The following is a 117865-nucleotide window of genomic DNA, read 5'->3' on the forward strand; positions in this document are numbered from 1 at the left end:
TGAATAAAGATTTTATTTTTTGCTTTGAGTCCTGACCTGATATGATGAGTGCTTTGTTAATATATATTTTTTCTGTATTATTACTGGATGTTTAATCAAACAATAGTTTAACATTTAAAATCACAAATTAGTTTGAAGAATGAGAGCTTGTTTCAAACACAATTTAATACAGTAGATAGTGAAAAAACAGGAAATGTCTGTCATTTAATTTTTTATCTGTTACTTAATTTTTACTTAATTTCTGTTGTAAAATGAATAATGGGGGTTCTTTATTAATAGGAAAGGCTTAAAATTTGTGAAATTACAGTGAAAATTTTAAAATCTATGCATTTTCAGGGCATTCTAGTGGGCCTGACTGGAGTCTTTGTCGCGGGGAGGCGGGGTACTCCTTGGACAGGTCTCCAGTCTGTTGCATGGCTAACACAGGGAGACAGACAATTCCATTCACACTTACATTCACACCCATGGGCAATTTAGAATCACCAATTAACCTACACCCACTAACTGCATGTCTTTGGGCTGTGGGAAGATAAAATACAAATTAAGTATTAAAATAAAAATAGCCTCTAGACTGGCAACAGCAAAATGTGCTGTAAAAACTAAAAGAAAAACTGTGAAGTTGTGATAGTCATGAATGCATTTCTTTTTAAAGTAACTGAATACCAAGGGGCATAGATTTAAAAAAAAAAAATGAAGACTGAAAGACACTATATAAAAAAAATAAAACAAAGTAATAACAAAATCTTACCTTCCAAATATAACTCTGTATTTGCACGTGGGGATGAAAAGGGCATCATAATTTAATTTCAGGAACTGTTTTTGAATTCCATGTGCTGACTTTGAAACTGTCCCATTAATATGATTTATCCCAAATCTATTTCTATTTTTCCTGCCATGTAGTTTGACAGTTTTTGTCAAAGATCACTGAGCTACATTCTCACATCTACCTGCTGAACAGGAGAATGGCTGCAGTTTGCGTCTCGATACCTGAGATTGTCCAGTTGGCAATGTGCATCTACCAGTTTTGCAGACAGGTGCTTCACTTGTGCCTCTCCAAAGTGATTGTAGGTTAAGTGTAGCTTTCTCAGATGGTAGGAGTTGGAGCTCAGAGCTGAGAACAAACAGCTCTTAGAGAACAGTGCTGCTATAGTAAGTTTAAGTGTTAAATTCAAACCTTTATTCATTATTGTTTTTATATTTATAAAATATATACTTTATAAAATATAGCCATTTGACTGTAAGGTTGACTCTGGGGAATTGTCTCCCTCTGGTGGCCAAAAGACGAAGCGTTTGGCATCAGTTTGCTGACCACAGTGTTTGTTTTAATTCTCTTAGCCCCCAAAATATGATGCTTGGGTTCAATGTGCAGGTTATATTAAAAGGGAAATTGCACAGATTTTATTCAGTAAAGGTCAGTTTATTATTAGTGGTAGTATAAGTAGTGTAATGTTGTGTAATGTTCGGGTACAACCATAGAGTCTAAATAGTCTTCAGATTATTAACACCAGTTATAATCAACACTATAACTATCTTAATGAATGGTGTCTTATAAATGATATTGCTTCCTTGTTGTTTCCACTTGTAAATATGGGACCATTTGCTACCAATTCTCTGCTGTAGCTTTTCTACCTGCCGCTGACATTATTTTCCTTTACTCTCCCAAATGTTTTATTTTGAAATGATTTCCATCCTTATTAATGTAATTCATTGGACTGTGGCTAATTCACATGCCAATCCTCACTGGGGGTACTAAATTAAATTAACATTTGCTCTTTTTGTGAACTCTGCTTCCAATTTTCTTAATTTCTTTTTATTTATACCTCTTTACCTTTCACATTTTAAATAAAGGCTTTGATATTGTTATATTAATGTAAAGTCAGGACATAGAAAATGATAAATGCTTTGAGAAAATATTTATTAGACACATGGACAGAAATGTCATGACTGTAGCAGGTGAGCAGAGAGCTTCCTCTTCCAATGATGTGTCATTAAAAAGGTATTTTCTTTCAGTTCAGCTCATCTGACTTTTGCCATTACCTCTTTCTTCCTGAATATACCTGTGTGTTTGTGTTTGTGTGCAATGGCTTGAATGGATGTTCAAGGCTGTGGCAGCCGTCTAATGGGTTTATATTTACCTGCCTGCCTCCAAATGCAGCTCAATCAGTCCATTAGAAGAACAAAATGAATAGCTCCTTGCACAAGTGACCATCTGAATCACCTGAAGTAGAATTCCCTATAGCTCCGGAAGAAGTTATAACAAAAAATAGGATAAAATAAAATATATGAGCTACAAATGTAAAGTCCTCATTTTCACATGTGAAATTTACAAAAAAAATATCAGAAATACAAAATTATCACCAGCAGAATTTGGCCTATTTTCTATTTTCCATGCTTTATAAATTTGAAAGAAGTAAAAAGTAAAAATTTTACCAAAACTATTTTAATAATAAATATAAGCATTGTAACTGATGTGTGAGTTTCCAAATGACTGAAAAAATATGACCATGTAGCTCTAAAGTGAGGCTCACTTAATTAGGTGTATCTGTTCAACTTCTCATTAATGCAAATATCTAATCAGCCAATCACATTTCAGCAATTGAATTTGTTTAGGCACGTAGACATGGTCAAGAAAACGTGCTGAAGCTCAAATCAGAATGTAGAATAAAGGTGGTTTAAGCAATTTTGAATGTGGCATGGTTGTTGATCTGAATATTTTAGAAACTTGGATTTTCCCACACAACCATCTCTCAGGTTTACAGAGAACAATAAAGAGAAAATATCCAGTTCTGTGGGTGAAAATGGCTTGTTGATGTCAGAGGTCAAAGGAGAATGGCCAGACTGCTCCCAATTAATAGCAAGACAACAGTAACTCAAATAACCACTCGTTACTTGTAAGCGTGCAGAAGAGCATCTCTGAATGCATGTCAAACTTTGAAGCAGGTAGACTACAGCAGGTGTCAGCTGAGGTCACAGTAGGCACAAGATCATAACAACTGGACAACAGAAAATTGGAAAAATGTTGTCTGGTCTGATGAGTGTCGAGTTGTGCTGTGACATTCAGATGGTAGAGTCAGAATTTGGTGTGAACATGAAAGCATAGATCAATCCCACCATCTATCAACAGTTCAGGCTGCTGGTGGTGTGATGGCGTGGGGATATTTTCTTCCTTCGAATTATTTTGTTTTTATTTTCTTTAGTACCAACTGAGCATTGGTTATAAACCATGTTTCAAAATTCAAAGCTTAGGTCTTTTAGAAGATGCTTCCTTTGAAGTTACAGCTTTGTAGAAAAGTTTTAAGTGGATATATATAACTTTACATCAGGGCTTCTATCTAACAGAAACCTCTTATAAAGGCTCCAAAAGGCCTCCAAAAGATGTAGAGATAGTAAAACATCCCCAGTCTACACATAACCCTAAAAGGCCTTGAATAAAACCGTTCAGGGGAAAGATAGCATTAAAGAGCAGGTGCAACTAGAAGAACAGCCCTTATAAGACATTGGATGAAGTTGAAATTAGCCTTTAGATGGGCAGAGCCTTAACCCCAAAAAGAGGCTTTTGCTGGTTCCTGAAGAAAACCAGACCATCAGTGCAGATCTCTTAATGACACGAAGAAAGGCTACTTCTACATGACATTTCTACTTTTTTCAAGGCTACTACATGTACATCTTTTCAGAAAACTTCTAAACAGATGCGGAGAAAACAGAAAAAAATGAAATAAAAAGGTGAAATAGAGTTTAAAAGGGAGGCTTCTTCTTTAAAAGAAGATCTTTGGAAGTTTGTTTTTGTTCTTTATATGTAGTCTTTATGTATAGTCTATGTTGAGCTTAAAAACCACTACAAGTTATAGACATTGAGATGAAACTTCCTGAGGCCTTAATGCTCACGTCTGTCACGTCTGTTCCCCAGCTGTCGGTGAAATGGTATAAACCTTCTGTAGAATCATCATTAGTGCCACTGAGGCCTCAGATAAAGGTGTGATGCTGCAGCAGCTGCCCAAGTTTGAAACTGTACACCCTGACCCGCAGGTTTGACTCCCGTCTTCCCCCCAGTGATGACATGGCACCTCAATGTTAATCTGCCAAACCTGCCATCTGACATTTAGCACACGACAGTGGCAGTGAGGTGCTAAGCCAATATTTACGCGGTTGGTCTTCCTCATCCCCCAAAGTCTTTATTAGATTTAATGTGTGTTTTGTTTTGTTTTTGCAAAGTTTAAGCTCAATTTAAGGGTGAATTTGTCTATATTTTATCCAATTTTCTCAAGGAAAATTCAAGAATTCAAGAATCTTGAATCTTGAGATATATAAAAAATAGTAAACAACCATAAATCATAAAACCCTGCCATTAAAAAAAAAACAGGCTGTTGAAGTTTGTGAATATAAAACTGAACTTTGCTGGAAATCTTTTTATAAATGCTCACAAAAAGAAGATTTAAACCTGAAAAAGAATGAAGAGCTGAGGTTATGAAGTTAAAACAGTTTCTCCATATAAAATGTGAATATTTGAGGGGCAGGAGGGGTTGATGTGGAGGAAGGAGGAGGCGGGAAAACATGGAATTGTCCGTTTTCTAGAAACAGTCCACGTTTGTGAGCAGGAGCAAATGCTGGTGATGACGTTATCTGCATGCGCGTGTCCTTGGCTGGCAGGATATAAAAATCAGACGACCGGTCAAAGCGACAGAAGAGGAGAGAGCAACAGCTAAAAACCTCCATCCAGTGGCCGAGTGACGAGAAAACACCAGCAATAAGAGGACGAAGAGGTGCAGAAAAGTGGTGAGAATCATCATTTTCTTTAGTAACTTTTTATTGTGATATTAAAATCAGTACAACCAATAAGTGCTTAAAATGCTTGAAAATCACTTATTGTTACAGTTTTTTACTTTTACTTTTTAGTTCTTCACAGATGATGAATTTCTAATGATTGACTCAATACTGTTAGACTTGGATCTAAAAAAAATAAATTTGTGCAAAAATACTGAGTAATATATTTTAAGATAAACTGTGAGAAAAAGACATTTGCATAATCTCAGAACTGAAAACAAGGATTTGGCATCAACAAAATAATATTAATATTAATAAATATTAATAAACTTAATGTAACTTTGCATAAGTTTATATAAAGTCAATGGTAATGTGTTGTTTAACCCAATATAATGTATTTTGCTAAAGAGATTACAGGTACTTTCAGGACCTTTATTATTTTTATGTACATGTAATGTATTTATTTATTTGATCAATTTCACAGTGATATCTGTTTTGTATACCTACTCTGTAAGTCACATCATGGTTATATACGTATTGTTAATGTAACATAAATTGAATAAAAATGTCAAATCAAAAATGAAACAAAAAAATTTATACATGAGGGGTTTTTTATATTATGTCTGTGCTTTTCTCTGATTGGTCAACAGGACGATGTGTCCTGTGTGGCTTTTGGTGGCAGTAGTGGTAGTGGGCGGGGCCAGAGAAGTAGTCAGCCAGTGCTGGGAGCATCCGAGCTGCCAGGAGCTCAGCTCTGAGAGCAACATGATGGTAAACGCACAAACACACTGTTCACTCAGACCTGATTTAATGGGAGGTTCTTCCTTTTTTTTACCCAGAAGCTCACGTTTTCTTCTCTTTCTCTCCTGCAGGAGTGCATCCAGCTCTGTCACTCTGACCTCACCGCCGAGACCCCCGTCATCCCCGGCAACGCCCACCTCCAGCTCGCTGTCCCATCAGACGCCTCCTCACCTTCTTCTCAGGCCAAGCGCTCCTACTCAATGGAGCACTTCCGCTGGGGGAAGCCCGTTGGCCGAAAACGCCGCCCCGTCAAAGTGTACACCTCCAACGGCGTGGCGGAGGAGTCTGCTGAAGTTTTCCCCGAAGAGATGAGGAGACGAGAGCTCACCAATGAGCTGCTGGCAGAGGAAGGAGAGAAGGCTCAGGAGATGGTCGAGGAGGCGGAGGAGGCGCAGCAGCTCCTGAACGGGGTGCAGGAGAAGAAAGACGGCTCGTATAAGATGAAGCACTTCCGCTGGAGCAGCCCGCCAACCAGCAAACGCTACGGCGGCTTCATGAAGAGCTGGGACGAGCGCAGCCAGAGGCCACTGCTGACGCTCTTCAAGAACGTCATCAACAAAGAAGGACAGCAGCAGAAGTGAGGCCAGACGAGAAGAGGATGAGGCAGCGGAGAGAGGAGTGACAGGAGGAGGAAACGTTTTCCAAGGCAATCAGGCACCAAAGAGTTCCCATTAACAGAGTGACCAATAAAAAAGCTCTGAAACTGCCATCTGTTACATGATCCTGATTGAGTGATGGAGAGGGGAAGAGTCTGAGAAAGATCTTTTGATATGTATTGATATATGTAAATAACTTTAATTATTAAATGAATTATAAAAAGTTATTTGCAAGCAAAACAAGATACATCTTTTCTCTGCACAAATGCACGAATCCAGAACACATGCGCATCTACACCAGACAACCTGCTACCTGTGATCCACATCCACAATAACAAACTTCACTTTGAGTCCCTCAAAGACGGAGTAACAACAGCGATAAATCTTAATAGAAGTCAGCTCCTGAAGTAGGTGAAAATGCTCTAGGTGAAAAGTCTTTAAATGTCAGTCTTGAAAAGGAGGAGTGTCCATCAAGCAGAATAAAGTCAGCTCATAAAATAAGCAGGAACTTACAATGGTGGCACTAACCCTTTATGATCAGTGGGATTTTTTCCCCCAAAATAACAAAATCAATTAAACATTTTTAAGCAATATATTGCAAAAAGTAAAACCAGAGCAAATTTGTAGCAGCTTTAGACCTGTGAGACACTGGCAACCTGTACAGGGTATACCCCAGCTCGCCCTATGGTAACTGCATTTTCTGTCAATTACTTCATGGTTTAAGCTCTAAAGGGCTAATAATAATAATAAGAAGAAGACTGTGTAAGAAAGAAAGTGAAATCACAAAAAAAACAAAAGGTTGCTAAGAAAAAAAATCCACACTAAACAAAACTCCTAAACTAATACGTAATGACCAATATAAAGTATTGGGCCAGAAAAAAGTAAAGAAAAGGTAAGTGCTAAAAAAGAGCATGTAGCGTCATGGAAGAAATACGAATCACTGAACTAATGTAAAAAAAAACCCAGCTATTGTCCTCAGAACAACCTGTACATATATTTTTAGGTAAAGTATAACATTTATAACTACATAAACAAGTCTATGACTCAATACTGCTACAGTAGAAGCCTTGGTTCACAGAAAAAAACAAATCAACTGTGTGTGAACTCTTAGAAAAGTGAACCTCCAAAATAAGGCAGGGCTGCACAAATGAAAATGAAAACAAACTGTTGCTTGTCACAGTGAGAGGTCTGCTGTGTATGAATGAGATGAGACGATAAAATTAACATGTACTATTTATTTAGTGCGGCATCATTTAACCATTAACAATATTTGTGTACAGATGTACCTCATGACTGGAGGATCAAACAGTAGGGCAGACTGGGAAATATGAAGTCAAACACTGAGTCAGTCCAATTCTAATACAAAAAGATAAAATCTGACAGCTATAAAGGAAACAGCCACACTAAATCACCAAAAAACGTGGCTCACTGCTGTAAGTCCTCGTGTGATTCTCTTATATTAATTCTCCTACCTCTTTCCCTCACAGCCACTGATTTGTTTCTTTACCAAACAAAGTGCTTCAACATCATCACGAGGTTGTTGCTGAATGTCTTTAATAGACACAGAGGTCAGGAAACTTCATCTCATAGACCGGAGTCGATCGAGGTGCCGAATGTCCAGAGGGAGAAGGAGGAGGACGTATGATGAGTTCAAAGACCTGATTGAGTTTGGACTGAAGCAACGATGTCTGGAGAGACAAATAAAGACATTATTTTAAAAAACAGAGTTTTTAATCACATCAAGACAGATCATTTTGTCTAGATGAAAAAACGTTTAACAACTTTACTAAACTAAAGTGAGCTCTTATTGGCTGAGAATCACATCGATGGTGTGGGTGTGGTGCTTTCAGCTGCTTTTTTTAGAGTACAATAAGCTGCTCACCCTGGCACCACAGTGGGCAGCAATTTCCTCAAAGGGAGCTGTCTGAAACCTCTCCACCACCTCCATCCGCTTCCTCCTCTCCTCTTCCTCGACCACGCCTCTGTCCTCTGACAGAAAGAAAAACCAGATCAAAGACAGATCTTCTTTGTTGACGCTAACCCAATGCTTCACTTTGAATTTCACTGTTAACAGTTTCACTTACGTGGTTTAAATTAAACGGGGTTTTTTATTGTTAAAATTCTAATTTTAATGAAAATAAAATTATACAAAATAAGTCATTGTCACTACACGCTGAAGGGGACAATTTGAAGAATATTTCCTAGATGTTCACAAGTAAATCATGTGAAACTATTGATTTGAAATTGATGGCCTACCAATGGCGTTCTTCAGCGTCTCAAAGGTGATCTGCTCAGTCTGAGGTTTCTGCACACAGAGATATGATCAGACACAAAAACAGCGCGATGGACAAAAGGACAGGTACATTCAGCAGATGGGTACCTGTGGTGTATCAGGACAGAACGGAAGTTCCATGTCCACCTGCAGAGAGACGGCGTCTCCAATGCTCTTCCTCTTAGACAGACGATCCTCTTCTACAATAAAACAGTAATTCAGTCTGAATGCTACACTCAGAGACTGGTGCCTCTATCAGTGCACTCATACTACTGCTAAAGTGGACCCTCAAACCCACTGCTATTAAATATTTACCTGCAGTTTTTGACAAAAATGTGAACTTTGAGAGAAATTACCATCAGCTTCTCAACAATGCTTTAGATCATTTGTTCTTATTTACAGTCCATACTGGGATCCGTTTAAGTTTTCCTATCCTCTCTTGAACAATCATTGTTAAGTACTGTGTAACTGCTATTATTCAAGACAGTTCTACTTAAACTTTACTTACTTGCTTTTACTTTCTACTTACTTTTATATATTATTACACTGAGTATGGTATATACTACTTACTACCAAACACAAAGTCTAAATTACATAAAATGACATAAATAAAAACCCTGTGTGAAGCTTTGGGTCTTTGATAAATTGATTTAATATTAAGGGTGTGTTTGAGTGACCATATTTTGATTTCCAAAAAAGAGGACACTTGGCCCAGTCATGAAGAATTTTAATAATACTGTTTGTTTAAAGAAATTTTTAACATATTTAAAAGATGCTGTTAATAAATGGTGAAATAAAAATGTTATATAGGCTTTTACAAGTCAACAAGTGCAAAAGAAAATAACTTAAAAACCTCTGGAATTAAATAATGTTACAGAAATAATGCCTCATCTGTATAAGAAAAATTACCAGTGAGGTACCAGTAAGGTATTGTGCAATGGTTTCTGCTGTCTCATTTGGCGTTTCTAACCTCAATTAATTTTGTTTGCACGCCACCATTCTTCCAGTCAAAGTATGATTGGCAATATTTTCTCTGTTCCATGGTTACTTAAGTCTGAGAAAGAGCTTCAGGAGTGACTTCCACTGAATCTAGCACTATCACACCATTGACAATAGCTGGCGGGCACTGCTGAACTTTTTAGCTGTGTTAAAGTCTGGAAATGCTTTTTTTTTTTTTTTAAGCAACACACTAGTGCAATCCATGGATCTGTAGCTATTGTGATGCTTCATAGTATGAAATGCCAGTGCAGCTTCTGCTGCAGATACAACAGCATCCTCGTTTTTCCCAGGTGTAACAAAGAACTCAGTCAACTTACTAGATGAATTTTCGCCTCGTACAGCCTTTTTATGTTTTTCTGTGTCCATGTAAGCAACAAGATCTCTGGCACCTTTGTTAGACACACAAATGTATGTGCCAGCTCTGCACACAGTGCACTACGCCTCCCATTTATTCCGACCAGGATGATACGAGGAAAATTTCTTTTGCAGTTTGTCTGAAAAGATGCACTTGCGCTTTGGCATCTTTTGGCATCTTTTCAGCACGCCGCTCCACGCTCTGTCCCGTCTGTGAGCGCGGAACAACCACTTACAACAGCAGTTCGGGGATGACGTTGCACATATGGGTCCTCTGTAGGCCTATAGGAAAACCCGGACATTTTCATCCATCTCGAAAATCCCCCCGGATGCCCCGGACAGAACGTGAAAAGTGGACATGTCCGGGGAAAAGAGGATGGTTGGTCACCCTAGTTTGAGTACCTGTTAACTGAGGTGTGTACGGTGTGTTGAAGCGTTCACAGTGTGCGCTGTAGCTGCTTCCTGCCAGGGCCTCGCAGATCTTTGAGTGGATGAACAGCAAAGCTTCGTCCACCTTCAGCTCACCTTCTGGGAGTCTGATACACACACACACACAGTTATAACACCAAGATTTTAAAAATTCTGGTGCTAGACAAACAAAGCTGAGGTACAACCAAGCTAAACAATTGAATTTGTATAAATGTACATTGGACAGAAGAACTGGGCCACCTGCACACTACACCTACAGGAGCTGCTTGGCAACAGAAACCTGTGCTATGAAGCCCCTGGTGTACACTTTTGTGGTGATGCTAATGCTAGGAGCCCTGCAGTTACTGAGTGAGCAGAGTGACTTTTACATACTGTTTGCCTCAGCACTTGGCAACCCCATGGCTTGCAGCTGATCAGAGAATATGTAGGAGGAACAGTTGCCACAGTCGTGAGCTGACTAGTTGCACGATTGATTAGATTGATTTTGTCTATACTGCGAGTTACCAGAATCAACCATAACAAGTATATTATTAAGTATATTGAGAACAATATAAGGTCAGCATGGTACTGTTTAATAGTTGATGGTTTTATGCTTTTTCTACTAGAGTTTCAACACTTTAGTAAAGTGTAATTCCATAACTCAATAACATAAAATACTATATTTTATTTGTTTTTTAACTTTAAAATGGGGCTAACCTGACAATATTTATTCTGCTTTTCGATGATGAAAATATGTGGGTGTCTGGCTGAATTTCTACTCTTATTTCTAACTAAAGTTTTAAATTTTATAATGTTTTAATACAATCAATTAGTGCACCTCTCGCTCTACCTGGGTTTGTCACAAAACACGACTTCAGGCAGCAGGTGAGGAGCATCCTTCTGTCGACTTTCTATCACCTGAAGATCCAAAACAAACACACAGTCTGTGATGTTGTGCTAACAAACACCTTTGTTTCTCATGTTCTCACACAAACACACACACACACACACACACACACACACTGACTTCACCTGAGTGATGTGCTGATGAAGTGTTGGAGGCGGGCCAAGTTGTGACAGCAGGTTGAGGAAGGCGGCGCAGAGGGCGTGGATCCCACAGCGATTAAACACTGACAGACACTCCTGATTGGAAACAGTCATCTCCTGTGCAGCCAATCACAGGAAAGTTAAAGGGAGAGGAAGAAGCAATGTGCTATTTAATTTATTGTTTATTTGTAAACACCACACACTACAACATTAATAAACTAAGCTTTGCCCCTACACGGGCCTTTAAATCATATCACAGAGGTTCTGCCTACCTGCAGAGCCAGGATCAGTCGAATCAGATCCACCACAACCTCCTCATTGGCCAGTTCCACACTTAGAACAGCCAATAGGGTGAAGAGGGCTTGGTAGTGGCTGCGTCCACTGTTCTCCTCCCTAGAGGCCAGGTAGACGTGTCTGTAGAGACGCTGAGCATGCTGCATGAACACAAACACATCATGCTGAAATGTGCAAATATCATGATGTACACTTAAGCCACCCATTTTATCCCTGCCTTTAAAAGCCATCTGATCAAATCTTGGTGTAAATCTCTGAAATAAATTCTTCCAACCTCGAACCTCCGAACTAGTGACATCATTCGTGGTGTCTCTGATAATGTGAGCTTACCTTCCTCATGAACAGGTTGTCCTGTCGAGAGCATCTGTCCTCTTTCATTTCCAAGGATGAGACATCAAATGCCACACTGTAGACACATAACCAATAACTTATCGATCCTCAACAGGTCAGTTAACGCCTTTAGCCAAATGCTATTTTTCAGTTTTCTGCTATAATAAATCCACAATGGTAGGATCAAAATGAACAGCCATGTGGGCTCTATGGATGAGGGAACCATAGGAGCACTTTAAATAAAATGCATCTGGCCATGACTTTAATTTTGAATTTAAGGTAGAGACTGAACAACAGTCTTATAAGGCAGATTCACCGATTCTTTCAAGCCTGTTGTAAAAATTTGTGTAAAGCAGTATCTTTGTTTAAATAATCTGAAACACCTCCAACCTTTTTAGAATGACTTCAGATGCTATGTGATCCTCCTTTAAAATGATTACTGCAGATCATCTTTTAATGAGAGAAAAGTGGAAGTATTTAAATTATTTTCATCACAAGCTAAAGACAATCAGCAGGTCTGCAGTGACATCCCCCTGCCACAGGGTGGAGCTCTTTACAAGTCATTATTCTCCACATGGGCCATTAGTCTCTAGTAGTGGTGGTGTTGTCTCTGTGGAAGTGTGACCTGGCTGTGGTGAGCCGGGAGGCGTTGTGGCGTCTGTCAATGAGCGAGGTGAGGATGGACAGAACAAGCAGGCGGATCTCCGGATCCTCCATCAAAGTGAAGGACAGCAGAGGCTCCAGGAAGGACGAGGGCAGCGCCGTCAGCAGGTTGCTACTTTCGTAATGCTCCGACACCTGAGGCCCAGAGGAGGGACAGCGAACACGTCAGACTGACAGGAAAACGTTATTTAAGCTTGCATGAATACAGCTTCAAAGATTACAAAGATGAGCCTTAAGTGCTGTAAATTCTGATTTACCTGAACCATACGTTATTCATCTTGATGCATGCTCAATCATCCAGGTAAGTAAATCTCCAAAAGTCGATTCTGTTCATCTGGACATAGCGTTTTGTGGGAGGACCACTCTCAGCATCGACCAAGTGTGTTTGCTTTTGGAACTGTGTCTTCATTCCACCTATTTCACATACAAGGGCCAGTTCTACAGGCAGAAACATGGGTGTGCCATGGGCTCCCCAGTTTCACCCATCGTGGCCAATTTGTACATGGAAGAAGTGGAAAAGAGGGCTTTGCTATCCTACCCTGGATCACCACCAAGCCATTGGTTCAGATATGTGGATGACACCTGGGTGAAAATCAAATCTCAGGACGTACTACATTTCACGGATCACATTAATTCAGTGGACCAACACATCAAATTCACCAGGGAGGATATGAAAAGTGGCAGGTTAGCCTTCTTAGACTGTGAGATTTCCATCAGTAATGGGGGACATCTAAAAGCTGACGTGTACCGTAAACCTACACATACGGATCAGTATCTAAGGTTTGACTCTCATCATCCACTGGAGCACAAACTGGGTATCATCAGGACGCTACAACACAGAGTGAACACCATCCCCACAGAAACAGCGGCCAGGGAGGCAGAAGAACATCACATCAAGAAGGCCCTGAGTAAATGTGGTTATCCCAGCTGGACTTTTGTCAAAGCTGGAAAGGCACCTAAAGAAAGCTCCAACCGATCCAGGAGAGAAGGACAACCGCTGCCCAGGCGAAAACCTGTAGTGATCCCATATGTGTCAGGAGTATCGGAGCAGCTGAGACGCATTTTTTCTAAACACCGCGTCTCTGTGGTTTTTAAACCCCAAAACACGCTGTGCTAAAAACTGGTCCACCCCAAGGATCGGGTCCCCCGACACAAACAGAGTAACATAGTGTACGCTGTTAAGTGCCAGGAGGATTGCCAGGATTTATACATCGGGGAAACCAAACAACCTCTGGCGAAGCGGATGGCACAACACAGAAGAGCTACCTCGTCACGCCAGGACTCTGCAGTCTATTTACACCTACAGGCCAGTGGACACTCTTTCAATGATGAGGATGTACACATCCTGGACAGGGAGGAATGCTGGTTTGAGCGCGGAGTCAAGGAGGCCATTTACGTGAAAAGGGAAAGACCATCTCTGAATCGAGGAGGGGGCCTAAGGGTACATCTTTCGCCATCTTACAATGCTGTGATTGCAGCCATTCTCCAACTCTCTGTGAATGGTACTCATGGCCATTGATCAGCGGGCTTTGATCAGTGGGTTTTGGTCAGTGATTGTTGATCAATGGTCATGAGAATTTGCATAATTAAGATTAAGGAACTGACCTCCCAGCCCATTGTTCCTTCAGTGGGCTGGTTTCAGTCATTATGCAAATGTACTGTTTATAAGATTGGGGAAACCTGGAGTCAGCTGAGACTGAAGAAGTCACTTGGATAAGTGATGAAACGTTTCTCCCACAAAACGCTACGTCCAGATGAACAGAATCAACTTTTGGAGACATACGTTATTCAGCTTTATTCAGTCATACGACTTTAATCAGCGAGTGTAGAATCAGTTTCACCTGCTGTTTATCTGATAAACCAATAAACTAAACACCATTTCATTTTGATTATCTCAAAATCCACTGTAAATTTGCACTTCACCGACCCTCCAGGTTTTCCTTTATTATTTTAACTGTGTGCTTTTAAAAGGTGAGAGCAGAGCTGGAGGGTTTTAAAGAGAACTCACCTGGAGGAGAGACTTCAGCAGCATCACCTGTATCATCCTGCTGCCTTCAAACCTGAGTCAAGAATTTTATTTCACAAAATTAAGGTGTTTTACAAGTATTTTGTCAAATACTAGGTGAGTACAGTGTTAACTACAGGCAATAGAGAGCACAGAAAGTTAGTGTGAATGGTACCCGGAGTTGGGTGAACCCAAGGCTGGGTAGATACCAGGAACAGGAATTTTCCCCATGATGAACAGCATGACCTCTGACCTCTGGTAAATAGGCAGTGTGTTGGCAAAGGATCCTGAAATGTCATGAGTTAACATCAGCTCGAATGAAGTAAATAAAATGAAAAGTACAAAGAAAGGTTTGTCACCTTTAATGCAAAAAAGTGCTAAAATACCAGAATGAACCCACCAATAGTTTTAATGACAGCGTCCTGCAGTTTTTTCTCTTCAATCGAGCTGGTTTTATGTTTACCAGCATTGTCATAGTAACCAGTCAACTGGTAGTCCACGCTCTGCCTGAGCTGTCGCAGTAACGTGTTGAACACCTCCAACACTGTGGGACCTGCAGAGTACAGTATAAGTAACATTAAGCATTACTGTGTATATATAAACAGATGTGTGTGTGTGAGCTGGAGGCTCACCGACAGATCCAGTCGCTTCTATAACGGCTGCTTCAGACAGGACCTCCACAATCCCAGCTCTGACTGAAGCTGGACTCCTGCTGTTGGCATCCAGGTGACCCAACAGCTGCTGGATGACCAGGTGGGAGTGCTGGGACTGACCAAGAGTTCAGTTCAGTTACAGAATAACAGGTGGAGTGACACGTAATATAGCCAGTACAGCTGGGGACAGTTAAGTGCTTTAGAGGTAAATGTAGGATGAGTAAAAGGAATGTACCATTAGCAGTGTTTATTATTATTTATTTCCCACATTTTGTACTTAAAATAATAATTATTAGTTCAACTTTGTAGATTTAACTAAAGTTATGTTGAAAATACATTTAAATTAACTTTCAGTAACACTACAGTAAGATTAAGATTAAGTAATTGTGCTTAAATGCTTAAACAAATGCATTTTGTTAAGTTAATCTTAGGTTAAACTTGTTATTCTTATTTTTCAATACTTAAACTATAATATTAAATACTACAGTACTTTCTAATAATTAAGAAATAAATTAACATAATTAAGTTGACATTATTGTTACATAAATATAACAGCAGTTAAATTTTATTTAAAATGATGTTATCATACATTTACAAAACTAAACTGAATAAAGTAATTATGTTTAAGTTAAAGCACGTCCTAAAGTACTCAAATTAAGTACACACAGTTAAAATAAGTAAGTTCATTCTTTCTACAGATACGTATTTAACTTTACAGTCTAAGAGTATTTCCTTTAAGTTCCTTTGAAGGGCATTTAAACATATATTACTTTAAAGCTGAGGTAATTTAAATTTATTAATTTAACTTGCTGTATGAAATGACAACTATTACTATAGTGCAGTATATACAGGATTATCAGTGTAATAACAAACCTGAATAGAGTACATGATGATCTGAAAACACTGAACAGCAAACCCTCGTCCCTGCCAAAGACTGTGACTGTCCAGGTGCCTGAAAGACAGTCCAGCAATCTGTATGTAATGATATATTATTATAGCATATCATATATACTAGAAACTAAATAAATACTGCTTCTACTACTGATTTTGACCTCTATTAGTACAGCTACTCAGAATAAACGATAAACTGAGGTTGAGCATGAAGGTATGTGCAAGATAAATAAGCATCATTTTGAACTGCAAAGTCACTATAATAGAGTCCAACAGTATTATATATGAATATGTATAAATATCAGCAGATAGAGTCGAAGGAAGTTAGATACTTTCTTTCTATCTATTTTGATTGAGTGTTTGATGTTTTGACTCCATACTTCAAAGAAATTATTAAATCTTTGTTAATCTTTTTCTGTGTACTTAATACAAAGCACTCTGCTTTCGTAAGGAGTAATACTACTACTGTACTATAAATATAGAGTATATCTTACATGAGCACTGGTTTGATAGCGTTGTTAATGTGTCCATAAGCAGCTCGGCACAGCAGCTCCCTGAAACAAACCTCTGTCTGCTCTGCTGGAGATCCGCTGAACAAACAAAGAGGGAAATGCTGAAAACATGCCACTAACCAAATCTCATACAATATTCTGAGTAAATTTGACTGTTTAAATGTACTTTCAGTGACTTTTGGCTTTGTTTTATTTGACCACATGATTTAACAGCACCATAAACAGCGTAGCAAACGTATTAAGTTTCTTATCAATTTTACAAAATTTCAAAATTAGCTGATGTTTAGAACAGAGTGTCACCAGCTGAATGTGGGAACCAACGGCACTGCTCTTAAATATAATCTTAAACACAGATGTCGCTTTACATATACAGCAGTAAAACGTGTAGGTGTACGAGAGTGTTAACATTAATACGTGTCTGTACCTGTCGTTTTGTGAGTGTTGCTGCAGATTGACCAGCAGGGCAGGGACAATCTGCTCCATGTGACGCGGCTCCCAGATGTTCACCTGCAACTCATCGTCTACCGTCTTCCTCACCACGCCCTGCAGCCCGCGGATCCCCGACACGCGGATCCTAAACACACACAAACTTCATAAGTTTACCCACAAACACACTAAATACACATTCATCTCCAGACTCTGGAGCTGAGTTTTGTTTTGCTGTTTGTTTTATGAAACTGTTCATAATTTTGGATTATTCCACAATATTCCTCTTATACAGAGAGAAACGTGCTCCATGCATCATCAATACTATTCAATAATTTGCTGATATAAAAAAATCTTTGACATATGAAAAGGCATAATCTGACGATGCTTACATATCTAATCAAATGGTTCATTACTAAAATTGTTGATTATTTGTGTTCTGGCACTCACAATTGTATATCCTTCTTAAATAGTGTCTGTGAGTTCGTATCAAGTCAAAGTTAAACCTCAGAACTGACTTGTTTCTGGTGTCAAGGTCTTCGTGATCAGAGTGACACATCTCACTGAAGCGAGACACGAAGAAGTCGTAGCTCCGGTGATATGACGGTGTGTCCTCCTCGATGTTTGCAAACTTCACAAACTATGCAACACACAGAATGAGCCTCTTAATCCATCAAAACACACTGAAAAGCAATTACACATGAATACATACAGTTAAAACAAGAAACAAATTTAGAAATAATGAGATCATATTCCCCAAGCAGAAGTAAAACTGCTCAATTTTGAGTATTAAAAGAAATTTCAAATGTAAATTTTACTTATAGGTTGCCCTTTAATTTGAACTTAGATCCACTTAAAAAACAAATATAAAAATTAAACTTTTTTTACATTCCTTCATTAGATGAAATGATTTCAGTTCCGCATAATACATGAAACTTAATAATATTAAAAGACTGGTGAATGGTCAAATTAACAAATAATGATTAACAAATTAACATCACTACTGCAGCTTGTGATTAGTAAATGTTTCCTTTACTGCAAACCCATCTCAAGATCTCAAAGCTTTTAAAAGCTGTCCACTGGTGTTACATACAGAGTTGGTGGCGAGTATGTGGAGGTGTGGTTTGTCAGCCTCCAGCAGTAGACGCAGTGTGCTGAGAAAACTCTCCACCAGCAGGTTGATGCTCTGACAGTGACATGCAAGCAACAGCTGCTCCATCGCCTCCATCGCTATGCACACATACCTGAGAGGGGTGAAAAAAAATCACATTGCTGTTAAACATGTGTGTGTCATATTTTAAACCCCATTCTGAGATCAGTCACTCCTCTAGAGAAGGTGGGCTGATTTCAGAGAACTGTGAAGCTTGTAATACTTAAAAGATCTTAAATACTTAAAAGGCCTAAACTGCTGATTGCTTTACAGGGATACTCTAGATCCTGACTTCTGAATGTCTTTTTTCAATGATTTTTAAGTAGAATTGTATTCATTTAAGCTGCCATTTAGCATAATGATTTTAAGGCCATCTGTGTGGGCTTTAGTGTGTTTGTGTGTACTGACCCATAGCGGTGACGGTTCAGCTCTCTGGTCAGACGCTCTGACAGGTACGCAGCAATGCGGTCGAGCTTCTCCGGAGCAGACAGAGCGAAGAAGGTCAACTTCTCCATGTTGGCTTTCACCAGCCCTTCCTGATCGCACACACACAAATACACACAGAGATGTTGTTACTGTGTAGCTTATTGAAACTTCATGAATATGTGAAATAAAGATGACATTTTTGGATTTTGATTACATTTGATACTGAAGCATTAAAATAAATGTAAAGACTGTGCAGTGTAGATGTACAGGTGTTTACCTCAGGGTCTTCTGGGAAAATGTTGTCGACCAGCCGCTTGTAGCGTGGCCGAAGGGCCCAGCAGCAACCACACAGCCCTGAGCACAGAGACACATTTAAATTTCCCCCTTTAGTTACAAAGTATTTGAAACAAAGTCTGAAACACAGCAGCCTTCAGAGAAACATTTCCATATTTAAAATGTCCTCTAATAATTTTAATAAATTAAAATGTTGATCTTTGATTTAAAATATTCACAATTTTTAGGATATATCTGAGTTATCAAGGAATGGACTTTTTTTTAGGAATTCTGAAATTGAGAAATTTTTCTTTTCCATTGTTTTTGATAGTTAATAATAATAATATTCAGCCTCTGTTGGAGCTAGAAAACTGTGGAGCCATTTTTATCATTTCATTAGTTTGTAAATATATAATATACTAAATACAGAAAGACACAAAAACTCTTTAAAATGTTATAAAGCAGGCTGAATTATAATAAAAACCTGTTTTCAGTAGTGAGTTTTTAAAAAATGTTTGTAACAGCCTAAAGTGGGCAGTCGAGTTTATGTATTGTACTGGACGTTTATAGATTTTCTTTGATTTTCATCTCTCTCCATGTTCGGCGTCACGGCTTTTGGGGGATTAAAGGAGACAAGAGATCTGCCACTGGTCAGCTGCCAGCACAACACACAAACGCTCGTCTTCCTGACTTTACGAGGCCCCTGAATGACACACTGAACATAAACCTGATTCAAACCTGAACCTGTAAACCAAAACTGTCCTAAAGTGAAGACTCTGCAAAAAGATGTGGTCCTCACAACAACAGGCCTACGAGTGCACGCACACACACCACACACACACACACACAATGCAGCAGTGAGACCACATCTTAATCCTGCAGTGGTTTGTTATGTAATGTGTTTATATTGTTTGTGTTTTTTAGTTAGCAGAGCTTAAAGAATCCGCACTGTCACTGCGAGCATGCTGTTCAGTCTCAAAAACCAGGACAGGTGGCATGTTTGGACCTTCAGACCCTGCAGAACCAGCAGATCATAATTTTCTGAGAGCTTTTTCATGAGTTGGTTTTAAATTGTATTTTTTTCACTGTTTATTTTGTTGTTCAGATGAATTATTAGTTACAATATATGATATGATAAATCCCATGACAGTGGTATGTTTGGTTTTTATTTGTTTTGTTAATAAGAATAATAAGAATAATGGTCATCATCAGATCGTTGAGAAATGATTACGGATCCTCACATGGTTAATTAAAGTAACAAAGACTCTTTTCTTGAACAAATATATTTTAGGCTTCAGTAAATTAAACACTACAGCCAGCAAAACCTGACTGAAAATTGACAAACAGTTGACTTATTAGGGATAATTAAATTTAAAAACACACACACACACAATTAAAATGAACCAACTTTTAATGACTCAAATCAGTAGTTCATTCATTCAACTTAAAATAAGAAAAAACTCTATATCTGCATTGAAGAAAAAGAGTCCACTGGCTTAACATGCTCAGAATTTTGCACTTTGTGATTTGTGAAAATGTCTCTATTTTATTATACAACACAGGAGCCCTGCTGCCGTGTTTCAGGTACATGTATGAAATTTGGTCATACTTCCAACATGTTAAAGACACTCTTCTGAGAGCCATCACCATGGTAACCAAGAAACCTTTAAAAGAAGTGGTAAGTAGTGTATTTTAACACTTTTTCTAAACAAAATTGTTTTAATGACATGGAATACTATTTTAAAAAGTAATTTTTCAAAAATTTGCTCAAATTGGGGTCTCAGTTTGTGAGGGGCGTGTCCAAAAACGTCAATCAATACATTAAAGGCTGTGACTCTATCAGGTACTGCTGTGACTCTATGTTAACATATTATTCACAGCAACACAATGAACAACTAGCGGGCGTTCCTTTAACGTCACACAGTTTTTGTAATAAACATTACGTTTCTGCAACAGCCAATCAGAAATTCACATCCCTACAGGAAACACTTTAATCCCAGCGTGCCTTGATACGCCCAATTATCACTGCTTGCAGCTGTAATTAATTTTATTATTATTAATATTATTATTATTACCTTCATAACATTTGTTTGAAACAGTTAAACTAGAAAAAAACACATCCAGTAAGTTGTCCCTTTAAAATACATTGACATCATGACTAACAGGTAGATTTGAGGAGAGAAGCTGATGCAGAGGTGAACTGTCGCACATCTTTTCAGGACTTTTATCGGCTAAGTGAAGCTTCATTTATGCCTCTGTTTGATTTTTAAATCTGTTTCTATTTATTTTGAGATAAGGCTTAATAAATAAAAAGAATTGTTCTTACCGTACATAAGGATGACTCGTTCAGCTCACATCTACACTGTCACATCCACCACACACACACACACACACTTGTGGTTAATCCTCCACACACATACACACTGATGTGGCCCCGCCTCCTTTCATTCACCGTCAGTTACAAAGCTCGTATCTCGATGGTCAGATTAAATGTCAGAGGACAATGTTGAAAATGCTTTTGCATGTTAGCTGTTTGTTTTAACTCCAGATTAAAAATTTAAAATAAAACAAAAAGCTGCTGTTTGTTAACGAGTTTGTTAAAATGGAATAAAACAGATTTAACAGTGTAGTATTTATACTCCCACAGGCTCTTAACCCTGAAAGACTTTTCTCTCTCTGTGTGTGTGTGTGTGTGTGTGTGTGTGTGTGTGTGTGTGTGTGTGTGTGTGTGTGTGTGTGTGTGTGTGTGAGAGAGAGAGAGAGAGAGAGATCCGGGCCATGTGCAGCAGCTCAGCGCTCTATAATCTGCTCTGGATTTATTCATCATTCCAACCGAAAATGAAAAAAAAAAAATATCAGAAACCTGCAGAACTGAAAACATTCATCTGCTCTGTTTTTACTGCAGAAAGGGAACAAAACTGAAACTGACATTCATTTGTCTTCTTCTCTTAAATTATCACTCACTTTCTGGCTGTTTAATATAATGTTGCTTACATGTTTTAGACTTAATAAGTGAGCCTATGTGGGAAAAAAAGACAGTATTAGGACAGAAAGTATTTGATGTTTTTCTCTTTTGAAAAAGACGATCGGTCTGATGGTAGTTTTATTGGGTTGTGCTGAGATCTAGTGTGATAAAAAAAAAAATCCACATATATTCAGTAAAAATATGAAAAAATAATTAAGTGTTAGATGCTCATTCAAAATGTCGAAGTCGAGTCGGAGCAGAAGTTGGGCTGATCTTCTATATTATATGATCTAATTTCCGGAACTTTGGACCATGAAAGTAATGCTATCAACAGACTGTTGATCCACAGTGGGATGTAATTTAAAAGCTCTGTTTATCAACAATAACTTGCACTAAACCTAAATTCATAATATTATATGTTATTCTTGTTAGGCCTGGCTGCATCTATTTATTCCAGTTAAGTCTCCTGCATAAGTCTTAAGTTGTTAGCCAGTTATTCCTCTTTCCTGATTCTATTGAGATCAAAGTTTACACAGTGGACTTCATTTTTTTATTTAGTTAGACCCAAAACTAAAGACTGAGTGTATAAACATATCAGGAAAGTGTTTACCAAGGTCATGTGGAATATTAATAAGAAAATTAAAGGTACTTCTGCTTTGGCTTCTGTTTTAAGAATTTAAAAGTACGCCCATCCTTCATCTGTTTGATTCAAAGACGTCCTCCTCACAAACATTGTTGGAGTCTTAATGTGAAGCAGCCAGTGTATTCACTGTATCCGTTACCTCCGGGTGTCTGGTGGTCCAGCACAGAGCAGCAGTCCTGCAGCAGCCGCCTTGGAGCCTCAGTTACGGCCGGCATGGCAGTCCTCGGCAGCGACATCCCCCTGGGCAAGCTGGGTATGGTCACGCCACGGGGCATACTGGGTAAACTGGGCAGAGTGGGCATACTGGGCATGGTGATTCCTCTGGGTAAACTGGGAGGGTTGATGCCTCGGGGCAAAGAGTTCAGCAGTGCCGGCATGGTGACCCCCCGCGGCAAGCTGGGGAACCTGGGAAGAGTCCCTGGCATCTCTGGAGAAAAAAGAAGAGGTCCTGAGGAAGAGGAGAGGAGACCAGTGGATGGGGAGAGGTGGAGGAGGGAAATAAGAACAAGGATTGAAATGAAAAGCCTGCCTCTTAAAATTCTTCTGAATTTAACCCCTTCAGATCTGCAGCTCTGATACACCAACTTCCTCAGCAGAGCCCAACGTGAGGGAACCAATCAAAGTTTGGGTCCCTGAAAATCTTTGAAAAGATAAAAGGACCCCAATTATTTTCCATTTAGTCCCCACAAACGTTTGGTTTGGTAATTAAGTAAAAAACACAAAGAAAGGAAATTAAAGATGTACTAACTAGTATTTACAGCATTACCTATATATGTATTATATTATAACACATGGGGCAAAAATTCCTGTTTTTAAACTTATTATTAATAAAAGTCCTGCTTTGATTGAGGATTTCATGATAAATGCTGATTTATTAACTGTATTTTAGCTTCACATTACTGTAGATGAGTGTAAAATAAGTGAGTTTTCACATGTGAGTTTTACTGAAGATGATGAAGACAGCAGTGTAAAATAAAAAGCGATGTCCTACCTGCTCGTCTGCAGCGTCGCTCTCTTGCAGCTGTTTCCCTCCAACACGCTCAACAGCTGTTTATGTAACATCTGTTGAGCCCCTGCTCCCCGTCAGGCTCGGTCAATAATCAATGAGAGCGATCGATACCCGGCTCTGCATGCTGGAGCGCCTCTGACATCACAGCGCATCAGGAAGAGGAGGAGGAGGAAGATGAGGAGGAGGAGTTTCCTGAAACCTCCAGCTGTTTGAGGAACTTTAATGACTTCAATCATTTTAAACTTTAATAAGTGAAACAAACGCCGTTCTTCGATGGCTGTGCAGGGAAGAAAAACAAGCGCCTCTCACCCTCCTCTTCTTCATCCTTCTTTCAGCCAGGAGAGAAATCCTCTTCCCAGCATGCTGCTGGGCTGTAGGAGTGGCTCCCTCTGGTGTCTGATTAAGATTAATGCAATAAAAGCAGCAATAAAAATCATCTGAGTGGATGTTTTCCACCAACCTGTCAGGGTGCATTCTGGGTTGTGTAGGAAAATGGGTTACAAGGACTTTTAAACAGAGAGTTTATTCTCTGCTTCCATCAGGAGTCCGTCTTTGATGTCTAAAGCTCATTTCCTCCTTCAGAACAGCTGTACACGAGGTGAATTTATTTATAACCCCTGTTTAAATTGTATTAAGGCTAATAAATTAGCATTTTATTGTTGGGGTTTTCCCTGTTTTCCTTGTATTACTACTACTACTAATAATAATAATAATAATACATTTAGCAGCGCTTTGGGGTCCTTAGGGACTAGTAAAGCGCTATACAAATACAGGCCAGGCCATTTTATTTATAGGCGCCTTTCAGACCCTCAAGGTCACCTTACAGTAACACGTAAACATAAAAACATAAGAAAAATGTATATATATCAAACATGGTAAGATAAAATTTAGACATAAACAGTCATAAAAGTATAAAAACAAATATAAAAACTGAGCAAGGTAAAAATGGACTAAGACAGATCAGGTGTATGCAATTCTAAATAGATGAGTTTTGAGACGTGATTTAAAAGTGGTGAGACAGTGTGTGGTCCGTAGAGCAAGTGGAAGTGCATTCCAAAGTCTCGGGGCAGAACAACTAAAGGCTCTGAGTCCAATGGTAGTCAGGCAAGCAGGTGGAACAGACAGAAGGGAAGCTGAAGAAGAGCGGAGTGTGCGAAGGGGTGAGTATGTATGAAGAAGATCGGATAGATATGGAGGAGCAAGGTTATGAAGCGCTTTGAAAGTGAGAAGCAGGATCTTGAAATTGACACGGAGGTGAATTGGGAGCCAATGGAGCTGTTTAAGAACAGGTGTTATATGTTCAGTGCAATTTATGGAGGGATTTACGAGGTAGACCATAGAGAAGAGAATTACAGTAATCCAGACGAGATGTGACAAGAGCATTGACAAGTATGGCGGTACTGTGTGGTGTGAGTGAGGGACGAAGACGGTTAATATTACGAAGATGAAAGTAGGAAGACCGAGTGATATTATTTATATGTGCTGTGAAGGACAGAGTGCTATCGAGGATGACACCAAGACTCTTAACCTGAGGGGAGGGTGTGACAACAGAGTTATCAATGGATAACGAAAGACTGGTTGGAACTTTAGTCAGTTTTGATCTGGTGCCTATTAAAATGAATTCTGTTTTATTGCCATTAAGTTTAAGAAAGTTGTGAGTAAACCAGACCTTGATTTCACTTAAACAGTCAGAAATGGATGTGGGTGGGAGAGTAGCTGTGGGTTTGGAGGATAGGTAGAGCTGGGTGTCATCTGCGTAGCAGTGAAACTGGATGTTATGCTTCCTAAAAATATTACCTAGGGGTAGGAGATAGATGATAAAAAGTAAAGGACCCAGGACAGAGCCTTGGGGTACACCGGAATTAACTGGAGTAGATACTGATCTGTGTAATTGAACAAACTGTGAGCGGCCAGAGAGATAAGAAGTAAACCAGGCGAGTACTGTACCATCGATGCCAATAGATGCTAATCTGTGAAGGAGGATGCAGTGGGAGATAGTATCAAAAGCTGCTGTAAGGTCAAGGAGAATGAGGATGGATATAAGTCCAGAATCAGCTGCAAGCAGAAGATCATTGGTGATTTTTACTAGGGCTGTTTCTGTACTGTGACAAGAACGGAAGCCGGACTGAAACTTCGTACAAGTTATTTCCAGTAAGATGACGATGAACCTGTGCAGCCACTATCTTTTCAAGAATTTTTGCTAGGAAAGGGAGATTTGAAATTGGCCTGAAATCATTTAGATTGGAGGGATCTGAACCATTTTTTTTTTAGTATTGGGGTTATTATTGCAGTTTTAAGAGAAAAAGGAACAGAACCAGATATAAGAGAGGAGTGTATGATATTTGTAATCAGTGGGGCAAGAGACGGGAATGAGAGTTTAACAAGATTTGTTGGCAGTGGATCAAGTTTACACGATGATGACTTTAAGTTAGTAATTATGGAAGATAGCTGAGTTATTGTGGGAAGTTCAAAATTGGATAGAGAGGATGACAGCTGAGAAGGACAAAAAATGCAGATAGAACAATTGACCATATCACAGGACGAGGGCAATTGTTGGTAAAGATTCTCAATCTTGGTGTAAAAAAAGGTCCATAAATTTGTTGCAAACTGCGGCAGAGTGTGTATGTATGGCAAAGGTATCTGGGGGTTAACAATATTATGCAATGTAGAAAACAAAGTGCGAGTGTTTCCTTCAGCAGATTCAATAACAGAGGTGTAGTAAGTAGATTTAGCATGATGAATAGCTTCTTTATAATGTTGTATATGACCAGTGTTGGGGAGTAACGGAATACATGTACCGCCGTTACGTATTTAGAATACAAAATATGAGTAACTGTATTCTGTTACAGTTACCGTTTAAAAAGGTGGTATTCAGAATACAGTTACTTTGTTGAAATAAATGGATTACACGGCGGTACTTTCCTGTTTCATATTGTCGCGGGTCAGGACTGTTTGGGTTTGTTTGACAGCTACGCTCTGTTGTTCCAGGCGGCAGCGTTACGGTTGCCATGGTTACAGGGTGACGCTCTCTCTCGCTGCGTGTTTCCTGGGTGAGAGAGCGCTTTGTTGTTGTTGTTGTTGTGCTAAGCTAAAAGGCAGAATGCTACAGGCATGGCCCTAAAGAATGTAGCCTCATGGGCAGTGTAGTCCGTGCTGCAGCGAGAATGGACTACCATACACGTTATGTGTCTGTGAGCGAGGGAGGGAGAGAAAGGAAAAGTCTGAGCTGTCACGGAGCAAAAACGGGAGCTGGAAGCATGTAAATATAATAATAACCACTGCAGCCAAGAAGAGTGCCTGACGAGCCCATTTGTAAGTAAGCTATTAAGACTCAACTGTACACTGTGTTCGTGTTTTCCTCCGGAAAAAATAAGTTCCGTTGGAGCTAGTGCTGGGCGATATGGAAAAAATATTTATCACGATATGAATTATTTTATATCACGATAACGATATATATCACGATATACCACCTGACCTGTGGTCATCTGGAAAGTATGCAGTCTGTAAACAGCGAGTGGAGAGGGTGCAGTCTTTGTTTTGAGTTACTGTAAAGTATGTCGCAAATCCGGGTGCATGTAAAGCAGCACCATGTTGCAAAACCACAAGACAGTTTCTTTGCGAAAAATATCATTTTTTTATACTTTATTTTCTCTTGCATAAAGTTAAGAGCATGTATAGTGAGAAGACAACACTAATATATTTGCACAGGCTATTTAACCCTTTAAGACCTACCATAGAACCAAGTCCGCCAGAGCTTATCTTTACATTTATTTATTTTGAGTGTCTTCATAGTTTTATTTTTGAGATACACAAATTTTTATATATAAATGAAAATAAATAAATGCAAATTTGCAAAAAAACAGCATGTGCATCAAAATAAACTATTTCCAACAGTGTAATTTGACTTCTAAGCATCCCAGAAACGATACAGAAGAGCATAAAGTCAAACATGACTTTTAAAAACACCAACATAGACTTTGAAGCTTAAAAAACTACATTTTCCGCGAAAGTGACGTCACTTCCGGTTTCGGACAGGTAATGGCGGACATGCGATAGTTGCGCTGACTTATATTCCAACTAGGAAGTGTTATGAACAGCTGATCGGATCGGCAAAGCCTGTTTCTGGAATATTATGTTTTTGTTGCTGCAAGTCTGGAATATTATGTTTTTGTTGCTGGAAGTGCTTTTTATGCAATTTTTGCAAAGCTATATGTGGAAGAAAACCGTGACTTAGGACAAGCTAATGGAATAAGATGTAAGTACAACCCCTACGGTTTCATATGCAAAAAAAAAAAACATTATTGCGCTACCTTACGTGGTTACAGTTCTACAGGGATTTAAAAATAGTTAGGGAAAACGGAGTGTGCCTGCTCTGACCGGTTGTAAAGGGTTAATGATATATTTTATGTAATAATTTGTAAAATTCGGGTTAGAAACGATAGAAACGATAGAAGACAAATGGCACGATAGACACTTTTCTATCGTCCACACGATATATATCGTCATATCGCCCAGCACTAGTTGGAGCAGTCTTTCAACGCCTCTCTCTGTCTCTCGCTAGCAAAGTTGACCCAGACAACAAAGTAAAGCTAGTTTTCAGCTACGAGCCCGACACGGAACCCGCCGTATTAGCCAGATGTCCCTTTACTACGGTTCGGAGCCGCGGACCTTCAGTAACAGTAGTAAATCACAGCAATAGTACATTCACGTAGTTGTAAACAGCATGATAATATATTAAGTAATCCAAAGTATTCAGAATACGTTACCCTCATTGAGTAACGTAACGGAATACGTTACAGAATACATTTTGGGGCATGTATTCGGTATTCTGTAATGGAATACATTTTAAAAGTAACCTTCCCAACACGTATATGACCAGTGTTGGGAAGGTTACTTTTAAAAAATATTATCATGCTGATTGTACTATTGCTGTGATTTATTACTGTTACTGAAGGTCCGCGGCTCCGAACCGTAGTAAAACTAGCTTTACTTTGTTGTTTGGGTCAACTTTGCTTGCCAGAGACAGAGAGAGGCGTTGAAAGGCTGCTCCAACGGAACTTATTTTTTCCGGAGGAAAACACGAACACAGTGTACAGTTGAGTCTTAATATCTTACTTACAACTGGGCTCGTCAGGCACTCTTCTTGGCTGCAGTGGTTATTATTATATTTACATGCTTCCAGCTCCCGTTTTTGCTCCGTGACAGCTCGGACTTTTCCTTTCTCTCCCTCCCTCGCTCACAGACACATAACGTGTATGGTAGTCCATTCTCGCTGCAGCACGGACTACACTGCCCATGAGGCTACATTCTTTAGGGCCATGCCTGTAGCATTCTGCCTTTTAGCATAGTACAACTGTTGCGGGTTCCATTCTCTAGGGCAGGAAATACCGTGGTATCCCGTACTTCTCATGGAGGAATAAACCACATACACGTTGTTCGACTTTTACATCCGAGGCACACGCCTTCCTTTGCGCCATCTTTTATTGACCACACACTTCCGTATTTATACCTTTCAGTTTAAGAGCACATACATATTTGATAGGGCAACACCCCCACTTGCTCTTAACACTGTACATTACACATTTACATGATATACATACTTCCATAACATTCACAGATTAACATTTATGTTCCAAACAAAACATGCGTAAACTTATCCATTTTCACTTTACTTACAGACTTAGTCATGATGTCTGCTACCATGTCTTCTGTTGCACAATATTCAACTTGTACTTCCTTCTCAGTTATAGCAGACCTAATAAAATGATACTTGACATCAATATGTTTACATCTTTGACGGTTTATAGGATTCTTGGACAATGCAATTGCACCTTGATTATCTGCAAAAACAGTAACTGGTGAATAGTGCCTTTTCATGTCCATGCCATTAAGTAGCTGTGAGAGGTATAAGCTTTCTTGTACTGTGGCGGCCATCGCCATGTACTCTGCCTCGCACGTTGACAAAGCTACTGTAGCTTGCTTCCTGGTTTTCCAGCAAATGACTGGCCCATTTTTGGATAGTACAAAACAATAACCCGTTGTACTTCTCCTGTCACTCAAATCTGTGGCCCAATCTGCATCGCTGTATGCTATAAGATTTAAGTTTCCTTCTGTTCTTTTATAGCACAGCTCTTTGTTTAGTGTCCCCTTAAGGTAACGTAACACATGTTTTGCTGCTGTCCAATGATGCTCTTTTGGCTCAGACAGAGATTGTGACAGTTTACTCACTATCCAACTCAAATCTGGTCTTGTACATGTCATTAAGTAAATCAAACTGCCCACTAATTCTCTATATTTTCCTGAATCAACTGATTCACCATGTGCATCAAAGTCATTTTTGAGTTCACAAGGAGTACAACGTGGCTTACAGTCAGACATTTTAAACTTTTCAAGGACTTTTGTGATGTACCGTGTCTGGTTTAGTCTTATCTCATGGTTCTCTTGTATACAGTCAATACCCAAGAAATGTTTGAGCTCACCAAGATCCTTCATCTTAAATTTCTCATTCAACATTTGTTTCACGTTTCCAATAGCATCTTCACTGTTGGCAGCTATGATTACATCATCAACCCAAATGATAAGAATCACTGTCTCACTCGCTGTCTGTCTGGAATATACACAATGGTCTACAGGATTTTGTTTGTAACCTTTTTCACATTGTTATGATCCAATGTGGTGTTTGTTTTATGTGTGACTCCTCCAACCAGAGGATGGCTTCCCCTTTTTCTCTCTTAGGAGGTGGACACCTGGGCGTGCCTGCTGAGTAGCTGGGCGTGGCTCTTCCTGTCCTTGGATTGGATAATTGACTAATCACCTGCAGTATTTAACTACCAGATGACAGCCACCTGGCTCTCTCTCCTAATCTCCACCATTCAACCAAGAACCTGTGTGTTGGTTTGTTGCAGTGTAGAGTTTCTTTGACAAAGTGTTCAGCCAGTATAACCTTGTTTGTGTGTCTGGCATTGTTATGTCAAATTTGTAAATAGCTGTAAATAGATTTGTCAAGTAGCGATCGTACACTTTGTTCACCTTGTATATATCCTTCACTGCAGCAGCCTAGTAGGCGTGAGAAGCCATTTTTGTTGATTACGTTTTCTCCTGTTTTTCGTTTAGGAAGTTAGGTAAGTGAATTTGTCTTTTGTTTGGTTTTCATTTTTGTGTAGGAAAGCGTAGGGAACATTTAGGGAGTTTTGTTTGTTGTTTTTGGCACTGCTCACTGCTGAAGCTAATAAATGGCTGCTTAGCACTTTAAAAGTTACGACTGTTTGTGTTCTTGCTTTGGTGGAGCGGGAGTGGGCCAATTTCTTGTTGCGTTCAATACATGCCTGGACAAAGAACGTAACATTAATTGGGGGCTCGTCCATTTTCTTTTTTTTCTGTCGGGCTGGCTTGGAGTGTGGGCTGTTTTGTGCTTTGTTCTTTTTCGTTGCTGTTGTCACAGGTGGGTTGCCTGTGTTCTTGGTTGGCTCTGCTTTTCTGGTTGGCGGTTTTTTCTTGTGTGGGGGGGTGTGTGTGTTAGTATGGAATTTAAATTGGAGGATTTCACTTTAGGCCCAACTGAAGAAAAGTTGGACAGATGTAAAAAGGATGACCTCATTCTTATTGCCAATTTCTTTGATGTGACTGTGCCATTGAATGCAAAGAAGAAGGAGCTTAAAGAGCTCCTGTGTATTAAACTGCATGAAAGGGGGTTGTTTGGTGAGCCAGGTCCTGCAGAGGGCTTTGAGCTGGGTGCTGTTGCTGGTATTCCTGCCCCACTGAAAAATCTCCCTCCTCAACCTGGCCCTTCTGCGGAAGAGCTGCAGTTAACGCTGCGCATAAAGGAGGTGGAGTTAAAGAAGCAGCAGTTGGAGGTGGATGCCATGCACTTAAGGGTGAGGGCTCTGGAGATAGAGAGGGGAACCTCTGTATCTGCCAGTCCTCCTTCACCTCTGTCAGCTCCGCAGTCACCGTCCCCTAAGCCAGATGACAGCTTTGATGTAAGTAGGCACATCAAATTAGTCCCTGCATTTAGAGAAACTGAGGTAGACTCTTATTTCACCATGTTTGAGCGCATTGCAGGGGCACTACACTGGCCAAAGAATGTATGGTCTCTTTTACTTCAGTGCAAATTGGTGGGGAAAGCTCAAGAGGTATGCACAGCTCTTTCACTTGAGGACAGTTTGGACTATGACATTGTGAAAGCTGCTGTCCTGCGTGCATACGAGCTTGTGCCAGAGGCTTATAGGCAAAAATTTAGGAATGTGAAAAAATCTGCCACCCAGACTTATGTGGAGTTCGCCAGAGAAAAGAAAACTCTGTTTGATAAATGGTGTCATGCTACAAAAGCAAAAACCTTAGATGACTTGCGTGAGTTGGTGTTGTTAGAAGAGTTCAAAAGTCAACTCCCAGAAAAAGTGGTAACCTACTTAAACGAACAGAAGGTTACAACTCTTGCCACTGCTGCTGTACAGGCTGATGAGTTTGTGTTGACACACAAAGCGGTGTTTTCATCTCCTGTTCACAGCCCACAGACCTCAGTTAGCCCACAAATCTGGTCTCCAAAGAGCACCCGTCGTACCACCACCTCATCCATTGAAGAAAGAGAGTGTTATTATTGCCATGAGCAGGGACACCTCATTGCTGCTTGTCCCATTCTGAAAAGAAAGGAACAGATCAGGAAGGGTAAGTCTCCTTCCCCAATAAACCTTCTACAGACCAAACCTCATTCCTTAGAAGATGTGACTGTAATTCAAAGTGATAAAGTAGATGAAGAGTTTAAGCCTTTTGTGTCAAAAGGTTTTGTTTCATTGATAGGAGAAGAAAAGCGGGCTCCTGTTAGTATTTTGCGGGACACTGGTGCAAAACAGTCACTCATTCGTGAGGGTGTCTTACCGTTCTCAGCTCAATCCTATTGTGGTGCTGATGTGTTAGCCTGGGGAGTTAGAATGTGTGTAATGCGTGTGCCTTTGCACTTTGTGCAGCTCTCGTCTCAGTTTGTGTCAGGTGAGGTTAAACTTGGTGTGCGACCCCAGTTACCGGTTGCAGGCATTGACATCATCCTTGGAAACGATCTAGCTGGCTGCAAAGTTTTTCCGTTGCCTGAGGTAGTTGAAACACCACTTGCAGACACTAGCGGTTCTGATCTGGCCGCACCGCACTGTGTTCCTTTGTTTCCTGTGTGTGCTGTGACACATGCGCAGGCACGCAAACATGGAGACTTGGTGGATCTTAGCGACTCTTTCTTAAGTGATTCAGATCCAACAAGCTTGCCACCCGAATGTGAAAGTACCCCTGTTTCGGTGGCGCTTCAGCCTGATGAGGAAGCTATGACACTCTCAGCAGATAAAGACAAGCTTATAGAAGCCCAGAAAAATGACGAAAGCTTGTCATCCTGTTGGGCTTATGTGAAGGAACCTAAGTGTGGGAAATCTGCATCTTACCTCATTGAGGATGGGGTGCTGATGCGCTACTGGACTCCCAGTTCTGGCTGCACCCATGAGGGAGTGCAGCAAATTGTTGTTCCGCAGTCATTCCGTTCCCAGGTCCTAAGCTTAGCACATGACCACATCATGTCTGGTCATTTGGGAATTACAAAAACATACAACCGTGTCCTCCGTTACTTCTTCTGGCCTGGTCTCAAATCTGATGTAGTAAAATTCTGCCGCTCGTGCCACACATGTCAGCTTGCCGGTAAACCAAATCAGCTGATTCCAGCAGCTCCGTTAAAACCCATCCCAGTCGTTGGGGAACCATTTGAGCAGGTCATTGTTGATTGTGTTGGTCCTCTTCCAAAAACAAAGTCCGGGAACCAATACCTCCTCACCATGATGTGTACTGCCACCCGTTATCCTGAGGCCATTCCGTTGCGCTCATTAAAAACACGTGGGATTGTGAAAGCACTTGTTAAGTTCTTCTCTACCTTTGGACTGCCTAAACGCATCCAAACAGATCAAGGCACAAATTTTATGTCTAAAATCTTTGCTCAGGTCATGACAGAGCTCGGTGTCACCCATCACACTTCTAGTGCGTATCACCCGGAGAGTCAGGGTGCATTAGAAAGGTTCCACCAAACTCTGAAAAACATGCTTCGCAAATTTTGCACTGAGTCAAGCCGTGCGTGGGATGAAGGGTTGCCACTACTGTTGTTCGCCGTCAGAGAGACATGCCAGGAGTCTTTGGGGTTCAGTCCAGCTGATTTAGTTTTTGGCCACACGGTGCGTGGTCCGCTACGTCTTCTGAGAGAGAAATTTCTCTCAGATAGGCATCGTCCGAAAGAAAACATTCTGGACTGTTAGTTTGTTTAAAGAGAGGCTGCATAATGCCTGCAATTTTGCTCGTGACGCGCTAGCAAAGGCTCAGATCAGAATGAAAACCCATTTTGATAGAAAGTCTGTAGCACGGATGTTCCAGTCAGGTGATCGCGTGTTGGTTTTCTTGCCTGTCGTTGGTTCTCCCCTGCAGGCAAAGTTTTCCGGTCCGTATGTCATTGAGCGCAAACTAAGTGAAACCGATTATGTTGTGTTAACCCCTGATCGTAAGAAGAAAAGTCGCGTCTGTCACATCAACATGCTGAAGGAGTACATTGATCGTGAACGCTCTAGTCTGTCACCTGCTGTGTCACCTATTGTGTCAGTGTCCGTCTCTCAACCCTTATATAGTCCCTGCGATGATGGGTTGGATGGCAGGCAAAGCTCTGTTTCTGGTGCGCGTCTTAGGAACTCTAAAATCTTGGCTGACTTGGATGTCTATTTAACACATCTGTCTGATCCCGCCAAATCTGATGTCCGTGAGCTCATTAAAACTTACCCAACTCTGTTTGGTGATATCCCCACTCAAACGCATGTACTAAGCCACGATATTGATGTGGGTGATCACAAGCCCATAAAGCAACATGCATACAGAGTAAATCCCACTAAGCGTGCCATAATGCAGCAAGAAGTCCAGTATCTTCTTGACCATGGTTTTGCTCTTCCCAGTAATAGCTCTTGGAGCTCACCATCACTTCTCGTCCCAAAGCCCGATCAAACCTCCCGTTTCTGTAATGACTTCCGGAAAGTGAATGCCGTAACAAAACCAGACTCTTTCCCACTCCCACGCATGGATGACTTGGTTGACCGTGTCGGATCAGCAACCTTCGTGACCAAGCTTGATCTCCTAAAGGGATACTGGCAGGTTCCGTTAACTGACCGTGCATCCGAAATCAGTGCCTTTGTTACGCCTGACCATTTTTTGCAGTATACCGTCATGCCGTTCGGGTTAAGAAATGCTCCAGCCACCTTCCAGCGACTGATGAACACTGTGTTACATGGAGTCAGAAATTGTGAAGTGTATCTGGATGATATAGTGGCCTATTCATCCACTTGGACTGAACACCTCAAAACTCTCAGTGAAATATTTGATCGTTTGCGTGATGCCTCTCTGACACTAAACTTGGCTAAGTGTGAGTTTGGAAAGGCTGTGGTAACCTACCTAGGGAAACAAGTAGGACAGGGTCAAGTTCTCCCTGTTGCTGTGAAAGTGCAGGCAATATTAAATTTCCCAGCTCCGCAGACGCGTCGGGAGCTGCGGCGTTTTCTAGGCATGGCAGGTTATTATCGTGGGTTCTGCAAAAACTTCTCCGAGGTAGTAGCCCCATTAACCAGTCTTGCCAGTCCAAAATCACCATTTGTGTGGTCAGAGACGTGTCAGTTTGCTTTCGAAGCTGCCAAAGCTCTCCTTTGCAGTGCTCCGGTGTTGGCCGCCCCTGATTTCACACGTCCGTTCAAGCTTGAGGTGGACGCCAGTGCTTCGGGGGCTGGTGCAGTGCTTTTGCAGGAGGATGAAAATGGCATTGACCATCCAGTCTGTTTCTTTTCCAAAAAATTCCTAAAACACCAATTGCATTACAGCACGATTGAGAAAGAAGCCTTAGCCTTATTGCTAGCCTTGCAGCACTTTGAAGTTTACCTTGGGTCCAGTCTCGTTCCAACCGTCGTGTTCTCTGACCACAACCCTCTCCAGTTCCTAACTCGGATGCAGAACAGCAACCAGCGCCTTATGCGCTGGTCCTTACTCCTCCAGGACTTCAACATTGAAATCCGATACAAAAAGGGCTTAGAGAATGTCATGGCTGATGCCCTCTCTAGGTCTTGAATCAAACATTTCATTTGGGGTTAAATGTTTGATTTTTGGGTGGGGGGAAATGTTATGATCCAATGTGGTGTTTGTTTTATGTGTGACTCCTCCAACCAGAGGATGGCTTCCCCTTTTTCTCTCTTAGGAGGTGGACACCTGGGCGTGCCTGCTGAGTAGCTGGGCGTGGCTCTTCCTGTCCTTGGATTGGATAATTGACTAATCACCTGCAGTATTTAACTACCAGATGACAGCCACCTGGCTCTCTCTCCTAATCTCCACCATTCAACCAAGAACCTGTGTGTTGGTTTGTTGCAGTGTAGAGTTTCTTTGACAAAGTGTTCAGCCAGTATAACCTTGTTTGTGTGTCTGGCATTGTTATGTCAAATTTGTAAATAGCTGTAAATAGATTTGTCAAGTAGCGATCGTACACTTTGTTCACCTTGTATATATCCTTCACTGCAGCAGCCTAGTAGGCGTGAGAAGCCATTTTTGTTGATTACGTTTTCTCCTGTTTTTCGTTTAGGAAGTTAGGTAAGTGAATTTGTCTTTTGTTTGGTTTTCATTTTTGTGTAGGAAAGCGTAGGGAACATTTAGGGAGTTTTGTTTGTTGTTTTTGGCACTGCTCACTGCTGAAGCTAATAAATGGCTGCTTAGCACTTTAAAAGTTACGACTGTTTGTGTTCTTGCTTTGGTGGAGCGGGAGTGGGCCAATTTCTTGTTGCGTTCAATACATGCCTGGACAAAGAACGTAACAACATAAATGGTCATGTAACATCTTATTCCAGTTCCTGCCAGATTGTTTCAAACCATATAGTGATTTGTTTAGTTTGCAGACCAGTTTTTCACCTGTGTCTGATTTTACTTCAAAACCTTCTGGTTGCTGCATATACACCTCACAATCGATTGGGGCGTGCAAATAAGCAGTCTTCACATCCATTTGATGGAGTGTAAAGTTGTACTGTACTGCTAATTGCATCAGAATACGCACCGATGTCATATCTGCAGTCGGCGAAAAGGTTTCTTTGTAATCAATGCCTTGAACTTGGCTATAGCCTTTAGCAACATATCTTGCTTTAAATGTTTTAGTCCGATTCGGGTTCTCTTTTATCACATACACCCATCTCCCTCCCACTGCATTTTTACCTTCTGGCAACGTGGTCAGAGTGAATGTATTATTGTCTTTCAAAGATCTCATTTCATCTTCCATAGCGTCTGACCAACACTTAGAGTTCGATGACTGCATAGCTTCTTCAAATGTCTTTGGTATGTTATACATCACCCTGTAACAATAATCTACAGTCAGCGATGTTTGGTCATCTTCTGCAGTTTGGACATAGTCTTTCAGGTAATCTGGCCTTCTCCTGTTTCGTTTAGGATATCGTTCAGACTCTGTTCTGTCTGAGTTTTGTGTATCATTTATACCATTGTCCTGAATGTCACTTTCAGGTTCAAGGATCACACTTTCATTTGATCTCTGGTCATTCCCTGTTTTGTCCATTCTAGCGGGGTACTGCAAAATGTCCCCTGGAGTCAGGTCATTATCTTCATCGTCATCATCCTGAATAGTCTGGGTTTGGTGCTCAACTACACTTTTAGTGAGGAACTTGACCAACCTATGTTTAAGAACCCGTCCTGTTTTAGGGTAGTAGATTAGATACGACGGACTGTTTTTATCATAACCCACAAAAACCCCTTCGTCACATCTCGCATCTAACTTCTTTTTTTTGTGCCCGTAACCGTAGCAAACTGATCCAAAAATCCCCATCCTCGACATGTCTGGCTTCTTTCCTGTCAGCATGTAATAAGGGGTTTGCTTTGTGCGTCTGACGTAACACCTATTATGAATTACTGCGGCAGCCATAACAGCATAAGTCCATAGTCTCTTTGGCAGGTTACTTTCAATCAACATACACCGTGCCATCTCAAAAAGTGTTCGCCATTGTCTCTCGGCAGTCCCATTCTGATGAGGCGAATACGGCGCTGATGTCTCATGCTTTATCATGTTTTTGTTTAACAATGTCTGAAACTCTTTAGATGTAAATTCAGTTCCATTGTCTGATCTAATTCTCTTTACCTGCCCATAGGGGGCGACGTCTGCCAAAAATCTTTCAGTTGCTTTTACAGTGTCACTTTTAGCCTTTAAAAAGTACACAAACATTGTGCCTGAGTAATCATCAGTAAATGCTAACGTGTACCTGAACCCGTCTTTAGCTTCTGGTTCTATTGGTCCGGCCAAGTCAGTGTGCACTAGCTCTAATGCTTCTTCTGCTCTTTCATCAGGCTCTCTATTCCTGGTTTGGGTAAATTTCCCTTTTATACACACTTCACAGTCTTGATAATGTTTAGTTTTACCTTTTATTTTCATACCCTCGGTAATGTTCTCTAGTTTAACCAAGTCTTCATAGTTACAGTGGCCGAGGATTTTGTGCCAAGTCTCTACATCATGACAGCCATTGCATTCGTCGTTGTCAACATGATGATCAGATGTAACACTGTTCAAATAGTATAAGCGTTCATATTCACTTATCTGAAACCTTGTCCCGTTCTTATGGATAAGCTGGTTGCAGCCCTTCTTGAAGGTTACTGAGGCTCCTTTGGCCGTCACCGCCTGGACCGAGAAGATATCTTGCGGGTAAGAGGGAATGTAAAGTGCCCCCTCCAGTGTCGCCTTCACCTTTCGTCCCTCGCTGTCTTGTAGATAGACCTCCACATCTCCCCTCTTCAGTGCGACCCCACTCGTCCTCGTCCCATCAGCTAACTCCATGAAGTGTCTTCCAGGTGTGAACGTCTCATCAAACTTTTTGAATCTCTGAATGTCCGTAATAATGTGAGAAGTAGCCCCTGTGTCAACCATTAGGCCTCTCTGTTTCAGCCCTTGATTTACACAGTCTTTAGCTTTGAACACGAAACTATGATCTTCTGCATCAGTTACGTGTTTAGCAGTAGTCTTCTTTCGTCGGCGACAGTCACTGTCCTTATGCGTTGAGCTTTTGCAGTAACCGCACCACTGCTTCTCTTTGTTCTTTCCTTTCGGCCTTTGTGTAACACTCACGTGCTATATGACCCTTTTTCTCACAGTTGTAACATATGATTTCTGCATTGTCTCTCTTTCTTCCAGTTATTTGCCTTCATCACATTATCTTCAGAACATGTGGCCTTTTCGGTGCTCTCATAGCTTCTTAATTTAGCTTTAAATTCACTAAATGTCATTGCTTTGTCACTGTGGGTTACGTGTATGGAGAATGGCTTGAAAGATTCAGGCAACCCTTTTAACACCATTGCAATAAGCAGTCCATCACTTAATGTCTCTTCTGCATTCCTCAGAGCTGTAATGGCAGTCTCAGCCCTTATCATATAGTCTGTGACGCTCTCACTGGGCATTTTCTGTAGCGACGTTAGCTCTGTGTACAGGCTAATCACACGTGGTGGCCCCTTACCAGCGTAGTGCTCTCTCAGAATCTTCAACGCTTTCCGTCCGTCATCCTTGGCATCTCTCATCACAAGTGAAAGACTTCTGTCATCCAATACCTGGATTAGCTCTGCATAAGCTACTTCATTTTTGTCATCCAAGTCCTTGTCGTCTTCATCCGACTCGCCGGGCTCGTCCAAAATGGCGGCCCTTAGCCCAAGTAGCCGCAGGTATCCCAGGAACTTTGTTTCCCACAATTCGTAGTGTCTCTCGTCCCCGTCGAAGCACAGACGGTTCCACCGGCTTCCCACATCCCTCCTGGGCCCATAACCTGTTGCGGGTTCCATTCTCTAGGGCAGGAAATACCGTGGTATCCCGTACTTCTCATGGAGGAATAAACCACATACACGTTGTTCGACTTTTACATCCGAGGCACACGCCTTCCTTTGCGCCATCTTTTATTGACCACACACTTCCGTATTTATACCTTTCAGTTTAAGAGCACATACATATTTGATAGGGCAACAACAACAACAACAACAAAAAAGCGCTCGCTCACCCAGGAAACACGCAGAGAGAGAGAGCGTCACCCTGTAACCATGGCAACCGTAACGCTGCCGCCTGGAACAACAGAGCGTAGCTGTCAAACAAACCCAAACAGTCCTGACCCGCGACAATATGAAACAGGAAAGTACCGCGTGTAATCCATTTATTTCAACAAAGTAACTGTATTCTGAATACCACCTTTTTAAACGGTAACTGTAACAGAATACAGTTACTCATATTTTGTATTCTAAATACGTAACGGCGGTACATGTATTCCGTTACTCCCCAACACTGTATATGACTGAGATACATGTCCTTGTGAATAGTAAGTCCTGTTTTCCTGGAGAGACGTTCCAGGCGGCGTCCAGTAGCTTTAAGTTGGCGAAGTTCAGATGAGTACCATGGCGCAAAGCGAGAGAAAGAAACAGTTCGAGTTTTTTGGGGAGCCAAGGTATCTAAGAGGTTGATAAGTTCATTGTTATAGTGAGATACCAGGTCGTCTATGGAAGCTGAGGCATCAATGGTAGGTAAATTATTAATGCCATGGGAAAGAGCTGATAGATCAATGCCCCTAATATTTCTAAAAGTAATTGAGCGGTTTTGTTTATTTTTGTATAGTGGGAGACTACCATTGAATAAAACTAATTTATGGTCTGAAAAAGGCATGTCCAATACAGCACAATTCTTAGGGGTGACACCAATGCAGCAAACAAGATCCAAAATGTGTCCTTTGGAGTGTGTGGGAACGTCCATATATTGGTGTAAGCCAAAATTGTCCAGACAGGATATAAAATCTCTTGTGACTGAATTTGATGTGTTGTCCATGTGGATGTTAAAATCGCCCAGCAGTAGTATATTTGGAGATAAGAGTAGGATTACTGTCTTTACCTTACAATATAAAGCTCCTTGTGGCAACTGTTGTTGTGATTTGGCGCAATATTAATAAAACTGAATTTAATTGAATTAGGGGTGTGGGCTGTTTGACTGATAGGCAGCTTCTAGCTGTTTGCTAGGTTTCACCTTAGCTAACTGGAAGCCCTGTACCGGACCTTCAAACATATTTGTGCTGTCGGAGCAGTTTTGGAGCATTTCTGATGGACTAACATGGCTGCTTAGTGGTTAACAACAATACCAAATATTCCAGTTTTGGAGAGTGGAATTCTAGGATTTTATTTGGATGTTACTGACCACTGATTAGCAGGCATCAGGTCTGTGTGATGCTCCTATACAGTGTAGGCTGAGTTAATAGCTTAGCACTCCATTCTCTCATCCAAACACAGACACTTACAATGGGTAATGTCCAACCTTTATTTACAGTCTATGTTTATAGGAACATTTCCTCGTCAGATGCGCGAGTCCATATTTCACCTGAGAGATCACGTTACAGTTTGACTTCGTCCACCTGAGTCTGTTTCTTGTCCGCCACAGTCCCTCCTATGTACAGTCCTCCCAGCTCTTCCTCCAGCTCAGGCAGGTGGGTGGAGCCCAATGGATCCACACGACCTGCGTCCGTGTCTCCCAGCGTCCTCCACCAGGGTAGCCGGCTCGCCTGGAGCATGGCGTTGTGGGCGTCACGGGCACGAGCAGCGACGGGACCCGACGGGCTCAGGAAGGTGTCAGCGTCTGTCTCTGTGACAACAGAGAGGGGCGGAGCATCTGTAGAGCCAACATGTTTACTGGTTACTAATTGATCAACTGTTATCAACTGATCCGACTGATCTCAGTTTAACTCCAGATGTGTGAAGCTGTGTGTGAGTGTGTGAGGGACCTCGGAGCAGCTCCAGCTGTGTGTGCACGTGAGCCAGCAGTGCCTCTACCCGCTGCTCCTCCATCCTCTGCTGAGCTCCTGTCTGCAGCACTGACAGCAGCAGCAGCTGCACCTCCTCATGGAGGCAGGAACACTCCTCAGGAGACACACGGAACGACTGAGGGCGCACGCACAGACACAAACACACACACAAATCAGTAGCGTGCAAAACATCGTGGGTAACAGTTGAGGACTTATTGAAATCAATCTCTTACCTGATGTGTAGCGATGTACTCATCCACCTGCCGCTTTAGCTCCGCCCTCCGGCTGTCTGTCAAACCTTTCTGACCAATCCAGAAAGGAGGGAGGGGCGGGACTTTTGCTGCTCGTCGCTTCTGTAGAAAACGACGCACCTGAAAGAAACGTAAGAGAAGATGGAGTAAAGAGTAACCAGCTGCAGAGAATACAACTTAACAGATGTGTGTGTACCCCTCTCTGCAGCGTCCTGACAGCTTGCTCTCGTCTGAGCATGTGCCGCTGCGTGCTGCTGTAGTGTCGTCTCTCTCTGAAGCCTCGCCAGAAGCTCTGGATCACCACAGCGGCTCGATTCTCGCACTCCTGCAGGTATGACTGCACCTGGTCTGAACAAACAAACACAGAGTCAGGTGTTTGAAACCAACCACAATCCCACCAGTTTAAAGCAGAACCCTAAATCAAACTTCTGTTCAGCCTTCACTGAACAAAATGAGAAAAAAAATCAAATATTTCCCATTTTTCATTATTTTGAAATAAATCTTCCACATAAGAACACAAGAATGTCCCCAGACTCTCTTTCATTATGATTTCCATCCATCCATCCATCCATCCGCTTCCGCTTATCTTTTTCAGGGTTGCGGGGGGCGCTGGAGCCTATCCCAGCTCCCTTAATGCGAGAGGCAGGGTATACCCTGGACTGGTCCCAAGTCTGTCGCAGGGCATTGATGATTCATTTCATTTAGATTAATCATCGTAGCGGTCATGACAGAAATATTGGGCTGTGCAGGAAAGTTGGAGATTATAAACCCTGTGAGGTGCAGGCGTCTCCTTTATAAGATTTTAAAATCTGCTCTCAGGAGTTCTTTCTTTCTAAAACGCAGACTTCACGAGTTTAACAGAAACTAAAAACAAACCCAGAGAGATGGCGCTCTGAGTCTGAACAGGCGGGAATTTAAGGTTTAGTGATTTCTACACTGCCTCGTGGTTTCAGGTGCTTTGTGTCTCTCACCTGCTGGGAGCAGCTGCAGCAGCTGTCTCTGTTTCTGGTGGAACCTCCTCCTCGCCTGCTGACGTCTCACACACACCTGAAAACAGCACAGCGAACAAGCTTTAGTAAATAAAACACAGACAGCCTTCAAATCAAAAATGTAACTCTGGGGATAGCTAGGGTGGATTTAGAAGAATAGAAGAATTAACAGTTTTGTCATATGAATCAGAAAGGTTCACCTGATACTTGAGCTCCTCCTCCCACAGCTGCGCCTCCTTCTGCTGCTGCTGCTCCCTTCTCCGAGCCCTGACACACAAACACACACAGGTTGAACTATAGGTGAGGTTGCTTCGATCCAAGCTCCTGCTTGTTTCCAGCTCTGTTGTTTTTTAATCCTCTGCCCCTTTAATGTAGCTTTGCATGATTCACAGTTCAAAATAATCCCTATTTATTATATATTCATCTTATACTGGGCCCCATCAGTTCTGTCTGATAAATTAAATTCTAGATTAGTTTGCCATGAAGTCTTACAGTTTGAAACCTCCAGTTCGATAACTGGTTTAAGGTAGGCGGGGCTTCTGTGCTCTCATGTTGGCCAAACAACAGGAAGTAGTCACCTGTACTTCCTCTGCAGGACGCTGACGGCTCTGTTGAGACTCTTCACTCTGCATCTGGTCTTATACGACCTCCAAGCTGCTTGGATCACACATGCCGCCCGCACATGCTCACTGCTCCCCTGCACATAGACAGCAGGGGTCAGAGGTCAAGCCAAGTATTCTCTCTCATGCTTTTTTAAATTTTGCTTAAATGGCAGGAAATAAACTGTCCTACATCCAGGAGACAAATAAAAGAATAAGTAAATAAAATAATTATTTCAATAAAATAGGAAAACAATGTAATCCATATTCAGCTTCACAGTGTCAAATGTTTTAAAATAATGAGAGAAAAAAATTTAAGCTACCAAAGTATATTTTGTTAATGAAATTAAAAATAATTATTTTAATATCCCAAATAAGGCACTTAAATATAAAAATATAGTTTTAATTAAATAACTAATAATAAAATTAATATATTTTATTTAATTGAAAACTTGTTTAAATTTGTATTTGAAAAACAATTAAATACTACATTTTTGCATTAAAAGTTTTTGTTGACATAAAAACATTTAAAATGAAAGAATACTAAAAATATATATTTAAAAATCGGTTTTATTTTTGACAATGTTTTTACATATAATGTTAGAAAAAATGTAAATAATAAAAAAAGCATTTAAAAATATATTTTTGTTTGAGAAATAAATAAAAATATTAAATAAACAAGTAAAATATTTTGAATACACTTAAAATTTAGCACAAAATTATTTTTTTCCTTTAAAAACAACGTCAGAACAAAAATATTTTTATGACTTTAATAATTAACAAAGCGGACCCACCTGTGTTTGACTAACGACATCCTTCTCTGACTGGATAAGAGCGATCAGCTGATCAATGCCCTGGTCGAAGCCCCGCCCCCTCCAGTCTTTGTGCAGCAGGCTGTCCAGACCTGCAGAAACACACAGTGACCTCTGACCTTTCGGCTGCTGTGACACACATACACATGTGCTATGTCCCAATTCAGCCGCATCCTTCGGAGGCTGCATTTGAAGGCCGATTACGTCACAGCCAGGCGACGAATGCTGTCCCAGTTCGAAGGCTGCTCCAAATGCGGCCAACAAATGCATCCTTTATTTCCCCGAATTTGAAGGATGGGTCGGGTGTATCCTTTGTGGCCCAGAATTCATAGCGCAGCCCAGCCAATTCCAGTTTCCAACAATGGTGGCAGCTACTTAGTTGTAATATTACTCTTATTAGTCTTTATTAATTAAATTATTATTTGTAATATTTTTATAATAATATAGAAATACTTTTCAAACGCCGCAATGGCAGAGGAGCGAGGCTAAAGAGTTTGAAATATTACTCTTTCTGGGTCACAAAATAAACTTTTAACATTTTTTTCAGGCGAGAATGTAGCTGTGTAAAGTTCAAATATCTGCTTGGTTTATCAAGACGTCACATATTTGCAAAATTGCTCTGACATTTTCAGAGACCTCTGTTACCCACCAGCTTGATAGCTGACCGGGTGGTCAAGGCTCACTAGAGCCGGCCAGAATACTGGACTCCCAGCACATCGTTTTCCGACCCCGCGCAGTCTTTCGCTACTCAGGTTAAACATGATATATAAGTCATATGTTATTGTTTAATATATCGGTTTGGCTGAGATTAAAGTTATAGTTTTCACACAGCTGAATAAACGTTAAACAGAAAACTGATTAAACAGAAGTGTGAGATGGTCTAGAATTTACTCCAATGTCCTGTTATATTTTAGATAGCAAAGAGCAGACGGCTGAGTTTATTAAACTCCGCTGAGACAGTGGTGACGCAACAGCCTTGCACTTCCGGCCTTCTCGGTCTTTGGACCTGGCCTTTGTGGTCTACGTGGGCTGGGTCCTCCAATGCATTCAGGATGCGGCCCCTGGATTGGGACAAAGCCCTCGAGAGACTACTGACCTCTGAAGCTGAGGAGGAGGGGCCGGAGGCAGCGGCCCAGCTGACTGGCCATAAGGAGGATCAATCTGAGGGAGGCCCCTCCCACCGTAGAGTCAGAACTGAGAGCTAATTGGCCAATGGCCTCGTTGAGCAGCAGAAGTATGGAATCGTCGCTCAACCCAGACAGGAAGTCGCTGCAGGGAGAAGAACAAGCTCAGTAGTGACAACATTTTAATCTAAAGTTTTCAGATGCTTCTTTCTTACAGGTCAGTGATGTGACAGACAGGGTCTGAGTCTGAATAAACTTCATTGACACAGTCACAGACAGGAGGTGGTGTGTTACCTGTTGGCCGTGCAGGTTTGAATCCACATCTGGACACAGAGCAGAGACACAGTGACATCATCACACACCTGGATCTGCTCATAGTGGATGGAGCTGAGGACTAGACACACAAACACAGTAAGGTTAAACACAGTTCCCGTGGGTCTTTTTAGTACTGAAAGCTGCAGGTTTAATAGTCAGCTGACCTTTCTCTGTGAGGTGAGTGTGAGCGGCGAGCAGCCAGCCGACAGAGTCCATCACCTTCCTGAGGAGAGACACATTCTGACACACACACACACAGACACACACACACACACACACACACACACACACACACACACACACACACACACACACACACACACACAGACAGATTTACATCCTCAATCTGACTGCAGCTCGGCTCAAACATCCACCAAATCACAGCTTCTCACCTCTGCTCGGTTCACCAGCTGAGCAGCCAATGACAGCAGAGCATCCACGAATGACGGCAGAAAGAGCCGATGAAAGGTCTCAGAGTGTAGGCCAGGCTCCACCCCCACACAGCAGGAGCTGCAGACAGACAGACAGGTGTGGGATCTCCATCCTCCTTCAAATAAATCCTCAGTTTAAAGTGAAGCTGTGATCTCAGGTTACCTGGTGAGGTGGGCCAGTGTAGCAGCGGCGCTCAGGTCGCCCCACAGGCTGCTGGGATGCAGAGACAGAACACGGACGCAGTGGATCAGCACGCCGCTCAGATACAGCTGAGACTTCAGCCGAGTCAGCTCGCCACTGTTCACGTGGACAGCTGCCGAGTTCAGAGCATCTAACACAGGAAATGTAAGATAAAAAGAGTTGTACATGCTCTTATTCTGAAAATTTATTTGACAGAGGAACTGACAGGAAGTGAGCCTCTCACTGTTTAAGCCATCGTTCAGCAGTCTGAGTTTTTCCACTGGGGTTAGGTGTTCATTCTCCAGCTGCCTCTTCAGCTCCGACACCAGCTCATTCTCCTCTTCCTCAGGCTTCTTCTTCACCTCCATCACCTCCAACTTCCTGTAAACACAAAACAATAATTTCCAAAATATCTGATACAAAACATAAGATAAGATAAGATGACCTTTATTAGTCCCACAGGTGGGAAATTTGTTTCGTTACAGCAAAAGTGCAAAGTTATGTAGCAGAAATTAGAAAACACTGGAATGCAATAAAATAAAATAAAATACTATAAACAATAGAATAAAATAGAATAATATATACAATAGAATAAAATAGAATACAAATGCTATATACAACTGAGTAAGAAAATACAAAGTACAACTTTGTCAGAAAAAGAATTGCACATATAGCAGTCTTATTGCACATGTGTGGGTTTGATAGCTGCAAAAGTCTTTGTTGTGGAGTCTGACAGCAGTGGGGAGGAAAGACCTGCGAAATCTCTCCGCCCCACACCGTGGGTGCCGCAGCCTGCCACTGAAGGAGCTGCTCAGTTCTGTCAGAGTCTCTTGCATGGGGTGGGAGATGTTGTCCAACAGGGATGACAGCTTAGCCGCCATTCTCCTGTCACTCACCACCTCCACTGGGTCCAGAGGGCATCCTAGAAGAGAGCTGGCCCTTCGGATCAGCCTGTTCAGTCTCTTCCTGTCCCCAGCAGAGATGCTGCCGCCCCAGCAGACCACACCATAAAAGATGGCTGAGGCCACCACAGAGTCATAGAAGGTCTTCAGGAGTGGACCCTCCACTCCAAACGACCTGAGTCTCCGCAGCAGGTACAGCCTGCTCTGCCCTTTCCTGTAGAGGGCGTCTGAGTTATGAGTCCAGTCCAGTTTGTTGTTCAGATGAACACCAAGGTGCCTGTAGCTGTCCACAGCCTCAATGTCCATAAATACCATAATTTTGTTTTTAAAAAGAATGATAAATAATAAAAACATTAAAATAGCAATTTGATAGCATTTCAATTATATTTTAAAAAATACAGTAATTTTATTTGAAACATTAAATCTGTATTCAATTTTTCAAAAAATTAAATGTTTTAAAGTAAGCTAAAAAAAAAAAGGGGGGGGGGGGGTTCTTTACGTTTTATTGCAGATAAAAATGGTAAAAATGTTTTACAACTATTTTAGTTAAATTAGTGTAAACTATAACCTTTTAAAAGATTACAATTATTTCTGTTCATTTAAATTTGTTAGCATTTTTATTAACTTATATTTCATTTATATATACAGTACATTAAATTTGTCACTTATGGGGGCGGTGGAGTGTGTGTGTGTGTGTGTGTGTGTGTGTGTGTGTTAAAATACAAGAAATAAAACAGCAGCTAAATTGATTAAAGTGATTAAAATAGAATTAAAACTTCTAATTACAAGAATACCTAAACCTTAGACACCAAAAATAGTTGTTTTTTAAAATATATTAGTTCAACTATTCCTAATGTGTTTAAATATTTCCAAACCGTTAAACCTTTTAAACGTTCCACAAATTACAAAATAATATTAAAAATGTTGACAGAAGCACTTAGGTTAAACTTTTAAGAGTTAAAAAAGTCCCAAAGTGTGAAAAAAAAAAATCAATTTAGGAGTTCATATAAAGGGTATAAATATTATAGTCTTAGAACGTCTCGAAATGACCCTCTTCGGTCTCTGTAGAGATAAAATTCATAATGCAGGAAATCAGTGCACTATAAAAAAGTGCTCTCATTTCCATCTGAAATTCTGTGTGATGGTGCAACACGCTCTCAGGTAAAGTGCCTTTAAAGTACAGGTACACAAAGTAAAGCCCCGCTAAAGCTAATACAGACAGAAGTGTTTCCGGTGTGTCTGCAGATCCTCACCTGACTCGTGTTTGTCGTCTCAGCTAACAGTTTGATAACACTGAGTGACTCAAGCGGTTACATTAGCCGTCTACATAGCACTTACGGTCACTCGCTGAGTTACAAACCTTCACCTAAAAACTCAAGAAACGGCGACTATTATCTAACGAGCTAGTTCTGTTAGCTGTTAGCACAGAGTAAGCAAACGACTCCTGTGTTTCTACGGTAACAACACGTCATGATGCAGCGACGGCACACACCCCTCTGCAGTAAAGTTTCATTCAGGAAAAAAACAACAACTTCAATGCAAATCTTTATTTAAATGTGTAAACATAGTAAAATAACAAAAATATAAATAAAAAATTAAAGTGAAAATAAAAATTATTTCATGTCTTAAAAATAATTTTAAATATTGCAAGTGGCATTTGGTGAAATTAGTCAAATATTTTAACACTATTTATGTGTTGTAAAAATCAAGTAATCATCAAAAACGTCTGCTATACTTGCAAGGTATATAATTATTAGTATTTTAATATATGTGAAAAATTTAAAAAATTATAATATAATAATATAAGATATAGAATTATAATATTGTGGGGAAAAATAAAGCACAGTTAAAAATGCAAAAAATTCCATATTAAAAGATATCAACAAATTGAAAGAAAAAAATTCAGAAGAACTGTATAAGAATTAATAAGTCTAATAATAAGGTTTAAAAAGTAAAAAAAACCAAAACTTTATTTTTAGAAAGTCTATTGTTATTTAATTCATTATAAGTTATGTATATTTAATGCTGTTTAAAAAAAATCTATTAAAATTATTAAATGAGTAGAAAAATATTAGAAGTGCATGAAATATATTCAAAAAATTTCACAAAGATGGTCAGATATTAAAATAAGAAAGTACTTGTGCAGCTTAATGAATAGAATAACAATTTATTTTCCGAGTAAAAGGAGATTAAAAATGTGAAACTAAACTGATTTAAAGGTGAAACCCTGTTGCTGTGATTACTCATTTATCCTGTTTGGTTTTAATCCCGCAGTTTGAGGTCAGCCTGCTGTTTGCTTCTCTCTCCTGCAGGTGGCGCTGCAGCTTTATTCATTCAGCTGTGTAGGTTCCTCTGCTGCTCAGCTTCACTTCTCACACATTATTGCACATTTCTTCGCACTTTATTTTCTCTTCATTTCTGAGGAGGTTTGCTATCTTTTACCTTCAGACTTTTGCAGCTGTGTGTGACCTCTTTGCGTTTTCTGAGTCATGTGAAATAAATCTTTAACTTTCTGATTTGTTGGAGAACATCTCACAAGTGTGTTATTATCATTATTATAATTGCTTATGTTAATCCATTTATTGATTTAACGATCTATTATTTGCACATTAATAAAGGGATTTCATTGCTAACAGCATTCAGTATAACAAGGATATAATCTAAAGAATGAATACAGCAGAGCAGTGCAGTGTTTAGCATTGTTGGCCCACATCAAGAAAGTTTTGGGTTTGAGTCCAGGACCGACTGTGTTTTGTCTGTGTGGAGTGTTGTCCCGCTGTGGGTTCTCTCCAGGGTATATACCAGTTCTCACACTATGACTGCTGGGAAAGGCTTCAGTCTCCCCTGGACTAAATAAGAATATGGATTGATAAAAATATCTGTTAATATAATATAAAATAATATAATATATAAGAAAGTATATGATGGAAAACGTCTATAATATGCGAATAATACATAATCTAGAAAAATCTAGAAAATATAAAATATGCCTACAATAATAAAATGATATTAGCATATAATATATGTTTTAAAATTAAATTCTAATATAATTAAAAAATGCGATAAAAGTTATACGATTAATTTAATGTAAACATAACGTAATTTAAAAAGTAATACACATAAAACAATATAATTTTTTTAATTATGGTATAAAAATTTTAACCTAAATCTAAAATAATCAGAAATAATAAGTATCTAGAAAATATAAACAAGAAAAAACAATTAATCTAATACGACATATTATAAAGTGAAAATAAACAATTTAATATAATTAAAAAATAAAAATCTGTGATAAAATAATTATATATTTTAAATAATGTTAAAAATGATATGAAATACTCTAAATATAATAGAGTTTAAAATAAATATGTTAAATAAGAGTATAATATAATAAATATATTATAATTAATATAATTTAATATAATATAATAAAGTGGAGGCTGAGTAAGCCGATGGCGTCAGCCTCCGTCACGTTAACGGGAGCCGCGCTCGTAGTACCGACGGCAGCCTTAACGTTATAGTAACGGGTGGGGGTGGGGGGTGGGGAGCGGTGCAGCAGATGCTGCAGCCCTCGTGCATAGCGCCCCCCTCCATCTCTCCGGTGCGCCTGCGTGCTGAGACACACACCGACACAGAACGTCCGTCCGCCTGGACCGACAGGAGGAGAGAGAGAGAGACTGAGGGGGGGGGATACCGGGGGCAGTAACGGTAACGGAGACAGTAACGGTGACGTGATGTGATGCGATGCCGCGCGGGATCACGGTAACGTAAGAACAGCAGCAGCAAGAGGAGGAGGAAGAGGAGGAGGAGGAGGACAGTCGAGGCTGAGCCGGGGAGGATGCAGCAGTGATCGGTACCGGGAGGAGGGGAACACATCCGACCGAGCCTGCACCGACCCGATCTGATGTAAAGCAGCAGGGATGGACGGGTAGGCAGGGAGGAGGCGCGAGGAGCGGAGCGAGCGACGGTACATAACGGAGGAGAGAGCGCGAGGAGGAGGAGGGCGGCGGAGCAGCGCGAGGAGGAGGAGGGAGGATGAATCCGGTGGATGGAGGAGGAGAAGCGGGCCCGGACGGCCTGGCGACGGCAGGTAGGGTGTGTGTGTGTGAGTGTGTGTGTGTGAGAGAGAGAGCTGCTGTCGCCATGATGCCTCCACATCCGCCCATTGACTCAGTGTGTGTGTGTGCCCTATATGCTACATACCATGAATGTGTGTGTGTGTCAGCATCTCCCTGTCCTGCCGCTCATATGTGTGTGTGTGTGTAGGGGGTCCCACCAAGGAGGATTATGGGAAGGCCTCCTTGCCTATTGAACATGTGTGTGATGTAATGTAGTGTGTGTGTATTTTATATTCTAACACTGAAACACTGTATCTAGAGGTGGAGGCAGCAGGAGCTGTGCAGGAGCCCCCGAAACCTCCAGCCCCCCCAACCGACCCCATGAACCACTGAGGTCTATATGTTGGAGGCAAGCTGCTCCTCCAGCTCGTTTTGATCTCTCTCTGTCTCTTTTTTTTCTTTCTTTCTTTTTTTTTTTACAAAGTTTGCTCAAACAATCATTAAACAATCGTCTTTCCAGGCAAATGCAGATAGAGCACCAAAAACTGCAGTTCCCCAAACGTCCACTGGAGGCAGGCTCCAGCAGTGAGTCAGTCCTCATAGACTCCCATGTTAAAATATCTACCTGTACAACAGAAATACACATGGTCGCAGCTGCTGTAGAGGCTTAAAGTTTGCATTGTGAGGGGTGTGGCCTCTTTGACTGACAGGTGGATGGCGACCCAGGCAGCCAGCTCAGCAAATGGAGTCCCCGAACAGGACATATGGACTGTGTTTGTGCTTTTGGCTGCTGTGCAATCAGGCTGTAAATTTTTATATAAACCTGCAGACAGAAAACCTCGAAGGACATATTTGAGAGGTTCCAACCAGCGGTAACTACTACCAGCCCATCTGGGAATCTGGGAATAATCAACTATTTTAGTGTATATATCTGAACATACAGAAAAACAGAGGCTGTTATCACCCAGCAGTCATAACAGTTATTATGACTGTTGGGTCACCTTTCACCCCTCCAACTTCCATCTCCTTAAGCTGGATAAGCTGTTAAAAACAAAAAAACCCAAATTTGACATAATATCACAGAAATTGGAGAATGTACAACATCCACATTTAAGAAGCTGCTGCCTGAAAATGTTTAATTAAAAATGACACAAAAAAATGATCCATCACTTAGCAAATGTAATGGATTTCCTGAAGCTTTTCTGAGATGAACGTGTGATTGTTTCTTATTTATTTTAATGATCAGGACTGCAGCTAATTATTTCCCCCGCTGATCAATCCGCTGATGATTTCCTCTTCGGCTGTGTGAGGTGGCTGAAAAAAAGCAAAAAGGGAAAAAGGAGAAGCAGCGAATCCTCGTACTACAGAGGATGAAAATGTGCTTGATCTAAATAAAGCCGCAGTGGAGGGACGAGTTAACATGAAAAGGAAATACTTGAAGTACAAGTACCGCAAATCTGCACTACAGCAGGGTGTCCATCTGAACCATGTATAGTAGGTGGATGGGTTTAATACAGCACATATTAGTCTTAATTTTTCTTAATATAATAAAAGTGATATTAAGGCAAATGAAGACTGGAAGACTTATTGTCATTTTGAAAGATTTACTGCTTTTCTCTGCCACTTACAGACTGGTTTGGTTTCTTGTTGTTTTATGGGCTAAATAATGAAATAAAACCAGAGTTAACAGATTCATTTATAGTGAAACCAGACATTAAGTTCTCTAGTGTCATCTTTTAGGGTTTGGGAGGGTATAATTGGTGAATTGGTTGTGCTTCCTAAAAATGGTCCACCAGTTAAAGCTGGTTAGGATAGTGTAATGTCCTGCTGTGATATGACCCTTTGATTGTCTGTGATTGACTGGTGCTTTTGATATCCCAAATCCATCTGATAACTTCTGTCAGGATTGGTCTGAAGATCATCTGTGCCAAATTTAGTCCCAGCTGGAAAAAAAATTGTGGCCTCAGGAAAAGTTTGAACTTTTTCTTTGAACTCACCTTGATCTAAGGAATTCAGCATACCCCATGACGAAAATGGATAGATGATTCAGAAGTTGCTTGTCTAAACACACCTCCAGCTTTAATCCTAGAGATCGGCTAAAGACCCAATAAACACTGGTCATTAGAGAACTAGTTGGTGGTTGCTGGCAGTTGGTTGGTTGCAAAGCGGTATACGGTGGTGCATCAAAAACCTTTTTGTGATTGTTTTAGGTGCTCTAAGATTACTGCAGTTGCCCATTGTTTGTCATTGAACACCATCTTGTTTGCAAACACTTGCCAACTACTTGCCAAGTAGCACTGAAGCTGTGAAAAGTTTGACTGTGATTGAGAATGTTCACCTTTTTGAAACATGTTGGTTGCGACAGTAAGACTTTTACTTTGAAGAGATACGATTTGTACTGCACTTTGTACAGTTTTAAAAGTACTCAGAGAGTAAATGGTGAGTTTTTGCAGACAAGTCAGTGTTTTCCATGCAAATTGTAGGCCACCATCTCAATCTATTAGCGACCAAATCAATCACAGTGTTTTTAGTGTAGCACCGTATACCTTTTGAGAGGTACCGTAAACCAACAACCACTTGCCCACCAGTGATGGAATAAACTCTGTGTTTATCGACTGGTCTCTATTTTTCTGAGTAGGTACTAGTGGATAAGGGCTACACATGGCTGTCTGACTGAGGCTTATACGCCAAAATTTAGCACGCTTTACGTCTCCACAAACGTTTCTGTGAGCTGGCGCTGTAGATTTTGTTTAATCCTTCAGAGGACTTAACCTTGGCGGAGGTAATTTCAGAATGTGTACTGAATAATGAAAGTAATCAGAAGCTTTTTTTGATGATCAGTTAATCAGCTTCTCATATTTGAACATACAACTATTTTCATGACCTTGGCAGAGGTAATTAGGAGCTGCATAATGACACTTAAAAAAAAAAATTTAATAAAAGCTTTTCGGATATACTTGCAGCTTTCCTTTATTGAATCTCAGACTGTTGGTCTGAGAAAACAGGACATCACAGTGAACTTGAAAAAAATATTTTCTAAACGTTTACTTACCGAATGATTGAAAAGATAGTTGAAAAACCAATCCGAAGATTATTTAATACAGTGAAATGCGACCTTAGTCTACAGTTCACAAACTGTGGTATGATATGACTATGAATAAGCATAATAAAGCCTAAGGCTAGTGGACCAAACAGCCTTATTAGCTTCACAAATTTCACTGCTGCCCTTCAGTAGTGGTTGGGATTCATTTTGGTGAATCAAACATAGCATAGTAAGAGCCAAATATTGTTCAGCTACAAGAGTGAAACTTATTTCTTCACGAAATCTCTTCAAAAGAGCAAAATTAGGCCAGCAAGGAATCTAGGAAGAAGTAGAATTCCTGAAATCAGTGCCTCAAAGGAATAAAACATAATAATAATAATAATAATTTCTAATGGCAGCTAAACTAATGATAATAAGCACAACCAATAACACTAGAAACCAGAAGAAAATAAAACAGAACTGCAAAAAGTGGCTGTTGCACAGAGGCATGCATTAACCAAGCAGACCATCCATGAGACAAACCAGAGCGTGTTTTTAGAACCGCACAAATGTCAAAAGGCATTAAAGGCTGTGTTGTTCCAATTAAATATGCTGGGATGTACAGAATATAAGGAACACTGAGGAGGCTTTACAAGGATATGGCTTGACAACCTTGCTAATGTTTTGCTGATAGTAGCAAGAAAATCTATGTGAAGATGTAAAGAGCAGCACCAGTCAGATATGGTTCAGGACATGTGCTCAGCAGGCAAACTGACCTGAATTTTGAGGGTTAAGGGAAACATTTCTGACAGAAAGCAGAATTAGAAATTTCTTCAGATTTCTTCCGTTGCATATTAAAAACCTAAAAATAAAGTGTTGGATAAATAAAAAAATAAAATAATAAAATAACCCAGCCATGGGTTAAAATGACTACAAACCTAACATATGGATATAGGAAAAGCTGGATTACCAGCAGGGAAAAGTGGGACACAGCCCCACGGGTCCCCAAAGGGACCTGTGGTGTCTGTTTGGCAAGCTCCCTGTGGTAATTTAAATATTTGCCACAGCTGTAGCTCAGTGGTTTAGAGCAGGTTGGCCATCGTTCACAGGGTTGGTTGCTCAGTCCCAGCAGCCTCTTCATGTTTTGGACAAAAGCGCTGCTAAATGGATGTGATGTACTTATCTTTTCTGCTAGACTGTTATCAGGCAATTGACCATGAAGGAAAACTGCATCTCATCAGCGTCATTATGAATTACAGCATCTCTGCTTTCAGTTACATACAAACAATCCAGATGATCTTTAATGATCTCAGGGCTCTTTATCAGTTGATTTTATGCTTTTACGCTGTGTTCAGTCACACATTATCACATTTTAACTGGCAAGCAACCAATGTGGGGCTGTGTCGTGTTCCAGGAAGGTTATAGCTGTAAGACAGAGTAAGAATAATAATAACTTGCAGAAGTCAAATAGCTTACAGTAACAAGAAGTCAGCTAAATGGTGTTTGAGTAGAACAAGTGTAGGTTTAAATGTACAGTAATCAGCTGCTGTGAACATTATGGAAGAAGATATTTTAGCAAAACCACTGACAGTACTGTCAGTAACAGCAAGTTACACAATGCAACTAATGGAAAGTAGAAACACTGAGGCTAAAAGAATTTCATTTCACAGAGGAGCATGAAGCAGTATACGGACTTTTAATGTGAAGTATTTGATGGCATTTCATTGGAAAGCAGCTGACAGACTTTTATTGTGAAGTATTTGACACATTTTTATTGTAAAGCATCTTACAGACTTTTATTGTGAAGCAGCTGACAGACCTTTATTGTAAAGTCTTTGACAGATTTTGATTGTGAAACAGCTGACAGACTTTTATTGTGAAGTATTTGGCAGATTTCTATTGTGAAGAAGCTGACAGACTTTTGTTGTGAAGTATTTGAAAGATTTTTATTGTGAAGCAGCAGAAAGACTTACTTTAAAGTACTTGATTTATTTTGATTGTGAAACACCTGACAGATTATTATTGTAAAGCATCTTACAGACTTTTATTGTGAAGAAGCTGACAGACTTTTATTGTGAAGTATTTGGCAGATTTCTATTGTGAAGCAACTGACAGACTTTTATTGTGAAGTATTTGACAGACTTTTATTGTGGAGCAGCTGATGGGTAAACTGTAAGGCAGTTTGTGTGATTTTTCTGTGAATGAAGCTGCATTCACGATGAAACTGCTGTGGGCAACAGGGTTTGTAGCTCTTACTCAGATCAGGCTATATGTCAGTGTAGTTCATTTTGGGCAACATAAAAACTGGATGTCTCGAGGCTGTTTTTACAAGCAGAGAAATGGCACCAAGGTCACTCAGAAAAAGAAAGTAATGTTGTATTTTTGGCCTCGGACTGTGATGTCTTCAAATCCACGAGGCTGACATTTTAGAGATTCAGAGGACACTGCGGGGAAATATATTCATTAGTTTTTGTTGTGTAATCAGTGTGATGAGTCCTGACAGACTGACAGCAAGTTCCTCTGAAGGCTTTTCATGTGCTCTGCACAGCCGCTATTTTCAGCTTGTGACTGACTCAGAGAGTGAGTGTTTTATTGGTGTCAGACAGCTTTATCAGAGTGGAAATCCCTCCTCCAAATCTCAATGGTGTCACCTTGATTGACAACCGATCGAGGATCAATCAGATGTGGCGGAACGTGCCAGGTTCAGTTGTATTTACACTCGAACAGACCTCAAACACCCACCAGCGACTCATTAGCGTCTGCAGGCTGTTAGCTTCTGCTCTCAGAGCTGCCATATATTAACACCAGGTCCACCCACTCCAACACATTCATCATCTTTTTTTCAAATTCGGCTAATTCGCACGACAAACAGCAGCAAGTGAAGAGCAGGAGTGTGGAGTTTAACTCGGTTATCAGCAGCGATAAAGAACTGCCTGCTCTCAGTGTTCTTATTGATGATTTATCACAGAAATAAAAACCATCAGTTGCAGCACATTGGGAAGCTCATCTCAGGCTAAAGAAATCAGAGCAGGAACTGGATTTTAGGTTCTTTTAATGGGATGCAACTAAATTCAGATTGAATGATTTTGCATTTTAATTTAAACATTGGACACTGATTCCCAAATGTATTTGATCCACAGCTTGAAGCCCACCACTGCAACTAACCATGATTTTCAGTGTAGATTAATTTACTAATCGACTGATTGATTAACCATACAGAGATTCTCACAGAGCTCAAAATCACATCAACAAATATCTGCTTTCTGAGTTTAACGCTCAAAAGTAATTTGCTATCATGTCAGCTGAGGAACAGTGGCCAGTTCTCCTGTATGGGAAGCACAAACTATGAAATCTTTGAAAAACTACTTATCAGAATGTTAAACTAGATGCTGATTGATTTTCTGTCCATTAGATGGTTCCAGTAATCATTAACCAAGCGTAATTGCTGCAGCTCTATTGAAGGCTGAAGTCTTTTGTACCCAACATCAGCTGAGATAGTCTCAAGCCCACCACTGCCCTCTGTAGGATACAGTGGATATAGTCAATTAATGTTTAAATGGACTTTTATATCTTATTTTATTATTCAATAGGTGGGGTTTCCTTAAAATATTAATACTATTGATTGATTTAGTGAAGATGGCTCACCACCGCTTGCTTTTACTGAGCTGCAACTATACCCCTGATCTCAATCTCAAGTTTCTTTCTTGAGCAAATGACCTTTAGCTACTTTGACCAAAGAACAGTGGAAAGTTGTCTTAATAGCGCATTATAGCTTTTGATGTCCGGTCCGGTCTGGTTCTGAGTCTCAGATGAGAGCAAACACCTACTTGAAAGACTGATTGTTAGCCTGGATACCAGGCAGCTTTGTTTTAGCATGTTGCTTGTTTAGGTTCTTCAGTTTTTGCCGGATCATGAAGTGCAGACCATTTTCTTGTAGAGATGTAAGTAAAGATGATGGTTTGTGTTGACTATTCTAGTTTGCTTTGGTAACCTTGCACGTTGAACAGTTACACTGCAGAGGTACAATGTGGCACCAAGGGCTCCTGACCGAAGGTGAGAAGCTAACCCTTATTATACTCTGTCGAGAACACGGACAGCTGGAGATGCCACAGTTGAGTAGTCACTCCTGTTATATTTCTTTTGAAGTCCACTTGAAGTCTGCTGCCTGGGGCACAAGCATAGTTGGTGCATAGTAATTCAAAGTCTCTGCAGATGAGTTTGTACAGTCACAAAAACTGGCAGGCATGTGGACGTCCACATGGACCCTCACACTCAGCATCTAATGATAAAATTTACAGTTACTCAGACCCAAGCAGAACCTAGCTTTCTTTCAAATATGGAAAAAACAATCAAGTTCTTTTGACTTTCTATTATAAGACTCGACTTATGGAACAGAAGAAGTCTGGGTATTTTGCCACATGGGAAAAGGATTAAAACAGTGTAGCTCAGCAGTCATCTGAAAGCAGCAAGGCTGAGTTTAATCACCAAGAGAAACAGTTATTCTAAACCCAATTGTCATTAAACATGCATCTTCCCATTTCCAAAAGACAGTTAGTAAAGTCTTCAGTAATTCACTGCAAGTCTACAAATTACTCCTGCAGGGTCTAAGCACTGGGAAATTTTATATTTTCCAAGATGTTTTTCTTCATGGTTATTCACATATAAAAAGAGCCTTAAAGGGATTGTTTAATGATAAAGCAAGACTTTATGTACTTGAACTGAAGGAAACTGTAACTCGTTTTTAGATTCATCAAGATATTTCATTTCTCATCCAAGTGTTTTGTTTTTGTTTTTTTCAGTTCTAACGGCTGGTGAGGAATCCCAGGTATATAACCTTTAGTGGAGTTGTGACCTTGGAGGTCGTCCTAATAACCGTTCACCCACCCTGTCTTTAGTTTAGTTGTTTAATAAATATATGAGCAAAGTTGTGAAGCAAAGTATATAGGTCATTAGGGACTTTTCTAATCCCACTAGAGCTTAAATACCTAGGACTCGCCGTGAGCCTTTCGAACTGAAGAAGCCCTCTGAATGAGAATCAAGAATCAAAAAATATGTCTAGTTGCTGTCAACTCAAGAGCATAAGACTTCCATGACCTGGATGACCAAAAACCTACACAGGCCATGTAGGGTTTATGGATGCAAACATGGAAATCAGCAGATATACTACAGGTACCCCGCATCGTTAGGTGAAGATTAGGGAGTTCTAACCATAAAGGAAGAGAAAGGAGGCACAGTGCTGTTGATGTTTGTCCTTCCTTTGGCAAAAATAGCTGTTGGTGAAAGCTAAAATGAAGAGGCCTGCTTACAGATTCATTGACCAAATCAGGGTATTTTTCCACATGGGGACCGGATGCAAAACAGTGCAGCTCATTAGTCATCTGAAGGTAGAACACAGTTTGACTGGACTTCTGTTATTGTTGTTGGTTGATTTTTTTGCAGAAAATATTGAAAATGAACTCCATATTTCACTTAATTTGGATGGTTTATTTTTGTAACAGCCTATGGTTTAAATCACATTTAGTCTTCAGTCATTCCCATAGTCTTTTGGGGCTTTTCTACTTTCTGTTTGAAGTAAATATTCTTATCACAGTGAATTTATGTGTAGGTTATTTGAGTTATTATCACACATGGGTGTGGCCTGACTAAAACCCTTGATGGATTATCAGGGGTCTGAAGCTGATTAGTTAATAAGTCAGTCTGGGTCAGTCTGACAGACACGGGTGGAGAAGGAGAAATAGGATGCTGCAAGGAGGGAGCTTAAGTTGGAGAAGTGTTTCTCTTTTCCTTCCTGTTTTTAGGTTTTCTCTCTGAGGGTTATTGCTGCTCGTTGAGCTGCTAATGTGAGACGTTTAATGCCTTCATTGTGTGTGTGTGTGTTGGATTAGCTTTCTCCCCGCTGTGGAGGATGATCTGACGCACATGGGAGGCCGTCTGCAACACACACTTATGTTTGTACTCCTAGCTTTGTGGGGACCGCCAGTGACAAAATGTGTTTTCAGGCTCCTAAACCATGACAAACCTAAACCTGATCAAATGTTAAAAGCACATCTCAACCCCTGAAAACAGACCTTTGTGGGTTTTTTCAGAGATAATGTCCTCACAGGGTCTTAAATTCAGCACAGTCCTCACAAATATAGGCATACAAGTACACAAAGACATGCTCCCTGAGCTGCAGGAGCTTTTTAATTGAAATGTCTGTCAGCTCCTCGCGCTGAAGCCTGATTTTGGTAGATGAGAGGGAGTAGTTTGATGTTTGCTTGTCCTTTATTTCTTAACTTTTTAAACTTGACATGAACTGAAAAATTGATGAGTGATAATAGCATCAGCCTGTGGGTGTTTTTCACCACACTGGTCCCACTCAAATATCTTGAGCTGGAACGATAAGTCAGTGTGGAGTTTTTGACCACTGTTAGTAATATTTTTACATGACGGCATCCCAGTGTGGTCGGTAGTGTGGGTGACACAGTATTCATGCCAGTTTCACAATGCCCCACTGATAGAAAGTTGGTGGTGAAGTGAAGCTAAGCTGCTGAAAATAATGTGATTAGAAAAATTTCAACAATAGACATGTTGGTCAGTCAGAAAAAAAGTAGGCCGCTTGAAGAGCCGCTTGAAGAGAAGTAGGGGGCTTGAAGAGTGTTTGTGTTTCACCTTTGATTTGGGGTTCCTATGGTGGTAGATCTCTAGCTGGACTAGACAAAAGCCAGCAGCTCAAGATTTCCTCTATCTGTCTTTCAGGTTCTGGTAAAGCCGAGTGTGTCCGGGCAGTCGATGTCCTGACGGTGCTCAGAGAGAAAGTGGCCTTCGTATCGGGTAAAAACAAACAAGCAAAGAAAATAGAAAAACACTAATACTGCTGCAGGTTTTATCCCAGCTTGGTCTTCATGTAACTCAGTTTGAGTAACTGCTCTATCTGTTTTCCAGGTGGACGGGACAAACGAGGTGGACCAATCCTGACCTTCCCTGCGAGGACCAATCATGATCGAATAAAACAGGAGGACCTCAGTCGGCTGGTCACTTACCTGTCCACGATACCCAGGTAGAGCTGTTTTGCAGAGCTTACCTAAATATTAGTTAGCCTGGGCTACGTAGTATATATACTTTGTCAAAATGTTATGAATAGACACAGTTTTGTGAATTGGGATTGTTAATTTTACCATTATGGATCATAAAAACACTGATTTCTGTAATGACTCACTGCCTTCACTGTTTTGGAGGCCAAAAGGCTCTTAGGGGCTTAAGCAAGTGTTGGCTGCTTTCAGTCTTATAGAAAAACCCTTTTATGTCAACTAAAGGTCAACCACAGGTTACAATTACTGTGGAGTAACACAAGGTTCCATTTTAGGTATTATTTTATTTTGTATTTATAAGCTTCTATTCAGCTAAATTTCATTGCTGTGTAGACGACACACAGGTGAACTTTCCAAAAGCCTAGCTGTAGTTTAAAACTGTTGGATGATACAAAGTTTTCTTTAGCTGAATAATTGAAAATCAGATAGTTCAGTCTTATTGTTTAATCCTACAAACTGTAGTACTCAAATGAAAGTTTCTTTGAAACCCTGTTTACAAATACCAGAAATTTACGAGCTCAGTTTGACCCGACCCACGGTTGTCGAATTAAGACCTGTCTTCAGAATTAAACTAAGGCTTTTAAATTCACACCTGGAAAAACACATCCAAGCCTTTATAGTGTTACAGGCTTGACCATGGCAGTTCTGTCTCTCTCGAAATGCAGCAGCTTGGCATGTATTAGCAGATGGCATCATGTCACCCGGATCCTGGCTTCTCTCTTTTGTCTTCCCATATGTTATAGATTTGATTTCAAGATTTTCCTCATCACTTTTAAAGCATGTCTAGCCCCGAGCCTTATAGCAGAAACGGTGAGACTAAATGAGCCAGCTTGTGGCCTGATAGCCTCAGGTGGGTCCTTTTAAAATTGTGCTTTTGCAGGACCCCTCCACCTTGGAATGACCTCACAGAAACAGTGAACGACTTTAATTTGCTTAAAACTTTTATAGAGTTGGTTTTTGTCATTGAAAATGATATTGTCTTTTATGTCCTTTGTCTGGTTGTCATCTTTCAGATGTGCTGTTTATTACATATGTTCCCTCAGTCGTCACTGGCATTTGTTTATTCTCCTTTTCTTTTTGTTTGAGTATTTTGTTTTTTGATTGTTTGTTGAAGCACTGTGTAAAACCTTTTGTATTTTGTATTTTTTTAAATTTTAATGCACTATCAGGAAAAAATCCAGTAAAATGCCAAAAAATAACAGTGTAAATTCCTGTTCAGGAAATTCCAGTTTTCAAGTCATATCCTCAAATAGTATTTAGCATCTTTGACTTAAGCTATCTTTAAAGAAATGTCTTAACCAGCCAAGACTTGGAGGAGCTACTACTACTAACTAACGTGGGTCAAATCTTTGTAGAATTTATGCTGGTTGAGAAAATTGTACAGACCTGATGAAAAAAATAGTACCTGGATCGTATTACCAGCTTTTGCATCTGTGTGTCTTTCTGTCAGTGAGGATGTGCGTGCTCGTGGCTTCACCGTGGTGGTGGACATGCGCGGCAGTAAGTGGGACAGTGTGAAGCCAGTACTGCGAACGCTGCAGGAGTCATTTTCCTCCAACATCCACACAGCGCTGCTCATCAAACCTGACACCTTCTGGCAGAAACACAAGACCAACCTGGGCAGTGCCAAGCTCAGCTTCGAGGTACGTTACTGCACAGTGAAGATCAGCTGTCATTAGCTTAAGTGCCAATTCTCCTGCTGATGCCACCTGAAGCGCTTCTACAGGCAGTACTGTTAAACTGAGTGCACTGACTTTTAAATGAAGTATTACTACTGCTAAGAAGAGTACTGCTCCACTGACTACTGTGCCCAAGTGAAAAACCACTAATGTTAGATGTTCTTCTAAAATTACCCCTTTATCACATACTAACACTACACCTAAATGAAGTGCTCATGTTACAGAAGTTACTGCTACTACTTACAACCTGTGTGTACTATAGTACAACTACTCAGTTCTTGACATTCCCCTGCAGTACGCAGTAACCTGTTTCTGTCTCCAGACAAGCCTGGTGTCCGTGGAGGGTCTGTCCCGGCTTGTCGACCCCTCCCAATTGACCTCTGACCTCGGCGGCTCATTGGAGTATGACCATGTAGAGTGGACTGAGCTACGCCTGGGCCTGGAGGAGTTCTCAGGGGCCGCCACACAGCTGCTGGCCCAGCTGGAACAGCTAGAGGCCGGACTGAACCGCATACCAGAGCCGCAGGATGTTGATGAGGCCCGCAAGTGAGTGTTTTTTTCTCTCGTGTTTACCATATAATCTTAACCACTTACCTACAAAATTACACACAATTCCAGTCAGATTTCATGAAACTTCCGAGTTGGCGCACAGGCAAAGAAAGCACCTGTTAGATTTTGGTGTGGATCTGGGAAACTTCCTTTAAAACTGCAAACCTTCTTGGCAAATTAGCTCTTTTAAAGGTCATTAAAGCCAAGTCTCCCTCCATGTTTCTCTCTCTAGACTTCTTGAGGAACATGGTCGTCTCCGTAATACTATTGCCACAGCACCAGTTGATGCACTTGACCGAGAAGGCCGGTGTTTACTCCAACGTATGCGCCTTGGCCCTTCACACGGTGACACCTCTAATGAAGGTGGTGGGGGTGGCGGCAGCCACGGCAGCTGGCTGTCAGGTGGGGCGGACTTCCAGAGCGTGGCTCCAAAGGTTTCGTCCCTGCTGGACCGACTGCAGGCGGCTCGCACCCACCTTCTGCAGAGCTGGAGTGACAAGAAGCTGCACCTGGACCAGGCGCTGCAGCTACACCTCTTTGAGCAGGACGCCACCAAGGTGAGGTTTATGTTGTGATAAGCAAGTATGAAACCTAACTGGTTGGAAGCAGAATGAAAAAAAAAATATTTGTTTGCTCTGTTAATGTAGGTGCTGTCACATTTCTCAAAAGACTGACTTAAGTTCTGGGGGGTTCTCCCATGTGTCGACAAACATCATGTTTATTTTCATGAGAACAAAGCTGCAAATCACAGTTGACATGTTGCAAATTAGGTGACATGTGTTTCAGGCAGGAGAAGCTGTCAGCCCTTAGAGTGAAGTACAGAAATGAATAAAGATTTTATAACGATCCTTCTCGCAGAGTTAATGTCTGTTGAGCCTCTGGATGGTAACACTGGAAATGGTTTTTTGAGCTACTTTTGCATTGCCTAACCTCGCTTTTTCACACGTTGTTTGGCATCCTTTACATTAAGTTTGTAATGAGTTTCATGGTGCTTAAATTAAATGCGATAACTTTTGCACCAAGTTTGCCATCTTTTATGATGCTCTGCATTTCTTTGTATTATGTTTTGTGTCCATCAAATTTAAGTTTTCAATCTCTCACATTCAGTTTGATGTCCCTTACATTAGCGCTTCTTTTGTTTTATTCACATCAACCTTAGCATCCTGGACAGATAGCTGGATGCTAACCTTTCTGTCTTCCTCTGTCTTAGATGTCCGAGTGGATCGCTCACAGTAAAGAGCTGTTCATGCAGAGCCTGGTGGAGGTCGGTCAGAACCACCAGCACGCTGTCGACCTCCAGACACAACACCAGCACTTCACCGCCAACTGCATGGTCAGTCAGCGAGTGCACATGTATCTGTGTGTGTGTTTTTGTACAGAGTGATTTTAATGAGCTGAACCGACATGTTTGTGTTTGTGCAGAATGGCAGCGTGAACGTGGACAGCGTTGTCACTGTGGCGGCGAGGCTCGCAGAGGCTGGTCATTATGGTGCAGAACGGATCGCCATGGTTTCGTCAAAATTACAGGAAGACTGGAAGTCCCTGACCACGGCACTGGAGGAGCGCAGCAACACGCTCGCCATGGCAACCGGCTTCCACCAGGGGGCAGAACAGGTGACCCGTATTGATTTATATTACCATACTTGTCTCCTCTTATATGACACTGCAACAGTCAGGTGATGTTCTCATGTCAAAAAACCTACTTGTCTGTCTCTCCCTGTTTAGTTCCTGCATCGGGTGGAGGGCTGGGTTCAAGTGTGCTCTGAAGGGTCACTGCCATCAGCGGCAGCAGAGCTGGAAGCTGCTGTAAAAAAACACCAGGAGCTCAATGAAGAGATCTCTTCAAACTACACACAGGTACATGCCTGTCTGTGCTCTCAAATCCTGTGTGTGCTAGACAGCTGTCTGTCTCTTTTTTTATCAACACCTGTCCTTCTTCAGGTCAGCGAGAGCGGTAAAGCATTACTGGATGTCCTCCAGCGCTGCCCAGCATCAGATTCTGACGAATCAGTGCCCAAACCTGACTTCACTGCCGCCACACACAGCATCATGGGAGTTCTCCACCAAGTGATGCAGGTATGTCCCTCCGTGACCTGTCTCACATCCTCCACATCCAATGTGCAGGCAGCAAGATACGTGGAGTGATACAGACTGTCCTCTGTTTTGCAGGGTCACCATGAAGTGGAGAGGGCATGGCAACACCGCAAGCTCCGCCTCCATCAGCGCCTGCAGCTGTGTGTGTTTCAGCAGGATGTTAAACAGGTATGACCAAAAATGTAGATGCTGATCCAGTTTGAAATATGGATGTATATTCAGAGCCAGATTCTGAAGAATCCACTTCAATGTCCAAACTAAAATTCTTATAGCCACACATTATATTAAATGTTTGGGTTTGTTTGTTTTATAAATTATCTAAAATCTTAGATATTTTTGTGCATTTGTATAATCAAAGTTGTGTACCATTCAAAAATTCTGAGCTCAGGAGAAAAAAGATCTGAGATTCAGGTTAACCTCCACATGTCTGTCTCTCAGGTGTTGGACTGGGTGGAGCAGCATGGTGAGGTTTTCCTGAACAAACACACTGGCGTGGGGAAATCTCTGCACCGAGCACGAGCGCTGCAGAAACGCCACGACGACTTCCAGCAGGTCGCACAGGTACCGTAGGCTCAAGACCCACATATAGTTGATCTTTAAGTGCAGCTGCAGCGTGCTAATTTCTTCCTCTTTCTTAGAACACATACACCAACGCGGAGAAGCTTCTGGAGGCAGCAGACCAGCTGGCTCAGTCTGGAGAGTGTGAAGAGGAGGAGATTTACCAGGCGGCCCGAGACCTGGAGCTCCGCATGCAGGTGTGTCTGTTGAAGGGAGGGGGGAAGGCGGGGCTGTGTTGTAGTTTATATGCTGTGAATGTGTGGTTTACACTGTTTACATATCACAGGCCTTTATCCAGCGTGTTGAACAGAGGAAGCTGCTGCTGGATCTCGCTGTGTCTTTCTACACGCATACAAAGGAGGTAATACACATTGACACACACTTTGTAACCACTCGTCAGAGGTAATATTATTAACAGTAGCTGGTCTTCCTCTCTTCCTCTCCTCCAGCTCTCAGCGTGGATGGATGGACTCCAGAAACAGCTCTCCTCAGATGTCCTCGTCTGTCCAGACACTGTGGAGGCTCTTCAGACTCTCATAAGCCAGCAGCAGCAGCAGCAGGCCAACACACAGGTAACAGCCCAGCTGTGACCTCTGACCTTAAGTCTAACCCCGTCATAACAACCTAACACCCGCACCTGACCCCTGATCACCTCTAACCCTCACACTAACCCGAGCTCTAACCCTGACCTACAGGAAGCTGCGATGAGTGTCATCCGGGAGGGAGAAGACCTCATCCTGCAACTGAGGTACACACACACATACACAGTGGGTGTGTTTGTTTTAAGCCACAGTGCTGCACTGCTTACTAGTGCATGTCATTATTGAAGATCTAGATGTGTTCTGCAAACAGCTCTGTGAACCTGTCTGGTCTGGTCTGTGTGGCTTTGTTTGTTTTACTTGATTATTTAGAAAGTCCATATGCACCCTGGAACTTTGTGAACCAAATGTTGTGTTTTTCGGTTCATGTAGAATGTGTGTGGGTTTTCTCTGGATTATGTGGAATGCGTGTGTGCTTGTTTTTCGGGTTTTGTGAAATGTATGGGTTCGTTTGTTTTCTCTTCTATGTGGATTATGCAGGTGCTTTTATTTTCTGGATTATATGGAATGTGTGGGTACATTTGTTTTCTGTATTATAAAGAATGTTTATGTGCACCTTAGGATTTTGTATCAAACAAAGTGATTACCGAATCTGTACAAGAAGTGATGCATGAAAATGAAGACTGTATTAGTATATCAAAGGCCCCAATTGATAGTGAGAAGAACTATTTTCTGATGAGGTAAAACACAATATTGTGCTTAAAATCACAAGCACAGCCTTCACCCGAAGTGGATTATTTGCTGGGAGGTGTTAACAAATGCCGACATGGTGCTGAGTGAGCCTAAGAGGCAACTGGAAACCAAACATTCTTCAAAGAGAAACTTTACCCACTTCTAAAGTTCACTGTATCAAAACCTGAGGCAGTAAGACTGCTTGTTTGTTGCTTTATCTGAAACTGTGTGATAAGGATGTGTATGCACGCTTGTAGAGTTCACTACAAAATATGTATCATGCCCAAGACTGTTTTGATTAAATAGTAAAATCAGAAGAATTGATCATATGGATCAGTTGTTTATGGGTATAAGTACATCTTAGCTTTGAAATTTCACTTTCAATTTCAACCTCAATTTCAACAAAAAGTCTGAAAACCACAGAGGTAGATTATGTTAAGTTTGTGTAGAATTTATTGCAAGACAAATTCTGTGTTTGGGAGAAATTAAGAAATTCATGAATTGAAAATGAACTGGTCTCTGTGGTAAAAACACAGTTGACCATAAAGGTAAAGCTGTTGATTTACTGTTTGATCTGCATTCCTACGCTCACCTGTGACCACCAGCTGTGGGCAGTGATCGAAATAATGAGATGAGAATGACTGTGTCTGGGCTCTCCCTTTGAAATAGGGTGAGGTAATTAGAGAGGAGCTCAGAAGAGACTCACTACTCCTTTTTATTAAAAGAACCAGTTGAAATGGTTCTGGTATTTCACTAGGACACCTCCTGGATGCCTTTAAGGTGCATGTCCAATTAGGAGCAGACCCTGGGGCAGACCTAGGTGCTGGAGGAGGTAGCTGGGTAGATGGAGGTTTTTGAGTCTCTGCTTAAATTGATGTCCTAACTAGCCAGTCCTGCCTGAGTGGGTAAAAAACGTATGGATGAAAATGTTTATTACTACACACAGAACTAATAAACAATAATAAAGTGTTAAATTCTTATTTCCTGGCCTCTGAAGAGCTTATGGCGTGGGGAAAAGAGTCCAAATGTTCCATGAGTACAGTATATAATGATCTATATATGACCCTTACACTCTTGTGTTTGTTTACTAATTTGTGGATTTAATTGTTGTGTTGGCATTTGTTTTCAATAGACAGGGCAGTTAAGAGGCCTGTGTGATGCTGATTTCTATTATAATTATAGTTGTGTTTGTTTTCAGGTTTACATAGACTTTGTGTTTGTTCTTTATGGCGTTTTGCAGCCTGTGTATTTGCTTCAGTGTTCATGCAAACTCAGAGGCCTGCACTGGGTGTTGGTGGGTGCCTTTGTGTAAGATTTGACTAATGTGTGTAGGTGCATTTGTTTTTCGATTTGTATATCCTACAAGAATGTATTCATTTTCAGGTCAGGGCATTTTTATTTGTAGCTTTTTGAATGTTTACATATTCCTATAACGAGTGGGTGGGTTTGTTTCAGGCCCCAGGGCAGCTCGGTGGCCCATGTGGAGTCAGTGCTGCAACAGCTGGAGGAGTCTCACGTTCAGTTGGAGGAACTTTTCCATCAGAGGAAGATCCGACTTGATGTTTACTTACAGCTGCGCATATTGCAGCAGTGCACGCTGGAGGTTCATTTACATTCTACTTTTCCATACAAATTTTCCCTCCTTGCGTGAGGTTGGAAAGGTGAACTTCATGATTGTGTTTTCCAGGTTACTGGGGAAATGGACGCCTGGAAACAAGACCTTCAGAAACAGTCCCAGGACTTCTCCACCGAGAAAATAGCATCAACAAGGCTAGCAGATGCAAACCAGGACAAGCTGGCCCAGGATAAGTTAGCACTGGGTCAGTCACGTCTAGTGGAGGCGACCCCCGAGGCACTAACATTAGCACAGCAGCGCATTCACAGGTAAGCGGGCCAAGATGATGTCATCGCCCTCACTCGACACAATGATAACTCTTGACGCAGGCTTTGATTCATAGATTGGTGATTGAATTGCAGGCACATGGAACGAAGGCTGGCTATGAACAACATGATTTATGAGGTCATCCAGCAAGGCCATGACCTTCAACAGTACATCACAGAGGTTGTGGCATCAGGTAAGAAATTCACTCTCATGTAGTTTACTTTTGCTGGCTGAGGCAGTCAATTAAACTGAAACATATCGACAGAAACATACATCAGGTTCTTCAGTGACGTAATGTCTGCTTAGAAAAGGGGACCCAAGATTGAGTCCTGTGGTAAGGCACAAGAAATGAAAGGTGATGTGAATTTTGAATTTTAGAGGTTATTAATGGGCTGCAGTAAATACTTTAGTTTGGGGGCTCTTCAGTCGTAAGTGGGATTTTATTGTTAGCAGCTGAGAGGTTTTCTCTAAAGTTTCCAGAGATATGGTTTGGGGTCACAAAGGTATTTAATAAAATCCGGGTAATGTGGTTTACAATACCTAAGAGATTCTAAGATCTGTGTATGGACACCATGAATAATGCCACGGTAGACCCAAGCCCTCATGAGCTCCCCATAGTTATAAGTAAGTGGTACTGATTTCTGATAGTGTATCACTGATGTGCTCCAGGTGTCTTAAAGTGTTTTCTAGTGATCCTTGAGTGTGTTTAGAAGTTACTTAGGGGATTGTGGAAATCCCTTAATTGGATTTTGCTTATTTATTTAATTATTCTTTAAGGGATTTCTAAAGAAGATTGCTAGTGGCTGGGGATATTCCCTCAAAGAAAGGACCTTGAGACATTTCTGTTAATCATGCCCTCAGTGTTTTAGTTAGTGTCGCCCTGTGGGGCTCAGTAGTTTCTGAAGTAATTGTGGGTTTGATTTTTAACATTTCCATGAGGGGGCTCCAGATATCTTGGGTGTCTGGTGATCATTTGAAGGTACTCAAGAGGTTCCAGAGATCCCTGACAGTTATGTACCCGAATAGGTTTCCAAGTACAAGTATTAATTTTTGAAATGTGCCAGTTCAGAGGTTGCTTTATGATTTATTATGATAATTCTAATATTTGACCTGGACTATAATTTCTTTAACCAGCAAGGTGGATATTATATTTGTTTACACCAGCTTTATATATTAACCGTTGAACTTCACCAGCTCAGTACTGACCTGTCTAGGGTCAGGGTTGGGGTTGGTTTTAGCCACATACCAAATAGATGTTACATTTCAATTGTTTTATAACATTTCAGACATTTCAAATTTTTTATAGTTTGGGTGGACATTCACCAAACCCAAACAATAAACCTAACTCTATATGGGTCGCTGTTCACTGCGAGAATATTAAGTGGTTAAAAAAACTTTAGCATGTTCTGTAATGTCTGCAATAAAGTACTGCTGCTGCTGAGTATGAAATGCAGTGTGACTGAATTAAATTTAGGTATTTCATTTTTCATTTAGTCAAGGACTGAAGAAGTTGTTTCCAGTCACACTTTGAGAATCCTGTCTTTAAAAGGTTCTGTTGGACTGGTTGGTTTGCAGAGACAACTGAAGGGGTAGTGATGATACTGAAACAGGCTATGTGGTCCTTGATGTGCTTCCAGGTTTTCTGGTTTCAATCCAGGGCTTGTAGCTGTACTTGAGGGGGTTTTGGCTTTCCTTGAGGGGCTAATGAGGGCTTTGATGGCGTCAAACAGCAAAGCTGGCAAAAGGCCGAACGGGCACGAAGCAGAATAGTGCAGGACAGTTGCAATACAATGGCATGTTGATTATGTTTAACCTCCACAGAATAGAAGAGAATTGAATGCAGCAGAATAAAATAGAAATCAGTCAGCACATTTGATGCTCCTGCGTAGCCTCCGTCTGACCACTTCAGTAACACACTGATGATATTAGGAGGGAGAAAGGGGGGGCACCGAGGATAATGGGGGAGGGGGGAAAGGGGGATGGGGTTGCCATGGAAACTGTTCTCTGAAGCACACAGCTGGTCCCCATAGAAACCAGCGTATTGAATTTGCCATGGAGACACACAGACAAAAACTTGCATCGGTTCATGCATCCATACACATATGAACAAAGATATACATAAACAGCTGTCTTAATGTACTTGTGGGGATGTTAGCAGCCAAAACGCCCTCTCTTTGAAGGTCTAAAATGTGTATCTGTATGTGTGTGTGTGTGTGTGTGTGTGTGTGTGTGTGTGTGTGTGTGTGTGTGTGTGTGTGTGTCAGGTATTGAGCTGTCCGAGGCAGAAGGAGGAATTTCCTCTCAGGTGGAGGAGCTGCAGCACCTCCTGCAGGACAAACAGAAGGAGCTGCAGCAGATTGCAGATCTCATACACACACACCTGGAACAGAATCTGCAGCTGAGACACCTGCAGAGCCAGGTTAAACAGGTAACACACACAGATGAACATGTGCCAGGTGTCAAGTGGGGACTAAAGGTGATGATGCTGACCTGTCTCCGTCCCTGTGTATCTGTCTCAGGTGCTGGGTTGGATCTCTGAGGGGGAGGTCATGTTATCGTCCTGCATGTTGAATTCCAGCTGTTTGTCTGAAGCTGAGCAACTGCAAAGGGAGCATGAGCGCCTCCAACAGGCCATAGAGGTTATTGCACACACAATGCAAACTGTACACTCCAATTAGCAGAAGTAATAAAAAGGAGAACTATTAAATGGCTTCTACATCAAAACTATGCTAAGATATCAGGTTTCTAAACAGCATATAAATATGGATTTTCTCCACTCTACAGAAAAAAATATAGAAACATCTCTTAACAGTTAAAAAACACAAGACAGTAACAAACAGTAAAAAAAAATATCTGTTCAGTATTTTAAGAAGAAAGTATTTATAGCCTTACCATAACATTGCCCTTTCTGAGTAATTTACATATAGATGTATAGATGTAAATATGTGTGACTGTTCTTCAGAGTTCAGGTTATCACAACATGAAATGCATCAAAATCTGAGCAGCTTACCAGCTCAGCTAAATGGATTCCTGTGGGAAACCCTGCATGACAGCGAATAAATGACCCTGCCCTCATGCAGAGGATGAGTCTGATGTGTTTGCAGTCCATCACAGCAGTCAGCTTTAGAGGTTACCACAACAACAGGGACTCTCACACACAAAGTCCTCCCGACGGATTAAAGGAAATGAAGTGAATGTGCTGTGTCTTGTCTTTTTCTCCAGTCTCTCCTTCATGCTGACTCCCTGCAGAGGACCCACCAGGTGGCCCTGGCTCTGCAGCAGAGAGCAGAGCTCTTGGTCAGGTTAGTTAATCTATTATTATTAATGCTAATTAGCTGCAAATATCAAATTATTAACCACTGGTCTAATTAATTTCCAGTAAAATCTGGCTTAAAAACATTTTTATAAAGTCTTAAATACAGACATAGCAATGCTTTATCAAGTACATAGTAACCCTTTGTACAAAAGTTAGATAACCCCATGTATGTACTGCTAACTGTTATTGTAATTCATAAAATTATATTATACTTCACAATATTTCCGGAAATGAATCAATCAAAGCAAAAGCTTTGATCATCTGTCACCTTCTGGTGTTCTGTGTTAGAGAGAGCTCACATTTCCCAAACTGTAAAAGAATCATTTTTATAATATTCATTACTATCATTTAACGTTAAATGATGAAAATGTTACATTTCTTCAGGAAGGCTAGCCATTAGTCTGTTTAAAACTGACATCTGCGCTTTCCTCCTTAGATCAGGTCATTATGACCCAGATGCAGTGAGGTCTTGTGCCCAGACGGTGGCGCTACACTGGCAGACTCTGATGCTGAGGATTGAAGACAGACTTAAATTAGTTAACGCATCTGCTGCCTTCTACAGGACGTCACAGCAGGTAACGCTGAGAGACTGTAACTGCATCTGATAAATAAACGGTGCCAAGCACTTAAATGAGTGGTTAGCAAACTCGTAATATATTATAATTATCTTAAATGAAAAATAATTGTAATACTTTAACTATAGAACACATTGTTTTTACAAACTTACTTTTTAGGTTGTGTAAATATTTAAAATTTAAACTACAGTCAGCTGGAAATTCGTAGTATACTGTATTTCTTCAAGTGTGTACCTGCCTGTTTCCAGGTGTGTGGTGTCCTGGAGAGTCTGGAGCAGGAGTACCGCAGGGAGGAGGACTGGTGTGCAGGAGGAGAAAGACAGCCGGAGCAGCTGGTGCCGCTCATCAGCAAACACATGGAGCAGAAGGAGGCATTTCTGAAGGTGAGGAGCTCTGGAAAACCACCACAAACTCCAAAATAGAAGCTGATCATTGCTAATATTTTACGCTGAAAACGAGTCCATTCAACTGCTGTAATCAGTCATGGGCAGGCTTTAGTGACATATCCTATTAATAGGATACTTGAATAAAGTTGAATGCATTTATTTATTTTGAACAGTTTTCTTGTTCAATGGTCATGGAAAGTTCTCATTGTATTAAATTTAGCAGTCCCAAAACATCCAGCATGAGCTGTCCTCATTTGTTTATTTTGACAACCTCAAGAGCATTTATGAAAGTTGTACGATCTGGGACAATCGTACAAGTGTTATCAAAGTACTTCCCTAATCAAGTCTTTCTACTTAGCATGCATCTTGGTAACTATTTGAACAATTATTTGTAAGTGCTTGTGGAGAAAATGGCAAGTTAAATTTTACTAAACCTGGTAATAAAGTTTGATTTTGGATGGAGTGAGCCAAGCCTACCACAATGCTGAAACTGTCGGCTCTTTAAAGGCAGGTAATGATCGATCATAGATATCTATTCGGGCTTATTCGAGTGCCATGTCTTTTTTTCACAATGTCTCTGGTGTTGGACATCGACAGGCCTGCACTCTGGCCAGACGGAATGCCGAAGTTTTCCTCAAGTACATTCACCGTAACAGTGTCACCATGGCGACCATCTCTGGCCACAGTGTCACCGTCTCCGGGGTAACAGGGGTTGCAGAGGTCACTGGGCACTCCAGGGTCCCCGAGCAACAGGTCAAAGGTGAACAAAAATATATACATGAGAAATATTCAAGCATTTGTTGGTGTAAATACAGAATTACAGTGGAGCCGGGATCACTTCTTGAGGAACACCACACTTAATGGCAAATTATTGTGGTAATTTGACTTACCCAGATGTGTCTGTGCACTCAGGTATCCTCAGTGAGCTCCTCCAGAGAGAAAACAGAGTTCTTCATTTCTGGACTTTAAAGAAACGTAGACTGGATCAATGCCAGCAGTATCTGATGTTCCAGAGCCACGCTCAGCAGGTAGATGCCGTCTGCTAAATTATTAGCAGTGTTATTCATGCTCATTAACAACAAAATCAGCAAATCATATACACTGATCAGGTGTAACATAACATTATGACCACTGACAGGTGGCTCGTGTGGTCTGTTCCAACAGACAAGCTACTGTATCTAACAACTTTGATTCTCAAGCATACAAAGTTGCTTCCTTTTTCAATCTTACATGATAGTAAATTAAATATTTTGTCATTTGAATCATTGTGCTGTTGTTTTGTCCAGCATGATACATTTTTCACAGTTTTCTGTTGTTGAGTAGGTCAAAATACTAATCAGTTAACACAGTAATTGTGTTGCATGAAAAGTCTCGCATACTCTCTGGGTGTTCGCATCATATTTTGGAAATGCTGACTTTGAGTTATTGAAGGACATCTGTCTAATGTGTCCTTTTGTTGCAGGCTCTGGATTGGCTACAACAGTCAGGGGACCACTACCTGGCCACACACACATCACCTGGGGCGACAGTGGCTGAGACGCAAGAACTGCTGATCCAACACAGGGAGTTCTGCATTTCTGCCAAGGTGTGTTTTTTTCCAGTTTATTGAAATGTATATCATATTTTTATCACTTTCTATGAACAGTACTTCCCAGTAAGATAATTAATTAGTTAATGTAGTCTGAGCTCATGTTTGGATTGCTCAGCAGCCTTATGATGCACACACTGAGGGGTCAATGACCCTCTAGCCAAAGCATCTGTTTGAAAAGACTGTTAATATTTTGTTGCTTGATACTCACAAAAGCAGAGCAGCAAACAGCTATGAACTAAGGCCATCTGTGTACCAGTCCACCTGTCAGTCAAAGAAACCATATGCTCTCATAATGCAGACTAAGTCTTAATAGGTGAGCACTTTACTCTTCAGTGTTGATTGTTTGTGCACAGAGAAAGATGCCAAAAAATCCCTTAAAGAGAAACAAAAGGCCATTATGAGATGCAAAACAACCGCTAAGAGACGTATTGTGATCAAGGAGATACTGAACAGCTACAAAGAGACCACGAGAGATGTAGAACAACCCAACAAAATTCAGAAAATCAGTTGGATTTACCATTTTTATGGATATTAAAGTATTTCCCTGCTCCATTTTGTGTCCTGAATATGATTAAAATCAGGAAAAGTGCTAGCAAACCACATGTTGTTGTGAGGTTGAATTTAACTAAACTATAACCTTGTTTCTGTCAGCATACGCAGGAAAAGGTTCACCTGCTAATCCAGCTGGCCGAGAGCATGCTGGCTAAAGGCCACGCCCACCGCACTGAGCTCCGTCGTTGTGTTTCTACGGTTGACAAACGCTACCGGGACTTCACCGTCAGGATGGGGCAGTACCGGCACCTGCTGGAGACGGCGCTGGGAGGCTGCTCACAGGTAAACGACACAAGTACTGACTGTGGAGCAGGAACTCTCCACATTTGAAAGCGAAAACATGTGAGTGAGTGTGATGTGATTCTTAGTGTTTTTGCAACAAACACATCAACATTTACTGATGTGTGAACCTTTGCATTTAAAGTTTATTTCCATGTAAAACAGGTTATGATTGAATAATTTGAAGGACTATATCATACAAATGCAGCTTTTTGAATTATTAGTAACATACAAGCTGCAAATGTGTGAAATTAGAAGGTAGATCTGTTGCTGTACTTCTATGATTATTCAGATTTAGAAAATGTATATTAAAAATAAATATAAATGTATGTGTTTTAGTGAGTTTACCTTGTATAGTTTTCCTCTCAGGATAATAAGGACTTGGAGCTCGAGCTGATCCCCAACAGTCTGTCAGACTCCGACCCCGAAGTCAACCTGTCCGATCCGAGCCACCAAGTCAGCGATGAGAAGAGACGTTCCGCCCGCAAGAAAGAGTGAGTACTCTGATATTACTGATGTTAGTATAGATATTACTGGTAGCTTTACTACTGCAGTACTCTGATAACACCTGTGTGTGTCCTCAGGTACATCATGGCTGAGCTCCTTCAGACAGAAAGAGTCTATGTCAGAGATTTGCAGGAGTGTATTGAGGTATATTTTCAGAATTCATGGGTTCTGATTACTGGATGTGACGCAACACAGTACTACATAATACTAAGTTGTACATCCTGCTGTTAATACGATTACCTGCTGCAGACATACCTGTGGGAGATGACGAGCGGCTCAGAGGACGTCCCGCCTGGCCTTGTAAACAAGGACGATATTGTGTTTGGAAACATCCAGGATATCTACGAGTTCCACAACAGGTACTACTAAATATCCTGCTAAATGTGCTGCAAACACTGCAATATTCTAATGGATGTATTACATTAGGAACATCCAGGACATCTGTGAGTTGTAAACATCTCCAAACTACATGTTTAGATATCATAGGTCCATAACTGTTATTAAAAGAATATTAAAATACATTTAGAGAAAATTAATATTTTCTCTGTGTTTTTGCAGTATTTTCCTGAAGGAGCTGGAAAACTATGAACAGCTTCCTGAGGATGTTGGACACTGCTTTGTCACCTGGGTATGATTCCTTTTTTTAAAATTTCAGGTTGTTTATTTATTTTAAACCTACAGAGCTAATGATTAATCTGTGTTTCTTTCCCTATCAGGCTGATAAGTTCCACATGTACGTGACGTACTGCAGGAACAAACCAGACTCCAGTTTACTCATCCAACAACATGGCGTGGCGTTCTTTGAGGTCTTTTTCAAACACCACAAACATCAACTTAACAACCTAATATTAGCCAATAGTTTAGTTGGGTAGCACTTTATTTATCTTCATTCCAAATATTATTTTTTAAATATATAAGAGTTTCATCAATGAAAACAAGTTTGGATTTCACTAAAACACAGCTATGTTTACGGCTTTCCTGTGTTTCCTGGACTCATGTCAAGCAAAACCTGGCAGCTTCATCTTCTTCAGCAGACTTTGAAACTTTGGGGTTGGAAATTTGTGAATGTGACACTTAATGCCACAGAAATGTAAACTAAGCTGGCGAAACCAAGCTCCTGCAATTCGCTGTGGAAAAAAATAAGACCTACCTGGGATCAGTTGTCTCATTTAGAGCCCAACATTCAGATATCTGTGATTCTAGCAGTTTTGTCATTACCGTTCCCCAAGAGACAAAACAAAGTATCAACCAACCCAGAGATTAGTTCCACCACACCAGAAGTACACTCCATCAGTCAGTCACCATGTTTGACTATGAGGTTTAGACACTGAGCCAGCAGAAAGAAGAAAAGCTAAATGGTCTAGATTTCCCTAGATACAGTTTCTCATGAAAAGTCGGATCACAGAAAAAGATCTTGGAAAAATGTTGGTAAAAGCATTTGTTAACCTCCTAATATTATCCAGGCGGCGTCTTTAGAGTTAGTTTCACATCTACCCTTCTTCATGAAGAATTCCTTCTTGCTGAATGGAAATCTTACAATAGAAGAACTCCAAGGCCAAAATGCCTGTAAGAGACTTGATTTGACATTTAACACCTTCGAGCATGTTTCTAAAACACAACCCAGCACTACTGCTAAAATGTTCACCAGCAAGCTGGTGGAAGTTAATAGATTAACACAGATGGAAGGACACGCAAATTATCCAAGATTTTCACCATCCAGAGAACCAACCTATCTCGACAGCCTGACATGAATCCAGTTTATGGACATCCAGTCTCCAGTGACTAATTAGAGGCTTAAATTAAGTAACGAATAAACAAGGAACTGGAAATTTGGTTTAGCATATCTGGGTTTCCACCACAAAAGTCATCAACCTCAGCATCTTTGACTGATCTAGCCTACTGTAAACTGTAAGAGTTGAACAAATAAAACAGCATTACAACTTTTGTCTGATTCTTTATTCTGATATTGATGGATGAACATAGGCCACATCTGTAACACACTGTTAGAAACCATGTTTAAATCATAGATAGCATACACATTGGGCTATTTGTGGCTAAATTACAGCACTGCTAAATGTTTGTTAGCCATCTATCATCTAAATGCCACAACACACGTGACTTCTGGCCCAAATAACATGGACCTGTAGTTGAACTGAGACAACCAGACTCAGCCTGAACTGGTCACCAGTCAAGGCTAAGTGTGGCCCAAAGAAAACTGCAAATATAGGCCAAGTTTGTGCTATTTCATGATGTGTTTGGAATTTAACAAATCCATTTTTCAAGCTCCCAAAACATCAGTTCTTGAGTTTACAGTACAGTACTATTTACTTGGTTCAGTTCCCCCTGTAATACTAATTTAAGAGAAATAAATAAAAATAAGTGCAACCATAGGAAACATAACCAAGAAGATAAAAAAGAGCTTATGGGACCATAAAACAAAGTGTGTTTTCTTCAGCTCTCCCTGTGAGTCACCAACAAATGTGGTTTGAATTTTATTGGACTGGTTTAAAGCTTGATTAATGATCTTTTATATGATCTCTAACATTTTATTTTGTGTGTACAGGAGGTCCAGAGAAGACACGGTCTAGCAAACTCCATCTCTTCGGCTCTCATCAAGCCTGTTCAGAGGATCACCAAATACCAGCTGCTGCTCAAGGTACGCCCTGAATTTCTTTTACGTTTCCCCCACATTCAAAACACACGAGAACGAAGTGTTTCCCACAGAGCTCCAAACTGTTTTTGTTTAGAAGGCTGTTAAATTTAGAGGAAGGCTCGGAAATGTTTCATCCCTCTGGCTGTTTGGAAAACACGGCGCCTCAGAGGATTTTTTCTGAGCACAGCTTTCAATCCCGAATACTTTATATGGAGCCCAGAGGACACAGCGTGTGTGCCTGGAATAATGAATGAAAAGCGCTTCGTGTCAGTTTGAAAACTTTGTTGTAACTCAGCAGCAGCAGGAGGCTGAAGGTGCCGAACACGTAACCCCCTTTAGACTGAGCTTCATTTCTTTATGTTGCCACTTTGTCTGTTCAGGGTGATGTTTTAACTGTTTTTCAAACTTTTTAATACTTCAAACCAGAGCAGTGAAGAAATATACAAAGTGAAGCTTCTGCAGGGTTGCCCTATTTTTTGCTGATGGCCATGAGGGAGGTGACTTCTGTTGTAAAACTAAGGCTGATTCTATGGAAGTCTATGAGGAAATGACTCCTCACTTGACCTCTGTAAACACTTTTCTCATTAGTTAATTGTCTAAGTTACTAGTTTCTAGGCAGGTTTATAGGGAGATTTTTGATGAGGACATTTTGCTTGTTTTTTTTTTGGGGGGGGGGGGGGGACATTATGTTTTTCTTTTTGAACAGGTTTATTGAGATATTTGGCTTGTTTGTTTGGTGGGTTTATGGCAACATCTTGCTTATTTTTTGGTGAGCTTTGGAGAACATCTTGCTGGTGGGTTTCTGGGGATATTTGGCTTGTTTTTGGTGCCTTTATTGGGACATATGACTGTTTCTGGCAGGCATATGAGGACATCTTGGTTGTTTGTTTGTTTTTTGGCAGTTATAAGGAGATATTTTGTTTATTTCTTAGTGTATTTATGGCAACATGCTCTTTGTTTTCTGGCAGGTTTGTGGGGATATCTGGCTTGTTTTGGTTTGGGCTTAGTTCTCTAAAATATCTGCAATCATATATTTTAAACATGGTGAAATGCGCTACTCTTTTATACAACTTCCTTTGCAGTTTTTTAAAAATATTAAAATTACCCACATACTATTATAATATAAAACTCAAACATCTTTTTTTCTCTGAAGATTTCTCACAGAGTTCAGCACTTCATTTTCCAGGGTATAAACTGATGAACCTGTATATGTGTTAATGTGATGCAGGAGCTGCTAGCGTGCTGTGAGGAGGGAAAAGGCGAGATAAAGGAAGGCCTGGATGTGATGCTGAGCGTCCCAAAGAGAGCAAACGATGCTATGCACGTTAGCATGCTGGAAGGTAACACAGAATATTTTTCACATGAAGTCAGGACATATTATGAATTGTTATAGTCGTTATCTAATGGAGAACTTCATACAGTACTGTCACGGAGCCACCCCTCATTTCTTTATATTCTGCTTCCAGGAAGTGAAGCTTTCTTGTGTTTTTTTTAAGTGGTCTTAAGCAATAGTTGTCCAGGCTTTCTGAAGGTCTCAACAGGTTTTTCAGTCACTTAACAGTGACCTTTGAATCATTCAAGCATAAAATGCACCAAACTCAAGGAACCAGTGCTGTGTCTACATGTGACAACTTAGCAGAGAGCCAATTTTAAATTTTATCTTTAAACACTTTGTTAAAAAACCACATCTGTTCTTATTTCTTTAGTTGAATCTGTTAAAAACACCAAAGATAACACAGTTTGGTAGCAGAGAGGTAAGACAGTGAGTGTTTACAGTCATGTGTAAAACACGGTAGAGGCTCTGTCATGGTTTGGAGCTGCATTTCAGCCAGTGGTGTTGGAGATATTGTTAAAATTGATGAATTATGAACACAGAAAATACCATCAGATTCTGACCTGGATAGGAAATTAATTAATAATTAATTAATAGATTGGCCTCCCCAGAGCCCGGACCTCAACATTATTGAAGCACTGTGTCATGTTGACAGAGAACAGAACAAAAGGCTGAAACATCCAAAGAAGAGCTTTGAATGTCCTTCAAGAAGCCTGGAGAACTATTCCTGAAGACTACTTAAAGGAAGGACAAGAAGGCTGCCTAAGAGAGTTCAGTCTGTGCTGGAGAATAAAGGTGGTCACACCAAATATTGACTTTCAAGCTTGTTAGAATCGTAAAAACTGTATTTGCATGTGTGTTTGGACATGTTCAAATAAATCACTGTACCTATTTCACATTTTAGTAAGTAAAAAGCAACGGGGAGTCGCTCCAGATTTTTGTAAAGTAATGTATAAACTTTAAAGGGTTAAAAACTAAAAGCAAAACTTGACAGAAATGTCTTGGAGGCTCCTCACTGTCTTGTATCTTGCAGGTGTGGAGGATGGTCTGGATGTTCAGGGCGAGCTCCTGCTGCAGGACTCCTTCCTGGTTTGGGAGCCGAAGTCTTTGATCAGAAAGGGGCGGGACCGACACCTCTTCCTGTTCGAGTTGTCACTCATCTTCAGCAAGGAGATCAAAGACTCGTCTGGACGGACCAAATACATCTACAAGAGCAGGCTGAGGGTAAGGACAACGTCCAGCTTCGCTCCGTTCAAATAAAAAAAGTACAAATGGAACTAATTTGGCTGAAGATGTTCTACAAATGATCAAGTTTCTCTTACTTCTTGACTCTGTCTCAGACCTCCGAGCTCGGTGTAACAGAGCACATAGAGGGCGACCCCTGTAAGTTTGCATTGTGGGTTGGACGAACGCCAACCTCAGACAACAAGACAGTCTTAAAGGTGTGTGCTCCTGTCATGAATGAGTAAGTGAACATTCATACAGTGATGGTTCGATCTAAGGAATAATCCTTCTTTTTGTTTACTTTTAGGCATCATCTTTGGAGCTGAAGCAGGAGTGGGTTCGTAGCATTCGGCAGGTGATCCAGGAGAGGCGGGGTCACCTGCGGGGGGCACTTAGGGAGCCCATCCCCCTCCCCAAGACCCCCAACCCCACACTGGGGCGACAGCGCAGCATCACCCGCAGGTCAGCTCACACAGATGGCCTTTAAACAGCAATACTGACTCCCTGACCTGTTATATCGACAGACCTAATTCTCAGTGCTGCTAATATTTGAACTCCAAACTCCAGTGAAACTGCAGTGAGAAAGCACTTATTTTATTTCTGCTGTTAAGATTTATATGATTAATATATAAAAACTGTTTGTGTCAGACTTACGTTTACTTCCACTTGGAGTACACCTGGTCTCTGAAACCATTACAGGTTTCCAATCAATCGAATGTGGCATCCATGACGTCCCAGCTCATGAAGGATATTCATAAGTTTCTCATGTTGGATCGAGTCAAAGGTTTTCTTCATTTGTGCTTATGAAGCAAGCAGGACATGGAAATGTCCTTATTACTGTAATATTACAGGAGCCTTTATAAAAGTGACCGAACGTTTTAGACATAGCCAGTTAAATCTGAAACCTTTATTTTTCCTGGGTTTGAGCTGCTGGTTGGATAAATCGGGAAAGTTATGGACAACCTCTTAAGCTTTTAGAAATGTTAACAAACCTTTTATACCATTTCCTGACTTTTCCTACCGAAGAGGAAGAAAATATTTGATGTCTTAGTCAATAATGGAAAATGTGCTTCAGACTTATAGTAGAAGAAATAAGAAGCCCAGCGTGAAAACAAACTAGATTAAAAGAGCGCACGGTGCGTCCACATACTTTTGACCTGTGAGAGTATTTTGAACCCTAGAAAACAACCCGAATGTTTTTGTTTGTTTCAGGGAGACGAGCGAGGACGCAGACAGTCTGGGTGATGCCAGCAGTCAACCCGACACCGTCTCCATCGCCTCCCGAACGTCACAAAACACCGCAGACAGCGACAAGGTAACACACACACACACACAGTCACACGCACACTCACAGACACACTGTGAGAGGGTGTGTCGAGCAGTCGTATGACCTCACTGCTGCTGCAGCTGGCTGGGTGTGTGTTTTTGGTGTGCTTGAGGGAGTTTCCACGATTCATGGTCGGACTCCTTCAAGAAACTTTCACTGCTCTGCTCTCCTGATGAGGTACGTTTGATTTATTTTACCTGCTTCTCATTAGTGGGGCCAGTGGCAGTGACCTCTGACCTTGGAAACTCTGACCCTGCTGGCTTGTGCTCTGATTTGTGAGACAGTTAAGAGAGGAAGGTGGACGACTTTATTTTTTACTGCGTTGGTGACTTGACGGAGGAAACACGGTGAAAAAGAAAAAAGACACTTTTTTTGTCACTGTGAGGAGTTAAAGAGACAGCATGTAAGTGGAGACAATAATAATTAAAATTAATCAATCAGAGCAAGAAAACATTTAAATAAGGAACATTTCTGCATTTTCATGAATTTATCCTTACAATATTCAATATGATATGATATATTGTGCTGAATATGAGTATTCAGTATTCAGAAGATTACTAGAAAAAATTAAATGTTTATGAAAAATAAAATCCACCAAAAAGGTAAATCTTAATAAGATTTCAGAAAAAATGCAAAATAAACATTTTAGATATAATATAATAAAATATGTCAAAAAAAACTATATACAACTATTTCAATAAAGATAAAAAATAAAAAAAAAATGTAAATTATAATCAAAATATTATGTTATACACACACATATATATATATACATAAAGTATTTTATATAAATCTTGTATTTTTAAATAAATCTTTGGAGAAAAAATACAATTTTACAGTTTTAGCAAATATAAGATTAAAAATTAAATTTTTACAAAATAAAAATTAAATATAAAAATTGATTATCTGAAAAGCTTTTTTTCACATTTAAATATAAAAAACATAAAATTGTTTAGAAATTATTTCTGAAAAATCCCTTTTTTATAGCTAACTAAATGAATGTAAATTAATTAATTAATAAATACCAGTATATGTGTGAACAAAATAATATGAGTACTGCAACCTGGTTCCTTACTGGAAATATATCTGTCCGCCCTGTCCAACTTTCTGGGCTCTCTGTCAGTCTTTGATTTCACTGTGACAGTTGACACGGCGACCTCTAACCTTTCTGACAGACCTTTGCTTCCTCCCTGAACGCACACATCTGTTCACATCTGTGTTGGATTTTTCGGGGAACACCCGTCTCATTCCCTGCGGACGCTACAAGTGTTTTCTCTTCCAGCTGCAGCCCACGTGCTGGAGTTCACAGTCAGCAGTAACCACGGTGACCAGATCACATGATGTTTTATTCTGCTCTCTGGGCCAATCACAGAAAGGTTGTTTTTGGATGATATGAGAGGCTTTCATGGTTTGTGGTTTGGTCATGTTTCTGCTGAACTGAAGTCACTTTCACTCATCAGTTCTCAGTTAGAGTCATTTAAACCCAGCGGACGGCTTTTTAATGCTTTGGTTGGCCGAGAAGCCAGAAAAGCTTGATCCATGTTTCTATATGTTTGCATACTGACCATAGATTAAGTGGATATAGAAGCAGCTGATTAGCTCTCAGGAGAAAAGAAAGTTGACTCTTTTTCAGATGAACAGAATCAGCATTCTGGTATTTCCTTACCTGGATGTTTGAGCATGCATCAAGACAAACATCTCCACACTGTTGAACTTTATAGGCAGAGCTCATAGTCTTGAAGTTATCTGAGACTTTGTTCTTTATTAATAATTGATATTGTATTTAGTGTCTTTGTAATCTGGAACTCATTCCTGCCCTGCAGCTTGAAACACGTTAAGTCTTATTTTTAGCCGTCTGCAGGGAATAAAGTAATATCTCAGACTGCTCCCTCACTCTACTCTGAATTTGCCTGGTTTTATAATTTGGAGAAATAGAGGTTCTACGCTCCCAGTGAGCTACATGGGAGTGAGGTCATGGACTCCAGGAGACACCTCTCTGCATACTGAGTGCGAATGAATGTCTGCTCCTCTCAGAGCTTGGAGCACTGATGCTAATGATGCTGTTATTATCGTTTAACAACACAGCGATGAAACCTTTTGCCTGTAAATAATCTGTCCTACCTGTCTGCGTGCAGCTGTCAGGAGGCTGCGAGTTAGTCGTGGTGTTGTTGGATTTCTCTGCCGGTGGACCGGGAGAGATCAGCGTTCGCTGCGGTCAGACGGTGGAGCTGGTGGAGCGCTCAGCAGATCGGCCCGGGTGGTGTCTGGTCAGAACCACAGATCAAACACCTCAACAGGTAATTAGCACCCAGAAGACAAAACAAACATTCCAGCAAATAATAAACAAACTAAATGTCCCCAACATGTAGCAAAACTTCCTGTCTTGCCCCATCAACCCCACCAGTTGTGACAGATGGCCGCCCCTCCCAGAGCCTCGTTCTGCTGGAGGTTTCTTCCTGTTAAAACTGAGTTTTTCCTTCCCACTGTTGCCAAGTGCTTACTCATAGGGAGTTGTCTGATTATTGGGGTTTTCCCTGTATTATTGTCTTTGCCTTGCAATATTAAGCACCTTGAGGCAACTGTTGTTGTGATTTGGTGCTATATAAATAAAATAGAATTAAAATATTTATCTCTGCAGAATTATATTCATACTTTTTTCTTACACATTATTGCACAGCGTTTGACAAACTTCTATTAACTTTGACTATCCTCGTGGTCTGAAACATTTTTCTTTTTTTTCTTTTTTTAAAATTCTTTCTACTTCAAGTTATGCATTAAGAAGTTCTGATCTTTTTAATGTCCCTTTTGGATTAAAGGAAGTTGGTAAGAAAGCTTTAAAGTTTCCGGATTAAGTTCCCTGCTGTGGTCCAGAGCAGCTGAGGGAATGAGAAAAGCGCTAAAGGGTCTGCTAATAGAGCCAAAGTATCGTATGCCAGTAAAAGTCTGATTTTTACTGAGGGACTTTCGATGAAAGAAACAAACCGGTTGAGCTTACAAAATTAGCAGATGATTTTATATGATGGGTTGGACAACTGATGTAATGAATGACCTCAGACACAAGAACCATTAAAAGCAGTGACACACTCACTGAGCAAAAAGGGGCTGTTAAGCAGATTAGCAATGAATGTCCCCATAAGTGACAAATATAATGAAGGTCCCCACGTGTAACAAAGGCAAGAACTTACATGTTGCCATAAGTACCGTTAAAGTGTGTGAGAGGGTTTCCTTTCTGACGCTCAAGCATCCCTCTAACATCGCCACTGTGTTTCCTCACAGGAGGGTCTACTGCCCATGAGCACCCTCTGCCTGTCGCACTCCCACAGTGCAGCCGATATGGAGGGACTGCTCCCAGCCTCCACCACATCCTCCAGCACCTCTTCTACAAGCACCACCACCTCCTCCTCCTGCAACTCATCCTCTACCACCATCACCTCCACCTCTAACTCCTCCACTGTGAGCGCCGGGAGGGGTGAGTACCCAGAGAACTTATTGCCTGTGTTCCCATCAGTCCCAAAGGGACCTGACTGTAATCACAGATATTAATGATGCTCTAACTGCCATGTGCAGGAAAACATCTAAAAATGTGATTCCTGAGTAAAAATACCTTCTAAAACAACAGCGTGGTCATTTTTAATCCCCGTAAACTGCTGCAGCACATCCCTTGTTTGCTCGATGTCACTTCCTGTTTAGCCAGAGGCAACTTTAAACATCCTCACGCTGTATGTTTCCCACATCCTCGCTCTCTCTCTGTGCCACCTAAATATTTAAATCCATGTTTGTAAAGTTGTAAACACGCTTGAGTCCTTGAGTGCTCGTCCCATAGCTGAGCATGAAAAATTAAATGCGCTTTGTGTCTGTCAGACTCTGCCACTTCACATTAACATCACAGCTTTATGAGCTTCAAGGAGATGGTCCACAGTAATGAGGAAACATCTCAAAATGCAGCTTTGGCTATAAGCTTCTGGAAAACTGAACCGTTAATCACAACTCTGATCATCACACAAGCCTGCAATGAAATATTTCCATCTTTTTTATCTAAATATAAGACAAATTTAGAATGTTTGACTAGCCCCTTTTCCTTTTAAATGTAAATATTTAAAGAAAATTTTAACCTAAATTGCAAATATGAACATTAACCTGACTTCCCACCCACCTGCAGTACATTTATAGCCCAACAAGGGGCTGAAGCCCACACTTTTAGAGCCACTAGACCACAGCATCTTCAAAAAAGTTTATTATATATTTTAAATTAACAACCTCTTGACCATAATGATAGTTTCCAGTAATGCCAACACCTCCAGCTGTGCAACCTGTGGAACAAACCAAATGTCAGCACAAGAAGGTGTTAACGTGGGGTTTCGCAGGAGGGAAGACTCCTGCCAACATCTAGTATAGCAGTCTATTCAGGGGAACTGACTCATTTAGGAACAGTAGATTCTTGTTTCCAGACAGGATGCTTCTGCTCAGAGGTTTACTGCTCTAAGCCCCGAACCAGTGTAAAAACAGTGTAATGCATAGAAAACAGGGAAATACATAACCCCAGGGATACACAGGGCGTGTTTTGTTGCTTCTTTACAACAGATGCATTTCTGAAGCATCTAAAACTGCATAGGGTCTTTTATTTTGAAAATCAACTTGATTTTCTCTGTTTTTCCTGTGTCCAACTTCCTGCAAATTGCTTCTATAAGAAGCAGACCTGCAGCTGACACTGAAGGGCATCATCAGCTTACATTCAAAATTATCCCTGGAGCCCTAAAACTGAACCTAGCAGAGACCTAGCAGAGATCTGTCCTGCACTAGTGTGATGTCCATCACTGTGAGGTGTACTATAGACCGGCCATTCACAAACTTCACGCCAACATAACCTTTCTAAACCCTACTAAATACAAAGACAGTATAATCACAGGTGCGTTTGTAATGATGAATTGTTCCATCCTTATTACAGCTACAAATCCCACTGGGAGTATTTAAGAAGAGCGTTTAGCCTGCACTGAACCTACGGTGGCCCCTAGAGACAAAACACATACAAACTCCAAAACACAATGGAAGGGCTCCAGGACGCTAGGGGCAGTGTTGGGCTTCTCTCTGAGCAAAGCACACTGACTGTTAGCTAACGTCAGATTTGACTCCACCATAAACCAAGCGTTCATAGTAATTAAAAACAAATCAAACAAACAACAGTTTGCACATTACCTTTCTTATACAGCGTGGTTGTTCTATCCTTGCAGGTGTTTTCCGCCGGTATCCAACTCCATGTGTTTGCAACAAACTTACCGTTTATTTTGCAAATCGAGCTCAACACTGCCCCTAGCGTCCTGGAGCACTTCCGTTGTGTTTTGGAGTTTGTACGTGTTTTGGAGTTTGTACGTGTTTTAGAGTTTGTACGTGCTATGTCTCTAGGGGCCACCGTACTGAACATTTTATTTTGAAAATTCACTGTATTCTCTAAGAGGTGTGTTATAATTTTGTGAATTTTGTCATCAGACAACAAACACAGGCTGTGTAGATTCTTTACGATTAGCCAACACACACACTTCATTGTAACGGGAGTTACTAGTCATCTATTGTAACTTTATTGATGGAGTCTACAATGAATAAATAAAAAAGCCAAAATAAAAGTACCACAGATGCATAGTGGGGCCTTTTACTGTTTTACAGATACAAAAAAACAAAACAAAACAAAGAAAATAACAAAATAAAATTAGTTTAAGTTAAAAAGGAGTAAAAGGTAAAACTGTCATTGTGCCAGGGAGCAGTGCAAATTGCATTAATAAGTAATTTGCACACTATAAATCTAATAAACAGCTGGAAGAAGGTGTAATACAGAAATATGTGTGTGTGTCTTCAGCTCTCTCAGCATCAGTAATATTCCACAGAAGGAAAATAAATTAATCTAAGCAGCTAAAATACTTCCCACAAGTTTCAAAACATAACAAAACAAGAAACAGACTTGTCATGTCAAGTAACACATATTCCCTTTTTAATAATTTTTACTACGAGTAACATGACACAGAACAAAAATGTCTACGTAGTTTCAGTGGAAACAGAAAACTGACCACAGGACTGAGCGTGGCCTCGACCTGCGAGGCAACTTTGTCCCAACTTTAATCTGTAATCTGGTTTGGCAAGATGTTTGAAATGCGCACACACACACACACGGTTAAACATTGACCTGAAGGAGTTTCACACAGACAGGAATCTACAGTTTACCATCCTGACTGTGTGTGTGTGTGTGTGTGTGTGTGTGTGTGTGTGTGTGTGTGTGTGTGTGTGTGTGTGTGTGTGTGTGTGGGTGGGTGGGTGGGTGGGGGGCACCCGCTGGGTGTTCTTCCTCGTTGCAAACAATAGAAGCTTTAGTTAAAAATAAACTCCTTTTTTAGCGCTCGTGTTTATTTTTATTCATATTTTGTTTTGTGTTTTATGGAGTTTTATTTTATATTTTGTTCCAAATAAACTTGTTTTATTTTTTCATAAGTCTTTACTTACTGTAATTTTTTTTTATTTGGTTTTATTATTATTATTACATTTTATTCATATTATGTAGTATTTTTTCTCACTTTGTTTATACTTCACTTAATTTTATTTAGTACTTTTATTACTCTAGCACTTTGATTTTACTTCACTTATTTTTATTTTAAATTATTTTAAGTTTTTTTTCTTTTTATTCATAGGTTGTTTATTTTATTACATTTTATCATTATAATTGATTTGTGTTAGTTTATTATTACTATTACTCTATAAGCCACTCCCCCACCCTCTGTGGGTTTAGATGCTGTGGCTCCACCCCCAGACCTCTGACTCTTGTTTAGTGTCATTCAGCTGAGAGCAGAGAAACACCTCTATCAGTCAGTCTGCCTCATTCTTAATATCTCTCTGAATGGACTGATGTGGAAGCATGCGGCGGGGCAGAGGTGCATGCTGGGATTGTTCGGGCATTTGGGAATGGATTGTGTGCGAGCGAGAGGACGAGCGAGGTGGGTTCACACTGAGAGAGCGAGAGAGAGACAGACAGAGAGAGAGAGTGACGGGTGTTGGAGAAAATATATGGGTGTGCAATGGTTAATAAGTAATAGGTGTGTGTGTGTGTGTGTGTGTGTGTGTGTGTGCCTTTACAGCAAACAGCGCTGCAAGAATGTGAACGATGTGTGAATATGCATGTGTGTGTGTGTGTGTGTCGTGAACAGGACACGCAGGTTTTCCTTTTTTGTATGAAAGACCACACACACACACAAGGTAACACAGTACAGACAGTAGATGTGTGTGTGTCTGTGTCCTTCAGTGACTATTTCACAATAATCAGACTGACTAACTGGTGGATTTGTTTGAGTTTTAAGCAGCCGTATTCATATCCACAATAATCCGCAGAGGTCTGTCCGTAATAAGAATCTCTTGCTGTTGTTTTCAGCTGGCAAACAACAAAAATGTCAGACAGTCACAGTTTGTAAAGCATGATTTTACACTGAGACTAAATCCACATGAATGTTAGGAAATCAGCAGAGTTTCATCAACATAAAACCAAATTTGAGAGAAAAAGCAAATGAATGCCTGTTTCCATCCACACCTGCCAGGTTAATATAGTTTTTGACTGAAACAACAAGTGACTGAGCAAAGTTTCCTAATGTACAGTCAAAACTGTTAATGAGGATGTGCCAGAACAAGATGTTTTTTGTTCCTATGTCTTTGATGTCGCCCTTCCACACTTTCTTCTGATTGGTGGACTTCTGGAAGCTTGCCAAGGGGCAACATTCAGCCATTTGTCAGATTTAAGTCTTTTATTTTGTGTGCATGGAGACGAATTGTCACCTTTCAATAAGAAACATAGTTTAATGTCAAAAGCATGGATTTTGTCCAGAAAGAGCAGGTAAGCATCACCACGGCAACAAAGAAATAAAGCTTTAAAGATGTGGAAGTTGTATTTTAGCCCAAAGTATTTTTAGTATTTTTGTAAATCCAACCCAGGAGTTTGTAATGCCTAAACCTGACTGAAAGCCATATTTTTAAGTAATAACACCTTTTAAAAAAAATCATCCTCAATAAACATGAAGCAATGATTCTGAGTAAAACACAACTGAAATACACAAAATCAGTCAAATATTTATTTATTCAAATGCTCACTCTTTAAGGAAAATGTGCTCAGTGTAAACTGAATGTATTTCATTTAACCAGATTCCATAAAAAAGTAACATTTTACATTTTGTTACATGTAACAAAATAACATCTTTGCAAAAATACAAATTATTTGTAAAAATCTGTTGCGTGTATGATTCAAACTCAGGTCTCTGAAAATCTGAAATGATTTGCCCCAACACCACCAACCTCCTGATGTGGACTGCTGTTATTATCTGATACACGTGCATGAATCAGAACTTGGAAACACTGACGGAAAGTCTTGAAAAATGTCATCAGAAGGTTGTCTGCTGTCAGTGACGGCCATAAAAAAAGAAATAATTAACTAATGACTTTAGTTTGGGGTACAATAAATGTAGTGCACATTGTCCCATTACGTAAGAATTAAATAAACTTTAGTCTTAAACACAATGCAAGATAACTACATGAAGCTGCTTCTTAGTTATGAAAGGAAAATTCAACCAGGGTCGTTTTGAATATTTAATTATTCTCATTTCAAACATAAACTAAAGGAAAAACTTCAAACAACACCCTCAAAGAAGTCTTTCTGCCCAAACTCTTCTTTCTACAATAAAATATTGATTCCAGTAGTCATTCATTAAAATAAATATCAGTTCTAATCTATCATAATCAGTGTGTCTGCATTTATCAATTGTTATTAATGGAGTTATCTTTAATCACTTTTATTCATCATTTCATGTGTGCTGAACATCCTGGATTCTTTTAATCTCAGTGTGTATTTTTATTTATTATTTATTTTGCAGGTTTTTGTACTTTCACAAGTTAAGCATTAACTTTTTCTAACCTTTAATAGATCCTCACATATATTTACATGTAATATTATTTTATTGATCTGTTTTCAAAATCATATTGTAATGCACTTGATTTTTTTTTTTTTTACAACCTGTAGTTGTAGTTTTTGACATTTTATTTTGTTTTTGTTTGTAGTTTTATGCTAATAGTTCCTTGTTAACAGTCTGATAATCTGTTTTTCTTTGTGTCTGCAGAGTCGAGTTTGTACAGCTCTGAAAGTTCAGGCCTCCAGACTCAGACTACTAGCCAAAGTGAGACCACAGTAATAACTCTGAGCACCCATTGCACTCAGAAAAGACAGCACTCAAACTCACCTCTGACCCCTCCTTGCCTTTTCTTCTCTCAGGTGCCACCTCTCCCACAGTGTTTGGAGTGGGCGGGGCTCCAGCAGGAGGTGCTGTGGGCTCACCGGGGGCGAAGCGGAGCGGCTCTGGAACCGGGAACACTCTGAAGGTAATGGCTCGCTGTGAACTGAAATGGGAGAATTTGGGTCAAATGTGTTAACATAAAGCGGCTTGATGAGGCTTTGGTTCATCTGTGGAGAGTGGGATGTCTACATGGCTTTGACTCAAATGTTTCTATTATTGGTCTGAATGTTTTTTAAATCTTACAGTTCGACAAACATGACCTAGGTCATCATAACGAAACTAAAAGTAACACTGAAACTAATAAAAACTAAACGGAAATGAAACTGATTGAAAACAAAACATAAAAACAAAAACAAAACCATAAAAACGATTGAGTACAGAATTCAGTTGATTCTGGTCAGGATATTAACCTACAGTCAGAGGGCTTTAGTTATCTTAATTGTGGGTTCTCTGGTATTCTCAAAGGGAAATGCACGTATGCACTTTGTGTGTTTGTTGTTATTTGTTAATGCTGTGGTTTATAGTCAAATATACTAAAGGGGAGTTATTGTGTTTGTTTTTATTCTAGGACTCCGCTCCAGTAGCTTTGCATTATTCACAGCTAAAAATAATCCTTCTTTGTCTTATAAAAGCAGTTCATTTGTGTCTCAGACAGTCTGCTTTAGCTTCTGTCTCCCACCAGTCCACAAACCTTTTGACTTCTGCTTGGGCATCTTTCTGAAAACTTGCTGAGGGGGCAGCATCCAGAGCTGCCAAGGTGTCCTGTTGGAAACACAGCATTCAGAGCAGTCATAAGAATTGAGCTCTGAGTTCATAATTTTTACTTTTGCATATTTTCACATCATTACATGAAATGTGAAACTTTGGCCTTGGTTAATATGAGCATGATACTGTAACTTTAAATAGCTCCCCCTTAAATGTAATGGATTATAAAAGGATTAGCTCACAGGAAATGTTTCCTCAGTTTTTATCATTGTGTCTAAATTGTATGAGTGTTGATGTGTAATCATAGCTGAATCTTTTTTTGTGCATAAATAAGTGTTAAAAAATATATAAAAGAAAAGTTAAATTGTTGGCTAAGAGCCAATATTTATTTGAAGGTTGTGTTTTAAATAGTTAAGAGAAGCTCTTTAAAAAAAACAGATGGTGGAAAACATTCTCTAGATCAAGAAAATGTCCACAAACTGCTCTTCATATGCTAAACTTGGACTGGATTCATGCAGTTCTCAGCACATCATATCAGCACACTGTTAACTAAAATGTAGTTTAGAACCAGATTAACACATATGTAACGTGCTGGGTGACATTGATGAAGCTCGTATCACAGGTAACACTGGACTCTGGAGTTTTTAACTGGCAGTAATAAGTCCTATTTGTACCAGCTGTATGAACCGTAGCCTTGGTGATACAATATTCAGTGGCATCAATAACGGTAACTACATTAACTCTTGCTGCAGCGCTGGTTGACTAGTCCTGTGCGGAGGCTGAGTCAGGGAAAAGCAGATGGACAGAAGAAACCGCCAATCAGGATGAGGCGACGGGACAACAGGACAGAGATGACCACACCCCTCACGGGAAATGCGCAAACGGTGTGTAGACACCCTTCCAAATGATGGGTTAAAGACACAAAATAGTAATAATGATAACATAAACTAATTGGTTCTTAAATTCTGTAGAAGGCGAGGAAGGAGGAGGCGGGGCATAGTGGTGGGGAGGAGGAGCCAGAGGAAGAAAGCCACACCCCTCTACCACCCCCGATGCAGATCATCAAAGACCCCAACAATCCTGAGGTAAGAGTAGCTCTGTTTAAAGCTAGAAATGTGTAATGGCTGAAGATGAATGTGCCATAAACTTCTTGATATTGTATTTGCTGCTTTAGTCACGAGGTAAAAAACTTCTTCTGAAAACTTTTTGAGTAACTAAAAAACTAAACTAAATGTTTTTATACAGAAGAATGGTTTATTTGAAAAGTTTATAGTCCTGATTCAGAGTTGCATGCAGCACAGATACAGCACTAGTGGAAGATACGAGTGATCCTCATATGTCTCCTGCCAGTGGACCTCATAGTAGTGTAAATACCCTGCACTGGTTTGAGTCGTATCTATCTGGTACATTTCAGTTTCTTCGTGTTACTAAAGAGAGTTACTCATGGAGTTCTGTAGGTTCTTGTGTTGGGATCTGTACTTTTCATTGTATACATACAGGTAATATTATTAGGAAACAGCATACATTTTCATTGTTGGAGATGATACCCAGCTGTAGGTACCTATGAAACTAGTTGACACAAATCAATTAATTAAACTACAGGCATGTCTTCAAGGCATGTCTTCAAGGCATAAAGCCTCCATGGCATATAATTTCCTTTATCTAAATTTGGACAAAACTGAGGTTACTGAACTTGGTCTTAAAAACCTTGGAAGCATGGTGTCTAACCAGATACTGACTCTGGATGGCATTGCCATGGCTTCCTGTTAGGAATCTTGACCAGGATATGTCCGTAAAGGCACACTGTAAGAGATGTCGGACTGTTTTTTTTCTTGCGGTAATTCTAAATTTATAAACATCCTGTCTCAGAGTGATGCTTAACAACTAGTTCAATATTTCTTACCTCTAGGATGGACTATTGCAATTCATTATTATCAGGCTGTCCTAAAAGATCCCTGAAAAGCCTTCATTTTATCCACAATGTTGCAGCAAGAATACTGTGAGACCATATTTCTCCTGTAATGGCTTCTCTTCACTGGCTCTCTGTTGTATCCACAATTATATTTAAAAATCCTTCTCCTCACATACAAGGTCTTGACTGATCAGGCCCCATCTTGTCTTAAAGATCTCATAGTAACATATCACCTCAATAGAACACTTCCTATCAGATTACTGGCTTACTTGTGATTCCTAGTGTATTTAAAAGTACAAGGCAGTGCCTTCAGCTTTCAAACTGTGTACAGTATTCACGCTGTTTTCTTGTCATCAATAAAAGATTAGTTTTCTGAGGTTACACAGAACTCTTTTAATTTCAGCCTTTTCTCTTTCTTCAGGCTCTAGACTCAGATCAGGGATCAAATGAATCAGACACTGAGCAGAGAAACAAAGCACTAAGAGGACGCATGTAAGACAAACCCAGATTTATCACAAAGTCCAAGTTTTGAATGCATACTTAAGGAGACTTGAATTTTGTGGCTCTGTGTGTGCAGGTTTGTCGTTAATGAGATGGTCCAATCAGAGAAGGACTATGTAAAGGATCTGGGAGTGATAGTTGAGGTGAGACACAAAAATCACACTGAAAGAAAGGACCTACTGACCCTCCACCCACCAGACTCCACAAATGTCAATCTAAACATACGACATGTTCTCTGCTGATGTTTCTCAGGGCTTCATGTCCCGGCTGGAGGTCAGAGGGATTCCAGAGGACATGAGAGGAAAAGACAAGATTGTCTTCGGCAATATCCAGCAGATCTACGACTGGCACCGCGAGTCCGTGCCACAAATGCACACGTGAACAAACACACTTCAGTATATACACAAAGATAGACCATCATGCTCACTGGGTATTTTTCTGTTTCAGCTTCTTCCTGGTGGAGTTAGACCGTTGTATTCAGAATCACGATCTGCTCGCAGACCTCTTCATCAGACATGTGAGTTCTACAAACAAAATGACATGTTCAAAAAACAATATCTAGCATGGCTCTGATCTGAGACCTCAGGGACTCAACTCAGAACTCATTTGTCTTGACTTTGGGCTTCATTTAGAACTAGATTCAGGGCTCAATTTATGTTTTTGTCTCAAGATAGGAATCAGGATTCAAATAGGACTTGGCTCATTACTTTTTATGGCTTGGCTTAGAACTTTGTTCAAAGTTTCACTCAATTGTCAACTTAAGACTCAGCTTGTCCCTGCATTAGGACTTGACTTGTTTGTCCTGGCTTAGAATTTGCCTTAGGACAGAACTCGGGACTTCTTTTCTTGACTTAGAACCTCACACAGGACTCAAGCCTGGACTTGTCTCAGGGATTTTTAAACATTTATAAGGTTGATTCAGAACTTGACTAGGTTCTCAGTCTTGAGAGTAAGCCAACTGGACTTCTTTAGGTTTGTGAAGACGTTTCACCTCTCATTTAAGAGGCATTTTCAGTTCTTTTTTTTTTCTTTTTTTTTTCCCTGTCCCGTTTGGATCTTTAGCCATCAGAATTGTTGTCTTAAGGCCAAGAGAGATGCCAAGCGGATTTACTTTACCAAGTGGATCATCATGGCCTTGCCATATTGGTCCATTTGATTGACCTTTATTATAATTATGTATTTATTTTATTTTCGGTTGTTACAGTCGGGACACACATGACTGGGGGACAGGACAGGGAGAAAGAATGAAAGAAAGAGAGGGAGAGAAAGAAAAAATAGAGGGGAGAAGAGATGGTGAGAAAGGGGAGAAGAAAGAAAGAGAAAACAAACAAAACACCTGGATCACCTGTATGGAGAAAAAAAAACAGAAGAGAAAACAAACAAACAAAAAACAGCAACATAATAAATACAGCACCATCACAATAAACTAGCTAGCAGTAGATAACAGTAGATACTAAATATTAAATGTTATTGTGCAGCACGCAAGATAGACAGCGCACAATGTGCTTTGAGGTAGCAGCCAAGAAAGGTGTAGTTTGTGTCTGTGAACACCCGTGTGTACACCTGTGTGGATAAGCATGCTTGTATTCCAAAGGTTTCTCCATGTAACGATCTGCTAGGGAGTTTTCAGTTCTAAAACTAGTATATTTAACCCCTAGTGGTGATTGTCCCCTTTAGAAGTAGTCATGAGGCTCCTGACCCACAATTGATCATGTGAATATTCACATGATCTAAGATGTGAACAAAGATGTGGATCATTACCATCATCTGGGGTTAAGAGTGAAACCACTGTGAGACCTTGCCCCAAACCATGAGTGACCTACTGAAGTCACCTGATGCCAGGTGTGAGCAGGGGTTGATGTGCCTGGGAACATGTCTTCCCAGTCCAAAATGGATTCCCTGAAAGAGTGACCTATGTTTTTTAAATGCAGGTGAGTCTTTTCCTGTTGAGATGACTCCTCCATGTTGTACCATACATTTATAGAGTGGCTGTTTGGTTTCTTCTATAAAAGGGTCCAGGCCCTCCTTGCTGCACTGCACTGCATACCATACGTTGTTCATCATTTCCAATAAACATGCTACAGGAACAACAAAGTTGTTGTCGCTCTGTTTGTCCCTAGTTGGTGTCTGGCATTCTTTCCTCTGCATTTTCACTGATTTGATGAAAGCCCAGTTAGGATAACCACATGTTCTAAGAGCTTTGTTTACATCTGTGTGTTCCTGTTCCCTTCTGCCTTAGAGGGAACCTCCTCTCAGGTTTAGGGTCCCAAACAAGTTTGTGTTCCAGTACGTGGTGAGAGTCAAGGTCTAGCATGAGCTAGATGACTCAGAAGCTACACCAACATGGGGCTCAATTCTAAATTCATGACTTGCTCCTGAGTTTGAACTTGGCTCGAGTTGTTGTCTAGGATTTGAGTTGTCACAGAACTCAGGACTTCTTGTTGTTTGCTTGGGACTTGACTCAGGATGTGTTGAAGACCTAATAGAGCTATTTCTTTTTTACTTTCTTGTTTTTTACAGGAGCGTCGTCTACACATGTATGTGGTTTACTGTCAGAATAAGCCGAGGTCAGAGTTCATCGTCATTGAGTATGAGACCTATTTCGAGGTAATGCATCACTTTTCTTTTTTCTTTTCATTTCCATATTTGGCTAGTCTTTTCTGTTGTTTTTTTATGGTATCTTATCTTATAGAATAGAATAGAATAGAATAACTTTATTATCCACATCAATGGAAAGTTGTTTTCAGTTCACCAAGGCATAAACAAATCAATCAAATCATATCAACCCGTAATAGTTTTCTTTTATTTTTCTTTCCTGATTTTTTCAATCATTACTATCTTAAAAGTTAAAAAAGGGAGAAAAAAAATCAAAAGAGCAGGCTTTACTAAAATGCATGTTCTTGAATGGACCTTGCTATAGTAAAAATCAGCCAAAAACTGAAACTGAACCAGTCCTTCTATCTCTGTCTCTGCCTGTCTGTCTGTAGGAAATCCAGCATGAGATCAGCTGCAGGATGTCCATCAGTGATTATCTGATCAAACCAATCCAGAGAATCACCAAGTACCAGCTGCTGCTCAAGGTCTGTGAAGAACCTGTCAACATGATTTGTGTTTACACTAACTGCTTAAATTAAACATTGATTTTAAAATATATTTAATGCATTTTTGGTGGAATCTGAACGTTACAATGGAATTGCTAGTATTATCTGTGGACTAAGTTTGGGTATTTTATATCCTGCTTAAAAATGCATCTGCCCAGAGACCATAGAAGAAAATTACCCAGTAGCTAAATGTGGTACAAGGGTTCTTTTATTATTAGGGTTATTAGGGTTTTGTGCATGTTCCCTGACAAATATGGCATAAAACTAAAAACCAAGCTAAATTTGGAATTTGACCGGAGGTGCTGATCTTGATTATAGACTGGTTGGCTCTCAGGGCTGTGCGACATGACAAAATATATCGGATGACGAAATTAAAACATCTATCGTTTCATATTATACGCTATGGTTTGTTTCGTGGTGTCACAAAACACTCTGTTTATGGCAGTATTTTTTTTTCTTCTACCAGCGCAAGAATTACATGAAAAAGTATGAAGAGAGTTTAAGGATGAGAAGCAAAAAAGAACCGTTAGGTGCTCAAAATAAACCTTAGACTCAAACGTTAGAACAGGCTTTTCCTCACAACATGTCATGTAATACAACTTATACAACTTAAAATACAACTAAAAATATATAGTTTCATGCATCGGTCAAAACACTCAACTCCAGGTACATGACGCCCAGCTGAAAACGCGTCGAGTGCCAGAGATTCACAGAATTTACAGAAAATGCACTATTTTGTGATATATATCATTATCAGGATGAGAAATGTCTTCTATCGGGATATGAGATTTTGGTCACATCGCACAGACCTATTGGCTCTTGCTCCAGTCTTGAATTAGAACTTCGGTCAGGTCGAGTTTTTACCTTTTAATGAGGGACTTGATTCAGGACACAACTCGGGATGCAACTTGGGATTTGTTGTTTTTGAGTTGGAGCTGACCTCAAGACTTGAATTGACTCATACTGATGTTGTCTTTTGAAATTATTTACGATTTGACATGGGTGTAGTGTTAGACTCAGAAATTATTTGGGACTCAACTCAGAGAAGAAATGTGTGGGTTTTTTTATTAACTCCCTTAACAGTTATTACCTGTGAGCTCTGATTGGTTCACAATGACAGCCTTGCTTGTAATGGCATAAATTTTGTACTTTTGGGTAGAGCTTTTTGTGAGAAATCAGAGATAAACTCATCAGTTAATCATACCAGCGTATAATTTCTGATGTTACACTTTAAGGACACACTCTGACTTTGGCTGACATTCAAACACTTATATTTTTTCTGTTTGTTCATCAGGATTTCCTCAAGTATACTTCGAAGGCGGGGCTGGACTGTGAGGAGATTGAGGTAAGTTTTGTTTCTTTGCTTTCCTTTTCTGTAAATCATCTCACAAGCTTTCAGAAACATCAAACAACTGAACCACAGCTTTGTTCGTGTTTTTTGTTATTGATCAGTTTTAGTTTGATAATATAAAAACAGTTGTGTTGTGCCATAAACTGTTCTGATAATACACAAAGGCACAAAGGATCTACATTCTGGGAAACAGTTTATTTACTGAATTTATTATATTTTCATTCAAATTCTCATGACTTTTAAAAATGATAAACTTTGTTAAATGTTTTGTAAAAAATAGATTTTTTTTTTTTTTTAGCTTTGCTAAGAGTTGTAAAAAAACTCTAATAGACAACAAACACATGATGTATTTGGCTAGTTTTGTTCTTCAGCAGACAGCTGTTTCTGTCTTATAACCAACGAGCAGAAGGAGACAGCAAAGAGCTGCTGCTGCTTCTGGCATAGTGAAGATCGTTATAAATGATTTACACGAGATGGTGAATCATCGCCCTGAGGACTAACACAAACTTTTGTAATATTTAGTAACTGTGTGTGTGGTCTGTGTACAGAAAGCGGTGGAGCTGATGTCATTGGTTCCAAAACGCTGCAATGACATGATGAACCTGGGACGCCTGCAGGGATACGAGGTACACCTGTCTGTCCACCTGTCCGGCTGATTTGTTTTGTTAGCAATTTCATGTCACTAGGACAACATAGTAACATAATTGATTTCATGCTAATTAACATTGAAAGCTCTGAAAGAAATGTGATAATATTTCAAATTTTAAGTTTCCATTTTGGTCTACTAACACAAAATGGACAAAAAGCAGAAGTGAACCACACAGAGAAGAAGACAATGAACAGAACCCAGAGGAACACCATATTACATTGATAACAGCACACACGGCATACTGCTGCTACTGAGCTCTGCAACAACAGCTTCTGAAGTAGTTTGTGTGCAATTTACCTGTTTCAGGCACATATTAATTCTATAAAAATTTGAAATGTGTGTAGAAAGCACAATAGACACAATTAACAATGACATATATGAGGCATGTAACAAATTAAACTTAAAGCGAAGTCTTTCAGTTTTTTGAGCTTTGCTTAGAGTTTAAAATTGAGGTTGTAGTTTAGAGACCTAGATTTAGGAATTAACACTACCTGCTGTTTATTTTCATTAACTAAGAATCTGCATTACACGATTTACTTTTGTTGATTTCCTGGAAATGTAAAGTTTGCTCCAGGGTACCTGGACTCTTATCCGTCTGTCTTTCTTTCCTCACCCACCTCTTCGTGTTTTCCAGGGAAAGCTAACGTCTCAGGGGAAGCTGCTGCAGCAGGAGACTTTCTGTGTTTGGGAGCAGGACGGAGGCGTTCTGTCTCGCAGCAAAGAGCGCAGAGTTTTCCTGTTCGAGCAGATCATCATCTTTAGCGAACTGCTGCGCAAAGGCTCCAACAACCCAGGATACCAGTTCAAGAACAGCATAAAGGTCAGACTGGTCAGCACTGGTTAGACTCGACACCGTCTTGAGGTCTGAATTAGGAGTAATTGTGTTATTGTTGGTGTTCAGGTGAGTTATCTGGCAATGCAGGACAGCGTGGACGGTGATCCCTGTAAGTTTGTGTTGTGGTCTCGTGGGTCGGCGGAGCGCTTCACGCTCCAGGCATCTTCTGCCAGCATAAAGATGACCTGGGTAGAGACCATTGCTTCCCTGCTGGATGCCCAGAACAACTTCCTGTCAGGTAAAAACATTGTTAAAAACATTCCTTAAATATCTGAAATATCCGTTACATTACCTGTCCTAAAATGTCCTTAATTCTCTTTGGAAAATTCCCTTTCATTGTCATTGTATCACCACTGATTTTGAAATCTCTTATTCAACTGAATTGCTACTGAATCTCAATGGAACATCTTTTATTATCTTTCTCATATTCCTCAAATACTTTTTGTTTTACCTTAAATATCCTTAAACCATATTTAAATGGCCTTAATTTCCCCAAACCACCCTTAAACATCTCTATAATGTTAGTAATGTTGGACTTGTGTTAACGTAAACCCCCCTTAAGTCACCCTTGAAATCCTAGAATAAGTCTCAAATCCTCTGCGAGCTGTTTAACTTCATCTTTGTTTTATGCCAAATGAATCAGTTTCAATCACATTTAAATTTCCCCAAAATGCCTTCCTTACAACCTCCTTGAAAACTCCTTGAATCAAGCAAAAGTATCATTTTTGTGAACAACCCTCCAACATTCCTAGATCTCCTGAACTATTTTAAACATCAATTATCTCTATAAATTTCCATAAATCACCTTAAATCTCACTAAAACAGCTCATGCATATCCAAAATACATCTAATCTGTGCCCACAGCTCTCCAGTCTCCTATTGAGTATCAGAGGAAGGAGGGCGTGATCTCTGTGACACGGCCACTGTCATCAGGAAGGCCGCCATCTGCACCGCCCACTCCCAACGGTCACGCAACTCAGCCCCCTCCTGACAGTGAACAGGAAGATCAGGTTTGAATCCCTCCTTTCACTTTCCTTGTGTACCATGAGTTCTTGAAAAACTTTCTTACATCAGACCATATGACCTTTGACCCTTCAGGAACTGGTTCTGGTGCTGCAGGACTTCGTGGCAGTGCGGGAGGATGAGATCTCCGTGTTTCGAGGGGAGAAGGTTCAGATTCTGGCGTCCAACCAGCAGGGTCAGAGTCTGGTCTATCGGCCGGCCAACAGCGATTCGCCAGCCGCCGAGGGCTGGGTGCCACGCAGCGTGCTCAACACACACTGACACATACACATGGACAAACACACACTGGCAGCAGGGTCAGAGTCTGGTTTACTATTAGAACATACACAAACACAATGACAGCACTCCAAATACTAAATGCAAAATGGGTCAAAAGCATGTTGGGAAATATTTGTGCGGCAAAAATGTAAACACGAGGATGGCAATGTCTGCCTGTCTGGCACTTTGGACAAAAATGTCTCAGTTCCTAAACTGAACCTCCACTTTCTCATTTTCTCACCTGATGAGATTTGTCAGAAACAATCATTAGGAATTATGTGAAAGTTTTAAGTATTACAGAATATCCTTAATATTACATCTGGGTCCAAGGGGCAACCCTCCATAGCAACTTCATAGATCCCCAAAGTGTGTAACAGTGGAGCTGGAGCATACTTGCCTGACGTCAACAAATTAAAGTGTAATTAGTGTTCTAGTTGGTTGTTTGGTTTTAACTCAAAATTTCTAACAATCTTTGTAAAAAGTTGATTACAGCTTATTTGAAGTCCAGAATGGTGTAAGTATGCCTAAAGATTGTTCTCAGTCAATAGCAGTAGACTAAGCAGAATAAACTAGACCTTAATGTCCTCAGGCATCACCTCCAGAGAGGTAGCAAGGTTGAACTTGCCAAACACCCCACCTAGAAGGTGTTTAAGAGGGATCCTAGTCGGATGTATGAACCACAAGTGGATCCTTTCATTGTGGAATAGATGTTCTACTTTGAGCCTGTCCCAAATGACCAAGATCCTGATCCAGTCCAGACCCTTCGGGCTATTATAATTTCTTCTGCTTGAATACTGGTATCCAATATTAGTCCTTGGTCACTCTTTGGTCACTATTCACAGTTGGCTATGAATAGAAAAGGATAGATAGAGTGTTTGAGTTGTAGTTGATTGATGTAAAATCTCAGGGTCTTGTTCACACGTGGGGGATATAAGTGAGTCCTTGTGGTGAACTCAATCCAAATGGAAAGCAAAGATTTGCCACATGTTTCTCATGCAAATACAGTCAGTGGACTATTTTGCAACCCCCGGTGTTTAAAACCATTGGGAAAACTGCTTCCTTCATAAGCATAACCGACTCCATCACTTTCTTCAGTAATAAAGTTGAACCATATCGATTCAGCTGTCCACAAACAGCAGTAGTAACATTCCCCTCAATTTTGACTGTCAATGGTGTCAAGAGACTCCAGAGTCAATGAACTAATCTCAGCTGGTCCAGTTCTTATTGGGGGCCTCCTGAGGTTTTCCTAGGACAGACAAGAAAAAAAAAATCTCTCCAGAGAGTTTGGTGTCCACCCTCAGTTAGGCTTGAAAAACAAAACAAAAAGGGAGGAGTTAAACAGGCATCCCGGTCAGATTTCAGAATCAGCTCAGAGTTTTCTCTTTCACAAAATAATCTCCACCTTAACATTTTTTTCCATTGTTGTCTCTTTATATAACAGTGCTGTGACCCATCAGAGGGTTAGGACCTGGAGAAGTAGACACTGCCATCATTTATGCTCTGAAGGTTTCCTGACATGTTTCAGACCCTGATTACTGTTCAGCATTTCAGACTTCAAACACACACACACATACACTCTCCCAGCAGCAGGTACTGTTAGTCTCCTCCCTCTTTCCTGGTGCTTCAACATTCAGCCAGAACACAGTTCTTCACCTCGTTCTATCAGACGCTGCCGTCAGGGTCCCAAGCAACCAATAACCCACTCTTATGACTTCACAAACTGTTCTCCGTGGGTCAGTGGAAGGGAGGTCATATGACCATCATTACAATCATCATCACCACCATCCAGATGGGGACTCCAGGAAGAAAAGACAGTTAAAAAATAAATAAATGAAAGCCTCCTGGACGAGAAGAGGCAAAAAGACCTATCAGCCAATCAGAACTGAGTTCTCTACGCGTCGTTCTGTTAATAGTGTGTATAAAGAGACTGAGGACACACACACACACACACACACTTCGTACACACACCAATGCTATGATGAAGATGCAGATGAAGATTACTATGAAGATAATTAAGAATAATAGAATTGTTTTTCACCTCAATAGAGAGAAAAAAATGAGAGAAAATGTTTGTCATATTAATAACTGCGTGCGTGTGCATGAGAGAGAGGGAGAGCGTGTGTGTGCGTGTGTTAGTAACGCCGTCCTATGTGTGTGTGTGTTTTTCCACGGACAGTTAGGTGGTGTCCCGGTGTAGCGTTGCCATGACGAATCGTTGTGTTTGCGGTGACACCATTTTTTGTTTGTTTGTTTGTTTGTTGTTTGGTTGGTTTTTATAGCGAACCAGAGCTGCTGCCGCCCTCCTCCCGCCCCGCCCCTTCTCTGTCTTTCTCCGGTCAACAAGGCGGCCTCAGCTTTGGTTAGTTTGATATTCTGATTATGCATTTCTCGTTCCTGTATATAGACCAGACGTCCAACTGCTACTCTATGTACTGTGGACACTGAACCGGTCTGTCTCTCAGCAGCCCAACCTACTGTGACTGTCTGTTTCTACTAAAACCGAAGCTGTAACCTTCAGCACGCTCTCTACCTGTCTCTCTCTATCTGTCTCTCTCTCTCTACCTCTCTGTCTCTCTCTCTCTGTTTCTCTGGTGCCATTCTCAGACAACACCCCGGTCCTTAAGGAGCTGCGCAGCCTGTCAGGTGCACTAAAGAGCGGTTAGGGTGGAGGATAGTGTGCTATGAAGCAAACTATGAATGGTTTAAGTGGTGTTAAAGGAAAAGCTTAAGTTCTTTCAAGTCTGTCTTAATATAACTTCTTCAAACTGATCTAAAAATGTACAACCTGTAGGCAACAGCTTTCTGCTTTCTGTTAGCAGAATTATAATGACACTAATAAAACTTTCAGTTCCTCAAATGTCCACTTGATGCTGCAAAAATAAGTCCCTATACTTAGTCTCCCATGTTAAAATGTCCAACTTCAGCCTGCTACAGAAAACAGTTTTGGTCTAGTTTCCCCCTTTGTAACAGCTGTATGGGGCTGAATTTAGTTCATAACTCACATGTTTAAACTGCATTATGGCTTAAAGTTTGCGTTATTAGGGGTGGGGCCTTGTTGAGTGACAGGTGACACAGTGTAGTTGTAGCTACTAGCTGTCTGCAAGGTTTCACCTCAGTTATTTGGAGTCACTGAGCTGGACCTTTAGGGTGGGTTTGAAGTGATTTATGTAATTTGGTAATAAAACAGAATCACATCATCAGCATATGGTGATATACGCATATAGCTTAAGCTCAGTCTGTCCTTTCTGGATCATTTTTAAGGATCAAGAAATCAAATACAGAATACAAATCTCAAAACCATTAACCATCTATAATTTAGCCGTTTAAACTGTATTTGCATTACAATAAATGCCCAATAAATTGGTAGATTATAGCATTTCCAGATTATTAAATTTGTTTGGGTTTTTTTTTTGAAAAAAAAAAAGTCAAAAGCTACAACAGAAACCAAGAAACACCTTATTCCTGAGCAGGTTTTAAAGGAAAATATGTTACTAATGCTTCTCATAATGTGCATATAGAATGTGATTGGGACTAGTATATTAAGACAGACTTGAAGGAAGCCTAATGTTTTCTTAAAGGGCAACACACAAAGATGGCACTTGACTATGACATTCATTAGACTTTTTATCCCAGCTACTGCACACCTGGCTTTCTACTAAATGTCAAACTATGTTTGGCAGCATAGCTTTGATTCAATCTGCTTGAAATATTTTTCTAAGCTGAATGGTGGACATCAGATTGTCCATAACTTTCTGGTTCAAGATGGTACTTTGGGTTAAATATTAGGCTGTTTGGCAACATTTACTTTACTGGGTAATTTTGTGTCAAGTCTCTTAAATATTATATTAAAAATCTAATATTTAGCTGCAAATTACACAACATTTTATCACATTTGTTAAACAGTTTAGCTGTAATTATGAGGGGAAGCGTTCCTTTCTGCCTGTTGTATACTGGCTGAAAAATAGTTAATAAACTGACGTCTGTTCGCTAAAAAAACATCCTTGCCATCGGTTATCCCTGCTATATCTGAGCTTCCGTTCAGCAGTGTAAATTCTTTTCTTTAGTGTTTTAGACTGATAAAACACTATACTACTGATTTCTCACAAGAGAAACAGTAAAACAAAACAGTATAGTGTGACCAATCTACTGTTTCTCATCTTTTTAAGGAAACAGATGTCAGTATACCAACTATTTCTCATACTCCCTGATACTGCATTTTCTTTTATTATTATTATTAAAATGTTGAACATGATGATCAGTTACTCTTTTTCCTTTATAATTGGGGATAAACTGGTTTCTTCAAAATACTTGTTAATTTGCAGCTAAACAGCAGCAAGCCTTTTCAGGAAACTGGAAACAAATTACACAAATGTCCAAGTTTGTAGTGAAAAAGCAGAAAAAGACAGTGTTAATGTCTTGTAATAGTCATTATAAATACCAACATCCACTTCTTCACATAAACATGCAAATACAAATTATGACTGTCTAACATATAAGTTAATATCGAGTCCTTAAAGACCTTCAAGCTTAATATCAACATGACATTCGTCAGGTGAATGACCCTTAAAAACAGATACCACTTTGTTCCCTTTACAGAGCTGGCAAAGGATTTTGTGTCAGTGTGATAACTGTCAATGCAAAAAAACAAAAAAAATGTTTATAGTGTTCAAAATGTTTAAAACATGAGCAAGGTCACAACTTTGGAACTCGGAGTGCACCAGAAGGGTTTCGATTTGATTGCCGAGCATTACAAAAGGAACTCTAACAGGTGGAAAGCTGTGCATTATGAAGAGTTTTAAGGTTAAATGTATTGCACAATGAAGGTGCTACAAAGTAAAGCTTAAAATAAAATGTGGACCATGATTAAAGGTGTAAGATGGATAACTGTGCACTATAGAGGTGTTTATAAGGTGAGAAATAGCACACAGCTTTGAAATCAGTGCACTATGAATGGTTTGAGGTGAAAGGTAGTGTACTAAGGTTTGGGATGAAAAATAGTACACTACAAAGGCATAGGGTGCTGTTTGAGACCCAGCCTTGTTGCCGACTGGCAAACTCAACTAACCAATCAACCAGTGTTATTTGTACAGAACTAACAGCTGCTAACTGACTGCTAACAGCTCTCTGTGTTTGTAATAAACGTCATTTTTCATCCAAAACAGTCTGTATGTGGCTTCTTCTTCTGGACTTCTTTTTTTAATAATACATGGATTAATTACTACATTTATACATTATAACCATTTATGTTTTGCATATGAAATTGGATGTAGCCACAAGGAAGTCAGAGATTGGTGTGTGAGTAAGAAGTTACTCTCTATTTACATTGTAAATAATGCTTACAATTTCAGTTAAGCTGTTTATAATATTATTTTATTTTTAATTTCTTGTTCTGGTGCAAAGGGTGAATAACCAACAACAAAAAATAAATTAAAAAAGCAGGAAAAAAGTATCAGCATCTGCTTAGGCCACCATCCATTTTCTGCCAATCCCAGACGTTCCCCAGCCACCCTCTGAGAGATGTAATCTCTACAGTATGTCTTTGGTCTTACCTGTGGTCTACTCCCAGTTGGACAAGCTAAAAAAATCACCTAAATCACCTAAGAGGTATCTTGGTCTCTTTACCACAACAGACTGGTACAGTAACCAGTCTGTCAATATCTCACTGCGCTCTCGTCTCACTCATGAACAGACCTGAGTCACTTAATCTCATTCCCAACTTGGAGAGACACTGCACTCTGAGGTTCAACTAACCGATGACTTGCCATCAATTTCAAATTGTTTATTCAAATCTAGGTATTGGTCCACAGCTGATGCATCTGTGAAAGTAAGGTCTATATACAAAACATTTCTAAAGGTAAATCACTGTAATAATGTTTGTATACCAGAAGATGAGGTTCTGATTTTGAAGGAATATTTTAATCTGCAAAGTAGCTATTTAACAGATGTAAAGGAGAAAAAAGGTAAATAAAGATTATTGGCATAAATTGTGTCATTCATTATATAACAATCAAATGCTGAGTCAAAGCTTCTAATGGGTGTTAAACTATGATGTATTATTCTAGGTTGAGTAATTTCTAGGACACAGTGCCAGGAGGCACTCTGACCTGGAAAAATATCCTGATAAGAGCATTTGTAAAGTTGTAAACTGATTTAGATTACATATGTTACTTTACATTACACGCAGGTGGAGGTGATAAACAGCATGTGTTGGACTTTTTATAGTGTACAAAGTCAAAATGTGTTTCAGCTGGACTATGATGATTAATGCTGCAATGATTTAATTAGCACCTAATGCTGTAATCAACTGTAAACAATTATTGTTTCTAAACCAAAAAGATCCAAATGTCTGCTGTTAGTCAAAGGCATGCCTCTTAGTAAACTGTAAAAGTGAAATATATATTGAGCTACAAAGCTAGATATAACTATTTAACAACACAGCAATTTACAGTTCATATTTAGATAATGAGAATTCTTATCACTGGCTTACAGATTATCAATCAGATCTGAGCTTAAAGATTCATCCAGCTTTAAAGACACAAAAGAAAAAAATTGGCAATAAGACAGTTTAGAGATACAGTAATAGTTTAAAACATTACCCAATTTCGCTGTGCAAGAAACTGCACAATGACAATAAAAAGCTCTAAGTCTAAGTCTAAGTCATTAAAATAAGTTTGGATTTTCAAATAAAAAAATATGTGGTTTCAACTGAATTTTGTGTAAAAACAAAAAAGTGACAGAGCCTATAGATCCAATTAAATAAAAATGTAAAATATAGTTAAAAATTATGTTTTAGTTGTTTTGATATGTTGCATTTTATCTGATTTGATGAATGTAATGTAGCTGTGGACAACATAAGCCCAGTTATTAACATGTAAATGGTGCTTGAAGTAAGCCAACAGGCAGACTTTTATTATGAAAAGCTGAGTAAAGTCCATTCCAGCTCACTTACATGATCTACTGCACTTATGTTTCCTGAAGCCTGCAAGTATCACGTAGTCAGCTGCTCTCAGTCTGTGTGTTCAGTCAGAGGTGGGACTCAATCGGAGCAGTGCACTCTGGGAAACATATGAGGCTTGTAGCTCAGGAAGTAAAGCATGCAGTCAATTATTTCAAGAAATGGATGTGAAACTCCAGAGCCAGTGAAAGCCGAAATTAAAGGTGAGTTTGAACCATAAAAGAGTTTGTAAAATGTTGAGTCTGTTGGTTTAAAGAGTCATTAATAAATTCAGCTTGCTCTTTTGGAAGGTTTCCACCTGAACAAACAAAAACAAAACATACAGCTCAAAAGGTTAGAATAGGCCTAAATAGACTGTCTGCTGACATTACCAACATATTCTATTGCACCAAGTAGAATGTGACACCGATAAACGCATAGCAAACAGGGAGCAGTGCCAAACTCTGAAGACTTGAACCTCCACTTGTTGCAAGTGTAGGTTTAAATCTCTGTAGTATAAAGTATTTTCTAGCATCTGCCTCCAAAGTTATAATGTTCATTTGTTGTTATGTTTTGTTTATGTTAAATTAGAAACTTTGCAGCTTTTATTGGTCATATAGAGGAAATCCTGAGTAGATGTTTGTTTTATGTGCTTTGCATGTGTCAGACTGAATGGATGACTCAAGTCAAGTCATAAGCTCTGTATATATTATTATTATTATTTACCTTTTGTGTGGCACTGGAGTTGCTCACCATTTAATGATTATAATCATGGAGTAGTTTATTAGTAGTTACATTTCATTATCCTCCAAAATTACCTCACAGTGAAAATTCTTAAATGCAAATGTTCCTTTATATCAATACCTTAACCAGAACCATTTTCCCATTTTATATATAAGAATCATAACTGTGGTGTCTTTAAAACATGGATTTATGGAGATATTTAAAGGACACATGGGGCTTTAATTTTGCATAAATTAATTTCTGGTGGATCTGACTTTGCTTCAGTTATCACTGAAATTAGGATTGTGGCCCTCTATCACTTACTTTTATTGAGCTCTTCGGGTTAACAGTTCTTTCTTAACCTAACGTCCATTAAAATTTCAAGTTAGGAGTTTACAACCTTTTGATCACTTCACAGTAATCCAAACCCCAAATGTGTAGTAGGAAAAAAAAAGGTTCCACAACTCCAAAATGGACCTTTTGGTTAGATTGCTTTCACAAAGCTTCTGTGTTAAGAATGGATTTAAAGCCCATTAACAGTGGTGTTTGTAACCTTTGACCTGCAGGATCTGTCCCTTCCTGGCTGCAGGGCACCCTGCTGAGGAACGGGCCTGGGCTTTTCTCTGTAGGTAACTCTGAGTACAACCACTGGTTTGATGGCTTGTCGCTCATCCACAGCTTCACCTTCAGCAATGGTCAGACTTTGATAAACCTTCAGCATCATTTAACTGTTGACTGTCAGTTGTCCACTGTACTGCTGAATATGTTCAATGTTCTGATATTGCTATTTCAGGTGAGGTGACTTACAGAAGTAAGTTTCTGAAGAGCGACACCTATAAGAGAAACATCAAGGCAGACAAGATTGTTGTCTCTGAGTTTGGCACCATGATCTACCCCGATCCTTGCAAAAACATCTTCTCCAGGTAAAGCCCATCCAGATCATGATCTTACAGAATATATAATACTCAGATTTCAGATCTTTCTAGTTTCAGTCCAGAACAGACTTAAAAAGCTCAAGTTCAGCCCATTCAGCTTTTGTCCACTCTAGCTTTCTATGTTTAGTAGATATAAGAGATTTTAAATCTGGAACCGAGCAAGTGTAGTACATCTAAAGTCTCTGCTTCAATTTATCATGGATGGATATCACAGTTCTGTGTTAGTTTACCTAGCATACAACAAGAGCTAAATGGATGGATGGACTGATGGACGGATGGATGAACATAGAAATCTGAATCAAACCTTACAAGTCTTGTGGTCTTGGTCCATTTGGGGTTTGATGATTTCAGATATGTACAGACCACTTTAAGTAAACTGGGACAGACTAGCCAAGACACTTGAGGTTTTTCTGATGTTTTTTTTTTTTTTTTATCAGAATATCTGCTTCAATTCATCAGTTCATGAAAGTGCAAAATGCAATTCTCTGGGTTAGTAAGAGGTTTACTTGCATAAACATTACCTAAAGACGTTTGGTTGATTGGAATCATAAAAAAAGGATATTTGTTTTCTTAGGAATGTATACCAATACTGAATTATTTCAGCTGTGTACCCCAAAAAAAACCTTCCACGCTCTCTCACCAGGGCATTCACACACCTCCAGAACGTCATTCCTGACTTTACTGACAACAACTTGATCAACATAATTCGTTATGGTCAGGACTACTACGCTTCCTCCGAGGTCAACTACATAAATCAGATTGATCCTAACACCCTGGAAACTATCGGCAGGGTAAGTTAGTCTGCACATACTGCCTGGGAATGTTTTAAAAAGGTTCAGGTTTTCGTTAAATGGTCCACTGTTGAATGCCCAAAGGTAAAAAGTAACTATATGAGTTTCGTTTAGCACCACAGTTGGATATAATGGCAACAAGCATCTCTGTGAAAGATTGTCCTTCCTCAAATGTACTGCACTGTATTAATTTCAGATAAACTACAGGAACCACATTGCCTTGAACCTAGCAACGGCTCATCCACACTACGATGAGGAGGGCAATACGTACAATATGGGGACTGCTATTATTGGTTTTGGCCAGCCAAAATATATGATCTTCAAAGTCCCAGCTGATGCCTCAGGTGTGGTGTCTGCAGTAATTCATTCTGTCCTGTTTATTTCTGTTCCTAAACTTTAAATCCTCAAGATAAATTATTTAGCAGTAATTAGATACCATTCTGAGAATATAGTAAACCTATGCACAGCAGTAAAGTTACTTATTTGCCATTGTGTGCTCCATGAGCCACGTATTCATTTGATTACAACTTAGGCTTAATTGATTTATGACACCACAATCAGACCTCTCAAAGAAGACAGTTGATATGAACTGTTACACTATCATTTACAAAGTGTGTGTCACAGTAGCTCACTTTATTTTCATTTGCTTCATTTACTTTCATTTACTTCATTAATGATTTTTAAATTATTGGTTCTCCCTTTTTAAAATCAAGAAATGAAGACAAGTGAACAGAGTAACAAGCAATTAAAGTGAAGCTTACAACACTATGTTGACTGTTTTAGATAAAAATCACAAAAAGTCGGCGCTGAGGAAAGTGCAGCAGATCTGTTCAGTCCCTTTCCGCTCCTCACTTTTTCCAAGCTACTTCCACAGCTTTGGCATGACTGAGAACTACATTGTGTTCGTGGAGCAACCTTTCAAACTGGATATTGTCAAACTTGCCACTGCCTACTTCAGGGGGGTCAACTGGGGAGGCTGCCTCAAATTTGATCAGGATGATATTGTAAGTCTTCCAAATTTTTATCAACTCCTAATAGTGAAATTATATATAAGTTGTCATTTAAGCTATTAAGAAAAAATATACTCAGAGAAAAACAATGTTCCCTCTAATTTTTCATGTGTCTGAGCGAACACACAAACTCCCTGAGCGGTCCCTTGGACCACTGTGAGCAACAGCAGACGTGTGCACTGTGGTCACACATGGGTTATTAAAATAATCAAATTACAGCATTATGGTACGATCTTGTCACTGAAGTGGACGCGCAACGGGATATCATAGCGTGGCTCAAGCATGTTCATCATAGTTTAAACCCCTTGTTTTGCACAAGGGAATATGACTTCCCGTCTGCAGCTAAACACCCCAGTAGCTTTTGTAATAGCTTTAGCCCGGTCGGATTGGGCAACAAAGGGCTGCTTAAATGCCGCAAACTCCTCTGCTCCTCCACTTGGATCGCTAGCGCTGGCCATAACTATCGCTTGACAGACTGACCACGCGCACCATACACATACTTTTTTTCCTTCTTTTTCGAATCTTCGGATCATGTTCGTGCCGAACCGTGGAGTGGGATCGGTTCGGATTATGGATCAACCGTGATCCGTTGCACCACTAGTTAACACTATTGGAAGTAAAAATAACTTGAACTCCAATTTTGAAAACACAACTTTCTTTTCTTTTATAAAGCTCTGACTTGTATTATGAGCATGAGTCTGTGGTCTGGGAGAGAGTCCTGTAACTCTCTGTCTGCAACATACAGTATATAATGACCAATGTTGGGCAATTAATTATATAGTTACTTTTTCAAAAAAAGTAACTGAGTTATGCAAACAACAAAGTTTTTTGCAGCTGTTTACCTAAAAATGCAGCCAAGGCGGTTTTTTAAATAAACATTTCAAACTATTTACAGAACAATCAGCTGTTCTGCATCAAATTTGATGCCACACAAATTATTTGTGCCACTCCAAAAAATAGTTTCTGTCCACTATGAGATAAAGGAGAACAACAGCCTGATACCTGCAGGCCTGACAACAGGAGATGTATCACTCCTGTAACACCTGTAACATTCAGCAGTCGCCTCATTGTTCTGACACACACAACAAAACTACTGACTACACTACACACTAACTACACAAGATTTGCGCTAAACGTCGCAAATCTCTCACATCTCAAAACACCGCCGTCACTCCTAAAACTTCCCATCTTCCTAAACAACTAAATGCCATGTTGCCATATCATTTTTTGATTGGTCGACATGGTACATTTTTCCACCAATAGGAAAGGGTGGGGGTTTTTTTGGTTTTGTTTTTGCTCACAGGCGGAGAGTGCTTTCGAGCGTTTTCCTTATAAAACCCCATTTTTACGTTTCTTCCCGCAGTAAATATAAACAACGACAGTATTCAGGAAGAAAACCAAACATTGCATATATTTTTATCATAACTCCGGTTTTACGTGGCCTATCAACACAATTTAAAAACTGGTATAAAGTCCACACTTTTTCCGTCAATTGTTCCGTCTGTCCTGCTCACATTTCCAGTGGTTGTACACGTTGTCATTAACGTGGCTTCACTCCACATCAGCCACGCCGCTTTGCCAACTAAAACACCGGTGTCGGCACATAAGGACGCTGTCATAGCCTGTCAACAACGTTGATTATACGAATGTGAATGCATTATTGGCTGGACTATGGGATAAGGTGGCATTGTTGTAATCCCATACAGAAGCAGCCAGTCACTTACTGACTAACACTGCAAAACAGAACTGTTAAAGTTTTAATTTTAATTTCAATTCAGGTAGATATTTTTTTTTTGGTGCGCAATGCAGATTTTCTGTGCGCAGAGACCGTGCCAGCAGTGCGCAATTGCGCAGCTTAGAGGGAACATTGGAAAACTACACCAACAGTATATACTGATTATTTGTGGGATTCCACAGGGCTCTCTCCTTGGCCCTTCACATTTGTAGTTTAAGGTGCAATGTTGGTTCTCTGTGCCACTGTGGGCACCAGAACAAATTGAAAAACATAAAATGTTACATACCATCACTCTGTTAAAGCATGCTGCCTCCTTAAAACCAAGCAGAAACCTCTGGGCTGAAAAATGAAGCCAGTGGTGAAGTACCAAAAATTGCAGATCTTCTTTTTGCAGATCTATATTAAAGCTTGAAGTTTGCATTCTAGCCTGAACAAATGCCAGGAAACCAACCAAATAATTGTATGCACTGCTATCAAAAACATAACGTGTACTACAAAAGTACGCTGCACAAAAGCACCACTAACATAGTATAAAATTATTTATACAAATTTAAATCATCTTAAGATATGAAATAACACAGAATAGTAGCGATACCGCAAATACTGAGTTTGTCATTTTCTATTTTGCTGGATTTACTCATTATGTAAAACTAGACTCTGATTTAAATTTTCCACAACAAGAAATTGCTCATTGCTGATTTGAAGTCTCCCAAGAAACCAAAAAACAATGGACTAGTACATTTCTGGTAATAACAGGTATTTGAGGTTTTCCGTAGTACTGTTACCTGTTTTCTTTTCCAGACTTTTTTTCATATCATCAATAGAAAAACAGGAAAGGAAATCTCCACACGTTTTCATGCCGATGCCCTGGTGGTTTTTCACCATATCAATGCCTATGAGGATGACGGCCATGTGGTGTTTGACCTGATCAGCTACAAGGACAGCAACCTGTACAACATGTTCTACCTGGAGAACATCAAAAAAGAGACTAGTAACTTCATCCAGAGCCATAAGAGTTTCTCCCCACCATCCTGCCAAAGATTTGTTATTCCGCTCAACATCAACAAGGTATAGTTAGTATTTAGTGAAAATTCACTCACACTTCTATTTCATCAATAAATAACAATTTGCCTGTTCTTCAGGAGTCTCCCAGGGGATCTAATCTGGTGACTCTGACTGACACAACGGCTCAGGCAATTTTGCAGGAGGACGGATCAATCTATTGTCAGCCAGACACCCTTTTTATAGGTTAGTCATCCACAAAGTGACTGTCATTAAACGTTGTCTGATCCACCTAACAAGTCTGATTCCTCTTCAAGGTTTGGAGCTGCCTGGGATCAACTACAAATTCAACACTAAAAAGTACAGATATTTCTATGGCTCCAGGCTAGAGTGGTCTCCTCATCCCAACAAGGTGAAGCAACATTATTGATTATCGATTTATTAAATCAATTACATCGCTTTTGGGGTGAACAATTATACATACATGAACCACATTTCGATGTGGTTAACATTGGACACCAAATGTGATATTTTTCCTAAACATTTATCCTTCTATCTTCTGCTGCTTATTGGGGTCTGGGTCATAAGGGTAGGAGTCTAAGCAGTTGAGCTCTCGCTCTACTGGCCACTACCTTCATCCTTTCTAGGGGGGATATCAAGGTTTTTCCACACCAGCTGAGAGAAATATTCTCTTCAGCACCACCTGGTTCTGCCTGCTGGTCTATTCCAAGTTGGGCATGCACCTACAAGCTTTTTTGCCCAGGATGCATGCCTAAACCACCTCAATTAGTTCCTTTTAATGTGGGCATCCAAGCTCCCCACTCTTTCTGAGGGTGAGCTCAGTTGTCACTTGGAGGAAGCTCATTTCAAATAATCAAGCTTTTAAATTGTCAAAATGTGTCCATAAAGCATCTGAAAATGAAATTTTATGGTAATATTGAAGCAGCTAGTCTAAGACATGAACCCCAAAGTCCTGAGTTTGACCAGTTTTACAACTGAAAAAATAATGGTCTGGATTTTGTTTTTAAGTAGAAGGATTCCCTTAAGATCAACTTGCGTAAAATGCAAAGCCAGAGGCAATGCATTAACCAGCTCCTTCTTCCAGCCTTAAATGACCTATATGAAAGTAGGACAAGACAAGCAAAACATTTTAATAAGCATTCAAATGAATTAAAGCAAGGTCTCTCCAATTTAAATGTACCCAATTTCATGGATGAATTATGGTCCAGGCCTCCATTTCAACATCGGAAACAGGGGGAAGGGGGTGGGGGCAGCTTTGGGAAAGTTTTGTAAGCTTTGTAGGAAAAATGAATTGAATATCAGTGAGTAACGCAAATTCTGTTTCTTTACATGAAAACGACAATAGGTATCTTCAAGTGCTAGAAACAACTACGACGCTGGCTGTATTTTATGCACTGTAGCTTCCACAGATGCACATATGAGGATGAACAATCTTAATCTTAAAGTAATCAAACTAAATCATTCAGTCAGCATTTTCAAACAAATAAAGTGAAAACTAATGACGTCAGTTATTGTTGGCCTAGTATGATGCTGAATACTCAAATCTGTGAGGACAGTGAATGCCTGAACCAAAATTAGGATGATCTATTTTAAGGTTGTTGAGGTCTGCTACTTTAACACTATGACCCAACAGATCGCCAAGTTTGACATCGTTGAAAGGAAACACGTTGAATGGGTGCAGAAAAACTGCTATCCTTCAGAGCCAGTGTTCGTCGCATCTCCCGGAGCTGTGGAGGAAGATGATGGTGAGAGCTACGCTGTCAAGCACACAAACATATATTTAGAAACCACAATAATAGAGCAAAATTCATATTTCCATTGTATTTTTTCCTTATCCAGGAGTCATCCTGTCATCCGTTGTTTCTGCGGATCCCAGCATTTCTCCCTTCATGCTCGTGCTCGATGCCAAAACGTTTGAGGAGATCGCCCGAGCCTCCATCCCCACCACTGTCCACATGGACCTCCACGGACTTTTCATTCCTGCTGCTGATTCATCATAGTATTGAATCTTTTAAGTAAAGTAGACAATGAAGTACTTATTTTTAAAAAACCTTTTAAGCTATGTCCAGTGTTAACAGTGGACACAAAAAAATCTACTGCTACTTGCTTTACCTTTGGTAATCTTAAAGCACTTTAAAAGACAGATTTAGGGGAATGTATAGTATTAAAAATGTAAATGAAGTGAGATCAGCAATGTTTGAAAATCTCATTATAGCTGCACAA

The 117865-nt window shown here is 40.2% G+C and overlaps 5 protein-coding genes across 6 annotated transcripts; 3 read left to right on the forward strand and 2 right to left on the reverse strand.

The window, feature by feature from the left end:
* The first annotated feature begins 5283 nt into the window (after positions 1 to 5283).
* On the forward strand, positions 5284 to 7281 carry LOC134620426 (pro-opiomelanocortin-like). Its single transcript, XM_063466594.1, has 2 exons — positions 5284 to 5532; positions 5634 to 7281. Exons 1-2 carry the CDS (start codon positions 5416 to 5418, stop codon positions 6141 to 6143), a joined length of 627 nt encoding a protein of 208 aa, XP_063322664.1. The 5' UTR covers positions 5284 to 5415; the 3' UTR covers positions 6144 to 7281.
* Positions 7282 to 7378: 97 nt separating this feature from the next.
* LOC134620344 (protein EFR3 homolog B-like) lies at positions 7379 to 23790 on the reverse strand. Its single transcript, XM_063466474.1, has 23 exons — positions 23461 to 23790; positions 22609 to 22917; positions 18866 to 18942; positions 18571 to 18698; positions 18106 to 18256; positions 17531 to 17652; positions 17011 to 17160; positions 16569 to 16664; positions 16057 to 16135; positions 15163 to 15298; positions 14931 to 15083; positions 14706 to 14817; positions 14534 to 14585; positions 12488 to 12660; positions 11863 to 11938; positions 11511 to 11672; positions 11224 to 11355; positions 11042 to 11109; positions 10186 to 10319; positions 8539 to 8630; positions 8415 to 8463; positions 8041 to 8147; positions 7379 to 7846 (listed from the first exon to the last, which is right to left on the reverse strand). Exons 2-23 carry the CDS (start codon positions 22892 to 22894, stop codon positions 7712 to 7714), a joined length of 2670 nt encoding a protein of 889 aa, XP_063322544.1. The 5' UTR covers positions 22895 to 22917; positions 23461 to 23790; the 3' UTR covers positions 7379 to 7711.
* A 17021-nt stretch (positions 23791 to 40811) lies between these two features.
* On the reverse strand, positions 40812 to 48371 carry iqcb1 (IQ motif containing B1). The gene is made up of 15 exons (XM_063466503.1): positions 48176 to 48371; positions 46265 to 46401; positions 46003 to 46171; positions 45801 to 45918; positions 45573 to 45648; positions 45388 to 45487; positions 45066 to 45238; positions 43952 to 44061; positions 43137 to 43255; positions 42759 to 42825; positions 42541 to 42616; positions 41766 to 41917; positions 41552 to 41689; positions 41298 to 41454; positions 40812 to 41185 (listed from the first exon to the last, which is right to left on the reverse strand). Exons 2-15 carry the CDS (start codon positions 46386 to 46388, stop codon positions 40911 to 40913), a joined length of 1854 nt encoding a protein of 617 aa, XP_063322573.1. The 5' UTR covers positions 46389 to 46401; positions 48176 to 48371; the 3' UTR covers positions 40812 to 40910.
* A 2223-nt stretch (positions 48372 to 50594) lies between these two features.
* On the forward strand, positions 50595 to 107650 carry LOC134620308 (kalirin-like). 2 transcript variants are annotated; one of them, XM_063466396.1, is made up of 57 exons: positions 50595 to 51012; positions 60741 to 60815; positions 60927 to 61041; positions 62523 to 62715; positions 63074 to 63297; positions 63533 to 63857; positions 64511 to 64633; positions 64723 to 64914; positions 65026 to 65157; positions 65242 to 65376; positions 65470 to 65562; positions 65833 to 65955; positions 66033 to 66149; positions 66239 to 66313; positions 66402 to 66524; positions 66648 to 66700; positions 68679 to 68826; positions 68911 to 69107; positions 69201 to 69298; positions 71370 to 71533; positions 71625 to 71744; positions 72328 to 72407; positions 72858 to 72996; positions 73245 to 73379; positions 73980 to 74142; positions 74295 to 74410; positions 74845 to 74967; positions 75625 to 75807; positions 76174 to 76298; positions 76389 to 76455; positions 76561 to 76670; positions 76870 to 76939; positions 77028 to 77117; positions 78875 to 78967; positions 80193 to 80304; positions 81331 to 81521; positions 81638 to 81739; positions 81829 to 81983; positions 82734 to 82836; positions 84984 to 85145; positions 86125 to 86317; positions 91983 to 92039; positions 92135 to 92241; positions 93614 to 93745; positions 93833 to 93946; positions 95195 to 95265; positions 95351 to 95417; positions 95527 to 95630; positions 95722 to 95791; positions 97795 to 97881; positions 98262 to 98354; positions 99670 to 99720; positions 100275 to 100352; positions 101010 to 101195; positions 101277 to 101448; positions 102075 to 102220; positions 102309 to 107650. In XM_063466396.1, the coding sequence occupies exons 1-57, from the start codon at positions 50958 to 50960 to the stop codon at positions 102492 to 102494; spliced, it is 7113 nt and encodes a 2370-aa protein (XP_063322466.1). In that variant the 5' UTR covers positions 50595 to 50957; the 3' UTR covers positions 102495 to 107650. The 2 variants fall into 2 exon arrangements, with proteins under 2 accessions (XP_063322466.1, XP_063322467.1); XM_063466397.1 differs by having other exon boundaries at positions 93836 to 93946.
* A 1935-nt stretch (positions 107651 to 109585) lies between these two features.
* Positions 109586 to 117642, forward strand: bco1l (beta-carotene oxygenase 1, like). Its single transcript, XM_063466535.1, has 11 exons — positions 109586 to 109649; positions 110715 to 110843; positions 110942 to 111071; positions 111727 to 111874; positions 112071 to 112218; positions 112658 to 112878; positions 115421 to 115687; positions 115762 to 115867; positions 115939 to 116033; positions 117276 to 117387; positions 117482 to 117642. Exons 1-11 carry the CDS (start codon positions 109586 to 109588, stop codon positions 117640 to 117642), a joined length of 1581 nt encoding a protein of 526 aa, XP_063322605.1.
* Positions 117643 to 117865: the final 223 nt, after the last annotated feature.

This window comes from Pelmatolapia mariae, linkage group LG23, assembly GCF_036321145.2.
Source record: "Pelmatolapia mariae isolate MD_Pm_ZW linkage group LG23, Pm_UMD_F_2, whole genome shotgun sequence".
In the NCBI taxonomy this organism is placed as follows: Eukaryota; Metazoa; Chordata; class Actinopteri; order Cichliformes; family Cichlidae; genus Pelmatolapia; species Pelmatolapia mariae.

Bases quoted from the DNA above. Each gene is read 5' to 3' on its own strand.
- LOC134620426 (XM_063466594.1), top strand. From the start codon at position 5,416: ATGTGTCCTGTGTGGCTTTTGGTGGCAGTAGTGGTAGTGGGCGGGGCC. The intron at 5,533-5,633 runs GTAAACGCACAA...TCTCTCCTGCAG, and splicing joins GCTCTGAGAGCAACATGATG to GAGTGCATCCAGCTCTGTCA.
- LOC134620344 (XM_063466474.1), bottom strand. From the start codon at position 22,894: ATGCCAGGGACTCTTCCCAGGTTCCCCAGCTTGCCGCGGGGGGTCACC. The intron at 15,084-15,162 runs GTGAGCCTCCAG...TGTACTCTGCAG, and splicing joins AGAAGCGACTGGATCTGTCG to GTCCCACAGTGTTGGAGGTG. The intron at 11,939-12,487 runs GTCACACTTCCA...ATGTGTCTACAG, and splicing joins TCCCGGCTCACCACAGCCAG to TGTGGCATTTGATGTCTCAT.
- iqcb1 (XM_063466503.1), bottom strand. From the start codon at position 46,388: ATGGAGGTGAAGAAGAAGCCTGAGGAAGAGGAGAATGAGCTGGTGTCG. The intron at 45,919-46,002 runs GTAACCTGAGAT...GTCTGTCTGCAG, and splicing joins ACACTGGCCCACCTCACCAG to CTCCTGCTGTGTGGGGGTGG. The intron at 45,649-45,800 runs GTGAGAAGCTGT...TGTGTGTGTCAG, and splicing joins AGCTGGTGAACCGAGCAGAG to AATGTGTCTCTCCTCAGGAA.
- LOC134620308 (XM_063466396.1), top strand. From the start codon at position 50,958: ATGAATCCGGTGGATGGAGGAGGAGAAGCGGGCCCGGACGGCCTGGCG. The intron at 63,858-64,510 runs GTGAGGTTTATG...CCTCTGTCTTAG, and splicing joins TTGAGCAGGACGCCACCAAG to ATGTCCGAGTGGATCGCTCA. The intron at 100,353-101,009 runs GTACACCTGTCT...CGTGTTTTCCAG, and splicing joins GACGCCTGCAGGGATACGAG to GGAAAGCTAACGTCTCAGGG.
- bco1l (XM_063466535.1), top strand. From the start codon at position 109,586: ATGCAGTCAATTATTTCAAGAAATGGATGTGAAACTCCAGAGCCAGTG. The intron at 111,072-111,726 runs GTAAAGCCCATC...CTCTCTCACCAG, and splicing joins TGCAAAAACATCTTCTCCAG to GGCATTCACACACCTCCAGA. The intron at 116,034-117,275 runs GTGAAGCAACAT...ATGACCCAACAG, and splicing joins GGTCTCCTCATCCCAACAAG to ATCGCCAAGTTTGACATCGT.